The sequence below is a fragment of the Hyperoodon ampullatus genome, assembly GCF_949752795.1.
Source record: "Hyperoodon ampullatus genome assembly, chromosome: 8".
NCBI lineage: Eukaryota > Metazoa > Chordata > Mammalia > Artiodactyla > Ziphiidae > Hyperoodon > Hyperoodon ampullatus.
In genome coordinates, this window is record NC_136921.1 from 45,090,422 (window position 1) to 45,234,600 (window position 144,179).

Genomic DNA, 144,179 nt, shown 5'->3' on the forward strand with positions numbered 1-144,179 from the left:
AATAGTCAAATGGAATTAAAGAAATTGGGTCACTAAAATAATATTAAGGAAGCTCTTTATTATACATTGTTTTTTAAAAATAAGTATATGTCATATTCTAACAATGTGAATTACATAAAATGCACACAAAATATTTTAGCTGTGATTATAAACTTGCCCAAAATTCTACTTACTGTCAAGCGTGAAACTTGTAAAACTCAAAATTTAGTCCTAATACTCTTGACTCACTTGGGTTACATGTTAAGAAGAGACATTTGGGGCTCTACGCCAGATGGACTGAATCAGTCTCTGGAGGATATATCCTGGGAATCTGCATTTACAATGCTAAACATTTACATATTACCCACACAACTAGCATTCTGGCAAGAGTTCCAGCTTCTTCCCTATCTATGAGATCCAGATCCCCCAAGTGGCAGTGCTTCATTTTGTCTTAGAGACGGACATGGGGTGTTTACCAGAAATGAATAGCTGAGGGACTTCCCTGGTGGCACAGTGGTTAAGAATCCGCCTGCCAATGCAGGGGGCATGGGTTCGATCCCTGGACTGGGAGGATCCCACATGCCATGGAGCAACGAAGCCCGTGCGCCACAACTACTAAGCCTACACTCTAGAGCCTGCGAGCCACAACTGCTGAGTCCGCGTGCCACAACTATTGAAGCCCGTGCACCTAGAGCCCGTGCTCTGCAACAAGAGAAGCCACAGCAATGAGAAGCCCGCGCACCGCAACGAAGAGCAGCACCCACTTGCCGCAGCTAGAGAAAGCCTGCGCACAGCAACGGAGACCCAATGCAGCCAAAAATAAATAAAGAAACAAATTAAAAAAATTGTTTCCCAAGCAAAAGCATCAGTGACAATACTCAAAGTATTGCCAATGTTGTTATTTAAAAAAAAAATCCATAGCTGAAATCTTTAGGCAATACAATTGGGCAACTTCTTCAAAGAGACAATGAATTTTGTCCTTTTTCAAGCATCTCTTTTGGTGTAGAAATGTATGGGCTGGTGTTAAAATCCAGTTACAATTAATCGTCTTACATCACCTGGGCAAATTTAATGTGACCCCACTCCCCCAACTACAACTTTCTCACCTCACTGACCCACTGATGGGCAACATATTCTCTATTTTCTAACAGAAAGATAGAAAGCAAACCTGCATAATAATCCCAGGAGGCTTTGAACAGAAGATTCTGCAGGTGTCCTGTTTATATGGGATTCGGTTTTGGTTTCGTTTGTTTAGTCAGTATAGTTCATCTCCTAGAAAGAGGCACACAAATGCTGGTGTAATTTAAGAACAATAGACTGCACTAATCACAGATTAATCCCATCTGCTCCTCATGAGAAGGAAGCAGTGTTCCATGATGTGTCAAAGGACCTATGAGCCTTCCTAAATCTGACCACTCTCCTTATTCTGTCTTCTTGTATTTCTTTCTCCACGGTGCTTTGGTGTCTTTTTTCCCTTCTTATTGCATTGTCACCACAAAGCTTATCTATTTTCATATGAGAGGTTTTCACATGAGAGAGAGGTTTGGGGAGGTTAGGTCGGATTTCATCATGGTCCCCCAATGACAAAATTCTCACCTCCTAAGAGTCTGTTATCTCTGGAAAAAAATTTATTGCTAGCCTATAAAGAGGAATGTGGTGTTTTGAGTTAGCTTCTTTACTAAGAAGCTAAAGATATTTATTAAGGGAATGCTACATGAATAGCACTTTAAATATTAATACACTACTTCCTGTCCTTTTATTCCTCTACCTGATACAGCTGTAGGAAAACACACTTGTCATTCAAGAATATACCTGTTAAAAAAAAGAAAAAGAATATACTTCTTCTTTTTTTTTTTTTTTTTTTTGCCGTACGCGGGCCTCTCACTGTTGTGGCCTCTCCTGTTGCAGAGCACAGGCTCCGGACGCGCAGGCTCAGCGGCCATGGCTCACGGGCCCAGCCGCTCCGCGGCATGTGGGATCTTCCCAGACCGGGGCACGAACCCGTGTCTCCTGCATCGGCAGGCGGACTCTCAACCACTGCGCCACCAGGGAAGCCCTACTTGTTTCTTTTAGCCACGTTTCGTAGTGCCATTCAAAATTAAACTAAATCAAAATGAATATGGTTAGGGAAAAAAAATGTTGGGCAAGAGGCAAGTGGGGTCAGGGTCTCTGCTATTTCTCCGGAGATAGTCTGCAGGGTCAGACAAGGTAGGAGTTCAAGTAATAACAGTTTATCTGTAAAAATCATCCTCCCCAGGAGTCCTTTACAAGGAGATTTCTGAACTTTCGAAAAGCCATATATGGGTGTGCACATGGCACCACGAGTTTGAAGGCAGTTGGTTAAACCTAACTTTGAAGCCAGGGAAAGTCTAGTGAGTTCTACTCAGACCTTTGGGGAAAATGAGGCTAAGCTATTTTTAGAGGTTGATTTCTATTACAACTGGCTTCTCTGAAGTACCTTAGCAGAAGTCCAAAATTAGAAAAGAGGAAATGAACTTTTGTTCTACCGAGTGTTTAGTAGGAAATATTGAATCACATTAATGGGTTTCCAAGGCCTGAGGAGGGTCTGGGCCTTAAAAAAAAAAAAAAAAGTACAGTATAATAGTGTTTAAGACTACAAGCTCTATACTCATTATCGATATTAAAACCACTCAAGATATTTTTCCAGGTTTATTGAGATATGATTGACATATAACACTGTATTTGTTTTAGGGGTACAACACAATGATTTGATATATGTATATATTGCACATATAATTTATTTAACATCCGTTTCCTCACAGTTACACATTTTTTTTAATGACGGGAACTTTTAAGATCAACTCTTAGCAATTTTCAAACATTCGTTACAGTGTTGTTAACTTTAGTCACCATTACATCCCCAGAACTTACTTATCGTATAACTAGCAGAAGTTTGCACCTTTTGACCACCTTCACCCAGTTACCCCACCTCCCCCCACCCTGGCAACCACCAGCCTGTTCTCTACATCTTTTTAAACACACACACACACGTTAATTTTAAGGGATATATTGGTGAGGGAACGTTTTACATGCTCTTTATACTGAAATGTGAAAAGTCAATGCTATTTAAGCAACCAAATTGCCTATCTGTTATTGTTACAAACAAAAAGGAAAAATAAACTGATTTTTATTTCTAAATAAGAGGGTTGCTGAAGGGCCTTCGCCTTCCTGGGGTATGATGCTCAGAAACTCTGACAACTGAGCCCTAAAGCCCCCCAGTCACGGGTCAGGTTAGTTTTAGGCACAATTCTCAGACGTAAGGTCTCCTCCTCCCCACACCCTCCAGGGTGAGACGGGGCGGAGCCCGGAGGGCCCCGGAGGCGGGAGGGGCGGGACAGGGCGCGAGCGGGGCGGCGGCGGCGGCCCGATTCTTCCTCCGCCGGGGGCGGGACCTCCGGGTTCCCGCGCGCAGGCCGCACCGGCCCCTGGGTCTCCTTCTGGACCCTGCGCCATTTCCGCTACTCTCGGCCGAGCGGGCTCCCCGGGGCTCGTCCCGCCGCTGGGCCGCGCGGAGCTAACCGCCTGGCGGGATGCGGCCGCCCCCGGGGACGTGCTGGCTGCTCCTCTGGCTGCCGCCGCTGGCCGTGCTGCCGGCGGGCGCGGTGCGCGGCGAGGAGAACGAGGCAGCGTTGTCAGGTAACCGCGGGCACGGGCGGCGGGCGCGCGCACGCTCCTCGGCTCCCCCGCTCCCTAACCCCCCGCTCCTCGCCCCCTCTCCCCGTCTCGCCCGGCTCCCCGGTGATGAACCAAGCTCTTCCTTCCCCGGGCGGCGGGGCGCGGGGAGCTGTTTCCCTGCCCGGCTTAAGGCTCCCTCCGCGGGCGCGGCCTCCCTTACCGCCTGCTTGGGCTTCCCTGGTCTCTGCTGGCACTTGGACACTATAATTTTAGGATTAGAAGCAACTGCAGAGTTCATTCTGGCCCAGTTCCCTCGTTTTACAGAAGCAACCGAAGCCCAGAGAAGTTTTGATTAGTCCAAGGACACACAGATAGTCATTGTACAGATGATCCTAGTCTCCCGACTTTCAACACAGGGCATTTGTATACATCAACTTAGGTTGAAAATATTATTTATCTAGCTAAAACTTTGGACTCAAGACTAGAGAAGGTAAAAGCTTTGGCTTTAGAATTGGACTGAAATTCCCCTGCCCTAACTAGCTCTGTGACCTTGAGTGAGTCGTGCTACTACTGGTCACATGTAAAACATGGATAATATTTCACAAGATTACTGTGATGTTTAACGTGTCCCTGGTACAAAGGAAACAAGATATGGTAGCTGTTCATAGTGTTGTTATGGGCTGTCTGGAGTGGGGCAAGGCAAGAGTTCTAACTCCACAACTGCTACTAATTTGCTATGAGCTTAACGTTTCTTTTTCACTGTTTTCACTATTTTTAAAAGATTTCCTGGAATCACTGTCCACTAACTTCTCTTCATCTTATTGCCCCCCTTTGGTTGCAAGGGAGGCAACCAAGTGTGGGCTTTTAGCCGGGCATAGCTGCTCCCCTCCAATAAAATCAGGATTGTTTGTCGAAGGATAAAGGCAGTTATCAGATTGAGCTGGAGCTACCAACTCCTCTGTATCTTGCAGTGAGGTATGCCCTGGGGGACTCTTCTATACCAGTTTTCATTGAATGGACATTTGTTGAGCATTTACTATGTGCTAGGCAGTGTTAAAAGTGCTTTAACTGCATTATCTTATTTAATACTCATAGTAGTCGTATGGGGTAGGCACCATTTATACACCCATTTTACAGAAGAGGAAACAAAGGCTTGGTAGTAGGAGGGGAAAAATCACAGATCTGTCTAAGAAGGAGGGTTTCTGAGCATGGCAGCAGCCAGAAAATAAGTAAGTAGCCTTGGACCAGCATCCAGAACCTTGATTTCTCTAGTTCGGTCATTACATTCAGCCACCCACTTGCAGAATTACGTTGGTCCAGGCACGTAATCTTTATAGGCCATAGTTTTCTCATCAGTAAAGATGAAGATGTTCTATTACTGAATGTTCTCCAATAATTTCCTTACCTTTTATTTGCCTCAATGAACCCACTGTTTTTCAGGTTTTTATGTTACCAGATTTAGTGTTAACAATGTCAACTTTTTATTTTGTTAATCAAATCATACATAAATGCTTCTGCTCTGCCTGAGACATGCAGGATGCCCACTGAGTTGATAAAATTCTAGTCCACAGCTAAGAGAAATGGCAACTTCTGTTGCCTTATAGCAGCACTTGTGCTTCCAGATGGGCTTCACAACTGAGACTTTTTTTTTTTTACATCTTTATTGGAATATAATTGCTTTACAATGGTGTGCTAGTTTCTGCTTTATAACAAAGTGAATCAGTTATACATATACATATGTTCCCATCTCTCTTCCCTCTTGCGTCTCCCTCCTTCCCACCCTCCCTATCCCACCCCTCCATGTGGTCACAAAGCACCAAGCTGATCTCCCTGTGCTATGCGGCTGCTTCCCACTAGCTCTCTGTTTTACGTTTGGTAGTGTATATATGTCCATGCCACTCTCTCAATTTGTCACAGCTTACCCTTCCCCCTCCCCATATCCTCAAGTCCATTCTCTAGTAGGTCTGTGTCTTTATTCCCGTCTTACCCCTAGGTTCTTCATGACATTTTTTTTTCTTAGATTCCATATATATATGTTAGCATACGGTATTTGTCTTTCTCTTTCTGACTTACTTCACTCTGTATGACAGACTCTAGGTCCATCCATCTCATTACAAATAGCTCAATTTCGTTTCTTTTTATGGCTGTGTAATATTCCATTGTATATATGTGCCACATCTTCTTTATCCATTCATCCGATGATGGACACTTAGGTTGCTTCCATGTCCTGGCTATTGTAAATAGAGCTGCAATGAACATTTTGGTACATGACTCTTTTTGAATTATGGTTTTCTCAGGGTATATGCCCAGTAGTGGGATTGCTGGGTCATATGGTAGTTCTATTTGTAGTTTTTTAAGGAATCTCCATACTGTTCTCCATAGTGGCTGTACCAATTCACATTCCCACCAGCAGTGCAAGAGTGTTCCCTTTTCTCCACACCCTATCCAGCATTTATTGTTTCTAGATTTTTTGATGATGGCCATTCTGACCAGTGTGAGATGATACCTCATTGTAGTTTTGATTTGCACTCTCTAATGATTAATGATGTTGAGCATTCTTTCATGTGTTTGTTGGCAATCTGTATATCTTCTTTGGAGAAATGTCTATTTAGGTCTTCTGCCCATTTTTGGATTGGGTTGTTTGTTTTTTTGATATTGAGTTGCATGAGCTGCTTGTAAATTTTGGAGATTAATCCTTTGTTAGTTGCTTCATTTGCAAACATTTTCTCCCATACTGAGGGTTGTCTTTTGGTCTTGTTTATGGTTTCCTTTGCTGTGCAAAAGCTTTGAAGTTTCATTAGGTCCCATTTGTTTATTTTTGTTTTTATTTCCATTTCTCTAGGAGGTGGGTCAAAAAGGATCTTGCTGTGATTTATGTCATAGAGTGTTCTGCCTATGTTTTCCTCTAAGAGTTTGATAGTTTCTGGCCTTACATTTAGGTCTTTAATCCGTTTTGAGCTTTTTTTTGTGTATGGTGTTAGGGAGTGTTCTTTTACATGTACCTGTCCAGTTTTCCCAGCACCACTTATTGAAGAGGTTGTCCTTTCTCCACTGTACATTCCTGCCTCCTTTATCAAAGATAAGGTGACCATATGTGCATGGGTTTATCTCTGGGCTTTCTATCCTGTTCCATTGATCTATCTTTCTGTTTTTGTGCCAGTACCATACTGTCTTGATTAATGTAGCTTTGTAGTATAGTCTGAAGTCAGGGAGCCTGATTCCTCCAGCTCCGTTTTTCGTTCTCAAGATTGCTTTGGCTATTCGGGGTCTTTTGTGTTTCCATACAAATTGTGAAATTTTTTGTTCTAGTTCTGTGAAAAATGCCTGTGGTAGTTTGATAGGGATTGCATTGAATCTGTAGATTGCTTTGGGTAGTAGAGTCATTTTCACAATGTTGATTCTCCCAATCCAAGAACATGGTATATCTCTCCATCTATTTGTATCATCTTTAATTTCTTTCATCAGTGTCTTATAATTTTCTGCATACAGGTCTTTTGTCTCCTTAGGTAGGTTTATTCCTAGATATTTTATTCTTTTTGTTGCAATGGTAAATGGGAGTGTTTTCTTAATTTCACTTTCAGATTTTTCATTATTAGTGTATAGGAGTGCCAGAGATTTCTGTGCATTAATTTTGTATCCTGCTACTTTACCAAATTCATTGATTAGCTCTAGTAGTTTTCTGGTAGCATCTTTAGGATTCTCTATGTATAGTATCATGTCATCTGCAAACAGTGACAGTGTTACTTCTTCTTTTCCGATTTGGAGTCCTTTTATTTCCTTTTCTTCTCGATTGCTGTGGCTAAAACTTCCAAAACTATGTTGAATAAGAGTGGTGAGAGTGGGCAACCTTGTCTTGTTCCTGATCTTAGTGGAAATGCTTTCAGTTTTTCACCATTGAGGACGATGTTGGCTGTGGGTTTGTCATATATGGCCTTTATTATGTTGAGGAAAGTTCCCTCTATGCCTACTTTCTGCAGGGTTTTTATCATAAATGGGTGTTGAATTTTGTCGAAAGCTTTCTCTGCATCTATTGAGATGATCGTATGGTTTTTCTCCTTCAATTTGTTAATATGGTGTATCACGTTGATTGATTTGCATGTATTGAAGAATCCTTGCATTCCTGGAATAAACCCCACTTGATCATGGTGTATGATCCTTTTAATGTGCTGTTGGATTCTGTTTGCTAGTATTTTGTTGAGGATTTTTGCATCTATGTTCATCAGTGATATTGGCCTGTAGTTTTCTTTCTTTGTGACATCCTTGTCTGGTTTTGGTATCAGGGTGATGGTGGCCTCGTAGAATGAGTTTGGGAGTGTTCCTCCCTCTGCTATATTTTGGAAGATTTTGAGAAGGATAGGTGTTAGCTCTTCTCTATATGTTTGATAGAATTTGCCTGTGAAGCCATCTGGTCCTGGGCTTTTGTTTGTTAGAAGATTTTTTATCACAGTTTCAATTTCAGTGCTTGTGATTGGTCTGTTCATCTTTTCTCTTTCGTCCTGATTCAGTCTTGGCAGGTTGTGCATTTCTAAGAATTTGTCCATTTCTTCCAGGTTGTCCATTTTATTGGCATAGAGTTGCTTGTAGTAATGTCTCATGATCTTTTGTATTTCTGCAGTGTCAGTTGTTACTTCTCCTTCTTCATTTCTAATTCTATTGATTTGAGTCTTCTCCCTTTTTTTCTTGATGAGTCTGGCTATTGGTTTATCAATTTTGTTTATCTTCTCAAAGAACCAGCTTTTAGTTTTATTGATCTTTGCTATTGTTTCCTTCATTTCTTTTTCATTTATTTCTGATCTGATCTTTATGATTTCTTTCCTTCTGCTAACGTTGGGGGTTTTTTGTTCTTTCTCTAATTGCTTTAGGTGCAAGGTTAGGTTGTTTATTCGAGATGTTTCCTGTTTCTTAAGGTAGGACTGTATTGCTATAAACTTCCCTCTTAGACCTGCTTTTGCTGAATCCCATAGGTCTTGGGTCGTTGTGTCTCCATTGTCATTTGTTTCTAGGTATTTTTTGATTTCCTCTTTGATTTCTTCAGTGATCATTTCGTTATTAAGGAGTGTATTGTTTAGCCTCCAAGTGTTTGTATTTTTTACTGATCTTTTCCTATAATTGATATCTAGTCTCATGGCATTGTGGTCGGAAAAGATACTTGATACAATTTCAATTTTCTTAAATTTACCGAGGCTTGATTTGTGACCCAAGATATGATCTATCCTGGAGAATGTTCCATGAGCACTTGAGAGAAATGTGTATTCTGTTGTTTTTGGATGGAATGTCCTATAAATATCAATTAAGTCCATCTTGTTTAATGTATCATTTAAAGCTTGTGTCTCCTTATTTATTTTCATTCTGGATGATCTGTCCATCGGTGAAAGTGGGGTATTGAAATCCCCTACTATGAGTGTGTTACTGTTGATTTCCCCTTTTATGTCTGTTAGTATTTGCCTTATGTATTGAGGTGCTCCTATGTTGGGTGCATAAATATTTACAATTGTTATATCTTCTTCTTGGATCGATCCCTTGATCATTATGTAGTGTCCTTCTTTGTCTCTTCTAATAGTCTTTATTTTAAAGTCTATTTTGTCTGATATGAGAATTGCTACTCCAGCTTTCTTTTGGTTTCCATTTGCATGGAATATCTTTTTCCATCCCCTCACTTTCAGTCTGTATGTGTCCCTAGGTTTGAAGTGGGTCTCCTGTAGACAGCATCTGTATGGGTCTTGTTTTTGTATCCATTCAGCCAGTCTGTGTCTTTTGGTGGGAGCATTTACATTTAAGGTAATTATCAATATGTATGTTCCTATTCCCATTTTCTTAATTGTTTTGGGTTTGTTATTGTAGGTCTTTTCCTCCTCTTGTGTTTCTTGCCTAGAGAAGTTCCTTTAGCATTTGTTGTAAAGTTGGTTTTGTTGTGCTGAACTCTCTCAGCTTTTGCTTGTCTGTAAAGGTTTTAATTTCTCCATGAAATCTGAATGAGATCCTTGCTGGGTAGAGTAATCTTGGTTGTAGGTTTTTCTCCTTCATCACTTTAAATATGTCCTGCCACTCCCTTCTGGCTTGCAGAGTTTCTGCTGAAAGATCAGCTGTTAACCTTATGGGGATTCCCTTGTGTGTTATTTGTTGTTTTTCCCTTGCTGCTTTTAATATGTTTTCTTTGTATTGAATTTTTGACAGTTTGATTAATATGTTCCTTGGCGTGTTTCTCCTTGGATTTATCCTATATGGGACTCTGCGTGCTTCCTGGACTTGATTAACTATTTCCTTTCCCATATTAGAGAAGTTTTCAACTATAATCTCTTCAAATATTTTCTCAGTCCCTTTCTTTTTCTCTTCTTCTTCTGGGACCCCTATAATTCGAATGTTGGTGTGTTTAATGTTGTCCCAGAGGTCTCTGAGACTGTCCTCAGTGCTTTTCATTCTTTTTTCTTTATTCTGAGCGTGAACTTCATCTCAGGAATGAACCATAGCCGTAGGCCATTTGAAACCACAGCTTTCAAATTCATCTGTGGAGAAGAAAATCAATACTTGAAGTTAAAATCAGGCCTGAATGTGCATTAGCGTGTGATAGTTGCAGTTTCATTCTCTATGCACATTCTTGGAGAAATGAAAATCAAATTCATATTCAAGCCAGGTTAGAAGAACAACAGCTGGGGTTAATAGAGAAGTTCCTTTGTAACTTTGGTACTACATGCTAATTACTTTGAATTTGAATTTACAAAATAATACCAAGAAAAATCCTTCCTCCCTTTGAACTCTCAGGAGTTAAGGTTTGTTGCTTTTTGTTTTAACTATTCTCCCTCCCTTTCCTTATCCCAAAAGAAAAGCAGTTACATAGGCCAGATGGAGAAAGCAGCTGTCTTAATAAGTGATTTTATTATTCAGTTATAATTTCATCTGAAGATATTTTTTCCCATAAGGGCCCTGTAAGGTTAAATTTTCAGAAGGAACATTGCTGAAATATTCTTATGTTGGAGATTGTTTAAGATCTGCTAGATTAGAAGAGTGTATGTGCTTTTTATTTTTAGCATATTCTATAAGTAGGTTTAAGTACTGCCTGCCCTTTTCTGAAGTTTTGACTAAATATTTTTACCTTAAAATAAAAGGTAATTTAATTTATGACTAAACTCTTTAACTTAATTATATCTTTATACATTTAGGAAAACATAAATGACAAAAGTAGTACAAAAGAGTAATTTTAAATTTAATTTATCAGTTAAAGCAAGTGATGTGCAGTTGTCTCTTTTTTTATATACGATATGTAGTCCTAACATTAGATTAATTGAATATTTTCAAATTGAGTGGTATTTTAAATGAACTAAGGGATTTCACTGGTAAAGGTAACCCTAACTCACATCCTTTGGTAATGTAAAGAATTGCACTTTGTCACAGCAGTTTGGGCACAACTGTCCAGAAATACACTGTTCTCCAGGAGTCAGGCTTATTGAAAGGTTCAAGAGAGCCTGCCGAGGACTGCAGGTAGTTAAGGAGGGCCGTGCTCGGTCCGTGGCCTTGCTGGGGTAGCCATAATAAGTGTGGCATTCGGGGTTGGTCCTGCTTATACTCCTAAGTATTTGGGAAATGAGGCAGAGCTGGGATAGCCCACACTTGCAGACCCCTCTCCTGACCTGAATCAGGCTTGAGGAAGTGAATACCTAGGTTATGGGAGCACCCTCTGGGGAGGAGACATACTTCAGCTCCAGGGGGAAGCAGTGGCTCTCCCTAGGCAAATGTTGTTCTCGTCTGACCAAATGAATGATTATTATTACATTTTTATGAATCCCTAGAAATTCCCTTTTGTTTTCTGGATTGCCTTGTGAGGGGATGTTGTTGATATTGTGATTTATTTGGATTTGCCCAGATCTGACACCAGGAGGTTCCAATCCTAGCTGAATGAACCGGCGAAGACTGAGACTGCATGAATAAATGACGCCTGCAGACCTGCCAGCAGCTTCACAGCCCTCTGTGTCAGGGCTGGAACAGGTGGTAGAGTTCAGCCAGGCAGTCAAGCTGGCTATAATTTCTGTTTCCTACCTGCAGGCAGAGATAGAGGAAGTAGAAATTGAATGATGAAATGTCTCTAGAAAATTACTGAAGGGAGGAGGGGCCTAGGAAAGACAACGTTTATAAACAATCTAAGATTAAAAGATCTGGTTCCCTCTAGGAAGGCAGTAGGCCAGCTGTGGTAAGAATCTTGATTGTCCAAGTCACTGTCTTATGCTAGCTGCCCATGGCTTAAGATTCACAAGATTCACATGAACTCACTTGGAGCTAGGGTTGTGGTTTCTTGTGGCTGTGAGTTTCTAGTTCCTTAGATAATTAGGAATTCTTGTGTGGGTGGATTGAGATGCATTCACCTCAGGAGACAGGTGATAACAATGAGGGCAGCCAGAGGGCACCATGAAATGCTGACACCTTGTCTATAATGTCTCATGTATTGTGTGAATTCAACATCAGTTTCACCTCAAAAGCCAGAGGCCGCTCTGGAGAATTCCAGGGGAGATGCCGTTTACAACATGCTTTTAGTAGTGTTTCTGTAAGTATCAAGAATCAGGGCAACGTACCCCTATCTGTACTTTCCTTAATCTGGTTGAAGACCAGGGTGAAATCAGAGCAAGTTCTTTCCTTCTAACTGGGAGGTGTTTACACAGAGTACACTGATGTACCATATAGAGTACAACAAAGACACGCTGATCGCCACCTCTTGCTTCCCTCTGCCCTTTTCTACCTGGTGAGGAGAAAGAAGAGGGTTCTCAGCCCAAGGGATATTAAGGGTTACAGCTCTCCACCCTCTAGTTAAGGGCACATTGATGATGGGGTAGGGTAAGGCGGAGGTGTAGCCTGCAGGTTCTCTGGGTGGGATGGCAATGGCACAGGCTGGACAGGTGTCCAGCATTAGGTTGCTTCAAGGGGAAGAGCAGAGTGCACCCCCTTTTACAGTGCTGGCACTGGCCAGCCTCTTATAAAGATCGGCCGGCTTTCACTGGGTCGGCTCTGCATGCCCAAATAACCTACCAGTCCCCTCGAATTACAACACACACATGAAAGACAAATATTTAAATGCTACGGGTACAATAATGAACATGCCATGTCCCTAACTTCATGGCAAGAGAATATAAACTAAAAAATACATATATAATATGAAGAGAATAAAGCAGAGTAAGAAGAAAGTGGGTGAAAGGGGTAGGAGTGTGCCAGTTTAGACAGTGGGGTCAGAGAAGGCCTTCCTGAGAAGGTGAATTTTGAGCAAATACATACGTTATCTATCTGAAGGAGCAAGCTCTGCCGAGATCTGGGGAAAGCCAGTTGCAGGTGGAGGAAACAGCATGTAGGACAGGTTGAGGCAGGGACGCTTGGTGTGGCCAGAGAGGCTAAGCAGGAGGAAAGGTCAGAGGTGCCCAGGTCCTAGGAGAGGAGGGTGGGTTTTCTTACCGGTGTGATGAGAAGTCATTGGAGGGTTTTGAGCAGGTAAATGCTGTGCTCTGGTTGATGTTTCTAAAAGGTCCCTGTACTGATTAGAGAATAGGTTGTAGGGGAGCATCGTAGGGGCGATTCTGGAAGCACACCAGCTAGGAGTCTCTTACAGTAACCCAAGTGCAAGAAGACTGCGGCCTGCACAGCACAGAAGCATTTACTCCTAAATTCAAGCTATTGCACTCTACCCGAATTGCGTCATCTTGCTCTTATCTGAAGAGTTACAGATATCAGATGATTTAGGAGACAGTCTTAGGACCAAAATGGAAAAAAAAAAAAACCTCACTGGAAGGCAGCGTTTGTTTGCAAAGCTCAGGCTCCAAAGGGTTTTTCCTCAGACCACTAACAAGAGGGTAGTTCGTGTACTTAGGGGAATTGACTCAGCCCTTGAAGTGGTGGAACGCTCTCTAGGAGAAGGGATGCACGGAGGGACCCTGGAAAGACCCCAAGAAAAGCCCCTAGTGAGCATGCGTATGGCGTTAGGAGTAACCTTGAAGGAAGAACGGGCTGCAGTTAACGTTGTCATGATGGTCTGGGCCGCCGGGGTCTGCAGACCATAGACCTCACGCTCTTCACCTGACCCCAGCCCCAGAGTGTGCTCCCTTCCCGACGATAGGTAGGAATCCCCTCTTCCACTGGGGACTCCCAGCATAAGGTTCTCAACTCCAGCCGCCCGATTTCACCCTGTTCCTGCCTAGAGAGCCCACAGGGGGCCGCGGAAGGCAGAACATGGGATACCAGCAGGCGAGTCCGGAGCCGCCCCTGTGGTCACTAGCTGAGGGCTTTTAAAGCGCGTGGTGTGTTATCATCGCAGTCGCTCAGGCTCTTCCAGGGTCTGCACTGCCTCCTTGGACACGCGTCTTTCATACGGCCAGCTGCAGCCCCCTGGGGTCCCGGGAGGGCCCTGTCCCCTGTGCAGCCCGTGGCCAGGAGTCGTTTGTGTCTCAGATACACCCAAGAAGGCTCCTCAGCATCTGTTGCTGTGTGTGTTGTTAACACCGTTCTGCATTCTCCTTTTTGCCCTTGTGTATAAACAGACCATGAAAGAATGCATTTTTAATTTTTGTATCCTGTATTTAAAAGAGCCTCTAGAGCTTCCTTCTCGTGCCTTTTTGAGATCTGCCTCTTAACCTGGATTCTTATATTTGCATCTCAGACTCTCAAACTCTGCAAATTTCTTGGTATATTTAAAAACATATGCATCACAATGTTAAGAGTAAAGATTAAATGGTTTCACAGCATCACAGCGGAGGGTACTGGATCCTCGTGTAACTTCCCTGCTTTGTGCAGCCACCTGAGAACCTTGACTTTTATGCAGTTGTATTTTAGAGGTGATAGGCATTCACAGTGTCTGTTTCTTCACTTTTCTCCAGCTTAATGCTAAGGTGTTTCTAGGCAGGACCAGGACCTATCTGGACTTACTTAGTGTTCATCCCTAAATGGATGTAATTGTCGACTTGTTATTACTGATTACCCGATCCTTCCCCAGTTTTGGTGTAGCAGGTTGTTCTAGCTTCATTTCAGGTTTTTCTGGAGAAACAGGTGGTCACACTCTCCTTAGAGGAGTGAGGGTTGGGGCATAAGGCCCGTTTCTCGATGTGTGCGTAAACATTCCCTGTTGCTGTTTCATATTTGACAGACGTAGTGGTGATACCCTATCCTGGGTCCAGAAGCATCTGTGACTTTCATCTCACTTCATTTTAAATTCAAATATAGCAGCAGCCTCAGAAAAAAATGAACCCCATTACTTCATAATTTTCTTGTGGCATTTACTACATTTACCATCTGTAATGCAGCACCTGTCTTCTCTCTCTCTCTGTTACACTGTGTTATATTGTATTATATATTACATATTATATATAAAATATTTTTTGTGTATTACACAGAACACACACACATATGTATGTACTACATCTGTCTCCAGCCAGACTTCTGTGCTACAGACCTATCCATCTTCACCTAGCCCCACCAACCAAGACTCAGTCCTTCTAAACTTGAACTCTTCCCCTTTTTTTGCTTCTTCTCTAGTATTCCTTATTCCACTCACCAGAACCATCAGGTCATTTCTGAATCTCTGAGTCTGTTGATTCCACTTCCCAGGTGCTCTTACATCTGTGCTTTCTCCTGCCTACTTAGTTTGTTTCTTGCTTAGACTGCTTCGGGAGCCTCCACAGTTCTGCTTTCCGTCTTCTTCCCCTCTAACATTTTGCGTGGCCTACAGAACGCTCTTTCTAAGACACGACCGTGTCCTCTGTCCCCACAGATTCATTCTGTGCCATGCTCTCCTGTGCTCAGGTCCTGGCAGCTGGCCTCTGTAGGCTTCTTTGCCCTCTGTCTTCCGATTGGGTTTGGCAGATGAGAGGCACTGACGAGAGGGCAGGAGAGAGCCCCCCCTGAAGCTCTGGCAGGGCTTGCATTCCCTTAGACTGCTGTCCTCTTGGCTCCAGTACTTTGCCATTTCAGGCCTAGGGATGTGGAAGGCTCTCTGCCCTTGCTGGTGCCTGGGAACTTCACAGTTCCTTGTTGTTAATGCCTTAACCCTGCCTACATCTTCACTGAACTCTTCTCAGTTAAACCCTTTGGAATGTCCACAGTGTCTTGCCGAGACTCGGACACTTACCTAAAATCCTTCAATGCTCTGCTTTCTGTGGGAAGGCCACACTCCTCAGTGTAACAGAAACCACCTAGCTCTCTAGCTGCAGGTGTTGAAATGTCCTGTGTATTCCCTACACTCCATCCCCGTGAATGGCCGAAGCACGTCCATGCCTTCCCTCATCTCCGTGGTTCTGTACACGTTTGTCCCCCCACCCCCTGACTTCTCTCTCGTTGCCTCTGACTGTGCTTCAGTGCTCCACTCACGTTTCCTCCTTTCTGGGAAGCCTCCCTCAGTCCTTGCCCTCGACTTCAAGATTGAAAAAGTGCCTATTCTCCGTGCTTTTACAGTCCCTCCATCTGTCATAAGGGTATTGGTACTGGACTGTAATCTTTTTGTCTGCCTCCTGCTAGATTGGAAAGACTGAGGACTATAATTACCACGTAGAAGAATTTACTGGCCATAGACTACAAAAACAGCCGTCATTAACCCTGTGAATAAAAAAGAAAGAAGATAAGATTCTGGACAATTACGTATTTAGGAAATATATTCTTTTTTCTGTTTCTCAGTTCCAAGGTGTAAAGCTTTGAAGGAAATGGATTTAATTAAAACATCTCAGTCAGACTGTTACTGCTACAATCAAAAATCCCAAGTGAAATGGAAGTATATATGGTCAACTGTGCAGGTAAGAGCCTACTTTCAAATTATGTCTTAGGAACAGGGAGTTAAAACGTACTGTTTCAAGAGTAGAAGTAGCTTTTGTATGACACAGAGCTGTGTATCAGTATGAAAGCTGCCTGGGGGATTACACACAGTAGTTCAGGTGGGGGGGGCTATGGGAGGGGACGTTAACCTCCATACTCTTCATCAGCCCCTCTCCAACCACTCCAAGTGGATATACTGTCTGAGTGCAGTGTGCTTGCTGTTCGGACATGGCTCAAGAATACCCTCTCGCCTACTTTCTAAAATAATTGCTATCTCAGACCCTTCTCTATAGAAATTCTGAAGTTGCCTCTGATCCCAGGTGTGGTCAAGATAGTAGTTACTCTTTTTTTTTTTTTTTTTTTTTGCGGTACGCGGGCCTCTCACTGCTGTGGCCTCTCCCATTGTGGAGCACAGGCTCCGGACGCGCAGGCCCAGCGGCCATGGCTCACAGGCCCAGCCGCCCCGCGGCACGTGGGATCTTCCCAGACCAGGGCACAAACCCACGTCCCCTGCATCGGCAGGCGGACTCTCAACCACTGCGCCACCAGGGAAGCCCAGTAGTTACTCTTAATAGCCTAGCACTTTCCTTCCTTCAGCATTTAATGAATATTAAGCACCTACTAAGTGCTAGGAGTTCTTCTAGGCTCTTAGGATCCGTCAGTGAACAAAATAGATCCCCGCTCCTGTGATGTTTACACTCTTGGGAATGGGGGTAGGGGGTAGGGTGGGGTTAGCCATAAATGTAAAAGAGAAGAAAATTATAAAACTAGTAAGTGCTATAAAAAAAAGAAAATGTAGAGTAAGATAAGTGGAATGAGGGGGGTGAAGGCAAGTTGCAGTGTTAAAAGGAGTGGTCAGGGTCATTCTCATTGAAAAGGTGACACATGAGTAAGATCTCAGTGATGTGAGTTACCCAGCAGGGTATCTGAGGGAAGGGCTTGGACGTCATTGTATCAGGAGGCACTGGATGTTGCTTTGTACTGTTACTGAGAACATACACCACTTTGCTCACTTGGTTAAGGTGTTATCTGTCAGTTTACAGTTTCACCACCGTAAAGTAACTATCTTCACCTCTGTAATGAATGACTATTTTGAGGGGATAATTTGAGACTATGTATATGTTTTATTCCTCATCAAACTTTTACCCCCTGGTTTTATTATCTGTTGATGATGCTTGCCGGAATCAGTTATCATCACGATGTTTATCAAATGGTGATTTTCTAATTCCATTATTCCGTCTACATTCATTGGCATTCTTCTGTAAGGAAGAGTTTTACCTCCCCAATTTATTTATATCCATATTGTTTCATGGATCGCCAATTCATTTGCTGGACTACAATTCCTTACTTTTATTATTTGTTTTGTTGTTCAAACTGTCCTAGATTTGGCCAGTAGGAGCCCCTTCGAACTAGCTCTTAAGTTCTTTAACTTGTGCCTGTCATTATTTGAGCACTTCTTTACCTTCTGGCAAACAAGATGTTCCCAGGCTTATCCTGTAATTTCTTAGACGCAGCTCTGGAGTCATACATTTTTCCAAGGAGCATTCAGTGTCAGGTGTGTTCATTACTACCAGATATCATGATCATATGTGTATATACACACCCATACTCCTACACATGGCTGTTTCTTCCTTCCTTTCTTTCTTCTTTCTTCCTGTCTATCTGTCTTCAAAAACCATGAATTCTGGTCTCTCCAACACCACTGGGTTCACTCTAGTGTTTCTCCTTTCCATATCTATAACTCTCTTCTCTGATTGTGAGAAACCTGGTTCCCATTCTCATCAATATATTGATTTATTTGCCTAATCCTAGAGTAATTTCAGAGTTGCTAAGCCATACTGTTGTGAAAAACAAACCTAGTAACAAGAGCTCAGTACTTGTTTACAGTGCGTTTTATCTTTAGTTTGAGGGGTCACAGTCTAAATACTGTGCTCAAGTTACTTGGGTTAATTCATTCCTACCCATCCCCCTTCAACATGGTTATATTATTCATTTGAAATACACTTGTTTTTATTTGTTTCCATTTCAGAGTTTTTCCTCATCCTGGTTGATTTTATTATCATTATTTTTTAGTATGTACAATATTAATATGGCTCAAAAGTCAAAACTACACAAAGGTGTCCTCAGAGAAGTGTCACTCCCCCTCATCCCTTCCCACCAGACCCATGTGGTAATCAGTCTTGTTAGTTTCTGGTATATCTTTCCTGTGTTTCTTTTTACAAAAGTAAGTGGTGATGCATATTTATAGATGATGCTTAAAGCCATGGGACTAAGGAGTGAGTTAGACGGAGAAGAGGAGAGGACCAGCGACTGAGCCTGGGTCAGTCAGATATTAAGAGGTCTGGGAGGGGGAAGGGGCCAGCAGAGGAGAGAGAGAAAGGGCAACAAGTGAAGGAGGTGCCCAGGGAGCCCCAGGAAGTGCGACAGGGAGGAGGGAGTGGTCAGCAGCCCCAGACTCTGTTGATGGATCAGATAGAATGACTGGGAATGAGTTGACCATTCGGTTATGATGACCTCGTCAGGGGCAGCCTGTTGGAAATGAAAGCCTGACTGAAGTGGCTAAAGAGAGAAATGGGGGAGAGGAACTGGAGGCTGCAGGTATTGGCAACTTTTAAAAAGAATTTTATTGCAGTGGGAAGTGAGGAAAGGGGGTGATAGCTGAAGGGGAAAATGGAGTCAATAAAAGAGCTTTTTGTGTTTTTCTTTAAGTGGGAAAAATGCCAGCATGTTTGTAAGCTGATAGGAAGGGTCTAGTAGAGCGGGAAGAAGTACCGGTGGGATGTCCCTGAGTAGCAAAGGTGGATGGGATCCAGTGCACAGGTTGGGGGCTTGCCTTTAGAATGGAGCATGTAAACCTCCTCTGTGGCAGAAATTTCCTCCGGAAATGCACAGGCCAGAAGCAGAGCATGTGCCTGCAGATGCTGACAGGTGGGGGGATATGGGGATAAGAGCCCTCCCGGTTCTCTTCCGATTTTTTCCGTTCTCAGTGAAGTAGGAAGGATCACCAGCCAGAAGTGAGGCAGGGAGGAGTCACTGGGGTATTGAGGAAGGAGAAGCCGTGAGGTCATCGTTGAAGAGAGTGGAAGAGCCACTGGATAGGAGTGTGTGGTATGATTGCCGGCAGCCTTCCGGTCCTACCTCAGGTTCACAGTCGGGTTTGAAGTGAGAGCTCCGCGAGTTTCTCCAGCGTGATCGGTGGTGCAGATGCACACGTGGAATAGGTGGAGGGACAAAGCGCGAGGGGTACAAACAAGTTAAGGGTACCTATGAGGGAATGCTTTCTAATGATTGATCATGGAACTTCGCTGGAAAAGAAGGGGCTGAGGACGTCAGCGGTGAGCAGCAGAGGAAAGGTGCTTGCTCCCTGCTGGGGTCAGTGCTTGCTGGGGTCGGGGTTTTCGGGGGGCACGCTGGAAAGATAGGAGGTGGTGGTCAGCTAATGGGGTGCATTTCATGCAGCCTGTATTGGGGGCTGCAGTTTGGGACTGACAAGATCAGGGTGTGGCCGCAGGCATGATTAGCTGAGGTGAGTGGAGCATAAGAAGGGAGGAGTTCAAGGAACCAAGAGGACAGGGTATTGGAAGGAGTTCTATATGTATCTTGTGTATATTTAATCCCGGAGACATGACTGGAAGTAGTATTGGAGAGAAAGCAGCAGAGAGCCAGGAGCTAAAATCCAAGAGAATCGGGGTGCAGGTGGACAGGTACTGGGCGATTTCACCTGAGGCCTGGGATTCAGAACTGGTGCTCTCTTTCCCCTTCTCAGGCTTGCCGTATCCTTGGACAAAGAAGAGAAATAGAGAGGGACAGAGGCAGCAGCAGAGTAGTCCTTTAATGATCCCTGGGCTGTCATCATCTGCTTAGTATTGTAGTTGGTTCTTTGCTGTGAGACTTGAGTAGGACCTGGGGTTGGGTTCTGATCCTTCTTCAGCGGGCATGGTGAGAGAAGCCTGAATCACGTACGCTCAGCTGATCTGTAAGATAGAAATGCTTTTTCCTCAATCACAGTAGAAGTGGTAGATATATAAACCCTATTCTCATTAGGTTTATAACCAAATAGTTTGCTACCTATTATTTTCTGTCTCATCCCTTTTCACATGTCCCTTGGCCACAGTAACCTGCTGGAAGAGGGAATTCCATCATCCACAACTTAGGGGAAGAAACATCCACTTTAAAAAGTGTCTGTGGGCTTCCCTGGTGGCGCAGTGGTTGAGAGTCCGCCTGCCGATGCAGGGGACGTGGGTTCGTGCCCCGGTCCGGGAAGATCCCACATGCCGCGGAGCGGCTGGGCCCGTGAGCCATGGCCGCTGAGCCAGCGCGTCTGGAGCCTGTGCTCCGCAACGGGAGAGGCCACAGCAGTGAGAGGCCCGCGTAACGCAAAAAAAAAAAATTAAAAAAAAAAAAGTGTCTGTGCCCCAGTGAGTGTTGACTAAACACAGACCTCTGGATCTGTCCCTGGGATCAGAATGTTGCCAAGTACCTCTGAGTGTTCTTTACTCCACCAGTCTTGGGCTCTCTTTACTCCTTTTCTCATGATTTTAAGAAGCTTATAAGAAGTTTTAACTTCTGTGTTTGTGAATTTGTTTGTTCTTGTTTTGTAGGTGAAAATTACCAGTTCAGGCCTGCTCAGTATTGTATATATCACAGAAAGATATAATTGCCAGTATCCAGAAACCATTCTATCTATTATCAAATGTGTGATTCATAAATTTTGGACACCAAAAGAGTCTAATGATATAACCATAACCATCAATCCATATGGGGAGACTGTGTGCTTCTCTGTGAAGCCTGCCAGGAAGATATTTATCTATACAGTAAGCGTGAATCGAAACAGTAAGTCTGTTTTTATTATACGTGATTTCTGGAATCAGTTTTTCTGGAGTGACATTTCAGTAAATTGACTTTTTTTCACTAACACTACATTGACACAGAATCTTTGTTTGTTTGTGTGTCTGTGTCTTTTTTGCTCCAGTTGTGGATTTCAAACTCTTCCTTGTGTTTGTGGCGGGCATTTTCCTCTTCTTTTATGCAAAGACCTTGAGTCAGTAAGTATTCATTTTTACTTTCTTAAATTTGTGAATCAAAAAGAGTAGGACATTTTTGACCCTGTGCTGAATATTTCCACACTAGTTTGTAGGTCTTGCTTTAGATTTTGCAAACAATTGGTCTGAAGACAGTGTTTGAAAGGTTTTAAAACCAGTAACATTTGTTTTTATAGTATGATATGTACTTGTTACAGAGTACTTTCCCATGCATTACTTTGTATTACGTATCAATATACATTTTTTTAATAGATTTATTTTATTTTAATTAATTATTTTTTGGCTGTGTTGGGTCTTTGTTGCTGTGCGCGGGCCTTCTCTAGTTGGAGTGAGGGGGTCTACTCTTCGTTGCGGTGCGCGGGCTTCTTATTGCGGTGGCTTCTCTTGTTGTGGAGCACAGGCTCCAGGCGTGCAGACTTCAGTAGTTGAGACACACGGGCTTCGGTAGTTATGGCTCACGGGCTCTAGAGCGCAGGCTCAGTAGTTGTGGTGCACGGGCTTAGTTGCTCCATGGCATGTGGGATCTTCCCAGACCAGGGCTCGAACCCGTGTGCCCTGCATTGGCAGGTGGGTTCTTAACCACTGTACCACCAGGGAAGCCCCTATACATTATTTTAATTGATTTGATTCTCTTAACAGCTATGTGAGCTCTGGATTATTGTTCTCAATTTATAAATGAGAAAACCGACATCCGTCATTACATGAGTAGTCTTGCCAGGGCTGAAATTTATACTCAGGTTTTCTGATGCTGGGTGCCTTCCTCTCTCTTACATTTGCACCACCTCCTAGACTTGTGGCTCTGATACAGAAGGTTGAATTTAACATATTATCCTGATACTTTTTTTCTTATAACTTCTCTCGTGAAAAAGGAATTTCTTTCCAATAATATTTTACTTCTTAACTTGCTATTCTGGGCATTATTTATTTTCAAGTTTTTCCTTATGGCTTAAGAGAGTGTGTTTCATGTCCTCCATGGTCTTAGTAAATTGGATGTTGCTTACATAGCCTGAAGAGTAAAGCTTGGACTCAGAGGATCTGGGCTGCAGGCCTGAATCCTCCAACTGGCAGGTACTGACTTGGGAAAGCCTTTAATTTGTTGGCGCCTTAGTGTCCTCCCATGTAAAATTTAGACATGGATAGCTGTTTCACAGGACTGTTGTGAGAGCATGTTAAGCTCTCAGACAAGTGCCTGCTATGTGATAGGTGCTCCAATAATTATTATTGGACCAGATTCTAAACATAGAAGATAACTCAGACATTCTGTTTTGAGTTAGTGGCAAGCTATTTACCATAAATTTCAAGTAGAGATTTCATTTTTTAAGAGTATAGGATGTAATTAAAGCTGCCATCTGAGTTTTCCTTCTTAATAATCTTGATGACTACTGTCAAGTTAAACATGTTTCTAATACTGAAAGAGCGACTTGGCATTTAAATGGCTTTTATCTGCTTGTCTTGACAGGAGCCCTGTTTTCTTTTACTCTTCGGGGACTATGCTAGGTATTCTAATGACATTAGTCTTTGTCCTGTTGCTGGTGAAAAAGTTCATTCCTAAGGTAGGTATACCACGTACAAATGAATAAAAAAATGGAAATCACAATCTCATAAACGTGAAAAATTGATTAAAATTAATTCATGTTTATTATGAAAGTTCTTAATTCAAACCGTATTTCTACATTGTATAAACTGGATTAAATTGTATCTTTTCCAAGAGATTCTGTTTTTATTTATTACTATGTGTAGGCTTAAGTATTAAGTTTTGGCGATACTTTTTTTGAGACCCTTTTATTTTCTAGATAATACGTTTTTCTTATGAGTGATGGGGGCTTATTCTATGCTGAGTGCAGATTTCTCTTGGCTCAGCTGAGGAATGTCATGATGCTGAACCATTGGGGCCTTGAATAACAGCATTGCTACATCTGGGGATTTCTTCATCATTATTAGTTCCCCCAAAACACCTTCAATAAAAGAATGCCCCACATTTAGTTGAGGATACATATATATTAGTTCATGATGCTCATGTTGTAGTTACTCTGATGAAAGCTTGCAACACCAGCATTATTTTGAGATAAATTTATTCTTTAGAACAGTGCTTCTCCAACTGTAATGTACATGCAAGTCACCCGGGGGTCCTGTTGAAATGCAGACTGATTCAGGAGTCTCAGCAGGCCTGAGAGTCTGCATCCTGGCAAGCTCCCAGGTGACATCAAAGCTGCTGGTGCGTGGATCAGACCTTTAACAAGACACAAGAAGAGTATCTTGAGTTGACTTCAGTGCAGTTTGATATAGAAGTTTTGAATACAAAGGGTTTATTTGTTTATTTCTATTTTTATGAGAGTGAATGAACCAAAAACTGTGTCATTTATTTTCTTCCACACACAGTATAGCACCTTTTGGGCTCTAATGGTTGGTTGTTGGTTTGCTTCAGTTTATGTCGTGTGGCAACTGACAGAAGAGCTGAAGTGGCTGTGGTGTGAAAACAGAATATATATATTAGGTAGGTAAAGTTTTAAATAATATGGTCTATTATTGGTAAAGCTGAGAAGTACAGCCAGGGGCCTTCTTTTGACATACGTTTCTCTCCAGCATCCAAATTTTCATTTTGAACTAAGGAGAAGAACTGTTAAAAATAATATTTTATTTTATTCCCATGCTTGGTGATTTCAGTTCACTAGTTCTCATTTTAGACTTTTCTGTATGACATCCTTCTTAGTTTTCTATACTAATGATCAAAAGAGCAAAAAAACATTTGCCCTTTTTGACTGCACGTGCTTTTGAGTTGTGGTTAAGCTCTAACCACATCTAAATTGTAATGAAAACACTTCTCTAAAATGTGGCTCTTTATTTCTTTTTCTTAATTTATTCAGTATGAAAGGTGAGAAATCCTAAATATAAATGACTAATGAAAACTTGACTTTTCAGAAACAGAGACACTTGTTCTTCTTGTTTGATGTTATTTTAAAAAACAAAAGAGAAAAACCCAACTTTTTAAAGTGTTTTATTTGGGAAATTATAGAGAAATGGGAGAATCACTTTTCTCCTAAACTCTTAGTGCCAGATTTCTCCCGTAAGTCCACCCACCCAGAACAAAAGCAATCAATTCTTTGTTTCATTTGAAGGTTTTATGTTTTTAGCCCATTTTTCTTTTTACACTGAAGTATTTTCAAAGTTAATTATTGCTATTACGGTGTGTTTCCTTAAATACTTCACTGAGCATCTCTATAAGGCAAGAGCATTTTCCTCTATAGTTAAATAACTATTAAATCTAAAAAAATGAATAGTTACATAAAATCATCTATTATCCAGGCCATGTTCAAATTCCCTAAACATCCTTGATGCTTGTTTTGTATAAGGTAGGATATAGTCCAGAATCACATTTTGCATCTGTTGTGTCCTGTAAGTCTCCTTTAATCCATAACAGGTTTTGGGGTTTGTTTTTTTTTTCCATCACAATGATATGCTGAAGAGACCAAGTTGTCCTATAGAATGTCCCACTTTCTGGATTTCTCTGATTATTCCTTTGTAGTATAATTTAATTTGTTTCTCTCTCCCCTATATTTTTTATAAGGTGGAAATTAGATCTTGAGGCTTGCTTACATACAAATGAAACACTTGGCGAAATACGTAAGAGGCGATGTGCACGTGACATTGGATCACAACAGGAGACACCACAGAATATCTCACTGTCCCTCTTTTGGAAACTGAGCACTGGATTACGAGGGTGACTGCCCGATCCCTGCACTGTAAAATTATATTTTCATTTAGTGACTAGAAAATAAAAATTAGGAATAGCTTTTGTAGCAGACTGTGACCTACACTGAGGCTTATTCCTGACCAAAGCAACTGTGATAACATTTGCCCTCTAGGACTCTGGACCAGAAAATAGGGATAGTTACATATTAATATTATAATAATTTATTATTATACATCCTTAATTATTACAAAAGTCAGCCTAATATCTCACATGGAAGGAATAACTAGCCCTAAATGCATTTTTCAACTTCATTGGAAAAAGAAAACAAAAATGAATGTTTTTGGATATGTTCTTAGCTCTAAGCCATGGATGGCTCTGCCGGGTTTTTTCCCATAACTTTTCAGTTCAGTGTTGTATTGTTTTACATTCTTCTGCTTTTACAGGCTACGTCTTGATAGTTGGGTGTCTCAGCTTTACTGTCTGTTACAAGCACGGGCCCCTCGTGGAGGACAGGAGCGTGACCCTCTTGGCGTGGACGCTGCAGCTCCTTTCCCTGCTCCTGGTCTACGCCGGCGTGGCCATTCCTCAGTTCGCCTACGTGGTGATGCTTCTCATCCTGTCATCCAGGATGCTGCGCTACCCATTGAGAGCGCTCGCTTATGTGAGGTGGTGCGTATCTTTTTTTTTTTTTTTTCCCATCATAAATTTGACATTTTGAGCTCTGGTTTTATTTATTTTGGGGGGGAATTTTTTGGACACATCATAGTTAATCTCACAATTAACTCCACTTCATCTGGGTATTTCCCTCTGAGAGGGGGACAGTTAGAGAACGTAATAAGCATCTGATCCCATCCCCATTGCTAGTCGTCGCTCATCTTTCAGAGCTGCACCACCAATTACTAGGTAATGACAGCTCACCCAGAATTCACTAAAATCAGTGGCAAAATTACTTGGGCTCGGGGTCGCCTATAATTTCTACTTTCATTCTACGTTTCCTTTTTTAGGGCCCAGGACTGCTTTAGAGGTAATTGTGCATATGAGATAAGAGTTAGGGAACAGAAATGAATCACAACTGATTGAAAGTTATGATTTATATAATTCGGACTTTCTTTTTTTTTTTGCGATACACAGGCCTCTCACTGTTGTGGCCTCTCCCGTTTCGGAGCACAGGCTCCGGACGCGCAGGCTCAGTGGCCATGGTTCACGGGCCTAGCCACTCCGCGGCATGTGGGATCTTCCCGGACCGGGGCACGAACCCGTGTCCCCTGCATCGGCAGGCGGACTCTCAACCACTGCGCCACCAGGGAAGCCCCAGACTTTCTTTTTTTCTTAGGTTTTAAGACAAGGCTTAAGCCTTTGGAAAGTACAGAAAGAAAGATGAGACAACTTCTGTTGTCACGGCTTTATGATGTCCTCAGTCATGGAGTCTGAGCACCTGTTTTTGTGTCAGGTGCACAGGTGAAGGAGATGGTCCCTACCCTTGAGGTGCACTTGTTGACACGTAGGCATATGTTTCTATAGCTCTGAAGTGTTAAAGTAGGCCTGCACAGGAACTGTGGTGTGTAGAAAAAGTTCAGGAAAGTTCCTGGAGGAGGTCACTGGGCTGAATTTTAATGAATCAAAACAGCCAGATGAATAAATGTAGGAAGGGCCTTCCTGACGGGGAGACAGCCCAGTTTGGTACCATCACAGGGCCAGCGAGCGAGGTGGGTGTCGGCCAGGTCATGGAGGCATCACAGGCCCTGCTGGAGAATCTGATCTGATCCTGTAATGCGGCGGAGGCAGCTGACCGTTACGCATCTTCGTCAGTGCTCTCTGACTACTGCCTCGACAGGGTTAGAAATCAAATGCCTGGGGCTCAGAAGGTACTGAAGGGATGAGTCCGAGCAGAGGGAAGGCCGTGGTGAGGACTGTGTGAAATTCTACAACATTGCCTCCTTGAAAGGGGGTCAGTTGCCATTCAGCCTAAGCTGACTGTTGCCATGTGGGAATATGGGCCTTGCCTTGCCAGCTCTTCTGGTTTTCTAGAAAACCTGGGAATGTGGATTAGAATGTAAATTCTGACAGTGTTTAAATGTTGGCAACTAATCTGAAAATAAAAATACATTCAACAAGCAAAAATCAAAGCAGAGACCATGAACATGCCTCGGGCAGTAGGAGGGGCCCATCTGTCTTCTGGCACAGACGGTGGAGGTTAAGGGGAGGTTCCGGGGCAGGAGACCAGTGGTCAGACATCACAGCAATCCACGCAAGAGGTGATGAGGGCCTGGAGTAGGGCAGTGAGATCAAGGCAGGAAGAGGGAGTTAATAAGTATTTACAAGGTAAACTTGGCTGTGAGGAAGGAGACTCTGTGGTAACTGGTAGTTTCTGGATCTGATGACTGCATGTGTGGTGACGTCACAGGGTTAAAATGCACCAGTGACAGGGCAGGGCCCCTCTGCAGAGGGTGCTGGGGAGACTGAAAGGCAGCAGGGTCGGGGGACTGATGCTGACTGCTTCCCCCTGCCCTGTCTCAGAGGTAGACAGTGACTGGGGGTCTCAGAGGTCCCTCTGCCAGGAGGACAGTGGCCACTACACATCCTTCAGACCTCTGGTCCTTTGCCAGGCTTGTGGCCCAAGGAGCCCAAGAGAGAATTCCTTCCACTTTCCCTTTAAACATCCACTGCCCTGCCAAGAGCAAAGTGTGTTCTGTCACCTGCACGGTGATCCTTTAATGCATTTGCTGTGCGTTCTGTTAACACAAACTTAATGATCAAAATGTATTGTATGTAACTTCCTCAACTTTTCATCTTGCTAGTGAGTAATTATGTGAAACATTAGGGGATAAAACAGGAACTTATAGGTTAAATAATAAACCAGAGGAAATACTTTGATTTGTATAGTACTTTCTAGTTTGCAAAGAGCTGTTTGAATATATTTTAATAATATATGGTAGCTATTCTTTTGATTATCTTTGTTGAACACTTATTATAGACCACTCACTGTGCTAAGCACTTGACACAAAATAATGTATTTCATCTGTACAGTGACCTCCTTGTTGCTTTCATTTTTTTTCCATGTGAGCAAGGTGAGGCTCAGAACTGTGAAGGTATTGCCCCAGTTCACACGGTGGGTAAACCTCAAAGCCAGGACTGTGTCCCAGGCTTCTCCTCAGAGCCCAGGAGTTTTCCTCTAGGGAGACAGTCTAGGTATTCAGAAAGGAGAAGGAAATCCTGTCAGTGCTTCCCTAATTCAGCTCATCAACCACCAGACAATCAATAAAAGTTTAAAGATTTTTCAGGCCCCAAACCTCAAGAAAATGTATGTTTCAAACACCTGGTGATTCTGATGCTCATTTATATTTGGGAATCTCTGGTTTAATTAAATTTTAAACCACCTAAAAACATTTTTTTAAACTCATTGGTAAGTATAACATATATGTTAAAACCTTTTCATCATTACCATTTTTATGAGATTCTCCCCTTTAGGACTTTTTTGGTTGGAAAAAAATTCCAATCATGAGCCCCTCAGCATGTAGCAGAGGAAGAATTATTATAAATGACTGTGTATACATGACCCTTGTACAGTGTTTACTTCCTCAAAGGTTAGTCAGAATCCCCACCACTAGGTGGAGGCGATATTCCACAAATCTTCCTGGCTTCTCTGTTCAGACTAAGTGGCAAGTGATTCTGCTAGGTCTCCATAAAAGGACATCTCAGAGGCCTGCTGCTAAGAAAATCAGCAGGGCAAGCATAAAGAAGCCAGACTTTTGTCTGATTTGAAATCACTGAGGAAGAAAAATGCAATCAACATCTCTATCAGAAATTGATCCTCAAATGCCATAGGACATTATTTCAGATGGTCCAGGAAGAGGGGAAGTGTACTGATAGGCCCAAACTACACGTTCTGTAAACCTCCGTCATGATAACAATAATATAGTATGATATAGAGGAAGTTAAGAATTATTACCATTACTGTCGAAGAAATGTATTTTTATAAATCTTAAGGCTTGAATTGAGCAACCAAATATGGCCAGGAATCTAGCAATCACATGCTGCCTGTTTTAGGAGAATGAAGAAATGGTTTACATCAGAAAAGCCGGTGGTTAAGTTCCTTACTGAAGACGAGTACAGGGAACAAGCCGATGCTGCGACGACCCGCGCCCTGGAGGACCTGCGCCAGGCCTGCCGCAGCCCCGGCTTCCCGTCCTGGCTGGCCGTCTCCAGGCTCCGGGCGCCTAAAACGTAAGCCCCGCTCCACTGCCCGCAACACAGCCTGGGTTGGAGTTACCGTGAAAATAACATGATGGTTTGGATCAGATACTTGAGGCTAGAAACAGTCAACTTCCCTGGATAGCAAATGCCATGGAAGCTGTCAGAGTCGCTTTTGCTTCCGTGCTCTGCCTCGCCCCGTGGAACTGCCAGTGTCAGAATAAATGTTGATCAGCTGTGTTTCATAGGGAAGGCCATAAAGATAACTCATAGGAGAAGGGAGACGGAATGGGATGTGTCACCTGCTTCTCTTCCTACGGGGACGAAAAGTCATTTGTAAAGATCACCAAGAAAGACATCTCTGCCCCAGCATCTTTTCCCTACTGCTTTCCCTTCTTCCTAGCTTTACCCAAATGACAGTGCCCTCAAATTAAAGACTGAAGGGGGAAAGTCTTGACACTAAAATAATGAATAAATAATACATTTAATAAGAAAAGAGAGAAAGAAGGAATTAGGAAGCAGGAGTGGGTATATTTGGCAGCATTCAGTGCTCCTAAGTCTGCCTGCTTCTCGATCCTTTCCCTGAACGTCTAGAGAAGGATCCCATAAGCCATTCCTGTTGTTACACCCACTGTGCAAATGCCATCCTCTATTGATGCAAAGTCAAATTTAATTAAAGGGGATAAGTAGCCAGGGAACATGCTATCTTCCAAATAAACCTCTCTGTGATAACATTAACTTTATTTAAAACAAATACTTACTAGGTTTGCAGACTTTGTTCTTGGAGGAAGCCACTTGTCGCCTGAAGAAGTCAGGCTGCATGAAGAACAATATGGCCTTGCGGGTGCCTTCTTGGAAGAGCAGCTGTTTAACCTGAGGACTCCTGACAGTCTGCCTGCACACTGACTTCATTCTGGACAAGGAAGTGGGGAAAGGCAGGGATCCTATTAAAGGTGGGCAGAACTGTACTGGGGAACAGTGGCAAAAGCATTCACTATGGAGAAAAATCAAGTCCCACTGGAAAGGAAAACTAAACTGTATTGAAGGTAACTGGTCCTTCCTGGACAGTTCTGTGTATTGTACACTGTAGGTGGCCACCAAGGTTCTGTGACAGTCATTACCACTGTCCTTGAATGAAGACTTTCATTAGGAACAAAGGGATCATGTTGATCTTCAAGGGGCCAGTGAATTTGAATAGGTGCCTTGTCAACTGCAGGGCATTAAATCCTCTCTTAATCCCCAGAACCTGTGTCAAAAGACTCTGCATTGCTCTTCCTGCGTGTTATCAGTGTAAGTGCTGGAAGAGACCTGAGATACCATGGATACCAGTATCCATGGAAGATGGATACTGGATACCAGTATCTTCCAAAGTGTAGTCCACAGGATGCTAATAAGTGTTAGTAGGTAAAGGAGTCCTGAGGTCAACTAAGATGGATGCATGATTAAACAAACGTACTGCAGGACTTCTCAGAGCCTTTAATAATGCTAATGCACACTGTGAACCTCCTAAAGAGGAGGAATTGTGTGCAGCATTCTCCAACTTAATTTGACAACAGAGCCCTTTTTCATGAGATTAATATTTCTTGGAACACGTTTGGAAAATGCTGATGGTGGAGGAATGGAGATTTCGGAAGGTTAAATAACTTGTCCAAGACCACAGGGATTTTTAGAGGCAGCCCTGGGACTAGAACTCCAGCCCTACTGTTTACAATGACTCAGGTAGAAGAAGAGACCTTTAGAAATGAGGCACCATCTCGCCACAGCCTTGGGTCTCACAGTATTGGTGTAAGGGGCCATCTCTCCACAGCCTTGGGTCTCACAATATTCATGACTTATTTTTTATTTTTTAATAATAGCCAACTAACTGTTTGATAACTGTGATAAAGAGAAACATTTCCTATGGCTGTATTTTAAAGTTTTGATAAGACTTTTATAGACATATTTAAAGATTAGAATTACTTTTTACATTTTTTTGTATGTTGAAATTGAAGGCATTTAACCTCAAGTCGACTGGGCTATTTTATTTTATTTTATTTTTACTCCCTAAATTCAGGTCTCAGTAGTGTTCACACCTGAATGTCTACAACAATTCTGGTGGTTTTTTTTTTTTTTTTTTTGGCTGCATTGGGTCTTTCATTGCTACACACGGGCTTTCTCCAGTTGCGGCGAGCGGGGGCTACTCTTCGTTGCAGTGCACGGGCTTCTCATTCCAGTGGCTTCTCTTGTTGCAGAGCACAGGCTCTAGGCTCGTGGGCTTCAGTAGTTGTGGCACACGGGCTCAGTAGTTGTGGCTCGCGGGCTGTAGAGCACAGGCTCAGTAGTTGTGGCACACGGGCTTAGTTGCTCTGTGGCATGTGGGATCTTCCCGGATCAGGGCTCGAACTCGTGTCCCCTACATTGGCAGGCAGATTCTTAACCACTACACCACCAGGGAAGCCCCTCGACTGGCCTATTTTAAAAAATTGTTTAGTTATATGTGTTTATAACAATTTCCTACAAAACAGATTTGTGATCTTTCTTACAGAGAACAAATCATTTTTCTTCTTGTGCTTCATGATTTTAGACTCCAGAGTGAAATGAGGGACTAACCATGAGCTTTGACCCTGAGGAAAAGAGGCCAAAACATAGGTCTGGGAAAAGATCTGAACATGGCAAAACAATCCAAGGGTTAAGATGTTGCTATCTTCTCTTTAAGAATCAAACTCAGGCTCTTTTGCTGTGGTGGGGCCATAAAGAGTAGCAGCATAAAGAATGAGGAATCTCCTTTTTCTAGAAGGGTTATGGAGGAGGGACACACAGATCATTTGGGCACTGCTTTCTGGAACCAAATTTAGTATAGCGTTTTTCTAACTTGTTGAATAAGAGTGTGGCTGCCTGTTTGGAATTCTTTAGATTGATCTCCAAATGGTATTTCCTCTTTGAAGCAGTGTATCAGTGTTTTACGGGTCTCTATTTTTGCGAGACACCTTTTAATATCAGGAGCTTTGCTATTTTTGTGAAATACACTAAATTTAATCTGTGCTTTCACATAGACTTTGATATAAAAAATCAAAGTATCTTCCATTCAGATTTATGAAGATGATGACTTTTATAAGTGTAAACAGTTGTAATAGCGTTTTTGTTAGTTTAATCTGATTTTTATTGTTTTGTAATTCTATTTATTGGTGCTATATTATAAACGTATCAGATGTGTTTGTGGTTGTGCTCACCAAGAGGCAGTGTGTGTACTACATAATGTGTGTGTGCATAACGTGTGCAGTCTGCTGGAGTTCCCAGGGGACATCCCAGCCAAGACAGCCACTGGGCCTCACCTGTGCCAGGGTGAACAGGTGCCGACAGTAGAAGAAAGCAGCTCCTGGTGGGCCAACAAGCTAGGTGTAGCTATTTTTATTGTGATTTTTATTGCAATAAAAATAGCTAAAGGAAGAGAAAAGGAGCAACAAGAGGCTTTGGGGATATTGTTTTTCATTTTTACTTTTAGAGGAAACCATGGATTTGTCAGTTTCTGTTATGTGAGTACTGTGAGAAGCTAAATAATTAAAAGCATTGCTTGCGATATATTGGGTGTATTTCTGTTGTGTTTATTTGAATTGGGCTTTGTTATAGTGCTGATCATAGGTCTAGTCCCCATCAAGCAGTATGTATGACAGCTCCTCTAAGAGATCTTTTTTCTCTCCTTCCCTTCTTCCCTTCCCCTGCCTATCCGTCTGTCTCTCTCTCCCAACCACCCCATTCCCTCTCTCCTCTTTTTCTTCATTTATTTAAAGGCCTTTAAACAATTTAAATGACTATTCAGTAAAATGGTTATACCCTTCACAGGTTGTTGACAGTTGGTTCTGTGCCTCATGCCACCCTAGGTGTGCAGCTGTGGAGCACAACAGAACCTTTGTTGTGTTAGTGTGCCCACGAGGTGCCTCACAGAAGCTCACTGTTGTTGGCAAGTTGGACTGTTTGACCCCAAAACATATGAGTGAGATGTAGTGTAGGTCGCCATGCTTAAACAGTCATATTCAATGTTACTTTTTAAAGGTTTTTGAGAAATATTTATTATTTTTAGCCACGTCGGGTCTTACTTGTGGCACGCGGGATCTTTCATTGCAGCGCGCCGGCTTCTTTCTAGTTGTGGCACACATGCTCACTAGTTGTGGCACACAGGCTTAGTTGCCCCACATCATGTGGGATCTTAGTTCCGCGACCAGGGATCGAACCCACGTCCCCTGCGTTGGAAGGCAGATTCTTAAGCAGTGGACCACCAGGGAAGTCTCTATTTTTTAAAGGTTTTAAAACACATTTTACATATCACAAAAAAATGCTTTGTCAATTAGTTGTATAGTTTGCCAATAATACTTAGAGCTGAATTACAGGGGAGTGTCCATCCGACATTTAGGACAGTACTTGAATTTATGACTTTTTAAATCTAGAAATTTATGAGATTTTAGATATTAAGAGGTTTGGAATAGCTGACATCGAAACATGTGGAAGAATTAAGACCTCCAGAATGATGTCAAGAAAAGAAAAAGGATCTTATATTATTCTGTATGTGATTATTCCCCAGAGTTAGAGAAGTACAATATTTAAATCACCTTTTTCTTTTGTCCGACTGAAAGAAGGATACTATGCATAGATAACATAATAGATGTGGAATTTTGAAGATCCCCCACAGTGAGACAGGTATTTTTATCTGACCCGGGAGCCAGCTGTTTTCTGTATATTTTGGATATTAACCCCTTGTTGGTCGCATCATTTGCAAATATTTTCTCCCATTCCATTTTTTTTCCCCCATAGGTTGTCTTTTCATTTTGTTGATGGTTTCTTTGATGTGCAAAAACTTTTAAGTTTGATCAGGTCCTGTTAGTTTACTTTTGCTTTTATTTTTTTTTTTGCCTTGGGAGACTGATCCAAGAAAATATTACTATGATTTATGACAAAGAGTGTTTCACCTGTGTTCTTTTCTAGGAGTTTTATGGTTTCATGTCTTACATTTAAGTCTTTTAACCATTTTGAGTTTATTTTTGTATATGGTGTGAGGCAGTGTTCTAATCTCATTGTTTTACATGTGGCTGTCCAGCTTTCCCAGCACTATTTGTTGGAGAGACTGTCTTTTCTCCACTGTATATTCTTGCCTCCTTTGTCACAGATTAATTGACCATAGGTGTGTGGGTTTATTTCTGGGTTCTTTGTTCTGTTGATCTACGTGTTTGTTTTTGTGCCAATACCATGCTGTTTTGATTACTGTAGCTTTGTAGTATAGTCTGAAGTCTGGGAGGGTTACACCTCCAGCATTGTTCTTTGTTCTCAGGATTGCTTTGGCAACTTGGGGTCTTTTGTGGTTCCATATAAATTTTTGGATTATTTGTTCTAGTGCTGTGGAAAATGTCCTGTTGTTTTGATAGGGATTGCATTAAGTTGGTAGATTGCTTTGGGTAGTATGGCCATTTTAATAATAATGATTCTTCCAATCTAAAAGGATGGGATATCTTTCCATTTCTTTGAATCTTCATTTTCCTTCATCAATATTTTATAGTTTTCAGCATATAGGTCTTTCACCTCCTTGGTTAAGTTTATTCCTAGATATTTTTTTCTTTTTGATGTGATTTTAAATGGGATTGTTCTCTCACTTTCTTTATCTGATATTTCATTATTAGTGTATAGAAATATTTTGCATTTTGTGTATATTAATCTTGTATCCTGCAACCTTGCTGAATTCATTTATTAGTTTTAATAGTTTCGGGGTGGAGACTCTAGGGTTCCCTGTATAGAATATCATGTCATGGGCAAATATTACAGTTTCACCTCTTCTCTTCTAATTTGGATACCTTTTATTTTTCTTGTCTGATTGCTGTGTCTGGGACTTCCAATACTATTAGAGTAGACATCCTTGTGTTGTTCCTGAATTTAGTAGGAAGCTTTCAGCTTTTCACCATTGGGTATTGTGTTGGCTGTGGGTTTGTAGTAAATGGCCTTTATTATGTTGAGATATGTTCCCTTCTCTATCCACTTTGATGAGAGTTTTGGGGTTTGGGGGGTTTTTTTCCCCCTCAGCAAACAGAAGATCCTTTACTGAATCCTGAGTGTGAAAATCTACCATTTAGTTCTTTCTCCCTTCTCCCCGTGAGATTCAGTAATTCCTTGATTTGCATGGAACATTGGTGTGTCTGCTTGTTCTTGCTGTTGTGTCCATTTTGTTGTTCTGATGAGAGTTTTATCATGAATGGATGTTGAATTTTGTCAAATGCTTTTTGTGCATGTATTGAGATGATCATGTGGTTTTTGTCTTTCCTTTTGTTAATGTGGTGTATCACGTTGATTGATTTGTGTGTGTTGAACCATCCTTGTGACCCAGGAATAAATTCAACTTGATCATGCTATATGATCCTTTTAATGCACTGTTGGATTCAGTTTGCTAATATTCTTTTTTTTTTTTAACATCTTTATTGGAGTATAATTGCTTTACAATGATGTGTTAGTTTCTGCTTTATAACAAAGTGAATCAGTTATACATATACATATTTCCCCATATCTCTTCTCTCTTGCATCTCCCTCCCTCCCACCCTCCCTATCCCACCCCTCTACGTGGTCACAAAGCACTGAACTGATCTCCCTGTGCTATGCGGCTGCTTCCCACTAGCTATCTATTTTACGTTTGGTAGTGTATATATGTCCATGCCACTCTCTCACTTTGTCCCAGCTTACCCTTCCCCCTCCCCATATCCTCAAGCTCATTCTCTAGTAGGTCTGCATCTTTATTCCTGTCTTGCCCCTAGGTTCTTCATGACCAATTTTTTTTTCTTTTTTTTTTAGATTCCATATATATGTTAGCATATGGTATTTGTTTTTCTCTTTCTGACTTACTTCACTCTGTATGACAGTCTCTAGGTCCATCCACCTCACTACAAATAACTCAGTTTCGTTCCTTTTTATGGCTGAGCAATATTCCACTGTATATATGTGCCACATCTTCTTTATCCATTCATCTGTTGATGGACACTTAGGTTGCTTCCATGTCCTGGCTATTGTAAATAGTGCTGAAATGAACATTTTGGTACATGACTCTTTTTGAATTATGGTTTTCTCAGGGTATATGCCCAGTAGTGGGATTGCTGGGTCGTATGATAGTTCTATTTTTAGTTTTTTAAGGAACCTTCATACTGTTCTCCATAGTGGCTGTATCAATTTACATTCCCACCAACAGTGCAAGAGGGCTCCTTTTCTCCACACCCTCTCCAGCATTTATTGTTACTAGATTTTTTGATGATGGCCATTCTGACCAGTGTGAGATGATACCTCATTGTAGTTTTGAGTTGCATTTCTCTAATGATTAATGATGTTGAGCATTCTCTCATGTGTTTGTTGGCAATCTGTGTATATTCTTTGGAGAAATGTCTATTTAGGTCTTCTGTGCAGTTTTGGATTGGGTTGTTTGTTTTTTTGATATTGAGCTGCATGAGCTGCTTGTAAATTTTGGTGATTAATCCTTTGTCAGTTGCTTCGTTTGCAAATATTTTCTCCCATTCTGAGGGTTGTCTTTTCATCTTATTTATGGTTTCCTTCGCTGTGCAAAAGCTTTGAAGTTTCATTAGGTCCCATTTGTTTATTTTTGTTTTTATTTCCATTTCTCTAGGAGGTGGGTCTAAAAGGATCTTGCTGTGATTTATGTCATGGAGTGTTCTGCCTATGTTTTCCTCTAAGAGTTTGATAGTGTCTGCCCTTACATTTAGGTCTGTAATCCATTTTGAGCTTATTTTTGTGTATGGTGTTAGGGAGTGTTCTAATTTCATTCTTTTACATGTAGCTGTACAGTTTTCCCAGCACCACTTATTGAAGAGGCTGTCTTTTCTTCACTGTATATTCTTTCCTCCTTTATCAAAGATAAGGTGACCATATGTGCGTGGGTTTATCTCTGGGCTTTCTATCCTGTTCCACTGAAGTTTGCTAATATTCTGCTGAGGATTTTTGCATCTGTATTCATCAAAGATATTGGCTTCTGATTTTCTTTTTTTTGGTAGTGTCTTTGTCTGGTTTTGGTGTCAGGGTAATGGTGGCCTCGTAGAATGAGTTTGAGAGTGTTCCTTTCTCTTCAATTTTTTGGAATAGTTTGAGAAGGATAGGTATAAGTTCTTTATATGCTTGGTAGAATTCCCCAGTGAAGCCGTCTGGTCCTGTACTTTTGCAGGGACGTTTTTTTGTTTGTGTGTTTGTTTTAAAGCTTTGCTTATCTGCTGGTGCCTGACTTACGTCCTCCCCTATGTGACAGAGGATGTCACAAGCCTGCATCTGACATTAGTTAATTTATTTATTTTTGCTGTGTTGGGTCTGTTCCTGTGTGAGGGCTTTCTCTAGTTGTGGCAAGTGGGGGCCACTCTTCATCGCGGTGTGCAGGCCTCTCACTATCGCAGCCTCTCTTGTTGCAGAGCACAGGCTCCAGACGCGCAGGCTCAGTGGCCATGGCTCACAGGCCCAGCCGCTCTGCGGCATGTGGGATCCTCCCAGACCAGGGCTTGAACCCATGTCCCCTGCATTAGCAGGCAGATTCTCAACCACTGCGCCACCAGGGAAGCCCATTGCAGGGAGTTTTTATCATTACAGATTCTATTTCACTTCTAGTGATTGGTCTGTTCAAATTGTTTGTTTCTTCTTGACTCAGTCTTGGCAGGCTGAATATTTCTAGAAATTTGTCCATTTCTTCTGGGTTGTCCAGTTTGTTGCCATGTAACATTACTTGTCATTTTTTCCCATTCTCTTCAACTTATGTTTTGATTAATTTTGTCCCTTAACTAATTCATATCTCCAACCACTTAATGTTTACAATGCATGTTGGAACTGAATGTCTTACTAGACAGCTTATTAGGTATAGGTAAACGTTTAACATAGCACTGTAGTTTGGGAGCATGCAATATGGTTATAGATTAATGTTGACAAAGTACTAAGAGCTAGGGCCTGGATGGGGAAACAAGACAGCACTCCCCTTGCCATGGGCTATTTGTCACACAAAAATAATGGCAACATTTATGGAGTGTTTACTGTGTGTCGGGTATGTCATTTAACCATCAAAAGAACCTGTAAGGCAGATACTGTAATCATCTTAATTTTACAGAGGAGGGCTGTGAGACCCAGAGCGGTTACTTAATGTGAGTTCTCACTGGCAGAACTAAGACTCCAATCCAGACAATGGGGCTCCAGAGCCGGCAGTCCTCACCCCAGCACTGTAAGGTCCTTGGGTTGCCATCTAAAAACCGGGACCTCCCTGGAGCCACAGTGGGGCAAGTCGTCCTGTATTAGCCGCCTGAAGCAGATGGGAGTTGAGTGTGAGGTGCCCACCTGGACTGGCTCATTTCTTCCCCGTTCTGGACATCACCAAGTTTCCAGTTACTCTCTTATCTTAAACCACAGTTTGTCCTCTCATAAGGTAAATTACTTAGTGATTTGAGAACCCACTCCCCCTTTCTCTCACTCCTTTATTCTGTTCCCATCCAAGCACTGACCTCTCTCCCATCTGCCTGATGGTTTGGAATTTTTGAGCCAGGAAATCTTAGAGCTTTGCTGAAATGACACAGGAGTGGTTTGGGGCTTCAGAAGTCGCTTTGTCTTGTCCCACTGCACCCAAGGAGAGAAAAATTTCTGAAGGGAAAATCATCTTTTATTTCCCTACAGTCAGCTCTGTCACAGCATGCCCTCATCTTCACAGAATAATGTTAATTTTAGGGTCTAGCCTTTCACAATGAAGATGAGAAAACTAAGACCCAGAGATCTCCCAAAGGTAATTTCTTCCTCTGTTCCTGCACTGTCTAGTATGGTAGCCATGAGCCACAGATGGCTGTTTAAATTTAAATAACATGAGAGACTTCCCTGTTGGTGCAGTGGTTAAGAATCCACCTGCCAATGCAGGGGACACGGGTTCGAGCCCTTGTCCGGGAAGATCCCACATGCTGCAGAGCAACTAAGCCCGTGCAACAGAACTACTGAGCCTGTGCTCTAGAGCCCGCGAACCACAACTACTGAGCCCACGAGCCACAACTACTGAGCCCACGTGCCTAAAGCCCATGCTCTGCAACAAGAGAAGCCACCGCAACAAGAAGCCCGTGCACCGCAACGAAAAGCAGTCCCCACTCACCACAACTAGAGAAAGCCGGCGCACAGCAACGAAGACCCAACGCAGCCAAAAATTAATTAATTAGTTAAAAAAATAAATAACATGAGAAATCTAATTCCTCAGATGTACTAGCCACACTGTAAGCACTTAATAGCCACCTGTGGCTAATGGCTACCACACCTGACAGTGCTGCTCTACGAAGCTGTTGCCTCAGGATACTGAGCGGTGGGTGTGTCTGCTGGCCCTTCCCAGCTCCCGTGGCACTGGTCTGCAGAGTCCCTGCAGCCTCCAAGTTTTCTCTGCGGGGTTGCCAGACCTTCCGAGTTATCTCCAGAATGGCACTTATGACTAACAGAGCAGCAGGAGTTTGAAGGCGCTGGATTTCTGTGTATCTGGGAATAGCTAGCGATCCTAAATGGAACTGCAGCCACACAGGGTGAGTATCAGGCACACAAGGTAAGGGTTCAGAATGGCCGGGGCTGCTTTCAGGCTTGTTCTACCGCAACAGGAGCAGAGGGTGGCCTCCCCGCCTCCTGGGGTTGGAGAAGGTCCTGGGTGGACCTGCACTTGGGCATCAGGCGGGTCTGGGTTTGAAGCCTGGCACTGTGACCTTGTTCCCATAATGTAAGCCGAGTTCAGCTCCAAAATCCTATTTAAAGAGGGGATAGTGATATGTATTACAGTGCGTTGTTGTTAGGACAAAACGATAATGTCATCAGCACACACCAAGCACCCAGTAACAGTGGGTGTGGCTCCGTTTGCTGGAATCATTGCTTATCTCCAGATTGGCTGCAAGGAATACCACTTAAATAATGGTCTCAGCACCATCAGTAGCCTCCACGCCCAGCAGTCTTGGAGGAACGGCAAATCAGAGGGGAGCACTTAGCCAACTGTCTGCTTCGTGTGGCCCATGACAAGATTAATAAGCCAGTAAGGCAGCGATATTCTTCCTATGAATTCCTTAGGCTTTTCATGAGGTTTATTGGCTGGTGGAGGTATATGTGTTATTGTCATCTATTATTCTACTTAAGGCCTTGAGTAATAGCTTAATAATTAGTAACCTCTTTGGATCCACATGAGCTCAGCACTTTGCGTAATTCACTTTTTCTACAATTATGGGGAAAAGCATATGAAACAAGTCATTAAGGTCGTGATTACCAACCTGGGCTTTGTGACCTCCCTGGGTATTTCCAGGGGATCTCAAAAGGGATTAGAAAATTCTCAAATCAAAATTTAATTTTCATTCACTTTAATTTTTTTTTTAAATGGCACTTTGAGGACAGGAGGAAGTCACAAAGTCCACAAACCCATGAAGTGTCTGCTCTAAAAGGCTGGAAATTACTGCACTGTTTAATCACCTCTCACAGTAAATGTCTCATAACAAAGGCCTGCAGAGTTTGATCTCATTCATTACAGAGTGAAGGACTTTTATTTGTTTGGTCACATCTTTATCATTTAAGAAATACTTAAAAATGGTATTTATTTTTATTTCAACATGTCAACTGTGCATTTCCAAAACAGCAGGCTTTTCAGGGGAATAAATCAGAACTGTAAACACAAGACACAGTAGAAGTTTTTTGACTTCTTACAGTCAGTTTCACAAATCCACATACTGTACATTCACAGGTGAGGTTCAGCCTGTCACCCATTTCTTTACTTCTATAATTACATAAGCATAATAAATACATCTGATTTTTAAAGGTCACTTAAAATGAGTCATGATAATTTACAGTACAGTACATTTCAGTTCAAGTGCAAAAATAACTATTTGCTTAATTCTATTTCTTCCCGTTATTTTGTTTTTAAGCTGTGTTCTGTGGTGAAGCTAGATATCCAAGTGTAGACTTTCTTCTTCTAGATGCAGTGGTGGGCAGAAGTATTGTATCGTGGAGAAGCCCTCACTTTATAATTGGTCCTGCCTAATCAGAGTCAGAGAGTAAGGTGAGTTGCTCATTTTTTAACTCTGTTCTTTTCTTTCCTCTCTCCTGTACTCATCCACAGTATTGTACACACTATATAATTGACCTTCCTTCAGCTAAAGCAATGTTCCCTTGTCCACAGCCCTCCCCCAAGGCTTCCTATAACCTCAGCTTTCATTTTTAGCAGCAAGCTTTATGCATGAGTCACCCGGCCATTGTCGACTGTAGCTGTAATATTTACAGTAGCATGCCCGTATCTGAACTGTCCAGTGTCTGACTATGTCTTCATGGGAAAGAATATACTGAGATCTGTTTCTTTAGTCACTGGAAAGTGTACTTACTTCTTATTTCTGTCTTTTCCATTCCTGGTTTCCTATTCACCACCTTTTCCCCTCACCAAAAACAAAACAAAAAAACTGAACCAGTATGTAATTTTAAAAATTGTATCCCTTCCCCAGGCACTTAAATCTTATACTGTTATTTGTAAGTAGTACTTCTTAATTAAAGAAACCCTTAGGAATTCAGTGATTTTGTGTGTTTGTTTTAGTCCATCAGCTAATTAGAGCCCAAATCACTATGAACTTGTAAATAGTGATAGAGGCTATTTACAGTATCAATATATTTAGTAAACCCTTGTCTATCAAGCCACAGGATACTAAGTTGGTTGGTTTATTTCAAATAAATATTCCCTCCTCTGGTCTTAAAGCCCATTTAAAACAAAAGGCATTTTAAAGCTCGGCCTAGCTTGCAGTAGTCAGTAACAGCTTTTGCCACTCAAAGAATTGACTATTTTCATTATACACCATACCCATATAAAAATATATTTGCTAGAGATATGCCAAGTTTCTGATGAAACTTTCTCCTTTTTTTTTTAAACAAAAGCATAGATGCCACTAACTTTTATCTGGTTACTTTTAAAATATGTCTTAAATTTTTTAAATTGTTCTCTTTAAGAGAAACAAAATTATAGATGTATTCTGTTTCTTCCCAGTTTGCATTAAGAACCAAATAATTAGGATAAATAATCAGAAGAGGGAAACTATATCAGCATTCACCTTGAAACACTTTCTTTCCCTCCACTCACTTAGTGTAACTGCTGGTTTCGACTCTTGCTGCCCTGGCAGAGAAGTCCTGTAGTCCTTAACCTACCAATCCAAGAACTGAGAGTCCTCACTGAAATCCCTTTTCCTTCTGTGACTCCAGTGGGACTACGGAAGTTGACCTATTTCTGCCAATATGTACTGTAGCTTCTATATGTGTGAGTGTGTGTGTGTGTATTTCTGCGTTGATGAGTTCAGGTGTTCAGCAGCGTATGTGGTGCTGTGCTCCTCAAGGTGCCCCCTCTGTGCTGGCAGAGGAGCCCAGTTCCATGCAGGGTGTGAGATGAGCAGGACCCCTCAGTGTCCCCCAGAGGCAGGCTGAGCCTCCTGGTCCTCAGTCTCCTCCCTGCGCGGGTCTACACTGGGGTGAGTGGGGCTGCTCTGCGTCTGAGATGCTGCTGCTTGAGGGGACGGCTGGCTTCTCAATGGGTCAGAGGGAGCCTCACATGGTCCAGGCCGGGCTCCACCAGTCGGAGAAGTTTCCCGATCCTCACTGGTCCCCTGGAAGGAAAAAATAGGAGGTGCCCCCTGGTCAATGCTAGCAAACTTTTTATATGCTTTCAAGTAAGATATACGAAACATGGGGAGATCATCCTGAAGTAACCACTTCAGGAAACAAGTAACAGGAATAAGGATAGAATGTCTTACCTTTCATCTCCTTTCCTACGTGCAACTGTCCAAGCCGCATGAAAAACACAGACACTATAAGCAGACGTATCTTGTGGATAAAGGAACGTTACTACCAACATGCCTGTTGCTCCTAGGAGAACAATTTACATCAGCACATATTTACTGGGCCCCCACCAGCCACTGTGGCAAGTCACTGGGCAAGCGGCACAGAACGGGAACTCAGTCCACTTGCTAAGACCAGAGAATTCAAGGCTGGAAGGCACCTTGTCCAACAGGAAGTGAGGAAGGCATCCTCAGCCTCGGAGACAGGGCCAGGAAAAGAAGGTCCTGAAATTGAGTCCTGATGTATAGTTGGGATTTTAAAGTACACACTAAAAGTTGATTTCTAAAAATCAGGAAACATTTCTTTTTTAATGGATTTTCCTCTAAATTAGTACCCATCACTTCAAAGAGCTGAGCACCAAACAAGAAAAAAAAAAGTTCTAAAGAAAAAATATTAGTATAATGACTTCTTCCTAAGAGTAGCTAAGCCATACCAGCCAGTTTTTATTAATCTTAATATATCAGAAAAAATGTTAATGATACTTAAGCCTAATAGGCTTCTGTGAAAACAAGGGTGAGTATCCAAAGTAATGAAAACACTGCCATTCAGGCAGAACTCATCTTTCCTCCTGCATCACCTCCTTGCTTCACATCCTTTATATGCTCCTCCTACCCTGATATCTTCCTTGATTTGTGAGCAGAGGATTTGTGTGAGTTTATTATCTTGATAAACCAATAGGATCATACATGGACTAGAATGCATTATGGTTATCAGCGAAGAATCAGATTTGGATTAAATTAGAGAAATATTACATGTCAGTTTACAAAATTGTGATAAATTTAATTAAGGTAGTTCAAATTAAGGAAATTACTCAAACTACTCTTAAAGTCTTTCCCCTTTATTTTTTTTCCTCCTGGGTCCTCTGAAGCTACTCTAGATATGGAGCTGACATGATTCATCAAGTGAGAGGGAGTGATTAATAAAAACACAGGGAAGTAGCCTCATTACTTTGGCCAAACTGTTCATAGAAGTCACGCTTAAACATTTTCCAAAAGTATTATATAGCTTCAGTTACAATTACCTACAGTGTTTTTATCCATGTGATTCGATGCTACTCAGGAGAGACCACACCTCTAGGGACGAGAAAAACCACACTTTTTATCCTTCAGGTGAGCCCGCTAGCAAAACCACATTTCCACTGCGTTAGGTGTCCTGTCAGACCCATTTAGTGGCTCAGAGTATTACTTAATTGATCAGATATTTATTGAGGTCCTATTATATAGAATGTCCCCATTAGAATTTTTAAATTACAGAGATTAATATATAATTCACCAAGGCAAGAACCATATATCCATACTGTAACTAATGTCCACCAAAACAGACATTTCAAAGAAATATATAAAATCAGAATGGATTCGTTTTCTTTCTTTCAAGAGGTACTGTCTTCTCTGTGAGGCCTTCCGGAACCGCATAAGGCAGAATTTTCCCTCTATGGAACCTTGTATACACCTCTATAATACACTTGTCACAAAGCACTGAAATTATTTGTCTGCATGTCTGTGTCCCCCACCACACCTCCCATAAATCTTGTTGAATGACTAACTGAATAGCTGAAACAACTGAGCCTGCTTAAGGCAAGGCAGCAGAGGAACTTTTTACCTGTAAAGGCTGTATCTCAGAAGCACGGTTGTCTCTTGTCAGCTGCATCATCTCTTTAATTTGGTAGAGTGCGTAAACAAAGGTCACCCAGGGAGAGGAACTGACACCCCAGGCTGGCTTGTTCACATCCTCCTGTTCTTCCTGGTGCTTGGTTTTCTTGGGTGGAAGTCTGGGCTCAACGCGTGGCAGAACATCTTCTGTCTGTTGCTGGACCAAGTCGATGGTTGCTATGGGAACAGGACTAGAAGGAACAGGAATCCTTTCTGCCAGCATTGTCTTGTCTGGAGAGAAAGCCATGTTTAAATCATTTTTCAGAGTTTTTACATATTTAAACAGATGTATGTATGTATGTATAAATAAATAATAAAAACTGAACAAATGGACAACCTCGATAAGCCCGTTCTAGTATGCTTGGGAATGTTGATAAGTTGCCGTGTACCAAGGGCGGCTTCTCTACTTGGCGCAAGTACTGAGCAAATGAATGTGATGTTTACCTTCCAGGGTCTCCTTACAGGGCTTAATAGACATTAACTTATATTTATTTATGAAATGTATTGGTTCAGTTAATGTATATAACATCTGTGGGGTATAGATTATAGTGAATGTTGCCTTAGGCCCATTTACGGGATTGAGATTTTAAGTTTGTTTTTTGTTTTTTTTTTGCTGTACGCGGGCCTCTCACTGTTGTGGCCTCTCCCGTTGCGGAGCACAGGCTCTGGACGCGCAGGCTCAGCAGCCATGGCTCACGGGCCCAGCCGCTCCACGGCATGTGGGATCTTCCCGGACCGGGGCACGAACCCGTGTCCCCTGCATCAGCAGGCGGACTCTCAACCACTGCGCCACCAGGGAAGCCCCGGGATTGAGATTTTAAAGATAAACATCAAAATAGGAAAAATCACACAGTAGCTGCCTTTATTGGCCTTTTACTGAAGGCATGGACTAAGCTGCATAAGAGATATGATCCAGTTAGGATTATAAAAGAACAAGAATAAAAAAGTCAGTACTGGTCTTTCTTTCTGAGTAACTTGTTGGAATTAAAATCTGTCTCTGGGGTTTCTGTAACAAGTTAGTTTTTCTCTTAACAGAAGCACTTCGGGTACTTGAGGCAAATGCTCCTCAAAGGACAGGACACCATAGAAGATGAGCCCTGTTCCAGGACCCAAGAGCTGAGAAAGAATATTTGTGGGTTTTTTTTGTCGTTGTTGTTGTTGTTTTCTGCTTTATAACAAATTTAATCAGTTATACATATACATATGTTCCCATATCCCCTCCCTTTTGCGTCTCCCTCCCACCCAAGAATATTTGTTTTAATGGCTGGCCTTCTTCATTGAAAAAAAAAAAGTTGATTCCCCCAAAAAGTTGAAAGCTTGTTCTCATCAACACATATATTGGATATAACCTTCCTTCTGTATAATACTTTTAAGAAGGCCATGCCTAATTAAGGGAGAACTTCAAAGTTAAGGTTTAGACATTTTTATCAAATGAAGGTAAAAGCACAGAGATTAATACCACTTCCTACCCCTAATAGTAAAATTACTGTATAATCCTATATATATTTGATTTAAATTTTAAATCTCTTTAGAATACCAGAGAAATTTAAAACCAATACTTTCCCCAGTACCTTGTACCATAAAACAAAACAAAAGCAAGCTGCCTAAAACAACCAGTATTCTTTTCAACGTAGCAAGTGGCTTCTCTCCAGCAATGGTGCACATGAGTTCACTGATACACCCCTGAGAAAATCTAGCCATGCAGGTCTGTGGTACACTCTGATTCCACCTCTGGGTTTCTGAGGGGTACGTGTAGAATTCCCCATGGCTTCAACCTTTAGAACCGTTAAGGAACAATGAACATGCTTACCTTCTTGCTCATCTGGCACTGCCAGCCACTGGATCAGGGCAAAGAGCAGGAGGATCACCAGGCAGGCCATGCCAATTCCTCGGAAGGTTGCAGCAGCCCCTGTGGAAACAAACAGCACTCTGTAGGGTAATTCCCGGAAAGACAGGTAGCCCTCATCCAAAACTGTCAATGTTCTAACGTTCAGGGCAAAGGCAGCAGAGCAAAGAATGGCAAATGGCCATTAGCTTCATATAGTAGGAAAAGCACAGGTCTGGGCAGGTGTCAAGAGATCCAAGTGCTGGTGCTGGATATCTGTCATTGATCAAATTTTAAAACTGCATTTATAAAATAAAGGACTGTCTCCGAGTGCCTTTTTAAAATTCAGCGGTGCTCTCTTCATAAAGACCATTTACCTAACTATATATTAAACAACCTTACTGATCTGTAATTAGAACAGCCGAGCTCAAGTAGTGCTATAAGTTAAGACATCTCTGAGCCCACCTTCTAGGGACCTGAATAATCACGATTCCTGGAGCAGAATAATGCCATCTCCACCTCAGCCCCGCCCTTGGATTTCCAATAAGGGAGATCTGACAGGGCAGACATACTGTTATCACAGATGCAGCGACATTACCAAAGCCAGCATATAGTTAAGATTTTTTGGTTCAAAATCTCCTGATGGAACAACAATGCTGAACTCTTTCCTCTGGCATTATTATCAGCAGGTTTAGGGTACTTTATTTCAAACCCAAAGCACATGTGATTATTCATTTGTTTGGCTCCTTGGAGGTATCTGAGTAGCATCGCATTAAGCTGTCAGAGAAGCGTGCATGGTTACAAGCTGGCTCTAATCATCTTAACTACTGAAGCATGCTGCTCTGCAATTCTGACTACCATGAAAGCTAGAAAGAATATATGAACAATGGAGTTTAGCTTCTGGCAATCGTCAGTAATAATTTGAGTGTTTATTGAGGGGTTGCTAAAAAAAATTTGTAAGTTTTCATCAAAGAAGAAAGGGAAAAAGAGAAAACCATTCTTACCAAAATAATTGACTAACACGCCTCCGATCATGGCTCCACAACCTCTCCCCAGACCCAGATGAAGGCCCTGCAGGATGCCCTGAGCAGACGTCCTCAGCTCTGGGGGAACTGCAGCGCTGAGATAAGAAATGCAGGCTGCCCAGATGGCCGCGTGTGTCACCCCTGGAGAGTAGGAGAAGCGGGCAGGGCAACGGATCAGCACTGCTTACATTACTACTCTTATGGAACATGAGTTATTGACTTAACTAGATACATACATATATATATATATATATACACACACACATATACATACCTAATAAAGATTTTGTGGTAAAATATACATAACAAAATTTATCGTTTAAACATTTTTAAGTGTATGGTTCAGTGGCTTTAAGTACATTCACAGTGTTGTGCAACCATCACTACCATCCATCTCCAGAATTTTTTTTATCATCCCAAACTGGAATTCAGCACCCATTAAACAATACTATCTCCAGGCCCTGAGAAACACCATTTACCTTCTGTCTCTATGAATATGACTGCTCTGGGTACCTCATATAAGTGGAATCATGCAGTATTTGTCCTTTGGTGTCTGGCTTATTTCACTTAGCACAATGTCTTCAGAGTTCATCCATGTTGTAGCACGTGCCACAATTTCCTTTTTAAGGCTAAAGGATATGTAGCCTTGTAACTTTGTTTATCCATTCATCTGTTAATGGACATTTGGGCGGTTTCCACGTTTTGGCTATTGTGAATGCTGCTGCTGTGAACACTAATGTGCAAGTATCTGAGTCCCCGCTGTCAGTTCTTTTGGGTATATACCTAAAAGTGGAATTACTAGGTCATATGGTAATAATATATTTAATACTTTGAGGGACTGTTTTCCACAGTAGCTGCACCATTTTACATTACTACTAGAAATGCACAAGAGTTCCAATTTTTCCACATCTCACCAGATGTTATTTTCTGTGTTTTTTTATAATAGCAATCCTAATGGGTATGAAGTGGTATCTCATTGTGCTTTTGATTTGCATTCCCTAATGGCTAGTGATATTGATCACCTTTTTATGTGTTTTTTGGCCATTTGTAAATCTTTAGAGAAAGTCTTTTGTCCATTTTCAAATTGGGTTGTTTGCGTTTTTTGCTGTTGAGTTGTCAGAGTTCCTTATATATTTTGGATATTGGCCTCTTACTGGGTACCTATTTTGACATTAAGAACAGTTATATAGATCAACGGAACAGAATAGACCCCAGAAATAAACCCATGCATGTACAGTCAATCAATCTACAACAAAGGAGGCAAGAATATACAGTGGAGAGAAGACAGTCTCTTCAACAAGTGGTGTTGGGAAAGCTGGACAGCTACGTGTAAATCAATGAAACTAGAACACTCCTTCATGCCATATACAAAAAATAAACTCAAAATGGTTTAAAGACCTAAATGTAAGACATGATACCATAAAGTTCCTATAAGAGAATATAGGCAAAACATTCTCAGACATAAATCATAGCAATATTTTCTTAGATCAGTCTCCCAAGGCAAAAGAAAAAGCAAAAATAAACAAATGGGACTTGATCAAACTTAAAAGGTTTTGCACAGCAAAGGAAACCATCAACAAAATGATAAGACAATCTAAGAAATGGGAGAAAATATTTGTAAATGAGGCAGCCAACAAGGAGTTAATATCCAAAATATATAAACAGCTCATACAATTCAATATCATAAAAACAAGCCAATCAAAATACGGGCAGAAGACCTAAATAGAAATTTCTCCAAAGAAGACATACAGATGGCCAACATGCACATGAAAAGATGCTCATCACTGCTAATTATCAGAGAAATGCAAATCAAAACCACAATGAAGTATCACCTCACATGGGTCAGAATGGCCATCGTGAAAAAGTCTGGAGAGGGTGTGGAGTAAAGGGAACCCTCCTACACTGTTGGTGGGAATGTAAATTGATGCAGCCACTATGGAGAACAGTATGGCGTTTCCTTTAAAAGCTAAAAATAGAGGTACTAATCCCACTCCTGGGTATATATCCGGAAAAAAATCTAATTTGAAAAGGTACGTGCACCCCAATGTTCATAGCAGCACTATTTACAATAGCCAAGACACAAAAGCAACCCAAGTGCCCATCAACAGATGATTGGCTTAAGATGATGTGGTATATATATATATATATATATACACACACACACACACACACACACATACACACACAGTGGAATACTACTCAGCCATAAAAAAGAATGAACTATTACCATTTGCAGCAACATGTATGGACCTAGAAATATTATACTTAGTGAAGTAAATCAGACAAAGACAAATACTATACGGTGTCACTTATATGTGGAATCTAAAAAATAATACAAATGAATCTATATACAAACCAGAAACAGACTCACATAGAAAACAAACATATGGTTACCAAAAGTGAGAGGGAGGGCAGGAAGGGTGACAAATTAGGAGTATGGGATTAACAGATACTAACTACTATACATAAGTAGATAAGCAACAAGGATTTACTTATAGCATAGGAAATTATATTCAGTATCTTATAACAACTTATAATGGAATATAATCTGAAAAAAATATAACTGAATCACTTTGCTGTAATCTGAAACTAACACAGTATTGTAAATCAACTGTACTTCACTTTTAAAAGATTATTTCCAATTTTTTCCATTATAATTAGCGCTATGATTAACATTTTTGGAGATACAGCTTTTTTTTTTTTTTGCGGTACGCGGGCCTCTCACCGCTGTGGCCTCTCCCATTGAGGAGCACAGGCTCCGGACGCGCAGGCTCAGCAGCCATGGCTCACGGGCCCAGCCGCTCCGTGGCATGCGGGATCCTCCCGGACCGGGGCAGGAACCCGTGTCACCTGCATCGGCAGGCGGACTCTTGACCACTGCACCACCAGGGAAGCCCTGGAGATACAGCTTTTTACATATCTTATTTACATTGGCTATAATTCTACAAGTGGGGTTAATGATTCAAAGAATATAATTTTTTTTTTTTTGCCTTTTAATATACAGCTCCAATTTATTTTCCAAGGGTGTACAGACTATTTACAATGCCTCATTACCAGTTTCATTATATCTTCACCATTTGTTGGCAGGGAGGGGAGGGTAAAGATAACAGGTGAAAGAAAATTTGATCATTATTTTAATGTACAGCAACTGTGCATTGTATGAATTTAAATCTTTACTGGAGCACTGCTTTAAGTGTAATAGGAAGAGGGACTTCCTTGGTGGTCTAGTGGTAAAGAATCCACCTTCCAATGCAGGGGACGTGGGTTCGATCCCTGGTCGGGGAACTAAGATCCCACATGCCATGGGGCAACTGAGCCCATGCGCCACAACTATTGAACTCGCACACCCCAATGAGAGAGCCCACGTGCCACAAACTGCAGAGCCCACATGCCCTGGAGCCCGCGTGCCACAACTGGAGAGAGAAAACCTGCATGCCACAACTAGACAGAAACCCGAGGAGACTGCATGCCGTAACGAAAAAGATCCCACATGCCTCAACAAAGATCCAGTATGCCACAACTCAGACCCAATGCAGCCAAAAAACTAATAAGGAAAATAAATGTAATAGGAAGATATTGTCACAACAGGTTTTATAGATAGCTGGAAAGGATTAAGAGATCATCTGGTTCTGCCTAGATTAAGTCTTGGACTTGCTTCCTGAAAAATAATCTCATTTGGAGATAATATCAGAAACTCTTAACCTATGTTTTGGAAAATTAAACTGAAAGATTAATATTCATTTAAGATTTAATCTGACATTAGTCTGTTTCTGGCCAAAATGGAATAACAGGGACTGGATTTACTTCCTTCTTGAAACAACAAACAACTGGACAAAATATATGAAACAATAGTTCCCAAGACACTGGACATCACCAACAAGGACAGTGATCTCAGAGATATGGGAAACAGTGAGGCGCTCCAGCTTACTGCCTGGTCAGAGTTTGAAAGCTGCAGGGCACAGAGGGGGAACCAGTGAGTTGAAGAGATGCAGCTGACAATCTGGGGAGACCAAGGCAGCTGGAGCTCCAGGTCAGAGTACCAGAGAGGAGAGAGTTTCACAGAAACTCCAGAGATGTGCAGATGGTTTCCCTCAAGTATTCAGCAGAGTACTGATGAGCAAGAGCGTGTATAGAAACTACCCAAAGCCAGGGAAAGAACCGCCCAAAAGCATTACAGAAAGCATTCCTCAGAACCCATCCAGGGCTGGGAATAATACCTGTTTCCACCAGCCAAACTGGAAAAACTCGTGATTCCTGGGATTGGTAGAGTACTCAAAAGGGTCTTGTGTTAGTATTATGAAAGTTAGCCCTAGTTTAAACACTGCTCTGGTACCATCTAGGTAATGTTAATTAAAAGCAAGACTCAAAAGGATCACACTAGTTCCAAGTAATCTAGGTGTGTCCCAGAACAAAGCTCAAGAATATTTGTAGGAATACAAAACTATCCAGCAACTAACAAGGTAAAATTCACAATGTCAGACATATAATCAAATTACCAGGATGATTTTACTTAAGTAGATCCATAATAGAATAAACACTATTTTCACTGGGTACATTAGATTATATGCCCTATAGTAAACTGAGAAATATCAAAATAATTTTTCTTATATGTTTCAGTAATAATTTCAAGTAGGCTGTTTTTTAACTAGAAATATGGAAGAGGCAGTATGCACACTTAATTTCCACAGAATTCAAATGAAGTATTTATCTGACAAAACAATTGCAGTACCTTAGATAATGCCAGCCTTCTCAGAATTGAATAATGCCTGGATGGAGTCTTAACTGTAAATGTTGACACAGTAGTACACAATTAAAATATTATATATTTTAGAGAATAGATTATTAAAGATGCTAACTCCATTTCTTTTCAGATATGCATAGTTTTTCATTAACACTAAGGAAAAAACTCAAAAATATTATGAGAAATAAAATGAAATTTATTCAACATTAATTAGATTCAATAGTAACATCCAGCATAGATTTTGGAAATTATTTCTTAAAGATGAATCATCAAAGACCTGAAACCACATCAAATGGTTGTCAATTAACTTTAATGGTGATGCCAAGTCTATTGTTATGTGTATGTTTGACCAATCAATTACAGGATTTACAAGTAGACAAAGATGGGTCTATGTATTTATGTGACCAAAACAGTAACAAATATATTTTTGCTATAATTCTAGATCAAATATAATTCTAGCAGTTATTCTCTTAAATGTGAAGGCTTGGACACACACAAAATCTTCCAATAATAGGGTTTCTTTTTTTTTTTTTTTTAATTCTAAGGGTTTTCTAAACCTTTGAGTCTTCTAAGATAATTAAAGCATTTTCCAGCAGGATGACTTAAATTAGGATACTTTTAAACTATTGTTAAAATTTGTTGGCTGGTATCATCGGATGAATGGGTAAAGATGTGGCACATATATACAATGGAATATTACTCAGCCATAAAAAGAAATGAAATTGAGCTATTTGTAATGAGGTGGATGGACCTAGAGTCTGTCATACAGAGTGAAGTAAGTCAGAAAGAAAAAGACAAATACTGTATGCTGACACATATATATGGAATTTAAGAAAAAAAAATGTCATGAAGAACATAGGGGTAAGACAGGAATAAAGACACAGACCTACTAGAGAATGGACTTGAGGATATGGGGAGGGGGAAGGGTAAGCTGTGACAAAGTGAAAGAGTGGCATGGACATATATACACTACCAAACGTAAGGTAGATAGCTAGTGGGAAGCAGCCGCATAGCACAGGGAGATCAGCTCGGTGCTTTGTGACCGCCTGGAGGGGTGGGATAGGGAGGGTGGGAGGGAGACGCAAAAGGGAGGGGATATGGGAACATATGTATATGTATAACTGATTAAATTTGTTATAAAGCAAAATAAAAAATTTAAAAAAAAAATTTGTTGGCTGGTATTAAGTGGCAGTTATAAAAGATTCTCCGTAGTTAGAATTCCAGAGTTTCCTCGTTGCTTTTTTGGGACTGATTAGATCGTTGGAAACATTCTTTAAAGCAACTCAGGGCATTAACTGAAGGGAAAAATAGTAAAGCATTCAGTAAAAAATTTTTTCTCTGGTACTAAAAGCAGACGAATGAAAGCCATTTGGCTTGTATGTTCCAACATTTTCCAGGGTAGATGTAGAATTAAAATTGGTTTCTCTGAAACCTTTATTTCAAAATATCATGTAAATAGAAGAATCCATATTACTTCCTAGAAAAGAATTAGCAAATGTAAATCCACAAGAGGGGATTGGGTTGATAACAATACCTTGTATACAAATGACAATTGTGGAGTTTTGGTTCTTGTTCTTAAACTTGAAAATGCAACCTAGTAATCATGTTAATAATCTGAAGCTCTTGCCAATATTTTTACTACACTTGTGTTCTGGTCCTCTATAATAAAGCAATCTAGAAATCTAAAAAAAAAAATTCCACCATTTTCCGTATTTGTAAAATTGTATTTTAGGTATAAAACAACTTTCCTTTAAAATTTAGAGGGTAAAAGATATCATAAGCAGAAAAAAGAAAATGTTTCTACTTCTTTCCCTTTTATTAGAGAACTGTGAAAAAGGAGATGATTATTCTCTACATGACGAAATAAATAAGCAAATGTATTGTGTCACTGGGAAATGTGTTTACCCTAGAGCTATACCTTCTTTTAATTTTTTTTTGCGGTACGCGGGCCTCTCACTGTTGTGGCCTCTCCCGTTGAGGCGCACAGGCTCCGGACGCGCAGGCTCAGCGGCCATGGCTCAGGAGCCCAGCTGCTCCGCGGCATGTGGGATTTTCCCGGGGCACGAACCCGTGTCCCCTGCATCGGCAGGCGGACTCTCAACCACTGCGCCACCAGGGAAGCCCTAGAGCTATACCTTTTTAAACCTTTTAGTATGAGGTAACTAAGTTGGTGGATCAAACAGTAAGAATAAAAGGATGTTACCCCCGTGACTGACAGTTGTAACAAAGGCACATGATTTGACTCTCCTTGCAATATGTTATTAACTCTTCCTTGGCTACTTGTTACAAAACTACTGATAATTTTGAGTGCCAATTCAACACCATATGTTAACTGACAACAAATAACGCTGGAAGACCACGTAGGTCATGGAAACTGAGCTTCTCAGTCCTTTCTTACCTTTACTGGAGTCCCTCGGGATTACCTTCCAGGCTAACAGAAACTCAGATATTTTCACACCACCTACTGCCAAGACCTTAACTGTCTGTGAATACACTACATTTGAATAACCTAGAACCATTAGAAATAATTATGATTAACATTTAATTTCTCTCATTAATAACGTTATTATAGCAGCTTACTCTACCAGGAGCTGTGCTACGTATTTTACAAAGGTTATCTCCTTTATTCTTCCTAGTAATAGGTACCATTTTTTTCTTCATTTTCCAAAAAGGTACAGAGAGATTAAAAGTGCCTTGTTCAAAGTGACACAGACAACAGGGTAGTGGAACAGGATTTGCACCCAGGGTGTCTAAGCTCGGAACTTCAGTGCTTAAGTACTATACTATACATCCTCATAACCACTGTTAAAAGTATTCTATAATAAATGTAATCATCCAATTTGAGAGGTTTTCTTGATAATATCAAACATGCCCAATAATCTATCAATTTTTTAAAATGTACATTCTTACTACCTTCTTCCCCTCCCTCCTAAAAGAGTTCACAATCACACATAATATCAAGTTTTTTATATGCCCCAAGTAACTCTTTACCTTATAATATTCAGCATTCTTACCTGATCCTGCAACATGAATTTCAAGATTGTTCAGTCTTGGCCCACAAGAATGCTCTATTGCAATACATGGCATGTACTGATATGAACAAGAAAATATCCTTTCTTCCCAAGAAGACAGCTGCTTTTTGTACAGTGCTGCTTGGCTTGGGGAAATCACATCATAATGTCTGGGAGGGGTGAGAACTGATGCGGTATCGGGGAACTAGTATTGTTTTGTTTTGTTTTTCTTGCTCTGCCACTGACTTGTGCTTACTGAACGAAACATACATATCCCTTTAGCAGTGGCACACTAAATCAGTTGTGACAAACCTTTTCCATTGATGGACCAAAGCATACATTTCAATTAGCTCAGTGTACCTCTCAAATGCTGAGATTAAAAAAAGTTTCTGAAAGATCAACCTGGTAAAAACCCGTAAGAGACTACTCTTCAAAAAACAACGCAAGAAAACAAAAACCAAACCAAAGCAAAAACAAACCCTCCACTGGGCAGGCAATAAAAGGAGCCAGTATGGTTAAGGTAATGCTCCTGCTGTAAGAGAGAAACCTCAGAATCTTAGTGGTTTCACCCATTAGATGTTTTCTTTTCTTGCCCATATAAAGTCCAATGGTCAAGGGACAGGAAGAGTAGCAGCTCTGCTTCACATAGTCATTCAGGGACCCAGGCTGCAGAGACTCTGTCTTCTTCCTCACATGGTTACCCTGGGCACTGATATCCAGCAGAGGACGGAGGAAAGGATGGCACATGGAAAAGTTTATGGGCTGGGTTTAGAAGTGACACGTCATTCCTGCTTACATTCCACTGGGCAGAATCAGTCATATGCTCATACCTAACTGCAAGGAAGGCTAGGAAGTGGAGTCCAGTGTGTGTCCATGAAGAAAAGGAAATAGCAGGCGAACAACACGCCGGTATCTCTGCCAAAGTCAGGGCCACCAACAGCGGTGGACCTTCCAAAGAGAGTAGAGGACCCCACAAAGAGCGGGGGACCCAGCAGAAGCTTCATGAACCTTCTTGTGTCGCATGAAAGAGACTTTATATATGACACGCAACAATCAGCACTTCCACGCCCACCCATGTGCAGCACTGCAAAGAATCTCCTGCATTCATTCACTCAACAGTCCTTACTGAGCACCCAGACCACGTGCCGGAGCCCTTGCTCTGCACTGAGGCTGTGACAATATACAGAACACGTGTTTAACCACCACAGAGCTTATAGTCTGGTGGGTGGAAGGGGGCAGGATTTACCTGAAGGAGGAGCAGACTGAGCTCCTTGAGGAGAACAAACATACCAGGACCTGGCACAGGGCTTGACACGTAACAGCCGCTGAGCAAAAGAGAGCTGAAATGAAACTGAGCAGGCAGTGGCCTGCGGGCTGGGATATGGGGAAGAAAGCACTTGTGGATAACAGGTACCCTGGGTAACCATGGAGAAAACTTCCAACTCCCACGTATGAGTAAAAATGGAAAGAAGAAATGAAGTTTCTATAAGCTTCACTTTGCAAGGTAAAAAAAGAAAGACATGTAAGTTGCTTTAAGAAAAAAATGTCTATAACTGATACAACAATGCTTTGGGGGCCTTCGTGAATTTTACATGCTGGCGTTATACCCTTGGCATACCTTAAAACAGGTCTTAGGAGACTGCCACCCCAAACTGCCTGTGTTTAAGGTCAAGACTTAACAACACTATACACTATATGCCCAATGTCTCCTCATAGCAAGCCACACATGAGAACTGCTTTTACAGCAAAGCCAGTAAAAATTTCACTTCCCCAAAGATAACTTTCAAAACACTGTACACTGACTAGTCATTTATGGCCAGGCTTTCATGCATAATTGCAATGTAACCTCTTAGGGTAGAATCTTCTAAGTTACATTTCCCCTGGTCCTGATTTTTATTATAACTTTTTATTTTACTTTTTTTTTTTTTTTTTTTGGCGGTACGTGGGCCTCTCACTGTTGTGGCCTCTCCCGTTGCGGAGCACAGGCTCCGGACGCACAGGCTCAGCGGCCATGGCTCACGGGCCCAGCCGCTCCGCGGCATGTGGGATCTTTCCAGACCAGGGCACGAACCCGTGTCCCCTGCATCGGCAGGCGGACTCTCAACCACTGCGCCACCAGGGAAGCCCTTATTTTACTTTTATTGCATGTTATTTAACATTTATTGAAGGCTAACTATGTGCCAGGTAATATGCTATATACTTTGCGTAGAATAGTTTATTTAATACTCATATTAGCCTATTCTGTAGCACAAAAGTCTCAGAGGCTTAAAGTGATTAAGCAGCTTGCCTAAAGGACACAGAGCTTATAGGTAGGGGAGCTGGAATACAGGATAGTCTAATTCAAGCCTGAGCACTTTATGGTTTCCAGCTTACTGCATATTTTGGTAAGCTGTCTCAAATAATTTGTAGAATGAGGTGGGGACATAAGTTAAGTAAATGATTAAAACACACTGCTGTTTTTACAAATGTGCAATGGATGGCAGGATGGTATCCTAAGGAAAAAGCTAACATATTAAAGATTTAACTTTTAAATTTAGTTTTCAGCTTTCCTTCACATATTTATAAGCTTCTGAGATAGAACTTCCTCTATTATTCAAAAGCTTTAATAATTAGAAAATATCAACTATAGTACATTTTGCAGGGGACTGTGAAGTCAAACAACAAGCATTTACAGTATATCTTCCTGTGTGCATGCTTCTTTGGAGAATTCAAAAACTGTAAGGCGTGGTCTTTGCACTTAAGGGTTAAAACTAAGTCAGAAAGTAAAACTAGTATTTGTTAAATAAAATAATTGGGTAACAATTAAGTGCTAAACTGTGTAACACAGTCCATAACTCTGAGACCAATTCAGAAAAGGAAGAGCTAAGTGTCAGATGCAGTTTGCCAGAAAAGGATTCTTGCAGCAGAAGATATTTAAAATGAATTCTGAAGGGACAAAATAATGTCTATTTTTAAGAGATTGTATAAGAACTTTTAGTAACTGTAAAGCATGGGAATGATAAAGAATGAAACTGCTCTATTACAATTTATGACTATTCTGATTAAAAATTAACTTTAGCAGTAACATCAATGACATCCGTATGCCAATTTATTCACTGAAATACTAAACTTAAAGCATTTTGTATATCTTATATATTCATGTGACAAGCTACTTGTGTTTTAAGGGTTAAGTCAGACAGAAAATTTCCAATATGGATGATAACGGCCTGGAATCACGGCTAGAATTTCCACTGTCAGATAAGGGCTTCATTGTAATGCTGTCATAATTTCTCCATGTTCTTCCAGAACATGAGAGGAAGGAAAACATGATTCTCACTCGGCTGAGTAGGCATACTAAATAAGAGAGTAAAGCTTCATAAATGTCAGTTCAAGCCTTCCTACTGGTGACATTAAAAAACTATCTTCTGGGGGCTTCCCTGGTGGTGCAGTGGTTGAGAGTCCGCCTGCCGATGTAGGGGACACGGGTTTGTGCCCCAGTCCGGGGGGGTCCCGCATGCCGCGGAGCGGCTGGGCCCGTGAGCCATGGCCGCTGAGCCTGCGCATCCGGAGCCTGTGCTCCGCAACGGGAGAGGCCACAACAGTGAGAGGCCCGTGTACTGCAAAAAAACAAAACAAAACTATCTTTCGTCATAATCTTAGCCCGGATCCTACTGATCAAGCAATCTGCAGAGAAGGACACAACACAGACCTCATTTTCACCCTTCAGTGCTTGAGCCATTAATTTGAGTACCACAAAAGGACCTCTTTAGTTACAGCAGCCCTGGTCTGGCCTTACTCTCCTTAAATACATTTTAATAGCAAAAATAATTTGAATCACATTCATCTCAAAGTCTTGCAAGGATTCACAACAAACACCGGCATAAAAATGAGCATAACAAATTTGACTTTGATTTTTATCAGAAGTGTATACTCTGGATCACAATCAAGAATATGTTTAAATGCTTCTCGTACAGAAGTAAAGGAGAAAAACATGTGGGTTCTTAAAATGAGATCTTATCAATAAATATAAACCATCCTAATCCCTCCACTGCACCCAGCAATGCTTTTAGGCACTTAGACCCACTGTCTCTTTTTAAAATAAACTACAGGCTCCTTATGAGTAGGAAATACACCTTCTGCTTCTTTACATGGTGGCACCCATTGCCTACTGAATAACATGTTTGCTGCAAAAGACAAGTGAACGGCTAAAAGGCTGCGAGAGACACTGGCTACTAGATGTGAGAAAGATCATAGGAAAGAAACATCCTCATAATCCCCAACAGCCTTACCTTGACCCCAGAATAGATACCCACATAGCCTCCTTCCTAGGGGTCTAGAGAGGAGGAGATTTGCTTTATCCCCATCCCATCAGCTAATTATTACCAACATAGCCTGAGGAGACACACACTGAGATGCTGATCAAGAGCTTCAGGGAATGAAGGAGAACAAGGAATCTAACTCCATCAGCTACAGGTAACCCCGAAGAGGAAAAGGTGAGTAGCCAGAGATGGAATAAAGCACATCCCTTGTCTCCTCCCCTTCCGCTGCTCCACTAGGTGGTACTAGTTCTCATGGTGTTTTGGGGATGAGGCCCCGGGTGAAAGGTTGAAGAGCTAGACCTCACCCCTATTTTTTTAAGAAGACCCTCTGTGTGGCGCTGGGGCCGGAATCAAAGAGTGGAAGTGCTGACTGTTCAGTGTCACGACCATCAGTGATGACAGCCAATGTCCTGCTTCCCCCACCACCACCACCTCCTAAGGCTGGGTCTTTGGAAATCGTCAGGTAGCAGTTCCAGTCAAGGGATTAAGGGGCATCTATCATGACAGTGGGCTTGTCCTGTACTTAAATCGTTCCGTGTTTTGTCATCATTTCTTGTTTTACTGCATCCTAAGTAGAGCTGCCTTAAGCACAGGGACTTAAGTCATTTGGATGAGGCTTGTAGATTTGGAAGAATTCAGACTGGAAAAACAAACCTGTTCAGTCAGAAGCGTGTTCCTGTGAAACAGGATTTATTCCACCTAGATAATCCACTGGTTTCCGTAGGGTGGGCATGGTCAAACAAAGGCAAGGGATTTTTTGTTGTACAGCCAAAACACTCGGCACTCACTTCTGCCAGGGAACGAAACCGTCTCCTCCAGTTTTAGACGCAAACAGCTCCGTGGAACTGGTCACAGGGCCCTGTGTTAGATGCGGAGACTCCCCGTATTTACAGATTCCCCCTTTTTACTTGCTTCAGATCAGTAACTAGGTTTCTGCTGGCACGGGGGAAAGAAAATGAAACACAGAGGTATAAACTGTAGCCTGCCCCGGGAAGCAGGGATAACTGCCCTAAGGTGCACATAAATATGTATTATAAAAATATGTCCTGGGTCAGGAGCTTAGGATGACAAACCCATCGAGCCCTAGCCAAAGCCTCCCACTCAGGTTTCCTGAGATGCCATTCCGCTCTCCACGGCTGTGCTTTGGCACGTGGCTCTTCTCTGTGCCAAAATGTCTGCTTCTCTTTAGGCCACCGGGTGGGGTCCTGGTCACCCTTCAAAATCCAGCTTATCTGTGATTTCCTTGGGGAATCTTTTAATAATATCATCCTCCCACTCTCTGCTTCACAAAGCTAATCATTCCCTTCATGGAGCTCCTTCTCTGTTACCTGGCACATTTTTCTGATTCCATCTAACACACTGGGTAGCAATTATGTATTTATACATCTGGCTTCCAGAACAGACAGTGAGACCTTGAGGCCTAAGTTAATATATTGTTTTTTAATTATATTCCCAGCCCTCAGCATGCTGCGTGACTCTTGGTGGCTATTTAACATATCTTTAATAAATTAACAGGAAAAAAGACATTTTGGATTCACAACAGCATTTGTTTTTTCCCTTTTATAAAATTCTTCTCTTGTTATAAATGTCTTCTTTAACCACTGTTTTTAAAAAGCTTCTCTCTTTTGCTCTCTTTTCTTTTTTTAAATATATATATATATATTTATTTATTTATTTATTTGGCTGCACCGGGTCTTAGTTGCGGCACACAGGATCTTCAGTTGCGGCATGTGGGATCTAGTTCCCTGACGGGGGATCGAACCCAGGCCCCTTGCACTGGGAAGCACAGTCTTAGCCACTGGACCACCAGGGAAGTCCCTGCTCTATTTTCTTAAGTCACTAATGCAAACCATGCTTTTTTATCTAATTCATATTAAATTAAAAGGAGAGAAAAAGGTATATGCATGTATTATTCATGTATTATTATAACAGGTATACCAGCTTTTTTGTTTTTTGTTGTGTTTTTTAAGTAAGAGTCTGCATGTGGTGTCATACCAATAAATAAAGCAGTTAAGTCAGGCGAGCACCCTGCCTCACAGAATAGAGTCAGAATTAGAGGTGGGAACCCCTAAGGCTGTATTGCTTATACCTTGTTGTTGCACATTTCTTTCCTGCAGTTCATATTTTGTGCTTTGTTTTTCTTACATGACACAATACTGAGATATATGCCACACCTCAAGAAGACTATTCAAGAGTTCTAATTATTACAAACAATAATTTCTTATTATAAGACCAAATTTCCATTTTCTATATATTTATAAACAAAATCTCTTTTCATCATTTATACCACTGCATCAGACCTGAGAAAAGCACCTTTAAAGTGTGTACATATTTGAATTTTATAATTTTAATGTGACTATAAATTATGTCTCCTTTCAATTAGGATAGGTTTTTATTTTTTCATTGCCACGATGGGATTTGGTGAATGAGCTTTTGCATTTTATACATTTTGTTTAGATAAATAATTGTGAGTCTTTCATCTTAGATATTATGATAAAGAATTATGTTGATTATACAGCATTTGCATCCTCAGGGTTAGGGAAAATGACAATGGCAATCTATAAAGCTAATAAAATTGTATATAGTCATAGACTATTTGGTACAATTAATGATTTAGGAGCCTGGGCAGCCCCAGAAGACCTCAACTCCAATGATGTTATCCTGAACCTTTATTTTAATCATAATGCCAATCACAAAATGGTTTAGCCAAGCTGCTAATAGAACTTCTCAGGATACAGTCTGGATTATATGAGCTAATGAATAGAAATCAATGTATAAAGCTTGAGTTACAAATCACTAGAGGTGATCAAAGTAACTGAAGAAATATAATAATTAGGACAACCTTTTTTTTTTTGCAGTAAGTATAGTTAACCTACAAAAATACCAAAATCTTTAAAATATAAATCCTTTTATATTTAAAACCACTTTTGGATGTGTACACCTAACAACTGTACATGAGAGTTTATTGCAGAGTTCCTCTTTCTTTGTTTCAACACAAGGGTGTGGGAAATAATCCAGCTTTGTTTGGCTCAACAAACACAGAACACTCAGAGGAACTGAGGAACCAGCCCCCTGACGTAACCTGTTCCTTCACAACCACTTCAAACTCACATAAAACAGTGCCTCTGCCCTTCCTTTGTAGAGTCAGATGCTGAGGGCCACTGAACTTTCATGTAGTCATAACTCAGGTAGAAAAATAATTCTAATTCCAACTGTTAACTTGCCTTGAAGAACTTCCATGGGGAGAACAGTCCAGGCATTTTCCAGGTAGGAAATATAAATATAACGAGCCGTATTGCAGGCCAGGCCAATGTACAGAACCCTAAAAAAAGCAAAGGAAAATAAGTTGAGGCTCTGGTAGAGATACAAAACATGCAAATAGCACCTAGTTTTTCCCCTGCCCAAAACATCCATCATCCAGCAGACAGTGTTCCAAACTCAGAAGTGGGGAAGCTAAAGGACAATTAAATTTAACCATAAACTCTTAGGAATAAGAAAACTGCTTCTAACATATCTGCTCTCAGCCTTTTCAAAAGGCTTGTTAATATAAAAGCAAACATCACCCTTCCTGAAACTTAATTAGTAGCAGAGATGATGCTTTTTTAAGACAGTCTGGGCATACTGCCATCTCTAATGACATTGCTGGCTTCCTTCCAGGTGGCTGTAGGGTAAATATGCCTGGGATTGTAGCCACTTCACTATGATGGGGGAAGGATAGGCTAAAAATGAGAACATGTGAATATGTGGTCCCACTTGCAATACCCAAGACACCAAGCAGTTTCACAAAGAGACTCAAGGTCATTGAAAACTGTCATCCAATGATGAATAATAACTATTTGGAAATCAAACACTTTTTCCTATCAGTTCAATTGATACAAGTTCATTATTTTTTAAAAAATCCATGATATCACATGTTTACAAAGTTGATAAATATATATCAGCCTCTAGCTTTCACTCTCACAATCACCACCACCAAAATTATGAGTAAAAACAAAATAAACAAAGGCCTAAAATGGTGAATCCAAGCATAACGTTACCATCTCTCTCATTCTGAACTAGACAGGCTGGTTTGGAAGTAAACGGTGGCTATTTCTCTTTACAAAAACACAACCCAGGGGATTTCTTTTTCTTGGTTGTTTTCCATTTTCTGTTAATTTTCCCAACCTTAATGCTTTTCTTGTGTTCTAAATCCAAGTGGATGAAAACTAGAAGGTAAAAGAAATAAACCAATTTGACAATCAGTGGTATTTTCCTAATCGTACTCAACTGTATTTTTATATTAAAATCATTCTTATAAACAGTGTCCTCTTTTTCCAACACTGGATCAAGGAAACGAAATGCTCTGAGGCATCCAGCTGGTACTAACTGCAAATATGGAGCAGAAAGAAATATGGGGAAAGACAACAAAAGGGTTGAGGGGGTGGGGATGGGATAGGAAATGGATATTAGAATGGATTTAGACTTCCGGGTAAGATGGCGGAAGAGTAAGACGCGGAGATCACCTTCCTCCTCACGGATACACCAGAAATACAGCTACACGTGGAACAACTCCTACAGAACACATACTGAACGCTGGCAGAAGACCCCAGACCTCCCAAAAGGCAAGAAACTCCCCACATACCTGGGTAGGGCAAAGCGGAGAGATTCCCGCACAGAGGATCGGTGCCGAGCGGCACTCACCAGCCCGAGAGGCTTGTCTGCTCGCCCGCCGGGGCGGGCGGCGCTGGAAGCTGAGGCTCGGGCTTCGGTCAGAGCGCAGGGAGAGGACTGGGGCTGGCGGCGAGAACTCAGCCTGAAGGGGGCTAGTGTGCCACAGCTGGCCGGGAGGGAGTCCGGGAGAACTCTGGAGCTGCCGAAGAGGCAAGAGACTTGTTCTTCCCTCTTGGTTTCCTGCTGCGCGAGGAGAGGGGATTAAGAGCGCTGCTTAAAGGGGCTCCACAGACGGGCGCGAGTCGCGACTGAAAGCGCGGAGCCCAGTGACGGGCGTGGGACGCTGGGGCTGCTGCTGCCGCCGCCAAGAAGCCCGTGTGCGAGCGCAGGTCACTGTCCACACCGCCCTTCCGGGAGCCTGAGCAGCCCGCCACTGCCGGGGTCCCGGGATCCAGGGGCGGCTTCCCTGGGAGAACGCACGGCGCGCCTCGGGCTGGTGCAACGTCACGCCGACCTCTGCCGCTGCAGGCTCGCCCCGCACTCCGTGCCCCTCCCTCCCGCCCGGCCTGAGTGAGCCAGAGTTCCCGAAGAGGCTGCTCCTTTAACCCTTTCCTGTCTGAGCGAAGAACAGACGCCCTCCGGCGACCTACACGCAGAGGCGGGGCCAAATCCAAAGCTGAGACCCGGGAGCTGTGAGAACAAAGAAGAGAAAGGGAAACCTCTCCCAGCAGCCTCAGAAGCAGCGGATTAAAGCTCCACAATCAACTTGATGTACCCTGCATCTGTGGAATACATGAATAGACAACAAATCATCCCAAATTGAGGAGCCAGGAGTCAGTACTGTGCCTCTGAGGTGGGAGAGCCAACTTCAGGACACTGGTCCACAAGAGACCTCCCAGCTCCACATAATATCAAACGCGAAAATCTTCCAGAGATCTCCATCTCAACACCAGCACCCAGCTTCACTCAACGACCAGCAAGCTACAGTGCTGGACACCCTATGCCAAACAACTAGCAAGACAGGAACACAACGCCACCCATTAGCAGAGAGGTGGCCTAAAATCATAAAAAGTCTGCAGACACCCCAAAACACACCACCAGACGTGGACCTGCCCACCAGAAAGACAAGATCCAGCCTCATCCACCAGAACACAGGCACTAGTCCCCTCGACCAGGAAACCTACACAACCCACTAAACCAACCTTAGCCACTGGGGACAGACACCAAAAACAACAGGAACTACGAACCTGCAGCCGGCAAAAAGGAGACCCCAAACACAGTAACATAAGCAAAATGAGAAGACAGAAAAACACACAGCAGGAGAAGGAGCAAGATAAAAACCCACCAGACCTAACAAATGAAGAGGTAATAGGCAGTCTATCTGAAAAAGAATTCAGAATAATGATAGTAAAGATGATCCAAAATCTTGGAAATAGAATAGACAAAATGCAAGAAACAGTTAACAAGGACCTAGTAGAACTAAAGATGAATCAAGCATCGATTAAAAACACAATAAATGAAATGAAAAATACTCTAGATGGGATCAATAGCAGAATAACTGAGGCAGAAGAACGGATAAGTGAGGTGGAAGATAAAATAGTGGAAATAACTAATGCAGAGCAAAATAAAGAGAAAAGAATGAAAAGAACAGAGGACAATATCAGAGACCTCTGGGACAACATTAAACGCACCAACATTCGAATTATAGGGGTTCCAGAAGAAGAAGAGAAAAAGAAAGGGACTGAGAAAATATTTGAAGAGATTATAGTTGAAAACTTCCCTAATATGGGAAAGGAAATAGTTAATCAAGTCCAAGAAGCACAGAGAGTCCCATACAGAATAAATCCAAGGAGAAATACGCCAAGACACATATTAATCAAACTGTCAAAAATTAAACACAAAGAAATCATATTAAAAGCAGCAAGGCAAAAACAACAAATAACACACAAGGGAATCCCCATCAGGATAACAGCTGATCTCTCAGCAGAAACTCTACAAGCCAGAAGGGAGTGGCAGGACATAATTAAAGTGATGAAGGAGAGAAACCTGCAACCAAGATTACTCTACCCAGCAAGGATCTCATTCAGATTTGATGGAGAAATTAAAACGTTTACAGACAAGCAAAAGCTGAGAGAGTTCAGCACCACCAAACCAGCTTTACAACAAATGCTAAAGGAACTTCTCTAGGCAAGAAACACAACAGAAGGAAAAGACCTACAATAACGAACCCAAAACAATTAAGAAAATGGGAATAGGAACATACATATCGATAATTACCTTAAATGTAAATGGACTAAACGCTCCCACCAAAAGACACAGATTGGCTGAATGGATACAAAAACAAGACCCATATATATGCTGTCTACAAGAGACCCACTTCAGACCTAGAGACACATACAGACTGAAAGTAAGGGGATGGAAAAAGATATTCCATGCAAATGGAAACCAAAAGAAAGCTGGAGTAGCAATTCTCATATCAGACAAAATAGACTTTAAAATAAAGACTACTAGAAGAGACAAAGAAGGACACTACATAATGATCAAGGGATCGATCCAAGAAGAAGATATAACAATTGTAAATATTTATGCACCCAACATAGGAGCACCTCAATACATAAGGCAAACACTAACAGCCATAAAAGGAGAAATCGACAGTAACACAATCATAGTAGGGGACTTTAACACCCCACTTTCACCAATGGACAGATCATCCAAAATGAAAATAAATAAGGAAACACAAGCTTTAAATGATACATTAAACAAGATGGACTTAATTGATATTTATAGGACATTCCATCCAAAAACAACAGAATACACATTTTTCTCAAGTGCTCATGGAACATTCTCCAGGATAGATCATATCTTGGGTCACAAATCAAGCCTTGGTGAATTTAAGAAAATTGAAATTGTATCAAGTATCTTTTCCGACCACAATGCTATGAGACTAGATATCAATTACAGGAAAAGAGCTATAAAAAATACAAACACATGGAGGCTAAACAATACATTACTTAATAACGAAGTGATCACTGAAGAAATCAAAGAGGAAATAAAAAAATACCTAGAAACAAATGACAATGGAGACACGACGACCCAAAACCTATGGGATGCAGCAAAAGCAGTTCTAAGGGGGAAGTTTATAGCAATACAATCCCACCTTAAGAAACAGGAAACATCTCGAGTGAACAACCTCACCCTGCACCTAAAGCAATTAGAGAAAGAAGAACAAAAAAACCCCAAAGTTAGCAGAAGGAAAGAAATCATAAAGATCAGATCAGATATAAATGAAAAAGAAATGAAGGAAACGATAGCAAAGATCAACCAAACTAAAAGCTGGTTCTTTGAGAAGATAAACAAAATTGATAAACCATTAGCCAGACTCATCAAGAAAAAAAGGGAGAAGACTCAAATCAATAGAATTAGAAATGAAAAAGGAGAAGTAACAACTGACACTGCAGAAATACAAAAGATCGTGAGAGATTACTATAAGCAACTCTATGCCAATAAAATGGACAACCTGGAAGAAATGGACAAATTCTTAGAAATGCACAACCTGCCAAGACTGAATCAGGAAGAAATAGAACATATGAACAGACCAATCACAAGCACTGAAATTGAAACTGTGATAAAAAATCTTCCAACAAACAAAAGCCCAGGACCAGATGGCTTCACAGGCGAATTCTATCAAGCATTTAGAGAAGAGCTAACGCCTATCCTTCTCAAACTCTTCCAAAATATAGCAGAGGGAGGAACACTCCCAAACTCATTCTACGAGGCCACCATCACCTTGATACCAAAACCAGACAAGGATGTCACAAAGAAAGAAAACTACAGGCCAATATCACTGATGAACATAGATGCAAAAATCCTCAACAAAATACTAGCAAACAGAATCCAACAGCACATTAAAAGGATCATACACCATGATCAAGTGGGGTTTATCCCAGGAATGCAAGGATTCTTCAATATACGCAAATCAATCAACGTGATACACCATATTAACAAATTGAAGGAGAAAAACCATATGATCATCTCAATAGATGCAGAGAAAGCTTTCGACAAAATTCAACACCCATTCATGATAAAAACCCTGCAGAAAGTAGGCATAGAGGGAACTTTCCTCAACATAATAAAGGCCATATATGACAAACCCACAGCCAGCATCGTCCTCAATGGTGAAAAACTGAAACCATTTCCACTAAGATCAGGAACAAGACAAGGTTGCCCACTCTCACCACTCTTATTCAACATAGTTTTGGAAGTTTTAGCCACAGCAATCAGAGAAGAAAAGCAAATAAAAGGAATCCAAATTGGAAAAGAAGAAGTAAAGCTGTCACTGTTTGCAGATGACATGATACTATACATAGAGAATCCTAAAGATGCTACCAGAAAACTACTAGAGCTAATCAATGAATTTGGTAAAGTTGCAGGATACAAAATTAATGCACAGAAATCTCTGGCATTCCTATATACTAATGATGAAAAATCTGAAAGTGAAATCAAGGAAACACTCCCATTTACCATTGCAACAAAAAGAATAAAATATCTAGGAATAAACCTACCTAAGGAGACAAAAGACCTGTATGCAGAAAATTATAAGACACTGATGAAAGAAATTAAAGATGATACAAATAGATGGAGAGATGTACCATGTTCTTGGATTGGAAGAATCAACATTGTGAAAATGACTCTACTACCCAAAGCAATCTACAGATTCAATGCAATCCCTATCAAAATACCACTGGCATTTTTCACAGAACTAGAACAAAAAATTTCACAATTTGTATGGAAACACAAAAGACCCCGAATAGCCAAAGCAATCTTGAGAACGAAAAATGGAGCTGGAGGAATCAGGCTCCCTGACTTCAGACTATACTACAAAGCTGCAGTAATCAAGACAGTATGGTACTGGCACAGAAACAGAAAGATAGATCAATGGAACAGGATAGAAAGCCCAGAGATAAACCCACGGACATATGGTCACCTTATCTTTGATAAAGGAGGCAGGAATGTACAGTGGAGAAAGGACAGTCTCTTCAATAAGTGGTGTTGGGAAAACTGGACAGGGACATGTAAAAGTATGAGATTCGATCACTCCCTAACACCATACACAAAAATAAGCTCAAAATGGATTAAAGACCTAAATGTAAGGCCAGACACTATCAAACTCTTAGAGGACAACATAGGCAGAACACTCTATGACATAAATCACAGCAAGATCCTTTTTGACCCACCTCCTAGAGAAATGGAAATAAAGACAAAAATAAACACATGGGACCTAATGAAACTTAAAAGCTTTTGCACAGCAAAGGAAACCATAAACAAGACCAAAAGACAACCCTCAGAATGGGAGAAAATATTTGCAAATGAAGCAACTGACAAAGGATTAATCTCCAAAATTTATAAGCAGCTCATGCAGCTCAATAACAAAAAAACAAACAACCCAATCCAAAAATGGGCAGAAGACCTAAATAGACATTTCTCCACAGAAGATATACAGACTGCCAACAAACACATGAAAGGATGCTCAACATCTTTACTAATTAGAGAAATGCAAATCAAAACTACAATGAGATATCATCTCACACCAGTCAGAATGGCCATCATCAAAAAATCTAGAAACAATAAATGCTGGAGAGGGTGTGGAAAAAAGGGAACACTCTTGCACTGCTGGTGGGAATGTGAATTGGTACAGCCACTATGGAGAACGGTATGGAGGTTCCTTAAAAAACTACAAATAGAACTACCATATGACCCTGCAATCCCACTACTGGGCATATACCCTGAGAAAACCATAATTCAAAAAGAGACATGTACCAAAATGTTCATAGCAGCCCTATTTACAATAGCCCGGAGATGGAAACAACCTAAGTGTCCATCATTGGATGAATGGGTAAAGAAGATGTGGCACATACATACAATGGAATATTACTCAGCCATAAAAAGAAATGAAATTGAACTATTTGTAATGAGGTGGATGGACCTAGAGTCTGTCATACAGAGTGAAGTAAGTCAGAAAGAGAAAGACAAATACTGTATGCTGACACATATATATGGAATTTAAGAAAAAAAAAGGTCATGAAGAACATAGGGGTAAGACAGGAATAAAGACACAGACCTACTAGAGAATGGACTTGAGGATATGGGGAGGGGGAAGGGTAAGCTGTGAAAGAGCGGCATGGACATATATACACTACCAAATGTAAGGTAGATAGCTAGTGGGAAGCAGCCGCATAGCACAGGGAGATCAGCTCGGTGCTTTGTGACCGCCTGGAGGGGTGGGATAGGGAGGGTGGGAGGGAGACGCAAAAGGGAGGGGATATGGGAACATATGTATACATATAACTGATTAAATTTGTGATAAAGCAAAAAAAAAAAAAAAAAAAAAAAAAAAAAAAAAAAAAAAAAGAATGGATTTAGGAGCTCTTCAATAAGGAAAAGGTCTGGGTTGTCACATTCCTTGGACTTTATGCTCTTTTTAACTTGTATGTTTTGAAGAAAAAAGTATGTTTCAAACCTGTTTGATAAAAAGTTTGCTGAACAAACTTGCTATAAATCCATCAGCCAGGGTCCCAATGCTAGGAAACAGCAAGGAAAAGCCCACAGGAGATTAAAATGCAAAATACACTATACAAACACACAAGTTACACAAATATGTTTCCTTCCAGGTTCTAAAGCAGCCCTGCTGATGACATCAACTTAGCCTAACTCATGGTCAGCAAACATTTTCTATAAAGGGCCATATAGTAAATAGGTCTTGTAGGTCTTTTGCAAATTCTCAACTCTGCTGCTGTAGCATGAAAGCAACCATAGATGACATGTAAATGAATAAGCATGGATGGGGCTGCGTTCCAATAAAATTCGAATTATGAACACTGAAATTTAAATTTCATGTAATTTTCATGTATCACAAAATAGTATTCTTCTTGTGATTTTTTTTTTTCAACCACTTGAAAGTATAGAAACCTTTCTTAGTTCCTGGGTCCTACAAAACAGGCAGCAGGCCGGATTTGGCCGCTGGCCATAGCTTGCCAACCTCTGACCCAGCTCATTAGTTCTTATTAACTCTGCCTGTACATCATATTTACTCGGGCAACTGTTAAAAACTAGTGTTGAGGCCCATGGCACCCTCAGCTAAGGCTCTTTAGGATTGGAACTCAGGCTCTGTGCTTTTGAAAGCTCCCCAGGTTATTCACATACTGAGCCCAAGGTGGAGAACCACTGATCTAGCTCATTCTAAGCAGCTCCAAGTAATTCTTGCCCATAATCCCATCATAAAAAGATGTGGTACTACATCTTCCTTGTGTTCATATTGCCTATCTGATACCTTTCTTTTGAGCCCACTTCTGAATCAGGGTTACCATGACAACCGCTATTCTATCCAGGCCACAGTCCACAGGGCCTGGCCCTAAGTAACCCATAAGAGGTAGGCTGTGCTATGCCTTCAAACCTCTCTCTACCCACGTGGAATTCAGCCACTGAAGTCTGTAATTTCTCGGACCCTTAGGTCTCGGATTGCCACCAACCAGCCCAGTGACTCCGAGCTTGATATACCTTTCAGTTCTTTTCCATGTTTCTAATCTCACAACTGATAGTTCTTTGGGACCAAACAGGGGCCGTAAAGGTGAAAACACAAAATCAGAAGTATCCAGCGCAAATTACTTCATCTCTTAGAGCCTCAATTTCCTCATATATCAAGTAGACAACAACATCAACTCTGCAGGCTTGTGATAATTACAACACAGTGAGTTGCCCATAATAAGCACTCAATGAAAGGTATTATTATTACTATTCTTATTATTCTTTTAAAGAAAAGTGTCCAAGTATCCTTCTTTTTTCTGATAAAACTTTTATCCCAGAATTCCAAAAGAGAGGACGCTAGCATTCCTCCCTCACCAACCATTCTGGCAAAGCCGGTGGCTTAAAAAAATCAGCAAGTGTAAAATGATGAGCAGAAAGGAAGGCAGCATTTTGATCTATGAAAAGGGAAAGAAGTAGACAACATATTTATTGAATAATCACTGAAAAGTATTGCAGCAACCTAAGAATCTCTTTAATGTCTGAATGGGATATTTAAACTGCTGTAGTATTCACTGTTATGGGCTGAACTGTGTCCCCTCCAAAATTCATATGTTGAAGGTCTAAGTCCTAACCCCCAGTATCTCAGAGTGTGGCTAGATATGGCGATAGGGCCTTTAAAGAGGTGATGAAGGTGAAATGATGTAATATGGGTGGGCCCTAATCCAACATGACTAGTGTCCTGGTGAGAAGAGATTAGGACAGAGACAGACACAGAGGGAAGACCAGGTGAAGACACTGGAAGACAAGCCAAGGAGAGAAGTCCTCAGAAGACATACATCCTGCCAACACCTTGACCTTGGACTTTTAGCTTCCAGAACTGTAAGGAAATAAAATTTCTGTTTTTTAAAGCCAATCTGTGGTGCTTTGTTATGGCAGCCCTAGGAAACGAATACATGCACACTCATGAAATTAAGGATTTGCTAATAAAAAGGAATTTATAATATGTTTTACTAGATCATCTTCCAGACAAATTCTTTATGCTGAATATAGAGCATATGTTTGGAGTCCTAGAATTTGCCTGAGCATTAAGAGGTCTGGAAATACAGAAAAATAGTCTGAAAAATGCCTCTCAAAAAATGTTCAATACAGAGACCCATTGAATACCTACAGTGAAATAGCTCAGAAACAACATCATTGCTTTCCTATTTCACAAGAGGTCAGTAAGTATAAAAGCAGACAAGAAATAAAGACAATTTTAGAACAGGTGTTATAGATAACTGATCTATAAAGAACACAACTGGTAAAGAGCAGATGATTCAGCAGAAAACACTACACCATGGAAAACCCAAATCACTGGTCAAACTCCTTGATTCTTTATTTGAGCAAAATATAATGGTAGGAGAAAAGTACTTATGAGTTTCTAATTTCTTACAAAACCACAACCCACAGTGTTGACAGGATAAGTCGATCGGTGATTATCTTATAATGAAACTGGTATTTGTTTTTTTTTGTTTTGTTTTGTTTTTCAGAAAGACAGTATTCAAGATACAGAAGCAATTAATTGTGAGTCATCCTGCAATTCCTAACAGAGTGTGAATTAATTATGATGCCCTACTTTTCTAACTTAAACCATCTATAACATGGCTGAATAACCCCTGAGAACATTTCTAAATTACAAAGAACATGAATTTTGCTCAATAAACATTAACTGAGATACCACTATGTAACATACACTGTGCTGGATGAAAGGGAATAAAAATGAAGAGAAATCCTCCTTGCCTGCAAGGAACTTAGTCTAGCGGGGAGACAGGCACAGAAGCAAATAAGTTTAATACAATACCCTAAGAGGTCTGCACGAAGTGCTATGGCTACACAAAGGAGAGGTTCTTAGCTACCCCTGGGGGTCCCAGGACACTTGGGTTAGAAGCAAACGGACAAAGGAGGAGGGACGAGCATCACAGGCAGAGGGAATAGAAAGGTTAACCACAAACCTCAAGCATTTGCAGGCAGAGAGGGTATTTGAACGATATAAGAAGGATCAAAGTCTAAGGATTTATGAAGAGATGAGTGAACTTTTCCAGCCCAGATCCAATCTGGAAATTAATTTCTGTTCCAGAGACAATACAGGTTATGAGCAGCAGAGAAAGATTTAAGTAGGATTATCCTACAGTGCTCTCAGATGTATGAGATGAAAGGGCAACACCACACAAAGAGATCCCATTCTCAGCCCAATGAGTAATTGGCAGCAAGCATGTTGCAAAGCCTCTAATGGAGAAACAGAAAAGTTCCTCAAAAAAGAAAAAATACTGGATGAAAACAAAATGCCCTGGATAAGGATGGTTCTTATCAACCAGACAGGGAGCATTTGCAGATGGAGTCTGAACATGCGCTCAGCCTGTGGTACAAGCCCTCGCACAAAGACACTGTGTTCCAACGCACAGAAGTGTTGCTCCAGGGCTGGGTGGAGATGCAGACAGACGAGCAACGAAGCAGGATTCAGAAAGTAATATTTTGACAGGTTACAGGCCATTGGGACAATGTCCTCAGCTAGAGGACAATGTCACCTAGCTAGAGTTTCATTAGGAACACCAGGTCCTAATGGGGAAGAAGTGGTCATTAGTACTAGGTACTTGGAGCACAGTCTACTCTTTGCCTCATGGATGAATCAGCTTAGGTTTTCTGTATGGTAAACAGTATATGGACTCACCCTTAGGCTGGGTCCCATCATTCCCAGGTCATCCTTTTATGGTCTATATGAACTTGTCAGTAAAAAAAAAAAAAAAAAGTTCTTTCAGATATTGCTACAGATGTCTTTCTAGAGCAGACAGACATCAGCTGCTAATTAAGGTCAGGATTCTGGTGCTTAATGCAGGCATTCAGTGTAAGCAGTGCCCTCCTCCCCAAGAATGAAGCTTACTTCCAGCATAATCACCTAACACTGACAACCTTATAGTAAGATGATGTTCCCGATTGTCAGCTTTAAAAGGTAGGAAAATATAAATCCAAACTCTTTAGAAGATAACTAAAATAGAAGGTTTAAGCCTTGAAGAGTTAAATTTTAGTCTCGAAAATTACTGTTTTTTCATATTCATCCCCCTCCTCCCGACCAACCTGCATGATGTAATGTCACTGTGGGTGTCCTCCCAGGATTTCTCTGCCTCTATGTAGCAGAATAGGGTTTTACTGTCACTGTCTGGAATCTCTTGTCCTGCCTCCCCTTTCTTGTCCTCTCTACCCTGTGTCCCATACCCAGGGCTGGCTGGCTTGAGCGGATCCTAGCTGGCATTCCTTGGAATTCCCACCCTAAGCAGAGGGCCCGAGCTACCACCACGGGACACTTCTCACGCCACAGTGGTAGCAAAAGCAACCAGAGAGAGTGAAAATGTGGCCAAGAGTAAATGACCTGGGCAACATGTGGCAGGAGCTGTCACACCTCATGCCTGGTGCTTACCTAGCAGTGGCAGAGCTGATGACACACCTGTTCCTTCTTCCAAGACACGACTTTGGGCACTAGTATCTCTGATTGTGAGAGTCCTACCCTTGCAAGTGCTCATCTCTTCTAAGAAACCATCTCAAATGTCCCCAGGTATAACTGATCCTATCTCACCATCTCAAATGTCCCCAGGTATAACTCTTCCTCTGTTATACTCTTTGTTTCCATTAGAGTACTTGTCACAATCTACAAGTGCTATACACAGAAGACCGTGAGTTCCTGGGAGGCAGGGACTGTGTCTTTTTCTTCTTGTACTCAAAAGGAGCCTGCCTTGCTCAAGCGCTCAGTGAATTATAGTAAAGTAATGTAATATAATCTTATGTAAATGGATAAAACATGAGGACAAAAAGAAGCACTATTCTCATGAAAACAGTGTTTCTCGAGGGGCCACTATCATTTTGGATGCTATCATTCTTTATCATATGGGACCCACCCATTCACCGGGGGATGTTTAGGATCCTGGCCCTTGGGCGCTAAGTGACAGTCTCTGAAAAAACTAAAATGCCCCCTCACACATTTCTGAACACCTCCTATGGGGAAGCACTAGATAAAGTCCCTTAAAACAAAGGCTTCCTGGTCACTGTATCATAAAATGTCCTGTGTGTGTGTGTGTGTCTCCATATTCAAGTTATATTAGTACCTAAACAAATCTAGAAGGAGACAGACACCAAACCATGATCAATGGTTACCTTGGAGATTTGTGATTATAGACCATTCATTGTCTAAGGAGGGTATTTCTGTAGATTTTGAGTTTGCATAGTGAGTTATGTACTTTTTGAAAATCATGTAAAAATAAACATTTAAAAGATGGGGAAAAAACTATCAAATTAGGCATGGGAAGGCAGCCATTAAAAACTTAGGTTAAAATAATAAAAAAACTAATAGAATTCTGTACCCAAATTGTTTTTAAAGTATCTTTATGTCTGTGTTCCACACAAAAGAAACCAAAACTGATGGAAATCATAACCCCAATAACAGAATCACTTTCAAAGAAAAGGTTTGGCCCTACAACCAAAGATTAGCAAATGTTTTTATATTTTTGTGTTTCAAAATGTTTAAGTTGTGAATACGTTACATCTTATCATTAATCCACCAACCACTAACTATTTGATACTGTCACCTAAAGCGAGCTAAAGTCACTGCAGAACAGTAAGTACAGCATTGTAATCCTCACGTCAGGGAAGGAGAGTTACATACACATGTATGCACTTAAATGTGAAGAGACTATCTCTGGAAGAAGACACTAGAACCTCATATCACTGATGGGCTCTGGGTGGGGGCTGGAGCTGGGGGACTGTCCCAAAGGTGGGAGAGAGACTTTACTGAGTATCTTTTAGAACTCTTGAATTTCTTCCCATGTGTATATCTACTTTCTCAAAGAATGGAGATTAGTCACTGTGCTTCATGTAGCTATAAATAGGCACAGTAAATGATGTATGATTCTTGACCCATGGTTTTCCAACCTGAAGGGATCATTATCTGGGTTTCTATTTTGGTTTAAAAATAATACAACATTCTAGCTTAATTAATATTCAATATTATTTCTATCTTTTGAATCTGTTATGAGATTGGGTGTAAGTCAAAGTTTCATACAAATAGTTAAGAAAGGCACATGAACTATTCAGCATTGCCATGGTTGTGTTCTTTCTGGACAAAGGAAATTGGCAGTCTATAGAGATAAACTTAAGAAAAGTATTCATTTGGTTCAAGAGCCACTTGGATCATCAGAAAGTATTATATGTAATACAATGGGAACCTTTGAATCAAAACCGCTAAGAACAACCAAAAAAAAGATTCTCTTATAAAACACCTTTTTTGGTAGATTACCTGGCACAGCGCGCTGCCCCGCTTCTGTCCTCTAGCCACATGAATTCCCAGTGGACCCACTGGGCCACGGTCCCCACCCATCCCTACCTGTGACCTGATTCCTACTCCTCCTTCAGATCTCACTCAGCTCCTTACACAAGATCACAGCATCACGTGCCTCTCCTCATAACCCTTAGCTCTGTTGTAACTGGACATTGACCACTTGACTGTATGCTCCATGCAGAGTGATGTCTATTTCATATTATGTTGGCTCAGATTTATCTCGTATGCTTGACACATAGCAGGCACTCAATAAATACTCATGGACTAGAGGGAAAATATAAATACTTTAAACAGAACATCACACAACAAATATTTATTGAATGAACATACCCTGTGTTAAGTGCCAGGCATATGGTAGTGAACACGATATAAATGTAAACTATGCATATACTATACTTGTAATTATATGTGTATGTAGGCACCTATTATATTGGTAATTATATATACATACTTGTAATTATATATATATGTATAATAAGATACTTGATCATGGTATAGGAATAAGTGATGGGTATGTGAAAGAATGAATTGACTTATAAAAGAGGCCTAGAAATAGAATGATTAAAAAAGTGGATGTCCACATTTGGCAATATTTTTGATTAATGTTAACAGGCTATGCTCGAAGATAAATATTCAGTCATTTATGTGGACAAGGAATAGTTCAATGAATAGCTGACTATAGTTTGCTTTTGCAGGGCATCCTGAAGCACCATGCAATGGATCCTCAACACATGTGCACAAGCAGATAACAAGGATCTCGGGTACCCACAAGCCTATCTCACCAGAATAAGAGTTAGCATGGAAGCCACAAAGCTCAAAGAGTCAGTGGCACTGCCATACCAACCACAGCATAGCCAAAGGGATCACCAATAGAGACCCTGGAAACCACCAAGCTTCTATCGCCAAACAGGTGTATGTAGCTGGCCACTGACCCATCTTTGTAGAAGAGAGAATAAGAACCACACTGTGTATCAGAAGAGTAAACGGGGGAAAAAGAATATTCATCTAGCTATGTATGTTTTCTGCAGCTACTAATACTTCCTTCTATTTTTTTCTGCTAGAAAAAGAGAAGATAAAAGTGAAGTCTCAGTCTCTGCTGGTCTTAAGTCATTCTTTATTTTGCTGCCTTCGAATCTTTCCTCTTCAAATGACAGATAAGCTAAGAGTATAATACTGGGAACCATCAGCCGGGTCACGTGCTGGTTCCTGGCCATATTTACATCTTTGCATTGCTCTTTTAGTTTATCTGCCCACTTTTTCTTAGCTTTGTATATCTCTAGGTAGAAAAATAAGGATGCTTAAAACAAAATAGAACCTTGATTAATGGAACCCAACCACTTAAAAGATACAATATGCTGTTTTGTTGTTATACCTTCCATTAGGGTAAAAGTCAAATGACCAAACACACATACATATACAGCACACACCCACATACACCATGATTTTGTTTAAAAATTTTCCATGGGATGGCCTGAGGTATACATAAAATACAAATTCTATAATTTCCAAACAAGAATCATTGACATTTGTCATAGCAATTAATTTGAAAAAGGCCTCAAGAGTTTTAGTTGACCCTAAGCTAAATTTGAGGGAACTAAACAAGTTCATCAAAATTCAGGCTGAAGGAATATCATGACCAAACCAAAAGGACATAATAATCCTACTGTTCTTGACTTTGGCCTGACTACAGCAGGAAGTGTGTACAATTAGAAGATCGCTGACAAAAAAAAAAAAAAGAGAGAAAAAGAAAGGAGTCTGAATGAGGGGGAAGATTAAAAAGGGGAGAGTCTGGGATAAGATGTTCTGGGGAAAATCCCTGAGGGAGTTGGAGAAGCAAAGCGGCAGGAGGGACATTCAAATATGTGAAGGGCTTTACTGCTGAACAGGGCGTGGGCTGTGTTAGCCCATACCTGAGAGCAGTCAGTACAATATTGTTGTTTTAGCTGCTAAGCAGAAACTAAGGGAATGCGGCATTCTCTCTTTTCAAGTGGACTTGATCCTGGGAAGATGAGGACCTGCCTGGGACCTCCGGTGTAAGCCTAGAAATGAAGCCTGCTCAACAGGAGGCAGAGCTAGTAGATGGAGAGGCCAGGCTCTGATCACATCATTTGAGACCTGATTAAAGCCACACCTAAGGCCATCTGCTAGACTTTTAAGTTAGACAATACACCCCTTGTTTTGCTTAAGCCACTTTGGGTAAGGTTTTCTGCCACCTCAAGTGAAAGAGTCCTATGTGACAAAAGATCTTAGCTACCTTGTGAGATAGCAAGTTCCATATCACTAGAAGGGGCCAAACAAAGGCTTAGTAACAATCTGCCAAGGATTAGGGGGAAGTGAACCAAACTGGGATGAAGCTAGGCCTACCTGGCTGTATTATTTTGCTAGGGCTACTGTAACAAATACCACAGACGGGGTGGCTTAAACAACAGAATTTATTTTCTTATCATTCTGGAGGCTCTAAGTCTGAGATCAAGGTGTTGGCAGGATTAGTTTCTTCTGAGGCCTCTCTCTTTGGCTTGTAGGTGGCTAACTTCTCCTTGTGTCCTCACATGGTCTTCCCTCTGCATGTGTCTGCATCCCAATCTCTTCTTCTCATAAGGACATCAGTCATATTGGATTGGGATCTACCCTAACAGCCTCATTTTAATTTATCTCTTTAAAGACCCTATCTCCAATGCAGTCACATTCTGAGGTACTGGGGAATAGGACTTTAACATATACGCATCTTCAGGGAACACAATTCAGCTCACAAAAATGACCTCCAAGGCTACTTACAACTCCAACATGAAACAAAATTTAGTAAAGAGTGCCAGTTTTTTGTTGTTGTTGTTGTTTTACTCAAGAGCCGTGAACTCTGTGGACCAGAAGTAGAGCCTGTGACACCAGTGGCCGCTTCTCTGGCCTCTGAAGTCAGAGAGTTAGTCTGCAGCCTTAGCAGAGGATTGTTAGCATTTTGTACAACCCAATCTGACTATATTTATTCATTTACGTTATCTAGCGGATTGCTATTTACTTTTCCAGAGGCTGGTGTAAAATGAAAGGCTTTGACAAACAGTGCTAATAAATGTGTTTTCACAAGGGGCAGCACAGTGGGACGTATGCTGCACCTGGGCTGAAGTGGTGGAATCCAGGGCACAGGCATCCTGGAAGTGGACTTTTCTCAGGAATGGTCCTAACTGCCCGGGCTACACTACAGGGGTTTTGAAAAGATCAAATAAGCACGTCAAGAAAAACTGCAAACATCTTGCAAATGTGTAAACTACCATTAAATACAATGCACATATTTCACCAAGGGCAGCCAAGTCTTTTACAAATTCTGTCTGAGCCGGCACATGGAGAAATGTCTAAGGTTTAGGATTCTAACTTCCATTCAAGTCAGCTGGCGTTGGAGAAACAAAATTCTCTACACACAGATCCCAACAGACTGCTATCATAAACCACATCCCCAATCACTGGCTAGACAGTCTGTTGTCATGGCATGGCCTGGATGAGCTGGCATGAGTGGCTGCGTGTACATTTCTGACTTATCAGCAAAAACCATTCAAAGCCTGAGTCCTTGGCAGGGTGGGCAGGGAGGGGTGAGATCTGATGTGTGGTTTTTCACATACTGAAACCAAGCAAAGTAAAAAGTTAGATCATTAGAGGTAGAACTAAACAAAGACACAACATCAAGTCCAATCCTCTTATTTTAGAGAGACAAGGAAATCGAGGTCCAGAGAGGTAGAATGGGGTCACCGTTAGTGGGCCAGTGGAAGGTCAAGGTCCCTGCCCTCTTGCCCTAGGGCTCTTTCGGCAGGTAATAACAACGTCCTGTGTTCCTACACCAAGGCCCCTGCGTGAAGTCAAACCTAGACACGGGCTTGAAGAAACGCCTCTGGATTGGACCAGTGGAGACAGGGGCTGGTCGTGTTGGCCTAGTTATGCTTCTGGTAGCAGCTGTGCACTTGGATTAAGAAAGTTGGGTGTATGTTTGAGTTGACTTTAGAAGATGGTTAATATTTTAAACTTTGATGAATGATTAGTAGGAATGAGGTAAGAGAAAAGTAGAAAAACAAATGCCACTCAACGGCTGCCCAATATCCTGGATCACAAAAGAAGAACTTACCCAGCAAAATTTTGTGTTCTGAGATGAAATGGACCAAAAGACCATTTCTACGGATGTAGCCCCAGAGGCCTCAGGTATCAATGCTGAGGCAGGACACGGGATGAGCCAGGATTTCTGCCTCCACCTGTGGGCTGGACAAGGGCTGCCTCGAGCAAGCCGACTTTGAAATCAAATAATCAGAAGTCGACTGTAGGGTTTGGGTTGCGTAAGGAGCAGAAACTACGCAGGGGCACAGCCCCACCCTCATCCCCGACCCCACACAGAGAGCAGGACTGTGAGAGGAGAACAAAGACAGGGGCTGTTCAGGAGGCTGCATCTTGGGTAGATCCGACCACAGGCACAGGCTCTGCTCACCACGCCTGCAGGTCTCTAGATGAGCCTGGGAAGTCTCTGAGATGGGCTCACCCACCACGGGTGCTGAACGGCGCCCCGATCTTCTCCATTCCTCGACCCCTGAGGTGGCTCCACAGAACCCACTGGAAGGAGTCTCAACTGCTCCAGCATCACTGGGTTTGGGGCCACCTCCCTCCCTTTCTTGAACTTTCACTTCCAGACTTAATTCAATGTGATCCCAAGTCATAATGCTAAACACCTTCCCGGAAGTGACAATTAACTTCTGGATCTTTCAAGTATGGAAAAAATAATGCAAATACAATTACAATAAACTCCTGCCCCAAACTTGTCAACTAATAAATTTTTGTGACTAGGGATTTTGTGCTCTTCTTTTTTAAAACAGGGAACTTAACTGAATAGTAGATTTTGTTCAAGCCACGTCTGTCCCCTCTTTTTGTGACATTCGGGAAGAAAAAGCATCAACATCAGTGGTCTTGAGACTTCTGTTTGCTGCAGGCCCCGCCCCATGCCCATCCCCCCATACTAACATTTTTGTAATATTCTCCAATTCTTTCGCATTTTCCCCACTTAGTATCTCATTTATTCCTGCCAATAATCTTCTGAAATAGGAAAGGCAAGAGTTATCGTTCATTCTATTTTACGGCTGAAGAAATCAAGGCCCTGAAAGGTTAATAACCAAGTTGCAAGGTCTAAATAAACTGCAGAACCAAGACTCAACTCTAGGTCTTCTGCTGTCAAATCTCAGGCCCTTTCCATGGTCAGCAGAGCCTCTCCATCATGAGTGTAAGACTTTGACAGGAACTCAGGGAAATTTAAAAGGTGCTCTTTTTCACACACAAAAATATTAATGGCCACCCTACCTTAAACATCTTGTTTCATAGAGATTAGCTGCTGTAATATTCTCTCTGTACTTGAAACAAATTGTTAGGTTTCTAACAAAATCTCATTAACAGAACTAAGAATAACTCAATTATTAGTAATAACTTAATAGTAATGAAAGAGTAATAGTAATTAATAGTAACTTGACTGAGTAATGAAATAGTAATGATACTGGTCTTCATCTACTTTGATGAATACCAACATTGCTCTTGATAAACTGAAAAGAGCATGGGAATTATAAGCCAGAGACCCTGGGCTGAGTCCCTACTCCATCACTCAGAAGGGTGGACCTTAGGCAAATCATAGCCAATCTGTTCCTTCCTAGGCTTTCATGGTAGCTCTGACCAACCAACCAGTATACCTGCTACCAGGAATGTGTATACAAGCAGAAGAATAAGCTTGCCACTGCCAGACCCACTCTAACTGTCATCCCCATGTTGGGCCACAGGTCCCTCCTACTCTAGTGTCCTCTGACTCTTAGAATCTTTGGGAATCCCAGCCATCTATACCCTCCTCAGGCTCTCCTTGCTCTATCTGTTTAGGCACGTGTCTTAAGTCTCAGGCTGCCACAGCCTGCTCTGGGTGGCTTAAACAACAGAAATTTATTTTCTCACAGTTCTGGGGGTTGGAAATCTGAGACAGGGTGCCAGCACTGTCCGTTTCTGGTGAGGACCCTCTTCCTAGCTTGCAGATGGCTACCTTCTCACTCTGTCCTCACATGGCTCAGAGAAAGAGCTAGAGCCAGCTCTCCAGTGTGATTACTTATAAGGGCACTAATCCCATCATGAGGACCCCATGCTCATGGCCTCATCTAACCTTAATTATCTCCCAAAGGTCCCAACTCCAAATACCATTACATTGGGGGTCGGGGCTTCAACATATGAATTTGGGGGGACACAATTCAGTCCAAAGCAACACAGTTCTCTACCCTAATACCCACACTCTCTAACTCAATTAGGAACAGACCCTGGGGCTCCATGAACCCTGACTGCAGGTTCTCAGGGGCTCCACCCCAGGCCCCCTGGGAGTCAACATGGTGTTTCCACCAATGAAGGATAGCCGGCTCTCATCAAACCACTGTAAAATGAATATAAGAAAACTTAACAGTTTTGCAAGGTGGTTGTAACAATAAAAATATTTATGAAAACTGTATAAATTGTAAAGCCTACAATAATATTATTTCCATTTATTTTTATTGGTGATCTAGAAATTGGAAATGGAAACAATGATTTTCTGATTTAGCCTAATTAGGAAACTGAGCATAAAATTGTTCCCTATTAAAGACACAAGAATCTTCTCTGTGGAATAAAGTATATTCCACCTGTTAGTAGCATTCCTGAGGTAAGGCAATAAAAACAATCCTACACTCGGGCATTTGTGTTAAATACAATAACAATGATTTCTTTGCTGTTATAGTCTTAGCTTGATTTCTTTCTCAGTTTACACTGTACTTAACAGATAAGCACTAGGCACAGAAAATCACACCTAAGCCATTAGGCTACTTTGGGCATCCTATTCCCTCTGGTACTGGGGTTCTCCAGGCCCACAGAAATGCAGGGGCCACAGTTGTAAGGGTGAATGGAGGCTCACTGTAGGATGAAGGTCTTGAGTTATGAATGAATAACATCAAGAGAACATTAAAGGTACAGCCATCAAGACTTCATGTTCTGACTTTAGAATATAATTCTCATCCCCATCTTAGAAGCACTGAACTTGTTGCCTCCCGACAGTCCTGTTCTAGGGCACTGCTTCCAGAAGTAACACTGACAGCAACATGTTTCTTGTTTGAGGTAGACGATTTCCCAAAGTCGATTTCCTAGCCGAAGGGAAGGGAAGAGAGAGGAGAAGAGGGGGAAGATGATTACAGAAGCCTCACGTCCCTGGGAGGGAGCTAGCTGTTCTACCCACAGGCCAATGGTTTGCACAGATGTCTCTAGCCTCATCTTCTCTCCCAAGATCTAGACTTATACATGCAACTTCCCAATGGGCATCATCTCATAGGATTTCCGCAAGTCCCATACTCCAGGACTGATAGCCCTTCCCTGGGTTCCCTTGCTTGGTGAGTGGCACCACCACCCATCTGATGTCCAGTTCATAAGATAACTCTTTCTCATTCCACCTACACCAGGCCCTGCCCAAAGGAACTCTCCATTTTATTTGCTTTACTCTATTCCAACTCCCAACGTCTTAGGTGCCTAAGTTAACACTTCTGTAGCACCCAGCATTTTCTTTTTGTTTTATGGTCATCCGCCCCCTACCAGAAAGCGAACTCCATGAAAGAGGGACCTTGTCTGTCTTGTTCAACACTGTATCCCTGGAACAGAACCTGGTCATTTAATAAAGGCTTCTTTAAAGAAATATTGAACACAATACTTAATTGTGAAGTAACTCTTTCTATATGATACCTAGTCATCATTAAAAAACAGTTTTTGCCACTTAGATTCAGTGTGAGTTGGTTTAATCACATTACTCTCTTCCTAACACTGCTTGAGGGTGGCTAATCTGGAGGAATGAGAGTTTCACTGGGGGTAAAAGGGATAATTTGAGAGAATGGGGCATTTTAGAGGAATGGAGATCTTACCAGGAGGGTGTTTGTGACAGATGAAAAAGTTGTACCAGGCACTGATTACTCAGAGCAGAAAAGAGTAAGATGAAGAGGTGAGACTGGGTTGCATAAAGGGACAAAATACTGGCCAATCTAAGTCTATGTGCCTATGAGTCTATAAGGTAGCTGAGAACATAGGCTTTGGAGTCTGAGTGGCTTGGTTTGAATCCTACCTCTGCTATTTACTAGCTGTGTCACCGTGGAAAACCTATTCTACCATTCTGAACTTCCCCTCTCTAAAACAGACACCACAATGCCTAACTCACAAGGCTGTTACAAGGATGAAATGAGGGCTTGAAGGTGAAGCGTTTAGCACTGTGCCTTGGTAAGCACTTGTACGTATAAGTGCTGAAACGGCAGTGTAATAACTATTATTATTTTTATTAATAATAATATATATTATCAATATACTGTAATTATATTTTTTGTTAAGGTTGGAGGGTTTTTAATTTAAATTTTTTATTTTTTATTTATCCTCTAGAGTCTATGGCTATTCTGAAATTTTGAAGTTGCTAAAAAAAAAAAAACCTTCATCTGGGATTGAAAGCACTAAATGAACAAAGGTCGTGCATGAGTCACCAGCTTATGACTCATAGAACAACTCATAATTTCTCTGAAATTCAGAGGATGAAGTAAAATGGGACTTTTCTAAAGTAGGGCAGGATAAACAATAATAAATGCTCCACCCATGTAAGTGTTTTAAAGAAATATCAGAGTAGAAATCTGTTCATGTCACCTCTTGCTCACAGTCACCAATGGCTGCCCACTTCTCTTGGAAAAACATTCTCTCTCTCAGTGTGACCTGGAGGCCTCGCCCAAGCCCTGCCCACCTCACTGACTTCTATTATTCTTCACTCTCTCCTCAGGCCATTCACACCTGTGGTTTCCTCATCTTCACTGGGTGGCTTCTATTCAAATATCAATCTGCTCAGGTGTCTCTTCCTCGGAGAAAGCCGCCACCCAGCTGACTCAAGCCGAAACAGCTGCATCTCCTCAGTTGCTCTGGGGACCCTCATCCTGCATTAATTTTGCCATGGATCACTCATCATTATCAGCAATGAAATAATCTGTTTACTGTTTACTGTCTACCCCAATAGGTTAGTTCCAAGAGGACCAGCCTTTGTCTATCTTATCACACACTCCATATATCCCCAGGGCCTAGAAAAGTGTCTGTTGCCTAGTGTGTGCTTAATAAGTACTTGCTGAAGGAATGAATTAATAATAACAAGAATATTGATAACACTACCTGTTGTTTACAGTTGAGCACTTACTATGTGCTATGCATTACCTCATTCATCTTAACAATGCTATGAAGTTAGATACAATTATTACCACCACTTTACAAATGAGGAATCTGAGGCTTAACAAAGCTAAACTGCTGACTTACCCAAGGTCAGACATACAGTAAGTGTGGGATTTGAACCTAGGTCAAATGCACACATACACACACAGACATGCACACACAAACACGTGTGCACTCTTTACAGGTGAACTGGCAAAAAGAAGAATATAAGGAAACAGGAGAGCTACTAGACTACCCAACACTCCTACCAGGGCTTGGGAAGATGACTGGAGTCAAAACTGGACCAATTTGCTTCCTGCTCTTGTTCATTCTCCTAAAAGGAGTGAAATGCTTGGCCAACATCCACAGTTGTCACCCAGGACCATGCCAACCCTCCATCGCTGAGGAGTCCTCACTGCACTCAGCAGTCCACAACACACAGTGCCATGGTCCAAAGATCCAGTCCCCAGACAAACGTAACGTAACGTTGATACTTTCCAAAAATGTCTGAGCTTCCATCTACATGTTATCTTTCTAAAGGAAAGAAAAAGTTAACAAGTTACTGTTTGTCAGCCTACAGATTACTATTCAAAGATGTTGTTGTCAGCAGAGAAAAGGCAGAGAAAAGATGATTAATACTTGAGAAATAAGAATGGGGTGGTATTCTTCCTTCCAGTTGGAAAGGCTTTGGAGGGGTATGCTATGAAGTAAGCTCTAAGAATACTTCTTTTCTTATCTACTCTTCAAAGCATCCTAATGAAATTATATAATTACAGTCTACCAAATATTCCAAGGATAAGTAGAAATATAGTTAGCCAGATTGCTTAGGTTTTTGACTTGTACAAAAAAGGAAGTAATGGGCTTCCCTGGTGGCACAGTGGTTGAGAGTCCGCCTGCCGATGCAGGGGACACGGGTTCGTGCCCCGGTCTGGGAAGATCCCACATGCCGCGGAGCGGCTGGGCCCGTGAGCCATGGCCACTGAGCCTGCGCGTCCGGAGCCTGTGCTTCGCAACGGGAGAGGCCGCAACAGTGAGAGGCCCGCGTACCGCAAAAAAACCAACCAAACAAAAAAAAAACAAAAAAGGCAGTAAATTGACACTGTATGACTCGAGATAATTAAACAGCTGGTGCGAACTCTCATACCTGGACTCACTGTCAGCAGTAAACTTCATGATCTTTTGGGATATCACTTGGCTTTTTGGTACCCTGATTTCTTTTTATATATAAAGAAGTATCAATATTATGATTATGACCCAAATCAGGGTTGTTGGATACATTTTGACACTAATTCCTAATGAGATAGTATAAATTTGCACCTGATTTCATTTTAAAGAGAAAGAAATAAGACCTGAGGCCATGATAATTATGTAAAGTAGGCTTTTAATCACTTAAATTTATGCTACTTAGGGAAAGATATATGGGCACTATACATATTAGTGGCACAAAATCTCAATGTTTACCTGATATATATGGATACAGTATGTCTCTTTAAAACATATACAGCTACATACACACACACACAGTTGATCTTTTTATGGGAGGATAATTATATTGATCCACTGTAAGGAGACCTAAGCTTCAAGCTATTTTCCAATATAAAATACCAAAAAAGGTAGGGAATACATATATGTAGCACCAAGAGTGGAAATTATGAATATTTTGCTATATTTCCTTAAAGAAACAAAATGTTACAGATAAAGTGGGGGCCTTCCTTGTCCTCTTTGTTCCCCATCCCAGTCCCTTCTTTTTATGTCCTGTCCAGAAAGCTAAGGCTAATATGAATTCAGAATGCATTTTCCCTCTATAAATGTAAATGTTTTTCTATACAATTAGGTATATCCATAAAAATATGTATAACTTTTGAAATGGATTGTTAAAATCTGCATAAGTGTACCAAACTGTGTATCATTCTGAAACTTGTTTTTTTTCCCATTCAACATATTTTTGAGAGCTTTCCATGTTGACATATTGATCTAATCCATTCCTTTTAACTTCTCCATAATATTCCATCTTATGACTATACCATATTGAATGTATCCACTCCCCAATAGATGGATATTTCGACTAATTCTCTTTCTCACTGTTAGAAAGCTGCAGCAAGCAAGTAAGCATCCTTGTACATCTCTTTCTGTGTGTGTATAAAGGTTTCTCTAGGCAGGTATATATCTTTTTTTTTTTTTTTTTTTTTTTTTGCGGTACGCAGGCCTCTCACTGTTGTGGTCTCTCCCATTGCGGAGCACAGGCTCCGGACGCGCAGGCTCAGCGGCCATGGCTCACGGGCCCAGCCGCTCCGCGGCATGTGGGATCTTCCCGGACCGGGGCATGAACCCGTGTCCCCTGCATCGGCAGGCGGACTCTCAACCACTGTGCCACCAGGGAAGCCCATAGGCAGGTATATATCTTAATATGCAATTTTCAAGCCATAGGAAATGTCCAACTTGCACATTACCATGGACTACTGAATTTGTCTCCGCAGTGGTTATCTAGGTCATGAAAATTTGTAGGGGCTGTCTTTACTCTTGTTTGGTGCGCACTTCAAGGACTACCCGCCTTGCCCCGTGAGATGGTGAGGGGGGCACCTGCAACCACAACGGCTACGGCTCATTCGGAGTTAGTCCTGCTCTCGCTAACTCAGTGAGTATCTCATTCAATGCAGCCACCAAAGGTGGAAGAGAAAAAAACCAAATATGACACCAATAGCTAAAAGCCCTGGATTTACTTACACTACCTTGCAACAATGGGCTTTTATTCTGAACTATGAATAGCTCAATTATCAGGAACGCTGTTATTAACAAGTCAGCCTGGTAGCTATGATATCATACAGTAATATATTTCTTAGCAAAGATGTTCTTTTCAGGGGGCTATAAAAACCAAATTATGCCCTTTCGGCTCTTGATCATAAATTCTCCTACTTTTGAGACTCTACCTCTTACAGATTAATAATGAGAATCTATACTTGAAATAGCTCTAAAAGACTTTTCCTATAAAAATGAATACCAACATCTTTGAAGGTAAAGTGGGAAAGGAGTAGAAAAAACAGAAACCTACCCACATATAAATAATAATGGCTACAATCACAATCATTCTGTATGCCAGCTATTACGGAGTTAGTCACCAAGCCCTAAAAAATAGCACAGAGAATATAAACAATCTACAGTCATCATAAATTGGTGGGAGAAGATCTCAATTTGACCAAAATGTTTTTGAGGAGGAATTACTTATTTTGAAACCCACAAACAACTTTGCAGCCTTAATGATCTGTACACAACTGATAATATACTAAGTCACTGTATTTTTATCAGATCCAATGGGTCTTGTACTTATAAGCAACATAATGTATCAGAAGATTGGCAAAGTAATAATAAAAAAATCCACTGAACTCCGAATATATGCAAGTCACTGTTCTAAGCAATTGCTGTGTTTTTAACTCATTTAGTCTTCATAAAAAAAAAAAGAGGTTAGTACTAATGATATTCCTATTTACAGGTAACAAAACAGAGATACAAAAAGTAATATAACTTGTCCAAAACCACATGGTTCCAAGCGGCAGAGCCAAGCTCTGAACCAGGCAACGTGACTCCCAGCCCATGCTTGTAACCACTATGTAACACTGCCTTTCATGAATAAGGACAGGAAGAAACCTTCCCCTGGAGACAGCAGCTATTCCTCTCGCTATTTTCTTACTTTCGATCTCTGCTCCTTATATTCCTTCTCCCTTTACTTTTCCCTCTCCCTTGCTTATGTCTCAGGTCCATTTATAAAACACTCCTAGAGGGCGCCTGGATCAGGTAATGGCATTGGAGGGGTGCTCAGAAAGTCATTTGCTCCTGAAGCAAGATGTGGAAACAGGTACAGCAAGTATCATACAACACAATTCCTCATAAGCATTAGGATACTTACCTTAAGCAATAAAACATAAGCTAACATTTCAATAAGATGAGAAACTCAGAATAAAATCTTGGAGACAATCATAATTGATTTTCCTTAGCCCACGTCTCTTCTTTCACCACAAGATTTCCCTGTTGATCTTATCCATATTTCTGGTTTTAACTGTCCCAAATCTGTATCCCCAATCCTAACTTCTTTGTTGAGCTTTAAGTCTTATAATAGTCAACTGTCATCTAGACATTCCCATGTAGATGTTCCAATTTTAAGCTAAACACACCCAACACTGGATTCTAATTGCCTTACCACCCTCTCCCCAATTGTGCATCTCCTTCTTGAATTTCCTACGGGATTTAGTGGAACCACTGTACCCAAGCTGAAACATGGGAGTCTCTACATCACTTCCCACATCAAACCATTCCGCTGATTTTACCTCCCTCAATTTCTGTTGCTACTGCTGCATACCAGGACTGTAACACCTCTCACTTGGACTATTTTGAGAACCTTCTCAGTGGGCTCCCTGCTTCAAAGTTACCCACTGCATTGCAAATAAATGAAAATCTGTGGCCCTCCCCTGCTCTGAACCTTGCTATAATTCCCTACTGCACCCAGAATAAAGCTCCTTTTCCTAATCCCAGCACTCATCTGGCCTTCAATCTCCCTGTCTTTTCCAACTCCCATCCTTTTAGTGCTCATCCTTGCATCCTATTAATCTGGGGCTCCCCAGGCCTAAATAAACTGTTTGTTCAACTAAACTTAACAAATATTCAGGGTTTTGATTTTTAAACAACACAGAGTAATACTCCTTTAGATTATGTGTAAATTATAATTTCAAATTTACTATGAGTTCAAATTTACTATGAGAAATAAGCCTTAACATTTTTTTCTATTGTGGTGAAAGTCAATTTTTAAATAAGAAGTAACACTCCATTAGGACATGAGAAGGGAAAAAAGTTGTTTAAGGTCCACCATCTTGTTTTTTTTTAAATCAAGAATTGAGTTATTCTATTTCCATTCTATTCCTTCACTGCGGCGATTGTCATCAGAAGTTCTAAGCAGTTAAGGATTGTGTATAAGTTAGGATATAATCAGGGAAACAGGCACCAATCTTAATTCGGGGGCTTGGTTAGATAGGTGGTGGAAGAGCCCAGAAGCCAGAGTACGGTGAGAAAGCCGCAGACAGCCCCCAGAGGGTCCAGGTCCGAAGGATGAAGGGTGAGGGCCATGTTACCAGAGCTCAAGGTCCCCCACAGCAGGCAGAGCCATAGGTGAGATGCAGCAGCTATCAGAGATGCCGTCTGACAGGGTACAGAGGACTCCTGAGTTGAGGAGGCAGGGCTGAGAGTCTGGGAGCAGGGCTGAGTACCATAGTGGAGGGAACTACATCGAGAGAGGGCTGCAGAGGGTTCCCCTGCAGTACTGATTCCCCGCAGTTCCCCTGCAGTCTCCGGCTGAGTACTGATCAACACCTGCCTGTGAAGAAACCATCCGAGGCCAGGGCAAGAACCACATGAAAGGATTAGAGGGCACAATCTCCAAAGCTCACACAAAACCCTACGGAGAGCTAGGGTTTCTTCCCTCCCTCCCTCCCTCTCATCCTCCACCTGGGCCTCTCACCAGTCTGGTGGTTACCAGCTTTGGCTGGAATGACTGGGAACACCCCGAGAGAGTCTGATGTAATTGGTCTAAGTGCAGGATGAGCATTAGGAGCTTTAAAAGCTCTCCCAGTAAGTCTAATGGTTGAGTACCACTGCAGGAGGTGAACCCAGCAGACCGGGTCCTAGAAAAAGCAGCCTGTGGAAGTCTGCACCATGCCATGCAAGGTAAGGAGAGGACCTGAGAGCCGGGGGATCCAGGATCAACAAATATGGCACAAAGAGGTGGGTAGAAACAAGGAAGAGGATAGGAAGCAAAAAAAACATAAACACGCGGCTTCCCTGGTGGCGCAGTGGTTGGGAGTCCACCTGCCAATGCAGGGGACGCGGGTTCGTGCCCCGGTCCGGGAAGATCCCACATGCCACGGAGCGGCTGGGCCCGTGAGCTATGGCCGCTGAGCCTGCGCGTCTGGAGCCTGTGCTCCGCAACGGGAGAGGCCACAACAGTGAGAGGCCCACGTACCGCAAAAAAAAATAATAATAAACATGTTCCTAAATCCTTCACTGGCTGGCTCAAATTCAGCTTCCCTGATCACCCCAGCTGCAGTTTCCTCCCTCTTATAACGCTGATTGCTATTCCTCCAATGACAAAATGTTAACATGTACCACCTCCCAAGTGTTCTCAGCTGGTAGCCAGCGTCTTGCTATCTGCTCTGGGTCTTCCTGCAGTGCCCACCAGGAAAGTCTGTATGTTCCTCCACTTGCTAATTGCATCATGCACTTCCTTCTTTCCCTAACTGACTGGCTAGCTCATTTGGATACTTAGCTACTATTAAGTAGTAATTAATGGCTAATAATGGTTAATATATTACCCCTTCCAGATAGCATTTGCATGACAAAACTGACTTTAAGAATTTCAGGGCAGTCAGAGTTGCTTGAGTAGATTTTTGTGTGTCCCTTAAAATGTAAATAAATTTGAATCACATAACATAGGTGATGGCCTAATATTGAATAGTAATGATTTACAAATTTACAAATGATTAATTGCAAAGTATTTTGATCACAACCCTACTCATGGCTGCTGAAACATTCAGTAAGGTGAATATAGCCTAAAAATACATTTATATCTCTAGTTAAAGAAATCTAGTCATCGTCATTACATAAATTAGCCTGGAAATATGCTTGTTGTAAATTCCAAAGTCTTGAGGTTTCAAATCAAAAGACATTTACTTTTTTTAGTGGAAATAGTAAACATTATCTTATTTGCCTGAGAAAGCCACTTTCCAAAGAGGACAAAACCCAAGGTCAAAATCAGAAATCATTTACTCTGTGTGTGTGTGTGTGCGCATGTGTTTAGACTGATAGGTTTTTCCCTGAAAAACTGAGCCCAAACTGCAAAAATGTTGTAATAGTAAATGGTTCAAAATTGGACATGCTGTTTTAAAAATTGTGTCTTTATTATGAATCTATATAAAAATTTGTGACAATCCACTTTTGACTCTATCAGAATAGTTACAATCTTTGTGGTAGTGCTGACTCCTGGAAACAAACTCCCATAAGACAGTCACAGAATACCGAAAAACATGCGTGCATACATAAGGGCCAGACAGATATCTCCTTATGATCCTACAAGGAAAACATAAAGACTGAATTCATACAAAGATGATTTCTCTTCATCAACTAATGCATAATATTCTTCCAGTGAAAAGTTCAAACTTCCATCACTACATTTTTAAACCCCCAAATCTCAACCACCACTAACTGGGCTCCAAAAACTCTCACCAAAAGAAACATATCCATTCTACCTGAATACGTGGGCATAATCTCACTACAACTATCAGAATCTTCTAAACGCAGTTAATACATTTTAATGGACAGAATAAAAATCCCAAAGAGGTAAATGACCACAAACTGATGGAATCCCAGTAGGCTTTTGGGAGCAACAATGCGACAAGAGCTTTCTTCTTCCATCACATCATTAGAGAAGAAAAAAAAAGATGCTTTTGTACGTAAAACTAGAAAATTAAGGTTAAGTGAGCAACTGGTTTTTACGTAATGAGTAACTTGTAATACTTAGGAAAGAAAACACAAGTGCAAGTTCATGTAATTACCAAAATTAATAGTAAACCCACTAGGATGTTATCATGAAGGTATATACCTCAGACAAAAAGCAAAGACAGAAAAGAAACTACTTTTCTTAGCATGTAAGAAGAATCTAACAATTTCTTTGAAAATAAAACCTATATACGTACTCTGTACTGAGTCAACATTCAATTAACACTATTTAGTGATTAAATCATGATAAATCATGATAAATGGCTGTGGTTTTTAAACACACTATTAGCTGAGGCGAGATCCTGCTCATACCAACAACCAAGCTGAAGAAATTCATCACTGTGAGTCGGATTCATCAAGGTCAATCCACACAGCTCAGAGAATGTAAACATGACCTGGACAAGGTTAAAGGACATCCCCAGCCGTTAATATTACAAGGCTCTTTTCTGATTGGTCCCAATGAGTGTGCCTCGGGGACTCTGTGTCTCTGGGAACTGCCCATACAGTGCCTGACTTTGTTTGTGACAACAAAGGGGTCAAAGATTTGAGAAACAGAAGGAACAGCACACAGCCTCCCAAAGCAAAACCAAACCAAACAAGGAAAAACACTCACAACTGTATGGGGAAAAGAATGATTCTAGGTTGAAACTTCACATTAGAAAATACTTTCTTCAGTTAGTCAAAGGGAAATTAAAGGAAAAAAGATCCATGTTTCTCAAAGCTTGTATCTATTTCTCCTTTGTAATTTCTCATGGAAACAGCAGATTAAAAGATTACCACATACACACAAACACACACAGTTGCTTTCTTTTAGTTATGGCAACTTCAAATTTTAGGGACAGACATGCCATACTTTTCTATGAGGTAAGAATGCTTAAGTGTACCTGGCTCTACATTTTAGAGCCAACAGCAAAGCAGAAAGACTTATAAAGAGCAAGGTACTGTTCAAACAACTTCAGACAAACATTAATGGTGAGAAACATTACACAAGAAACACTGGGCATTTATAGATTTTTTGCTTAAAAGGATTACACGGGAAATTTTAGGTAGAAGCAAGATTTTTAAATATCCCATGTCTTCATGGCAGATAAAAACACAGAGATTTATGTAATAATCAGAAAAAATTATGTAAGATTCTCTTCCACATAATATCATGGATAAGGGATGATGGTGGGTCACATCACAGCTTTACTAAATATAATGGACATCTTCATACACCATATATTCAAGGTCTTTCTGTGTCAGCAAGTGGCTGAGAATAACTGAAAGCTGAAAAAACATAATCCTCTTTATCCACTTAAGCCCCTCTTCATAAATGCCCGAGACAGGTGGTCAGACCCTTCAAGGTCCATGGAACAATACAGTTGACTAAATTGGTGTTCCTACACCTGAAAACATTTACTGTAAGATTCTCTTAGCATACAGAGCAGAAACAGCATATTTTGTTTATCTGAGATAATCCAACTAGGTTCATCACTTCCTTCCTTTTGTTTCTATTTTAAAGAGAAACAGAAATCCCCATTCCCACCCCAACCCTACCCCCAACACAAATGATAATATCCTTAAATGTGCGCAAAGGAGCTATAGACTATGAAAAGATAAAGTTCAATTGCTGAGAGGCAGCAACAGTACACATGTTCTTACCTGATGTGGCCAATCAATTCAATAAGCTTGTGACTAAAAAAATAAGCTGTCAGCTCAGACACATGGCTCAGGACTGAACAGACGCCAAAGAGGGTTGTCGTTCCATTCAGGTCCTCCAAATGCCAGTAGAGAAAGGTGAACACGAAGCCGTAACCGAAACCCATAAACCAAGCCACGAACAACACAGAGCCATACTGCACACTGCAAAGCAGCCTGATTAAGTCCCAGAAGTTGAAGGCCTGCGAGTGGCTGGTGGTGGTTGGTGTCTCCTCAGAGGATTCTGTGGAGCTGTTCCTCTCTACTGGAGGGATCTCCACCTCTTTCCCTTTATTTTCACTGTTTTTGAAGTGGTTGTAGCGGAACCGGAACTGAGTAGCGACGATCAAGGCCATGGTCATGAGAACCCCAAAGACAATGAAGACAATCTGGTAGTTCCGGTATTCAGGGGGCTTACACCCCTTCCCATTGATGAGCACGTCCACGTGGGTGTAGTCAATGCCAATGCCCACGGACAGCATCGCCAGGCCCCAGCCCAGGGAGCCCCACATGCGTTGCAGTCCATAGCGGTCTCTGTGCTTTCCCAGATACTGGAGTGTTACCGTGTCCACAATCGTGACAGAGGAGGCACTGAAAAATTCTCCTATTATGACAACTACCAAGATCACCAAGAATATAGCTTCTACTTCTTGTTGATCATAAACAAGAGTGACTTGGTCGGAAGGTAAAGATTTGGCGGTAGTGACAACAGAAGTGGTTGTCTCCCAGGTTGCATTTCCTGGGGGAGCAGAGGTTGCAGTGCTTGGGTTCATGGTCAAGTTCATAACATGGTCAGTAATTTCATCAGTCTGAGGCTGCAGAGTGGGCGCACTGGTCTTGTTTGGAGCTGTCGAGAAGATGACAGTTTCTGTGACACTGTGCCCTGCTTCTAACATCTCTGACCCATTGTAAGAAGGCAGGTTCCTTTTCTCACGAATTCCTGGTGATGTGGTAATGGAAGAGACAATGGAGGAATTCGCTGGCAGGAGAGTGAATAGGTGACCTGAACTGGTGGGATGAGCTGTTGGAGGAATCTTTGGTACACACCGCAAGGTAGCAGGTTTGACAAATCCGATGCCCAAGTTGAATAAAACCCAACACAAAAGGGAAAAGAGGAGGACAATTTTGCCTTTTTTAAAGCGATCTGCAACTACACCCCAAAAGGGGGCACTGCAGAATTCAATGAAGTATCGAATACCTACCAGCAGCCCACTCTGGCTTGGTGACATTCCCAGCTGCTTATAATACACAGGCAAAAGGGGGTAAAGAGAGCCATATGCAGAGTAAAAGAAAAAATAGAAGACCTTGGAAATTAGAAGATCATTGTTTATTTTAACGCAATGTTTCTCTATCCAGTCTATTTCCTCCTCAGGAATAGCAGCTGTTTCAGAGGGGGAGGGTGTTTCATTTGAAGGTGGTTCTGGTTCCCTGGAAATACCATTAAAAGGATCGGCAAGCACATACTTTCTCTTCTGTTCCTCTTCATCATCGGTTAAGATGGCAACTTTATCATCTGTCGCCATGGCTTATCACCACCATCAGAAAGTTGATGACCTTCAAAATTTTGGTTGTTGATCTGTAAAGTAAAATTTAAAAGAAGGCTTAGTATGAAAATGATAACATTTAGACATAGAGCTTCGTCTTGCCGGAAACTGAGGAGTTTCAAACTACAACTAAAAATAGTAATTGTGAGAGAGAACCATCACCACTTATCACTTGCAGCCATATAGTACTGCTAAAGAAAAATAGCTTTCAAAAAATCAAGTACTCGCTTTGTGGCCACTGACTGACTAATTACATCTTCTAATGACAAGTGTATAGCTCACGTTCATTCTCAATCTTTTCATTGGTTCCTAGGGAAAATGTACAAATGATAGGGATTATGTCCAAACCAAATAGAGGGAATTGAAAGTAAACAGTATTTATAGTTTCTTGGTTTTACTTTTAAAATAAATCCACTGCACTATGAAGTCCAGAATTCTTAGAAAATAAAGGTAGCTAAAACCGTTCAGTTTTTGGAGAAAAACAGAAATAAGCTCTTAACCACAACCGCAAATGTGATGAGAAAGAGGGAGCCAATTGCACGTTTGCATCTGTAGTTGGTCACTACAGCCACGCCAATGATATCCTGGTAAGGAAGTAGTCTTTATGCTGCTTATATCACATACATTTTCCAGATGTGCTTTTATAGATTGCAGTTTAAGAAAATATCAGAAAAAAAATAGCAGATAGTGGGCTTCCCTGGTGGCACAGTGGTTGAGAGTCCGCCTGCCGATGCAGGGGACACGGGTTCGTGGCCCGGTCCGGGAAGATCCCACATGCCGTGGAGTGGCTGGGCCTGTGAGCCATGGCCGCTGAGCCTGCGCGTCCGGAGCCTGTGCTCCACAACGGGAGAGGCCACAACAGTGAGAGGCCCGCATACCGCAAAAAAGAAACAAAAAAACAAACCCACAGGTAACATTACACTTAATGGTGAAAGACTGAATGCTTTTTCTCTAAGATAGGGAAGAAGGGAAGACTGTCTGGTCTCATCATTCTTATGCAACTTTGTGTTGGAAGTTCTAGCCAGTGCAATAAGAAAAGGAAACAAAAGGCATACAGATCAAAAAGGAAGAAACTGTCTCTATTTGCAGTTGGCATGACTGAATATGTAGGAAATCCCAAAAAAGCTACAAAAGCTTCTAGAAAGAAGAAATATTTCAGTATAAATTAACAAAACATGTACAGGACTGTATGCTGAAAACTACAAAATGCTGATAAAAGAAATTAAAAATTTAAATAAATGGAGAACCATACCATGTTCATGGGGTGGAACACTCAACACAGTAAAGACTTCAATTATCCTCAAATTTATATACAGTTTTAACACAGTCCCTATCAAAATCCCAACAAGATTTTTTTGTGGATATAGGTGAGATTACTCTAAAATTTATCTGAAAAGGAAAGGGAACTAGAATAGCTAAAGCAATTTTGAAAAAGAAGATTTATTACTTAGCCACATACTAATCACCACTATGTGGTACTGGTGGAAGAACAGACACATAGATCAATGGAACAGAACAGAGAGCCCAGGAATAAATCCACACAAATATGTCCAAGTGATATTTGACAACGATGCAAACACAATTCGATGGGAGAAAGATAAAAAACTTTTCAACAAATAGTGCTGGTGCAATTAGTCATCAATAGGCAAAAAATGAATGTCAACCTAAGTCTCATACCTTATATGAATACTCACTCAAAATGGATTCATGGATTTAAATGTAAAACTGTAAAACTTTTAGGAAAAAAAAAACCTAGGAGAAAATCTTCAGGTTCTAGTGCTAGGCAAACGGTTCTTAGACTTAACACCAAAAGCATGACTCAAAAAAGGAAAAAATGAACAATTAGACTTTATCAAAATTTAAAACTTTTGCTCTGTGAAAGGCTCTATTAAAAGAATGAAAAAACAAGCTATAAACTGTGAGAAAATATTTGCAAGCCACATATTCAACAAAGGGCTAGTATCTAGAATATGTAAAGAATTCTCAAAACGCAACAGAAAATATACCAAACAATCCACTTAGAAAACAGACAAGACATGAAGAGACATTTCACCAAAGAGAATATACAGGATATACAGATGCAAATAAACACACGAAAAGATGTTCATTGTCATTAACCGTTAGGAAAATGTAAATTAAAAACATGATACATCACTATACACCTATAAGAATAGCTAAAGTAAAAATAGTAACACCACCGAATTCTGACAAGGATAAAGAGAAACTAAATCCCTCATACACTGCTGCTGGGGATGTAAAATGGTACAGCCACTCTGCTAAGCAGTTCGGCAGTTTCTTATAAATCCAAACACGTGACTATCACGTGACCCAGCAACTGCACTTCTGGGCAGTTATCCCAGAGAACTGAAAACTTATTTTCACACAAAAACCTGTACACAAATGTTTACAGCATCTTTATCTGTAATAGCCAAAAATTGGAAGTAACTCAGATGTCCTTCATGGATGAATGGTTAAACAAACTGGTACCTCCGTACCATGGGAAATTGTTCAGCAATCAAAAGGAATAAATGACTGACACATACAATAACCTGATTGAATCTCCAGAGAATTATAAAGAGTGAAAAAAGCCAATCTCAAAAGATTATCCACTGTATGATTCCATTCATATATCATTCTCAGACTGACAAAATTATTTAAATGGAGAACATATAAGTGATTGTCAGGGGTTCAGTAGGGAGTAGAGGGTGGGAGGAAAGTGGAGGCGGCTACAAAAGGGCAACATGAGGGATCTGGTGGTGATAAAAATGTTCTGTATCTTGACTGTATCAATGTCAGTATCCTAGTTGTGCTATTATACTAAAGTTTTGCAAGATGTTACCACTGGGGGAAAGTGGGTACTGGATAAATGGGCTATCTCTGTATTATTTCTTACAACTGTATGTGAATCTATAATTATCTCAGAATAAAAAAGATTAATTAAAAAAATTCAAGATCGTAATTACCCTTGGGTGAGGGAGTAGCTAGAAGGAGTTCTGGGGTCCTGATAATTTGGGGGTTTTGGGGTTTTTGTTTTTATCTGGACCTTTATTAAATGGAAGTATTCACGTTATAAAAAGTCAGTGAATTATATCATTTTTCAACAACAAAAAAAGAACTTAAAATACGAAGCGAAAAAGAAAAGAGATGAAACTAGGAGAGAAAAGACAAGACAAATATAGGATCACCCAGAAAGTCAAGTACCTAAAAAACAGGAACTCCAAGAGAAAAATAGAGAAAATTGAGAGATGGGAATCTTTTTGATTCAAGAAAATTTCTCAGAACTGAAAGATATATGAGTTGTCTGAAATGACCAGAGTACTTAACACAGTGGATAAAATACATCCAAGCCAAAGTACATCATCAAGCTTTCAGAGAACATTAGAACAAACAGACGACCCTACAAACTTTCAGAGAATAAAATGTGTCACATACTAAGGATCAGGGACCACAATGGCTTCAGATATCTCAACAGCAACACTGGAAGCTGTACTCAACCCAATTATCATTCAAGTTTATAGGTAAAAGAAAGACATTTCACATATGCAATTTCTCAAAAAAAATGTACCTCTCATATACCCTTTCTCAGGTTGTGCACTGCCAAAACAAGGGAATAAAACAAGAGAGAGTAAGACATGGAATTTAGAAAATAAGAGAACTAACATAGGAGAGAGGCAAAGGGAATACGGCATGCTGGTGACTGGAGATCCCAGGATGACACAAAAGGCGGCCACTGCAGCTGGGTCAGGTGTGCAGGCTCCAGGAGAGGCTTTGTCAGCAAAGTGACACCGGCAGAATGCCAATACATCTGAATGTCCTAAGAGGAAACTTAGACCACTGGTGAAGAGCTTAGGGATGAATTACTGGTAAGTTTAGAGAAAGGTAAACAAAACACTACAAGAAAACAAAAAGTTGCACAAGAAAAGAAAAATAGCCATAGTTTACTACATGTCTCAGCTTCGATCACATAGTCATACTAATGTAAGTAAGGGCTACTGAACTAACCAAAATTGCCACGTAACTATATGGGGAAGATAGGGAAATGAGAAGGCTGAAGGGGCACAGAGAGCCGGGGCAGCGTGGGAGTAACTCTGTATCTTCCATAGTGGGAAGACAACAGATAATGCCTACATTTAAAAATCATGAATTAAGAATACAAGCTTTTTATTTCAAAATGCACTGGTGAATATCAAAATAATCACCTTAAAGACAGAGAATGTAGTTGCCTCTGGGAGGGAAAATGAGGAGGGATGTCATAGAAGTCTGATTTAAAAAAAAAAGAAACAAGTCTTGTAAACTTGCTAATTTTTTTTAAAAAAGCTTTGTACATGCATAACTCACCTCAAAAATAAAAATCAAAGCTAAAAAAGAAATATGCAGTCACATGGGCTTTGTCTTGGTACAAGATAATCAAAAGCAGCTGCTAGTATCTTTCTATCAGACTAAAAATAGTTTTCAGAATTGTACAGAAGGAATGCTGACTGCATGAATTCTTGTCAGGTGGCTTTTATTTAATTATCCTCCATAAATCAACTGCTGCTTCTATAACAAGTAGGTCAGAGAAGGACACAAAGTTACCTTTAAAAAGCATAATTCCCAAATTGTTCAAGTGATGATGAAGAACTGAATCAACCTCCAAATGCTGATTCAAAGCTGCAAAATATATTACATTAGGAGGTTGATTTAAACCTTGATGAGTGACTTCCCCTAAACCATTCTTTCCTCTCCAAATGATTCAAATGATTTTTAATTATCAGAAGTTACGCAAAGTTTCTCTTGTTAACATGAGTCCAGAGGTTAAGTAGTTGTCAAAATATCAACAAATGCAAAGTAGTGAAGAAAATGTTCCTGTAATATGGCATTCAGTACCTTTTATATGAATGTCACATTCAGTAACTTCTATATGAATTTCAAATCTAAAAATACAAACAAACAAAAACTTTTAGTTTCACCTCTGGACATTAGTGTTTAGACTCAATATTTTCAGGTCATATTTAGATACTGATAAAAAGGAACTGAAATAAGCACATTGTGAACATAGAAACAAAATAAAGTATAACTACAGTCATCTGTGTAATCAAAGGATCAGAGACAAAAAAGAAACAAATGAACCCCCCAAAAACCTCTGCATTTTAATAAAATTAAAATATGTCCCAAAGCAGGGCATGCTTTGGATGACTTAGATTACATTTAATTTGCCATAAGGATTGATAGAGTAAGTATAAGGAGAAGTTAGAGTATTTACATGCTGTATGAAGTACTTAACCTGTTTACAAATCTAGGGGAGACTTTTTTTATTTAATAGTCCACCAACATGAACCCATTAAGCTAATATTTTGTTTTAAACTTCTGAATCTTAAAGATTTTTTTAAAGAAACTTTAAAAAACAGAGAAGACATTTCAAATTATAAACAGAAATAAATCTATGAATTGCTCTAGAAAAATCTATATTACAGGTTTGCAGTTAATCCTACTTGGATAAGAAGGGCTTTTGTCTGTTTTTTAGAAAAGCTTTCTCACTTGGTACTCTCTAATGATAGTAATAAACATCATTACTGTGAACATATATAACACAGCCTTTTAAAACCTGGAAGGGCATTCATTCTACTGGTACCTACACTGAGTCATTAAAAAATAGTAGGTAGGGCTTCCCTGGTGGCGCAGTGGTTGAGAGTCCCCCTGCCGATGCAGGGTATATGGGTTCGTGCCCCGGTCCGGGAAGATCCCACATGCCGTGGAGCGGCTGGGCCCGTGGGCCATGGCCGCCGGGCCTGCGCGTCGTAACCTGTGCTCCGCAACGGGAGAGGCCACAACAGTGAGGGGCCCGTGTACCGTGCAAAAAAAAAAAAAAAATTAAAAAAAAATAGCAGGTATTTCTGAATTATTGATGAGGGGTGATGAAATCATTCTTGCTAAAATTGATAGCTTTCTTCATTAAATATTTAAATTAAAGCTGCTCAAAAATACATTGAGTTATCCATAAATACATGAGTATGGAAATGGATTCAACTTTTGAAGAAAGAAAATCTTAAACCTGAATATATTACTTGGAATAATAATTGCCAAAGGTCAGATCTGCCAACGCTATAATAATGTGTGCTCTAATGTATCAGTGACATAACTGCCAGTGATGGAGAGGAAACAATCCCTGGATTACACAGAAGGGACATTCCTCCTGGCACCACAGCTATCAACACGATGTTGCCCAGAGACCAGGACTGAAGCTGCAAAATAGGGAACTCCACTTCCTGAACCCTCAGAGCTAGCTCTACCCTGTCAACTCTTACTGACCACTCTCTATGCCTCTGAGCAATGTGAATCCCAGAGCAGAACTCTAATCACTGCTGCGATGTATTCCCAACATAGACATACAGAAGCTCCTCTAAATGAGCCTTCGCATCCTGGTATTTACATACTGTACTGTGAACATTCAGTTCAACCCCCAGCATTTTCCAGAATAGAGCTTTCCTCAGAGGCACAGTGCTCAATTTCAATTCCAACAGATCTTTTCTCAATAAGGATTGCTTTAGCATCCGCTACACATTTAGCCAATGTCATGAAAAAGAAATATAAGGTTGGTTTTACAACAGTTACACATGCTACAAGGCCATTAAGGTGTGCAAAGGTGAATGACTATTTTGGAATCTTCCTCTTCCTTTTGGAGCATTCTGACGTGGCTCCTTTATGGCTACATCAAACTGTGAAAGAATCAAACTAGCTCTAGTTTTGTCAGCCCCGATTCTCTGGAGTCCAGTTTGAGCTCTGCGGACACTCCGTGCTACACCCACAGGCTCCCCACAGCTGCTAGCGACAGCATTCCACTTGGACTGAGACTCTTCCCAGAACCCAGAACCTGCTGTCCTTGTCATTCTTTTTTCTTTTTTTTTTTTTTTTTGCGGTACGCGGGCCTCTCACTCTGTGGCCTCTCCCGTTGCGGAGCACAGGCTCCGGACGCGCAGGCTCAGCGGCCATGGCTCACGGCACTGCGCCACCAGGAAAGCCCTCCCTGTCATTCCTGATGGACCTTTCCCAGGCTCACAGCAAAACTTGTCTGCTAGGTGACAAACTGATCCATACAGTGGTTAATTCACAGCCTGTGGTTGTCCCGCTTGGACATTTTTGTATTTTAATAAGAGTTTTCAGTGGGCTATATTATTCTCACTATTATTACTAACTACACCACCTCAACACTTAAACAACGCTTGCTATGGGCTTAAAATGTACTAACTCATTATTCCTCACAACAGTTCTCTGGGGTAAACATGATTACTTTCCTCACTTTACAGATGAGGAAACTGAGGCACAAAGAAGGTAAATAATTACCCCAACGTCACATAGGGAATACGCAGCAGAGCTGGGATTCAAATCCAGACACTCTGTGCTCTTAGCAGGTACTGCCTGTCAACCCACTGTGCCACTACTAGACAAAGAGGTCTTGGGCCTCAAAGACTTTATAGTTGACAAGGTGAGCCCAAAACACAAGGAAGATTTAAATGACAAGTCAGAGGAATTATACAAGAGAAGTCACAGAACACTGCATAATTAAGCAAAAATGTTACTGATAACAGCGGTGCTTCTGGAGCTCACAGTAGAGAGTCCAAGCTCCAGATGGGAGTTGTCAAGAGAATGCGGGGGGCTTCCCTGGTGGCGCAGTGGTTGAGAGTCCGCCTGCTGATGCAGGGGACATGGGTTTGTGCCCTGGTCCGGGAAGATCCCACATGCCACGGAGCGGCTGGGCCCCTGAGCCATGGCCGCTGAGCCTGCACATCCGGAGCCTGTGCTCCGCAACGGGAGAGGCTACAACAGTGTGAGGCCCACATACGGCAAAAACAAAAACAAAAACAAACAAACAAAAAAGAGAATGAGGGACTTAACTTGAACCTTGAAAGATGTGTACGATTTGCCTTAGACAAAGGATGGAAAAACTACTCCAGGATGCGGGAAAGAAAAGACAGCAAGAGATCCTTACAAGGTTAATACTGCGGCTGAAGGGCAAACGAGGCTGGCAAACAGCAATAGATTACAGATGCCCTCAAGTATCAAGCTGAGGGATGACTGGGTAAAACACAAAATACTACATTAGAGACTTATAGTGAAGATAAAGACATGCTTTTCTTTTTTTAATCCCACAGGCATGAATTTAACACCAACCATTAGATGGGATGCATGCTTGGTGATCAATAATTCAAATGGTGTAAAGACGCAGTCCCTGCTATCAAATCCAGTGGAGAGAGATAGGCAGGGGTCTCTCCACAACCATAACCTGCTGTGCCAAATGTTAAAATAGGTGCAAGCACGGGTGACACAGGAGTCTCTGGGGTGGGGCCTTAAGGGGAGCCTTAGCAGATGAGTAAGCGTAACCCACAAAGGAGGACCACGGGAAGTGCTGATCAAGAAAGGCCTTCTGCACGATGCCAAGGGGTTCCTGAGTCGGGAGTGAGAGACTGGCCGAGATTGGGATCCTAGCTCGGCCACTGTCGAGTTCTGTGGCCTTGGGAAAGCTTTTAACTTCTCTAAGTCTTACTCTTCCTCATATACAAAATAAGGAACATAATAATATTTTTCCGTTAGGGTAGCCGTGAGGATGAAAAAGGATAATGTGTGTTGAGCTCTTAGCACAGTGCCTGATACGTAAGAATTTGTGCATATTATGTATTTTGAGTATAATGGGGAGCCTCCAAAGAGAACTGAACGGGAGAGTAGAAGGACCACATCTGTATTTTACAAAGATCATTATAGCTTCAGTGTGGAAAATAGATTGGCAGGGTTCTGCCACTGCAACCTCTACTAAGGATTCCCTAACATCTGACCTTCTATTTTAGTGTAACACTAATTGCAAATACTGATATCCTGTGATGGAATCATTTTAGACAGTACTTTATGAACTGAATCTAAGGCAATTTTTTATAACATCTGGAAATAGAATAAACTTGCAGTATTTTCCTAACTCCTTCCTCTACTTCTGAAAATTACTCCCACACCTGAGCTGTTGCATGATGTAGGGGTAATTTTATTGCTCTTTTTATAGATATTTCCTGTTTGCCCAACTAGATTATAAACTCTTGGAGGGAGGAATCCAGTACTTAGCATACTGCCCTTTACTCTTGTAAGCTCTCAATAAATATTGGCTATTTTTGACAAATACCTGATGGCAAAATACACATAAGATTTTACTAAAGCTTAAGGTGACAGACATTAATTTTAGGAAGTGCAGAGAGAAGTCTCAGTTGCTCTCCTGGCTTTGACAAAGCACTGCCACTTTGAGCCTCCCTTTCCTCATTGTAAAATGGAGATTAAAAACACAAACCAAAAAAAGAAAAAAGAAAAAATAAATAAATAAAAACACAAACCAGAGTCAATTAACTCTCAGAGGGGTTCTAGGGTTAAATGAAATAATGTATGAAAAAGCATTTTTCTAACTCAAAAGCAACATAGCAACATTGCAACATTCGGTGGTTGTGGTGGCTGTGATTTCATTCCAGGGTATGATATTTCATTACAATGCTGGGCCTTATTTTGCAATCACTCCAAAAGCATTCTTCCCAAGTGTTCTCGTAATCCCTGGCACCACCCTTGAACCCCGGAACCCAGATAGCCTTTTATCCATCACAGCTCATGAATTTACATCCATATCCATTTCCATGACCACAGCCTAGCTGGGAGGTGGGATGGGTGCACAGGCTTATTAGAGAACACATTGTTGGATTATGGACTAGAATGATAATTAAGTATCCATGGCAAGAAATAACTATTCATTTAAAATATAGCCCCCTGGGACTGAGTGAACTGATGAGGATGATTATAATTTTTGTGACTTTCTGTTTGAATAATAATAAAAAAATCCCACAAGGACTCAGAGGCAAAAAATATACAAATCAATTTTCACTGCAAAGTAAAGGAGCTGCTACAGTGGAGGATTACTGGACTGAATGTCAATATTATGACATAGTGTGAGTGTGTTTCCTGTTTGGTAATCGCAATCATTGTTGCTTTTGTTGTGGTCATCCATTTACAAGGCTTGGTGTCAGTTTATTTATCTCTTGTAAAAATAAAATACAGTGTGTGTGTGTGTGTGTGTGTGTGTGTGTGTGTGTGTGTGTGTGAAAAAATAAAAATAAAAAAACAATCAGGTGTCTTTGGGCAAGTTATGTTACCACTCAGGTCAGTGTCCGCACCTGTAAAGTGGGAACAGGGGCACAAGCCCAGCCTATTTTACTGGGCGATTAAGAGGATTGATTGTGCTTAGAAAGGGTGTCATGTCATAACTAAGAGAGTGAGCACTAGAGGCTGAAAGGTCAGTTTTGAAGCAATTACTAGCCACATGGCTTTGGCCAGGTTTCTAACCTCTTCACCTCTTAGGTTTTACATTTATAAATCTGTAAATCTCGTCCGCACTAAACTCTTGGGATTGCTGTAAGGAATAGATTAAAAAAATGCATGTGACAGGTTAATAGGGCTGGTACATGGTAAGCTCTTAATAAATGGTAACTTTAAGAAAAAAATTAAAAAATAAAATATAGCCCCCTGGGACTTCCCTGGTGGTCCAGTGGTTAAGACTCTGCGCTCCCAATGCAGGGGGCCCGGGTTGCATCCTTGGTCAGGGAACTAGATCCCGCGTGCCTGTGCCACAACTAAGACCTGGCACCACCAAGTAAATAAATATTTAAAATTTTAAAAAATATAGCCCCCTTAGGAACACTTTAATTATATCTGTAACATAATAAATGTGAAAGAAAGGAGATGAAGCCCACTCTAATATATTTCCCTTCACCTACTAAGATGGTAAAAAGAACAAATTATTTTCATGGGGGGTGGGGTGGGAGCGCAGGGGCGTGGCATAGACTTTAACCCTAAATGTGGTTTTAGTAATAAAAGCCAAGGGGGTTTTCACTTTCACTTTGTGGAAGACACACTTAAATGTCAATAAAAAATTTGTAATGTAGGTCCTTAGACCTTATCAACCATCATGGAAGCAGATTTCTATTTATTCGTTTTAGGTTTTTGATTAAATATTGTGCCAAAAGCTTATAGTATAAATTTGAAGCAGGCCCCCGAACCTCATTTCCTTCTACCTCTCAAATAAACTTCCTAATACTACCAAATGTCAAATAGATAGCTAGTGGGAAGCTGCCGCAGAGGGGTGGGATAGGGAGGGTGGGAGGGAGAGGCAAGAAGGAGGAGATAAGGGGATATATGTATATGTATAGCTGATTCACTTTGTTATAAAGCAGAAAGTAACACACCATTGTAAAGCAATTATACTCCAATAAAGATATTAAAAAATAAATAAATAAAACAAGCCCAGTGTGAGGAACAAGTAACAGTTCACAGAACAGCATGGAAGAAAAAGTTTTTTTTAAATATATTTATATCTTGTTTCTCCAACTAAAAAAAAAAAATCCAATAGGTGTTGAAAATAGGAAGTAAAATAATTGAATATGCTGCTGCTGACACTCTGCATTTATTTGTCAAGAAGGAAAACCATGTAAGGATTTAAGGGGGCCACAGAAACTTTGTAAAAATAGAACCAGTGCACAGTCATCTCTCTCTAAACCAAAATCAATAGCCAGACACGGCAATGAAATTGTTTGTTTAAAATCACCAAACTCCTGAACAGCCGGGTTTCCAATATTCATTGTACTTCAATTGCTGAAGCTTAGAAACCATTTCCCCATTGAAATAATCTTACAAATAGGGGTGGTACTCAGATTACTGAACCAAGAGTGCTAACCTCAGTGTTACAAAGCTCATAACTTTTAAATTGGGGAAAATTCTTTCTACTTTTCAATCTGGAATGCCGGCAACAGGTCTCGAAAGACAAGCCCACCCAGAGCTTCCCTACCCACTCCCCTCCAGCCATGAGCCACAGAAGTGGGCATGGACTCACCGGCCACTGGCTTCCTCCAGGGCAACAGTTCTAGCCTGTGGGAGCCGTGGAGTTACCGCCAGTGGTCTTTGAAAGCACTGAATAAACGTGTCATACATACATGTTCCACTCATTTTCAAATGTATATTGATGCTACCATCATACATCTATTTCTCTAATAAATGTTTATGCAATTCCTATTAGCTTTCCAACATTATGCAGTTTCTTAGATTGGGAACCCTACAAGTGCAATTATTTTCATGTGGGAGCCTGAGAACTATGCCAGCATTGCAGCGGTGTCTTCAAACACCTTCTAGGTAATAGAACAGGTACCAGGTTAGAAGAGGAGAGAAAGAGGGAAGGCTGGAACCTGGTCAGCACGGGCACAGGCCACAGTGAAAGCAGAAGCCACAGCAAGTCAACTCTTGTCATTTGAAAACTGTCTCTATTATCAAATTATTTACTATTTTAATGATTATAAACACAATTTTTGTTTCTTTGCCAAGAAGCTAACACAGAAAAATCTTAGCTTTTCTTTTTCTTTTCTTATCTTTTCGAAGTATAAAACAAAGACTTTTTTAAAGATTGATATTGAAAGCTACGTTATTTACTTAAAGTTTCAGATTTTCCGCTATAAATTATTGTGTGCTATACTTGAGAAGCAATTTATACAGAATATATATGAGTAAAAAAGAAATTAAAATTCTATTAAAATGTTTTTTGGTTTATTTTTAAACCTAGTTATGTGAATGCTTGTTCTATACACACAGACACATATTCAATTTTTTTTTCAAATCTTTTCAGAAAAGGACTTGGGCAAATACAACTAGTATAGGACTATGGGTCCAAAATCTAAAAATACTAGGAACACATGAAAAGTAGGCTGTGGAAAAATAAGAATTATAATGAGAAATAAAAATACAACTCCAGGTATTGGTACTATAACACTGGGTTAGAGCACCAGTACACGTATTATGTATGTAAAATAATGCTATATTTATAATGGGTGCTTGATAAATGCTTATTCAATAAAAGACTGGTATTATTATGTAGTTATTCTGGCACTATTAGACACTGAGAAACTTAAGAGGCTTGAAGAGTATACAGTCTATAAGACAAGGCATTCTAAACAGAAATTTATAGGTGTTTCTTTCTCACACATATCTTTTACGAGTTTACAATCTAGACGAAAATACAGACCTCAAAGTTTAGGATACATTCTTCTATAGACATGCAGCTACCGTCAATGGCTTTTCTTTATACCCCCTAAGCACACTACAGTCTAAAATAATCATTTATATCCTAAGCACATTCCAGCATATGTAATCTAAAATTATCTTGTTTCTTATGCTGTTAGGACTCTGATAAATTGAGGGGTACCAAGTGCTATCAGTTTCTTTCAGAAAAAGATTTATTACCTCACCCATTAAAGAAACGAGATACTTCAATAAACATGCCATACTAATATTTTTGAAAATGAAAATGTTCAATGCTGGTAAAGATGAAGATCGATAGTCACCCTCTTTAACTGAGAGTAGAAGTACAGTCTTTCTAGAAGGCAAGGATTTAAGCGGATGGATGTTTATCATAATGATCAAAACTGAAACAAAGTGAGCAACCAGTAATAGAAACAGTTAAATAAATTATGGTATGTCCACATGAGAGAAAAACAGGATGGAAAAACTGAAGTTAATTAACAGAACTTAAATAGAATTAATAGAATATGGGGAAATGCTCATGATCTGTGCACTGCATTAAGTGAAAAAAAGCAAGACACAAACCTGTATGTATTGTAAGAGTTTATATTTGTAAATCTATGTACTTCATACAAAATATACTTTAGAAAAAGATATGAAAACAATAACAAAATATTACTAGGGGTTATCTCTCAGAAGTAAAATTAGGAGTTACTTTAATTTTTTCTTAGACTTGACTGGATTTTTCTCCAATGAGCATATATCACTTTTTTTTTTTTTTTTTTTTTTTTTTTTTTTTGCGGTATGCGGGCTTCTCACTGCTGTGGCCTCTCCCGTTGCAGAGCACAGGCTCCGAATGCGCAGGCTCAGCGGCCATGGCGCACGGACCCAGCCGCTCCGCGGCATGTGGGATCTTCCCGGACCGGGGCACGAACCCGTGTCCCCTGCATCGGCAGGTGGACTCTCAACCACTGCGCCACCAGGGAAGCCCCATATATCACTTTTAAAATATATATTTGGGACTTCCTTGGTGGCACAGTGGTTAAGAATCTGCCTGCCAATGCAGGGAACACAGGATCGAGCCCTGGTCCGGGAAGATCCCACATGCTGCGGAGCAACTAAGCCCGTGGGCCACAACTACTGAGCCCGCGCACCTAGAGCCCACGTGCCACAACAAAGAAAAGCCACCACAATGAGAAGCCCATGCACCACAATGAAGAGTAGGCCCTGGACTTCCCTGGTGGCGCAGTGGTTGAGAGTCCACCTGCCGATGCAGGGGACACAGGTTCGTGCCCCGGTCCGGGAGCATCCCACATGCCGCGGAGAGGCTGGGCCCGTGAGCCATGGCCACGGAGCCTGTGCTCCGCAACGGGAGAGGTCACAACAATGAGAGGCCCACGTACAGCAAAAAAAAAAAAAAAAAAAAAAAAAGAGTAGGCCCCGCTCGCCGCAACTAGAGAAAGCCCGTGCGCAGCAACGAAGACCCAACGCTGCCAAAAAATAAATGTTTTTGAAAAAATAATAAAATAAATAAATAAAACACATATTTTAAAGGCATTATTTGAAATACAAGGTATCTGAGTGATAACTGGGACACCCTTGACCCAGTAGTTCCTGAAAGGTCACCTGGAGTTGCTCAGTTGAAGTCCGTCTATCCTTGTGCTGATCCTGCTTACTGGTAGGAACAAGCGAAAGGGCCAGTTACAAGAGCTCTGAGATACTCTTAGAGATATTACACCTTCAAAACACAGGGAACCTCATTAATGGGAAATAAAATTTTAAAGTGTATCATTTTTACCCCTTTGATACTCTTTTATTCAAACTCCCTCATAAAGGTGAATGTGGGGTCCATCTGTTCATTAGTTAAACACAATTCCACAGAAAGCATTTTGAAATAGAAGAAAGAAGGCACCTCACAACAGCTACAGAAGCATGGCTATGGTGGATCATATCAGTGCACTTCTTTAAAAGTCATAGATAGTGTCCACATCGCTCTGTATGGTTCTGCTTTAAGTGTTCAGTGTGGGGCTTTGGGGCTTGGCTCTGTTGAGAAAGGCCTTATTTACGTTGGGCCAAGTGTGTTCTAACTTAACCTTGGGCCTAAAAAAGCCCAGAGCAGTTATAAGAGAAGAATTCGCCACATGGCTCACAGGGACTCACTCCTCCTCTGTTCTGGGGCTCAGAGTTCCCCTGGGAGTCCTGGACTCCGCTGCTCCATTTCCGCTCTTCACCCCACAGTGGCCACGCGGGGAAAGTGGAGTGGGGGGCACCCAGGTCTCTCTACAGAACCACGCGGGGAGTTACTACTAGCCTAGGCTTCTCGCGCACTTTCACCGGGCACAACTAACCCACAAATCAGGTTTGTTGAGACAACACCAGTTCCTCTTTCCAGTTCCCCTTTTATCCCCAACAAATCCACATCAGAGCTCCCTCGGCCACTGCTAACTCATAACGTCCCGTCTCCCTCTCCCCCAAGTTCCACTCTTGGTCTCACATCAAAACATTTCCTCAGAGTCATTCAAAGCTGGACTTCCCTGTTTTCTACTTGCACATCATTCCCTGAATTTGTCTCCCGTACTCAAACACAGGCCAGAACAAATGTCAAAAAAGATGTCTCGGCCATCCTTTACTCAATCCTCTTTTATATCTCTGGAATACGGTTTTTGTAAGAGCCTAGATTTCTTCCCATCTTCGCCCCATTCTCCCCCATTCCTAAATACAGCAGGACCACCAGGTCACAAGGTAATACAGGCCAGTCATTCACATTTCCAAACCTTAACATCTCTTCAACACAATCATCAGCACATCTATGGCTCAGCCATATTCACATTACAGTGGACAAAAGCAGATGAAAGCTACTTTTAATACACAACATTTGGGGTATTTTTTGTCGGTGCTGGGGTAGGGGTGTGTGTGTGTGTGTTTGCGTGCTATTTAGAGCCACAAACTAGCAACCAGAGTTGCAATAGCTATAGCAGACATATTAATATATAGGTTCAAAGTTTAGGTGTTCCACATTTTTTATTTGTTTTGGTTTGGTTTAGTTTTCTATTGGGCTCAGCGTCAAATAAATCAATATCTTAGCAAATGGCTCTGATAGTTTCCAAAAGCTACCCAGCCAAGTAACTCAATTTAAACAATGCCATTTTTCAAAGTAGTAAATAAGTGTCTTATAAATACAGAGAAGGAAAACCAGCTACAAAGCAAAGTTACTGAAACCCAACAATAGGGCTAAGTACTGGATAACATGTCATTCAGGATTTAGGACAACAAATCAGGCTGACACAGGCATTCTCACCCATCAAAATGCCAGTAAAGTAGAATAAATGGCCAAAGACAGCTAATGTTGGGTAATTAAATGTGGAGGAATCATATCCAAATGGAATGTTCCTGATGGAGACATTAAGGGTGTTTTCTTTGCCCTACACAGAATTCACAGCAGATGTGCACGTCTGCATTTCCCAGGAATCCAAAATGCTGTGCCCTGGGAAATGACACATTCATTTTGCTTTGAGGAAAAGGTTTTACCAAAACTGGCTTTGTACTAGGGTAGGATTTTGCACTTGATTTCTGGGTTTAAAAAGAACCTACTAAGCAACAAATTTTCCTAAATCAAAAGACTGAGATTTCCCTCAGCCCAAAACATAATTAGAACCTTAAATGAAACGTTGGATGACACCTAAAATTGTCAGAATATCTCTTCTGCAAAATAATTTTACAATTATGTTTTTCTCGTTATTGCCTATTACGTTTATAATGAACCAACCTTATTCACTTTTCCTTTGGGTACAAAACACAAGGAAGAATGTGTTTTCTTGATTCTGAAAAGTCTGAATGTATTTGATTCCGGATTTCTAAGTCTGAGCAGGGAAATGTATTAATTTTTAAGGATTCTAAGCAATGATTTTTATTAGTATTACATAAAACAGAATTGTGGGATTTGTACATATACATCGGTATGTATATATACACATCAGACAAGATTATGTACATATATGCATATGTATATGTATCTATACATATATATGTTTATATATGCATCAGACCTGATTAACTTGACAACTTCCTGCTCCTGAAATTATGTTACTAAAAATAATTACACCTGAAGTTATCCAGAATGCCGTAATTTCAGGAAATGACACGGCAGGTAAATTTATTTCTCCTACTCCTACCTTCTAAATAAAGAACAATTATGCTTCCAAAGACAGCCACCACTAGCAAGAGCAGGACGAAATTCTTATCACCCTATCCAGCAGGTAACTTGGGGTATGTGCACCAAAGCATTCATATTGGGGAGGGAAATTGGGGGTGCTACAGAACACCCTATAGATACTGTTAGAAAAGGTAAAACTTAGTCATCCAAGACTCATCAGCCTTTGCTCCTACACATGCAATTCCCAGAATACCACCTTCCTCTTTGGTCTCCTGAGTCTCATATTTCACTTCTCTAACATTATAGAGTTTAGGCACATTCAATTATTTTCTTATTTTTGATTTTTATTAAGTGAATCAATTCTATTCCTTTTGTTTCTCTTTTTAGTTTCTATAATAAAAGAACAAATGCTTGTTGCAAAAAAAAAAAGCTTTTTAAGCCCAAACATAACTTTATAAGGTAAAAAGTAAAAGTACCCTCTTCTCTTTACCATCTGAACCCACTTCCTTCAGGAAGCCACTGTCAACAGTTTGGAGACAACAAGGTATATGTGTGCTTGTATGATGGTTTGTATATAAATCTCTTCCTTTTTTCACTTGCCGTATCATGATTTTTTCCCAAGACAATGTGCCAAAGCAGCTAACAAATACATTTACATCTATTGCATTTCTCCCTTTCCCTACAATGAGACTGCTAAATCAAGATTTACTGAATATCAAAAGAAGTCAAACAAAAAAACCTGTCAGCCTAATACTAAATATATCTGGTTATATTCATTTTTACACTTGCCTTCAACCTAAAAATAGTGAGAACAAATGGGTAAACATACATGCATAAATATATATGCACTATATAGATTATCGTAGATAAATGTTAACATATGTAATGTATGTATGTTGAAATGAAATTAATTTTCAAAGGCAAGAAGCAAAGGAAGGCACCTGTGTAGGTGGTGAGACTTAATGGGTCCTGAATAGGGAGGGACACCGTGTGGAAATTTCCTGGGCTTTGGAGCCAGAGACACGGGGTCAAACCTAACTCCACCTCTTACTGATTATGTGGTTTGTGTAAGTTCCTTAACCATTTGAGCTTCCTTTTCATCATCCATAAAACGTGACAAGACTTATCTTACAGAGATATAGAAATTAAATGTTTAAGATGGTGTCTTGAACATACTAAGTGCTCAAAAAGTGCCTTATTACTGTTAATAATCCAGAAATTATATATGCTAGACTTGGTGATCCAATACCTCATATCACCAAATACCTGCAAACCCTGCTGTTTCGTTTATCTTTGTGTTTTGGTTTGTCTTCATGTTTTTACATTTACCTTATTCATACAGATACAGAAAGTGCCTTAGAAATAAATTACTGTAAACATACTTAGTAGCTTTAATGCATTATTGAAATATGATCCTTTCTCCTCTTACTCCCCCAGGGTGTCTTGCCCTGGGCTCAGCAGCAATGTCCCAGCTTCCTCCTAAAAGCAATCTTAAGTTTTACTTACAACTTGTGGTAAACACAAGCCATCTGACTACCACAAAATAACTGAAAATATGTCTGCTGATGACCATCAGCTTAAAGTGTCAAAAGCCGAACTTCCCAGTGAGGCGACTTCCTATCCTCTCCTTTTACTTAACAAGGCCATCAATGATGCATACACCTTTAGCAGACTAGCGGCCACGTCTTGGGAAAGAGATGCTCTGCAGACACCAGAGGCCTACCAAAAACACATCTGCTTTTATCACATGTCGTTGGTCAACTGTACATCCACCCACCCTTTACATTCATTTACTTTGAAGAGGTTAGATTTCCAGAAAATCCTAAACTCCTAGAACAATTAGCGGGAAGCTTGACCACTGTACTATCCAACCATCTCCTTTTACAGGTGAGAAAACTGAGGCTCAGGAAGATGTGACATGCCCAACAGCATAAAAATATTCAGACACCGGTTGGGATTAAAACCTCAACTCTTCAAGGTTCTTTTCTACTAGTAATAGGCAAGATTTTATCTGTCCCAGTAGCTCTGTAAAATGTTTAATTATTAAAGATTTTCGGATGAAAGGAAATGTTTGTGGTTGAGAATGTATGTGGGAGAGGCGAAATGCACCGTGTGCTGGCCTTAAGGGTAATTGAATCCACCTGCCTGTCCACGTGCAGATGGGATAAATGAAGGGGAAAGTCGCATTTGGAATTTTTCACCATCCTACTTAAATTTACAGGGAGCCGTGTAGGGGACACAAAGGACCCAAAAGGACTAGAAACCCCGACAGTTATCTCAAAATGGCTCTAGGGACATGTTAGGCCAGGCTGAAGTAAAGCAGCACGGAGGCGGGGAATTTCTCCCAGGATGATAGCAGGCAAGGGAAGAGGTATTTTTTTGCGTATTTATTCACCTGGGTAAGCGGACGCTGTCAATTTCCTCCTCTTGCCACCCAAGGGGCTACGTCCCTGCACTCGGACTGCCTGGTGTTCTCGCCTCCCTCTTCCTCCCGAGGACGGTTATGGCAAGGGCGCGAGTGCGGCCGGGTCGACAAGGGCCTGGACACTGGGGCGCAGCCCTCACCCGGCAGGCACCCTGGCTGCTGCCGGCGCCCGGCGACGGCTTCCTTGGGCAGCGCCTTTGTTTTCCCGACTGCAGTTACGTTTGCGGAAGTGCTGCCCGCGCCGGGCGCACCGGGGGTGCAGGCTGTAGCTGCCCTCAGCGCCCCAAAAGATGACAACCGACTCGGGATCCAAGGGGAGGGAGACAGTAGCGGGCGAGCGGGGCTGGGAGCGGAGACACCCCCCCCACACGCCCTGGCGCCGGGCCCCTCCTCAGAAGCCTTTCCGCGACTGCAGGTGTGCGCGCCGCAGGGGGCTCCTCGCCCTCCGGCCGAGCCCGGCCCCTGCAGGGGAGCCCAGGGTGGGGCTACCCCGCCGCCCCGCCGAGCGCGCCCCCTTCCCCCGCGCGCCGGGCTCCAACTCACCTGCGGCGGACGGCGGCGGCGGCGGGAGCTCAGCTGCGCGGGGCGCGGGGAGCCATCTCCCCCGGGCACGGGGCGGCTGCTCCGGGCGCCGGGGCGGCGGCTGTCGCGACGGCGCTCACCATCTCGGGCGGGTCACTGGTTCCTTGGAGGCTGCGGCAGGGCGGGGCGCGGCGGAGGGATGCGGGCCGGTGGGGGAACCGGGAGAGGCGAGCCGAGCGCACCGGTCGGCGCGACCTTCTCTCCTCCTCCTCCGGCCCGGCCTCCGCCGCTCGCTACCGGCTGGACCCGTTTCAGGGCTGAGCGCCGAGGACCCGCCGCCAGGTGCGGCGCTCCGCCTCCTGCGGCGGCGGCGGATGCGTCGGCGGCTGCTCCTCCCGGCCTCCCGCCAGCCCTGGAGGCCCCGGGGGACCCGCCGCCCCAGCCCTGCCCGGGAGGCGCGCCGCGAAGGGGGAGAGCAGACGCGAGGGTCTATCCCCAGGTCCCCGCACCCCGGCTCCCGGCTAAGAGCCCCCCACCCCGACCCCAGGCAAAAGATGCAGGCCTAGCTCCGGGGGGAGGGGGCGGAGAGTAGATGGCCGGCTGGTTGGGAATTGTAATAATAATAATAATAATAACAACAGTAGCAGCAACAATAATAGCCATCGTTTATACGGCATTTATTCAGTGCCAAGCAGAATGCTAACTATTAATGCGTTGCCTCAGCGCCTCTCGGCCTGCGGTGGCTGTGGCCGACTGTCCTCAGTTGACCCGGGAGAGAGGAGCTTGGCAAGAGGCAGGAGGCAAACAACCAGAGGGTTTCAGGACTCACCGGGGAAGGGCGGAGACTAAAGAACGCTTTCAAACTGAGAAAGTGCTACGAAGTATCTGGCAGCTTACTGAAGAGGTAACCATGTGTGTCGCATCCACAACGCAATTGTAGTTGTATTTCTGGTTAGACACGCAGAGAGGGTGGGGAGAGTGGCGTTGGCTGTAAAAGGTATCATTCCTTCAGCAAGTATTTTTTGGGTGGCTGTGATGGATGGGCCTTTGGGGTGCCAGATCCTGTCCTCAGGGAGCTTACTGTCTTGTTCTGGGAATAACAACAATAATAATGGCAGCTAGCATCGATGAACATTTCTCATACATGAAACACTGTTTAAGTACTATTTAAGCTTTACCGTAATCCTAAAAGTATAAGTACTATTATCCCCATTTTACAACTGAGGAAACCAAGGCTGAAATTTAATGTGACTAACCTAAAATGACTAAATAGTAAAAGGGTGAGAAGTCTTTTATCTCAAGCGTTGAAGCTCTTAACCACGAAATCATACTGATGAGAATTTTATAGGCCCTGAAGCTTTAGGATTTGAGGTCCCTCTTTAGGAAGAATAAAACAAAATTACAAAGTCACTGTGGCCCCTCCTGGAACCTACAAAGGGACCCTGAAGTTTATGCTCTATTAGCCTCATGATAAATCCACTTGCAATACTGATAAAAGCAAACCAGTGAAAAGCAGTGAGTGCTCAAGTTTCATATGAAAGAGATTAAAGTGGTTGTTGGACTCTGAGATTGACAGATTTTGGTCTGGTGTGGCCTGGAGACATTCTTATCTGTCCAGATATTAAAGAAGCAACCTTTTGAAAAAGAAGGAAAAAGAAAAGTGAACAGACTCCAGGTCTAATATGATTCAGGTTCTCTCCTGTATACAGAAGGAGGGCAGGAGGGGGCGGGGGGGTTTGTTCTTAACCTACAGCTGCTCAGAAATGGCTCCATGTTGAAAAGTGAAGCCAAATCATCCTAGAGGTTAAAGCTGGTTTCAAATAGGACAGGGTAGCCTCCAGGGTCATCACAGCAGAAAATGTTGTTTTAATTGGCCTTATTAGGGAGGATTATTTTTTCCTGGTAGCCCCTTCCCTTTTCAGTATAACTAAGGAGAAGATGCAAATATGCATGAAGAAAAAGTGACTGCCACTCCTCCCACATCTCCCTACCTGCTGTGAGGTAACTAGTGGGTGTGGTGTGGGAAGTTAGCTTCCAAGTATACCAGGAGGCAAGCTATCCCAGAGGTCATTATACAGAAAGGCTCAAAGACAAAAATAGGGTGTTGAAATCACGTGGCTAATTGAATCAATTTAAAATGCAGAGTAAGAAGTCAGGAGATATAGTAGATTAATGCACTTAGGCTAGGGTACAAGCAGGTGGTATATTTTGTGAAACATGTGTAGAATCTGTGCCTCCCTCTCCTGAGTCAGCCTTCTGGTGCTGATGGTGTGATTACAAGGACCAGAGTTGAGGTTGATACTGGCAGTCAGAGGGTACCTGGGGCCAGAGCCAGCACACACTTTCTCTGTTGAGAGACACAGGAGCAAGGATGGCTGGCCAGTTCCAGCTCACCAATTAGCCCGATGAGCAGCTGTGGATTTTATCTGCATTTCTCAGGCAGAGAACAAATGGAGGCTGTGTAGCTGTCACCAGTGGGTGGTCGTTTGAAGCCTGCCTAAATATTGAGTGCTAATATGCCTCCTGAATATTTACTGTATCAAGAATATTTGGTGCCTATTTGGACCTTCCAACGCTTCCTCTCTACGTTCAGCTCATATATGCACTACTTACTTTGTCTCACAAACTACTTGCTTGCATTTAATTTCATTTCTTCTCTTATAATGTTTGTTTCTCTTATTTCCTTTGGCAGAATTGATTATTCTTAAATAACAAAGCAAACATATTACAGTAGGTAATAATGAGGACAAACAGCTAACACTTATACAGGACTTACCTGTGCCAAGTACTGTTCAAAGCCCTTTTTATGTGTTTATTAATTTAAGCCTCACAACAGTCACGTACACGTAGGTACTATCACCCCATTTTACAAATGAGGAAATTGGTGCATATAAACGTGAAGTAAATTTACCAAGCTCACACCACTTGTAAGTGATAGAATCTGCGTTTGAACCTAGGTAGTCTAGCTTCAGGGCCCTGGCTCTTAACCAATCCCTCTTCCTAGCTCATGCAAACTCTTACAAACATGTATATTCACATATGGCAGGTTGGGGATTTTATTTTAGGCAAATGGTGTCATCTACTTTTCTCAGCAACACTAGACACTACTGAGTGTCCCCCACCTTGAAACTCTCCCTTCCTCAGACTTCTGTGACCCACAGACTTGGGTTTTGCTCTTCCTCTCAAGCCACTCCCCTTTGGATACTCCATTTTGGTTTTGTTCTAGGGCTTTCTTCCCTTTTTCTGTGATTGCTCTTACCCCCTTCCTTGGCTTTAATCATGGAATATTTGAGGATGTCCCCAAACCCCTCTCTCTGGGACAGCTTCTCCCCTGAGTGCCAGATCTGTTTGGCTAATTCCAGTAGGTTGTTTCACAGGCACCCATCTTCCGCCCCTCCCCACCCCCGCTTTTACTTCTGGGTTCCCAAACGTCATCCTCCTAGTTGTACAAGGTCCTATACTCACCGCTCCCTCCACCCTTATGCCCACACCCAGCTTATTAGTTTTCTATGCTGCTATAATAAGTTACCACAAATGTAGTGAATTAAAACATGACAAATTTACTATCTTACGTGTCTGTAAGTCGGAAGTCCGAAATGAGTTTTACCAGGCTACAATCAATGTGTCTGCAGGGCTGCATTCCATCTGTAGGCTTTAGAGGAGAATCCACGTTTTAGACTTTTACAGCTTCTAGAGGCTGCTTGGTTCATGGCCCCTTTCTCCATCTTTATAGTACCTCACTCTAACCTCTGCTTCAGCAACCACGTTGCCTTTTCTGACTCTGACCCTTCTGCCTCCCTCTTCTAAGATCCCTTGCGATTACACTGGGCTCACCTTGATGGTCCAGGATAATCTCCTCCTCTCAAGAGCCCTAACTTAATCATATCTGCAAAGTCATTTTGCCATGTAAGGTAATATAGTCACAGGTTCCTGGGATTAGGACATGGACATCTCCAGAGGGCGACGATTTTGCCTACCAGACCCAGTAATCACCAAGCCCTGCGGAGTCCTCCTTTCCCAATATTCCTGGAATTTGACCTCTTCTCTGTATTCTCTGCTGCTAATCCAAGAGGTTCTCTCTCCTCTGCCTTATGACAATCACTTCTCTGGCCTCTCTGCCTCAATGCGTTTTCTCATCCAATCAATTTTCCCTATTGCAACCAAAGTAACCCTTAAGAACATCTGACAGTGTGATTTCTTTGCAGTCCCACAGGGCTGCACAACATCCTGGGGCACCTTTCACATTGTGTTGTGCCTCCTGGATGTGCTACCAGCAGACCTTAATTCTCTACTTAAAACCCATCCAAAGGAATTCCCTGGTGATCCATTGGTTAGGACTTGGCACTTTCACTGCCAGGGCCCAGGAACCCTGGGGGGCGGGGGGGAACTAGAGATCCCGCAAGCTGTGTGGTACCACCAAAACAAAACAAAAAACAAAAAACCAAGGCCCCCTTTACCGTAACAAAGAGATTCAAAAGTCCAGTAGTCAAATAGAATTAGAATTTTTTTTCTCATATAACAGTCCACAGGTAGGCAGTCCAAGGCTGATGGTGTGACCTCACCATCTGCACAACACATGGATTCCATGTCTGGTCCAGGGTGACTGGTTCAGTTCTCACCGTTTCCAGCACATGGGCCGGGGAGAGTATAAGCCCTGTCCCTTAAATGGAAGCCCTCACATTTGCACACATCGTGTCCATACATATTGCCTTGGCTGAAACAGTCCCGTGCCCACATCTGAGTGCAAAGGAGGGAAGCGTAGTCTTTAGCCAAGTGGCCAAAGACCCAGCTAAATTCCATTGCTACAAAAGAAAGGGAGAATGGATTCCGGGAGTCAACTAGCACTCTTCCACAGGAAAGAAGACAAAGTGTTAGGCAAGAGAAAAATGAAGAATGTACTTTACATTGGAAGACAGGGAAGGCCCCTTTGAGGAAGTCACAGTAAACTGGACCTGAGGCATAAGTAGGAGATGACCAGGAAAAGAGTTCTGGAAAGACCTTTCCCCACAGAAGGAGCTGCCTTCAGGCAGCAAAGAGCTAAGCTTTGGTGGCTGGAGCAGAGTGAGTAGTGGCCTAAGGGGAAATGTCAAGAGATGAGGTGGGAGAAATAGGCAAAAGCCAGGTCAGGCAGCAGCCTGGGTACCATGTGAAGCATTTTGAATTTTAACTTACATTCAGTGAGATCCATTGAAGAATGTTTAGGAGATCTGACCTGTGCCTTTAAAAGGCCACTGTGGCTGCTGTGTGGAGAATGGTATGGAGAGGGCAGAAGTGGAAGTGAGGCTCAGTTGGAAAGTAACCGGTGTTGAGGAGAGAGACTAGCAGTGGCTGGGACTAGAGTGGTGAGCAGTGGGGATAGAAGAAGTGGATGGATTTGAGACAGAGTTTTTGGAAGTGCATCAGCACACTCGGTGATGTATTGTGTGTGGGAGGCAAGGGAAAGCAGGTGTAAGAATGACTCACAAGTTTCTGGCTCGAGCAACTGGGTGGGTTGTGACAAACTTCAGTGAGAGGGAGAAGACCGTGGGAGGAGCAGGTTGGAGGGGAGAAAGGAAGAGTTCACATTCTGGCATAATAAGTTGGAGGTGCCTGTGAGACTTGCCGGTGGAGCTGTGAAGTAGTCAATTAAGTCTATGAGTCCAAAACTCAGAAGAGAGGGCTGGACTTGGCAGTCATCAACACTGAGGTGCTATTTACAATCATGGGAATGAAGGGGTCACCACAAGACAGAATATACTGAGAGAATGCTGAGAAAGGCCAACATTTACCAGCTGGCATAGGAAGAGGAACCAAGAAGGATCAGCCATAGATGTAGGAGGAAACTCAGGAGGGTGTTGTCACTGAAGCCTACGAAGTGTTTTTTCAAGCAGGAGTGAATGGATAACACTCTACCCCTCCTTCAGATCCCAGATAAAACATTTGTCCTCCACAGACTAGGCTTGCTACCCCTCAATGGCCTCACGTACCTGGTGCCTTCTCTATCACGGCACATATCAAATACTGTTATAATGATTTGTCTTCCATGCTGGACTGTGAGCTCCTTAAAGAAAGGAACATACAGCCACTATGGAGAACAGTATGGAGGTTCCTTAAAAAACTAAAAACAGAACTACCATATGGTCCAGCAATCCCACTCCTGGGCATATATCTGGAGAAAGCCATAATTCAAAAAGATATATGCACCCCAGTGTTCATTGCAGCACTATTTACAATAGCCAAGACATGGAAGCAACTTAGATGCCCATCGACAGAGGAATGGATAAAGAAGGTGTGGTACATTTATACAATGGAATATTTCTCAGCCATAAAAAACAATGAAAAAGTGCCATTTGCAGCAGTATGGATGGACCTAGAGACTATCATACTAAGTGAAGTAAGTCAGACAGAGAAAGACAAATATCATATGATATTGCTTATATGTGGAATCTAAAAAGATGATACAGGGCTTCCCTGGTGGCGCAGTGGTTGAGAGTCCGCCTGCCGATGCAGGAGACACGGGTTCGTGCCCCGTCCGGGAGGATCCCACATGCCGCGGAGCGGCTGGGCCCGTGAGCCGTGGCCGCTGGGCCTGCACGTCCGGAGCCTGTGCTCCGCAACGGGAGAGGCCACAACAGTGAGAGGCCCACGTACCGAAAAAAAAAAAAAAAACAAAAGATGATACAAATGAATTTATTTACGAAACAGAAACAGCCTCACAGGCTTCGAAAACAAACATATGGTTACCAAAGGGGAAACGTTAGGGGGAGGGATACATTAGGAGTTTGGGATTAACATATACACACTACTATACACAAAATAGATAATCAGCAAGGACCTACTGTATAGCACAGTGAACTCTACTCAATAATCTGTAATAACTTATATGGGAAAAGAATCTGAAAAAAATGGATATATGTATATGTATAACTGAATCACTTTGGTGTACACCTGAAACTAACACAACATGGTAAATCAACTATACTCCAATATAAAATAAAAATTAAATTGAAAAAAAAGGAACTTGTCTTATTCAAGATTTGTATTATTTGTATCAGTTAGCATGTAACAGTCCACATACAGTGGTTTAAACAAGATAAATGTTTCTCCCTCATATAAAAGTTTATGTAAATAGGTGTCTCAATGGTGTTGGGGACCAGGGGATTTATGTTCTTTTGATCTTATTTTTCTGTCGTTTTCAACATAAAGCTTCCATCTCAAGGTCCAGCGTGGCTGCTCCAACTCTTCCCATTGTGTTCACATTCCAGTCATTAGGAAAGAGAAAAAGTAAAGGGGAAGGCATGTTCTTTCCTTTTAAGACATCACCAGATGTTCAGATTAATAAGTTGTACATATTAACACATATTTCAATTCCAGTGGCAGAACTTGGTTGCATGGTCACATCCAGCTGAAAGGAAGGCTGACAAATATAGTCTTTCACTGGTAGCCATGTGCACAGATAAAAATTCTATTATTATGAAAGAAGGAGAGAACAGATAATAGATGCAGCTAGCAGCCCTGACAGGCCATTGTAACTGTGTCACACAACCTGACTATGGGAATATGCTTGAATGAGCATAGAGAAAGGTGGAGAAGAATAAACATCAAGCTCTTGACAGTGATTACCTCACATGGAAGGAAATGGAAGGGAGGAAGAGGTGATAAATATTTGTTGAATAAATCGATGATAGTAGGTGGAGAAGTATAAACATCAAGCTCTTGACAGTGATTACCTCACATGGGAGGAAGTGGAAGGGAGGAAGATGTGATAAATATTTGTTGAATAAATCAATGATAGTAAGTGGATAAACTCAGTGGTGGCAACATTAATGAGGTTGGTTCTTTTTAGTTCCCCCTACCATCCCCTTTCTTTCCTTGGCACTGGCTTCATGGAGAAAGTGGGACTGATACTGGACTTAAAAAATGACTTAAAGTGTAAATAGGAGGAAAGAAGGTTAACCTACAGAAATTTTTTAAAAAATAAATTTATCTATTTATTTTTGGCTGTGTTGGGTCTTTGTTGCTGCACGCGGGCTTTCTCTAGTTGTGGAGAGTGGGGACTACTCTTCATCGCAGAGAACAGGCTCTAGGTGCACAGGCTTCAGTAGTTGTGGCTCTCGCCAGCTCTAGGGCTCAGGCTCAGTAGTTGTGGTGCACGGGCTTAGCTGCTCTGCGGCATGAGGGATCTTCCCGGACCAGGGCTCGAACCCATGTCCCCTGCATTGGCAGGTGGATTCTTAACCACTGCACCACCAGGGAAGTCCAGAAATCTTTTATTCTGATATCTTTTTGCTTAATTCTCTTGAGTTTTCCAGAGATGGAAGATCATACCAACCTACAAATAATGATACTGTGGTCTCCTTTCTAATATTTATACCTACTTTTAAAATTTTATTACACTGACAAAACAATGATAAATATTCATGATGATCAGTAGTTGTCCCCGTCTCTTACTACCTTCTTTACTATGAGTGTCTTTCATGCTTTACCACTGAGTATGAGGCTGGCTATTGCTTTGAGATAGATAATTCTTCATTAGGTTACTAAAGTAGCCTTCTATATATGATTTGATAAGAGTTTTAAAAATTAACAATAGATGTTTTAATATAATTTCCTTCATGTATTTCCTAAGATGTTTTCTTGTCCATTCCAATCCAGTTACACATCATATATTGTTTTTTGGTCTTCTAATTATGATAATTTAAATGATAATAAATCTACTGTAGTGGAGCAGAGAGTTAAACCCTGGAGATAAAAGGAAGTATAAAATCCAGTCCCTTCCATCAAGAGGCTTGTGATTTACTAGCAAAGACCTGGCTATAAATAGATTGATTATAATAGAAGATAGCAAAAAAAAAAAAAAAAAAGAAGATAGCATATGCTATGAGTGGTACACAGATTAAGTGTTCAAAAATATCACTTTCATAATTTCTGGCCTATTGCATAAAGTTCCAATCTTTAACTACCTTCAGTCAAATGCTAAGTCTTGCCAACTTTATCTCCTTGGTATTTCATTAATATGTTTCATCTTATCCATCTCTACACACAGTACTCTAAGGCTCTAACACAACAATCTCCATATTGACTTTCCTGTTTCCAGCCTTGCACATCGATCCAATATAATCAAAGCACCTAAAATGGATCTCAGTTATGTGATTTTTAAAAATATACTTATTTTGGGGAGTTCCCTGGTGGCCTAGTGGTTAGGATTCCGGGCTTTCACTGCCATGGCCCGGGTTCACTCCCTGGTCAGGGAACTAATATCCCGCAAGCCGTGCAGCGTGGCCAATATATATACATATATATATATATATATATATATATATATATATATATATATATATATATATATACTTTTTAATTTTCAAACTTTTTCTTAGAGTATGACATATGTACAGAAAAGTGCATAAGTCACAAGGGTAAAATTCAATGAGTTATAATAAATATGATTAAAACTTGTGTAATCACCACCAATAGCAAGAAATTGAATACTACCAGCACCCCAAAAGGTCCCGTTGTGACCCTTACAAATGACTACCTCTCCCTTCTCCCCAAAGGGAGCCATCATTCTAATTTCTAACCCCACAGATAAGTTTTGCCAGTTTTTAAACTTTGTATAAATGGAATCAAACAGCATGTAATCTTTTTTTTTTTTAAGGTCTTAAACGAAGATCTGTTTTTTTTTTTTTACATCTTCATTGGAGTATAATTGCTTTACAATGGTGTGTTAGTTTCTGCTTTATAACAAAGTGAATCAGTTATACATATACATATGTTCCCATATCTCCTCCCTCTTGCGTCTCCCTCCCTCCCACCCTCCCTATCCCACCCCTCTAGGTGGTCACAAAGCACTGAGCTGATCTCCCTGTGCTATGCGGCTGCTTCCCACTAGCTATGTATTTTATGTTTGGTAGTGTATTATGTCCATTTTTTTTTTAATTGACGCCAATTCTACTTATTATATTCAAAGCCCTTCTAATAAAAATAGTTAAACATTGTTACTGAGCTATATGCTTGACTGACCAATGATTATAATAGGCCTCACTCCTCTCCCTCACTGATCCCTCTTGTACCTGACATATTCCACTAGGAAGTCAGACAAAACAACTCTAATATTATTCATTAATAATATTTCTGATGACTGTGGAAAATCAATGCCACTTTAAACATGCCTAACTAAAAATCTTAGGCACTGAAAAGATCTGGTTCAGCATGTAATCTTTTGTGTTTGATTTCTTTTGCTCAAAACTACATTGCTGTGTGTAGCTATTTTATTTCCAATATACAAAGATACCACATTATTTTTTTCCATTCTGTTGATGGACATTTGGATTATTTACATTCTTTGGCAATTATGAATAATGCCGTTATGAACATTCTTGTACTTGTTTTTTGATACGTATATATACGAATTTTTATGGTATATGCGTAGGAGTGTAACTGCTAAATCATAGGATATGTAGGTTCTCACTCTAATTAATGAATAGCAAACAGTTCCTCAAAGTGGTTGTGAGAATTTATACTCCTACTGGCAGTTTTCTGATTTCATCTCCTTACCTTCATTTGGTATTTTCAGTCTTTTCCCTCTGTCTCCTTTTAGTCTTTTATTTTGAAATAATTTAATACTTACAGAGACGTTGCAAAGATAGAGGAGAGATCCTATGTAACTATAGTACAATGATCAAAATGGAGAAGTTGGCATTGCTGCCAATACCCTTACTAAACCCCAATACAGATCCTATTTGGACCTCACCAGTCTTTCTACCAACATCCTTTTTCTGTTCCAGGATCTAATCCAGGATTCCATATAACAGTTATGTCTCCTTCGTCTCCTCCAATCTGTGACAATTCCTCTGTTTTTTGTGCCCTTAATACTGGTCAGGTACTTTGTAGAATGACTCTTAATTTAGTTTTACTTATACTTTCTCATGGTTAGAAGGAGGTCATATACTGGGGGAAGAATGTCACTGAGTTGATGTGCCCTTCTCAGATCATATCAGGAGGCACACACATCATATATCCCATTACCTGCCATGTTAATCTTGATCCCCTGAGAAAGGTGGTGTCTACTAGGTTTCTCCACTGTAAAGTCACTGTCTTCCCTTTATAAGCAACAATATTTGGGAAGAGACACTTTTATGCTATGCAAATATGCCATTTTCCCTTAAACCTTGATTCATTCACTTTAGCATTCATTGCCAGCAGCTGTTATTACTGTGATGTTCTAACGGAGATTTTTTATTTTCCTTATCACTTCTACATTTATTATTTCGAATTCTTTTGTACAGAAAAGTTCTCCCTTCTTCCCCACTTATTTACTTATTCGATCATTTATTTATAACAGTATTGACTCACAGATACTAATTTTTTTCTTTCACTTAAAAGTCAATATTATTATTTATTTTCTTTCTCAAATTGTTCTATATTTTGCCATTGAGTGTTCTTTCAGGTTGACTTCTGTGTTTTTTTTCTTTCAGGGTGGAATTTGTGTATAATTTATTAATTTCAGCAGAATTTAAAATGTATAAACAGGATAATTTTGCCATGAACTTTGCCAACATATCTGCTAAAATCAATTCTCTCATTAGTTGCTTCATAAACTCATTTTTTTAATTGTGGTAAAAAATATAAAATTTACGATTTTAGCCGTTTTAATTGTATAATTCCATAGCATGAGTACATTCACACTTTTTGTACAACCATCACCACCATCCACCTCTAGGACAATTTTATCTTCCCAAACTATGTACACATTAAACAATAACTCCCATCTTTCCCCTCCCCACAGCCCCTGGGAACCATCATTCTACTTTCTCCATGAATGTAACTACTCTATATACCTCATATAAGTGGAATCATACAGTATTTGTCCTTTTGTGTCTGGCTTAGTTCACTTAGCATGATGTCTTCAAGGTTCATCCATGTTGTAGCATGTGTCAGAATTTTTTTAAGGCTGAATACCGTTTCATTGTATGTATATACCACATTTTAAAAAATTTCAGTGTCTCTTTGACATGCTTTATTTATTTATTTATTTAGGAGCTTTGGCATCACAGGTTGCTCCAGGTGCATCTTATATATTGCTTGCCCCAACACTAGGATCAACTCCTTCTCCAAGGAGCTCTGGTTCTTTTCATTGGATGATGGTATTGAGAAACCACGTGACTGCATTCATTATAATTAGGATATCACTGCTTCTAGGCCCTATCAGTGGACAGAATAGGAAATGTATGTATGTATACTGACCCATTTAAACATATATATCTAAGGAATTCCCTGGCAGTCAGTGGTTAGGACTTGGTGCTTTCAATGCCATGGGCCCGGGTTCAATCCCTGGTCAGGAAATTAGGATCCCACAAGCTGAGTGGCACAGCCCCCAAAAATAAAATAATAAAATAAAATAAACATACATATCTATATTTCTGTACCTATCTAACTGTATATATGCTTAAAAATAAAATAAAATGTGAATTCATACTGATACCTCCAACTCCAATCCAGCATCATGGGATGCATTCTAGCATTCCCCCTTTGCTTATTTATAACTTTTTTCTACCAGTGAGAAATCTGATTTGCATTGTCTACAATATATTTACTTATTTGTTCAAACTCAGTATACATCTCAAAGTAGTTTCAGAGTTGCTCACTAATGCCCCTATGAGAAATAAATTTACCAACTGGACTGCAGTGTTTTGGAAATTTTTTTTTTTAGCCCTACTCTATCCAGTGAAAACACTGTTTTCCAAAGCTACTTAGGTCAAGCTCCTTTCTTACCCAACCCTTTAATGTGGTCACTGATGTGTAATGCGGTAATTTGTAATGCAATTAGAGTCATTTGCCAAAACTCTGCATTTTATCTTGAGTCCCCCTCCTATATCCTATCTGTTTTTAATTTTCACACAATAAAAAACAGTGGATTTCATATATTGTTCTGTGGGTTTTAAAAAATTCATAGTCATGTTTCTACCATCACAGTAACATGAAGACCTGTTCTATCACCTAAAAAATTCTCTTGTGCTATGCCCCTCTGTAGTTAACTCTCACCATCCCCAACTCCTGGCAACTACTTATCAATTATCTGTACCTATAGTTTGCCTTTTCCAGAATGTCATAAAAATGGAATCATACAAAATATAGCCTCTTAGATCTGACTTCTTTCACTTAGCAATATCTATGTAAGGTCCACTGACATTGTTGTATGAATCAATAGTTCATTCCTTTTTATTGCTGAACAGTATTCCATTGTAGGGACATAGCACAATTTTTTATCCATTCACTGATTGAAAGGTGTCTGGGTTATTTCTGGTTATTGGTTATTATTAATAAAGCTTCTATAAACATTTGTATACAGGTTTCGAGTGGCAAAATTTTTAATTTACTTGTGTAAATACCGTGGGATTGCTGGGGCACATGGTAAATGTATGTTTAACTTTATAAGAAACAGCCAAACTGTTTTCAATGTAGCTATAACATTTTGCATTCCCACCAGCAATATATGGCAACACTTTGTCAACACTTGCTATTTACTGTGTTTTAATTTCAGCCCCTCTAAAGGTACTGTATTCAGTGGTAGATCATTGTGGTTTTCATTTGCCTTTCCCTAATAACTAAAAATATTTAGCATCTTTATATATGCTTATTTGACATGTATCTCTTCTTTGGTAAAGTGTCTGTTTAGATCCTTTGCCTATTTTTATTGGGTTGTTTGTATTCTTATTGTTGGCTTTTGAGGGTTCCTTATATATTCTGGATACAAGTTGCCTACAAGATATGTGAATTGCAAATGTTACTCCAGGTTCATGGCTTGTCTTTCATTCTCTTAACAACGCGTTTTTGCAGGGCAAAGATGTTTCATTTTCATAAAATCAAACTTATCAACTTTTTTATTTTATAGGTTATATTTTTGATGTCATATCTAAAAACCTTTGCCAAATCAATAAAATTAAAGGTTGGTTCTTTGAAAAGATCAATAAAATTGTTAAACTTCTAGCCAGATTGAGCAGGTTATAAAGAGAGAATATAGGAGTTCCCTGGCAGTCCAGTGGTTAGGACTTGGCGCTTTCACTGCTGTGGCCTGGGTTCAATCCCTGGTCAGGGAACTAAGACCCCACAAGGTGGGTGGCCCAGCCAGAAAAAAAAAAAAAAAAAAAGAGAGAGAGAGAGAGAAAGAGAGAATATACAAATTACCAGTACAAAGAGAGAGAGAGAGGGCAGGAGGGAAGGAGGGAAAAAGAGAGACAGAGAGAGAGAGAATCACTACCGATCCTACTAAAAGGATAAGAAGAAAATGTTATGAATAATTATATGCTAATAATTTGTCAACTTTGATGAAATACACAAATTCCTTTGAACATAAACTATGGAAGCTACTTCAATAGAAATAGATAACATGAATAGCCAAGTATCTATTAAAGAAACTGAATTTGTAGTTTAAGACTTTTCCACAGTGAAAACTCTAGACCTAGGTGTCTTCATTGGTAAGTTCTACCAAACATTTAATAACACCACTTCTATACAAACACTTCCAGAGACTGAAGAGGAGGGAACTCTTCCCAGCTCAATTTATGAGGCCAGCATTACTCTGATCCCAAAACCAGACAAAGATATTAAAAGAAAAGAAAACTACAGACCAATATCCCTAACATGGGTGCAAAAATTCTTAATGAAATTTTAGCAAACTGAATCCAGCAATATATTAAAAACTGTAGTACACCATGACCCACTGGAATTTATGTCAGAAAGGTAAGGTTGGTTCAATACTTAAAATTTAACCAATATAATTCATTATACCAACATAATAAAAAGGAAACATGATTATCTCAATAGCTACAGAACAAATATTTGACAAAATCCAATGTCTATTCAACATTGTACTAGAAGTTCTATTTAATGCAATAAGGCAAATAAATAAATAAATAAAAAGCATCCAGATTGGAAAAGGAAAAAAGTAAAACTGCCTTTATTCACAGATTACATGGTTGTCTATGTGGAAAATTCTAAACAATTTATGATAAAAGCTGCTAGAAAAAATAGAACTAATAAGTGAACTATCAAGTTTGCAGGATACAGAAATCAATTTAAAAATCAATTGTATTTCTCTGAACAAGCAGTGAAAAGCAAGCAATTCAAATTTATAAGACATTACCATTTACATGACATCAAAAATATAAAATACTTATTTTTGACCTATTAAAAACTTTTAGTTAAAAAACTCTTTCATGTTAAAAATTACAAAACATGGGGCTTCCCTGGTGGCGCAGTGGTTGAGAATCTGCCTGCCAATGCAGGGGACACGGGTTCGAGCCCTGGTCTGGGAAGATCCCACATGCTGCGGAGCAACTAAGCCCGTGCACCACAGCTACTGAGCCTGCGCGTCTGGAGCCTGTGCTCCGCAACAAGAGAGGCCGCCACAGTGAGAGGCCCGCGCACCGCAATGAAGAGTGGTCCCCGCTTGCCGCAACTAGAGAAAGCCCTCGCACAGAAACGAAGCCCCAACACAGCCAAAAATAAATAAATTAAAAAAAAAAATTACAAAACATTACTGAGAGATATTAAAGAAAGCCTAAATAAATGGAAGTGATTCACCATAATACTGGACTACAAGGCTCAGTATTGTTAAAATGTCAATTCTCCCCTAATCTACAGATTAAACACAATCCCAGTCAAAAAATCTCAGGAGGCTTTTTGTAGGAATTGACAAACAGATTCTAAAACTTACATAGAAATGCAAAGGATCTAGCATGCAGACCAACGTTGAAAAAGAACAAAAGGGTGTACACCATCCAATTGCAACACTTATATAAGCCTATGGTAATCAAGACACTGGGGTATTGGTATAAAGACAGATATAGAGACCAACTGAACAGAATGGAGAGTCCAGAAATAAACTCACACACCTATACAACTGATTTTCAACAAAGCTACCAAGGCAAATCAGTAGAGAAAGAATAATCTTTTCAACATAGGTGCTGGAACAACTGGATCTCCATATTTAAAAAGTGAAACTTGGGGCTTCCCTGGTGGCACAGTGGTTGAGAATCTGCTTGCCAATGAAGGGGACACGGGTTTGAGCCCTGGTCTGGGAAGATCCCACATGCTGCGGAGCAACTAAGCCTGTGCGCCATAACTACTGAGCCTGCGCTCTAGAGGCTGTGAGCCACAACTACTGAGCCCACATGCCACAACTACTGAAGCCCATGCGCCTAGAGCCCTTGCTCCACACGGAAGAGCAGCCCCCGTTTGCCGCAACTAGAGAAAGCCCACGTGCAGCAACGAAGACCCAACGCAGCCCTAAATAAATAAATAAATAAATTTATAAAATAAATAAATAAAAAGTGGACTTTGACCTTACCTCATACCACACACAAAAATTAACTCAAAGTTAGTCATAGACCTAAATATAATAGATAAAACTATAAAACTTCCAGAAGAAAACAGGAGAAAACTTTAGTTACATTTAATTTGGCAAGTTTTCTTAAACAGAATATAAAAAATACAAACTATAAAAGAAAATAATCAATAAATTGGACTTCATCAAAATTAGGAACTTTTGCTCTTCAAAACACAATACTATACAAATGTAAAGGCAAGGCATAGAATGAGAGAAATCATTTTCAAACATATATCCAACAAATGACTTGTATCTAGAATATATAAGAACCCTCACAACTCAAAATAAGACAAACAACCCAATTTAAAAATGGACAAAATGGAATTCACTGGTGGACCAGTAGTTAAGAATCCGCCTGCCAATGCAGGGGACACAGGTTTGAGCCCTGGTCCGGGAAGATCCCACATGCCGTGGAGCAACTAAGCCCATGTGCCACAACTACTGAGCACATGCGCCACAACTACTGAGCCCACACGACACAACTACTGAAGCCCACGTGCCTAGAACACGTGCTCCACAACAAGAGAAGCCACTGCAATGAGAAGCCCACGCACCACAACGAAGAGTAGCCCCTGCTCGCCGCAACTAGAGAAAGCCTGCGCTCAGCAATGAAGATCCAACTCAGCCAAATAATAAATAAATAACATAAATAAATTTATTTTTTAAAAATGGACAAAAGATTTCAAAAGACACTTTACCACAGAAAGTATATCAATGGCAAATGAGCCCATGAAAAGATGGCCAGCATCATTAGTCATTATAGCAATGTTTTCAACTGGGTGCAATTTTGCTCCTATACCCCAGAGACATTTGGTAATATCTGGAGACATTTTTGATTGCCACAACTGCGGTGGAGAGTACTACTGGCATGTAGTGAGTAGAGGCCAGGGATGCACATAAACTTCCTACAAAGAATAGAACAGCCCCACACATAAAGAATTATTTGGTCCAAAATGTCATTAGTAATAAGGTTGAAAAATCCTGCATTAGAGAAATGCAAATAAAAAACACCAGTACACATGTAGTTGAATAGGTAAATAAGTAAGTAACAACAACAACAAACAAAAACAAAAACGAGCATACCAACTGTTGTAGAGAATGTGGAGCAACTGGAACCTCATACAAAGCTGGTGGGATTATAAAATCATTATAATACTTTGGAAAATAATTTGGCAGTTTCTTAAAAAGTCAATCATAAACTTACCCCCAGCTATTCCACTCCTAGGTATTTCACCAAGAGAAATTAAGGTGCATGTTCACATAAAGTCTTATACATGAATATACACAGCAGCTTTATTTGTAATAGCCAAGAACTGGAAACAACCTAACTGTCCATCGAATTGTGAATGGATAAACAAATTGTGGTTTTTGCATCCAATGCAATACTACTCAGCAATTAAAAGAAACAAACTACTAATACATACATTAACGAATATATAAACACACATGGATGAATATCAAAAATAATTATCTTGAGTGAAAGAAGCCAGACACCCTCCTGCAAAAAAAGAGTCCAGTATAATTCCATTTACAAAACTCTTAAAAATGCAAACAGATTCATAGGAACTGAAAGCAGATGGCTGGCTGCGTGGGAATGGAGGTGGCTGGGGAAGGAAGAGGAGAGACAGGATAATTATAAAGGAGTGTAAGGAAATTTTGGTGGATGATGGATATGTTTATTACCTTGATTGTCGTGATGGTTTCAAGAGTAGTTTATAAAAACTTATCAAATTATACACTTTAAATATGTGCAGCTTATTGTATGTCAATTATCACTCAGCAAAGCTGGGGAGGCATGGAGGTTGCAGCTCATGTTTTGTGTCAGTGAGTGAAATCACCCCTTCCCTCCCGGACCACATCTTATTCATAAGCCAAACACAACTCTGCAGTACTGGACTGAAAGGCAGTCAGTAACTCAGAGTATTCTTGCCTTAAAACTCTGCCTAGTAGGAGTTCCCCTTTATTGGATGCTACCAAAGGACGCAAGATATTGTATAGCAAATTAGTAAATTTCCCTCCCTTGCTATGTAAAGTTACTGTTTATTTTTATAATAAACTCTCATTACTAAGGAAAACCCATGCATGTTAAGGAGCCCGAAAAGTACACCCACTTACACCCATCTTCCACATGCTTGCTGAAGCATTCTTCCAGAACTTATAATCAATGCAATAAGAAAATAAAAGGTTGGTTATACATGTTAGAAAGAAGAAATAAAATCATAATGTTTATGCCATTTGATTGTATACCTGGAGAGTTTGGGAGAATCAAACTGAAGAATTATTAGAATTAATAATAGGTTTATGTAATATGACAAGGGACAAAATTAATATACAGAATTCAGTATTTCCCAAATATCACTTAAAATACCAGCAATGTAGGATGGGGAAAAAAATGACTCCATTCAGACAAGAAAGTCTTCACTATCCTGGTCACTTCCTCTGAATATTTTCTAATTCTTCTGTATCCTTTTTAAAGTGTTATCTTGGGAATCAACTAAAATGTATTTATGGTCATTATGCCTTTCTGGAGAAGCTATCACTGTGGTATCCAAAGTGTCATCATTTCCCCTTGATTCAGTGTAATGCCTTGGTTTCCACTTCATTCAGTGTTCTGCCCTCCACAAGCCATGGCAGGATCCATCTTACCATTCTGTTGTCTGGGAATTTACTAATGAGTTGATTTACACAAAGTGTAAATACTGGATATTTTTTTTTTTTTTTTTTTTTGTGGTACGCGGGCCTCTCACTGCTGTGGCCCCTCCCGTTGCGGAGCACAGGCTGCGGACGCGCAGGCTCAGCGGCCATGGCTCACGGGCCCAGCCGCTCCGCGGCATGCGGGATCCCCCCGGACCGGGGCACGAACCCGCGCCCCCTGCATCGGCAGGCGGACTCTCAACCACTGCGCCACCAGGCAAGCCCTGGATATTTTTTATACTGGATATTTTTCTATATGATGATAGACTCATTTAATTCAGGAGAGCTGTGTAGGTAAAACAACATATTTGTAATTATAGATTTAAGTTAAATAAACAAGAAAGCAAATATTTGTATACTCAGCAACTTGTACAAATAGAATTTAAAACTTGCTGTATGGTATTTTTAAATATATCTCAAAATAAAAGTATGAAACAATTAAAATATTTTTGATTATTTAAAACCAAATACTGTTTTTTATTATTATAAACATCACAACTGTTTACTGTGGGACCCTGAGTCCTGAGGGCACTGAGTTCCCTCACTGTGTGTAGATTACTGAAACTTTCTAGATATGAGAGTCTCTTTTATAAAATTAATGAACTGAGAATTGGTTATCTTTAAGGCCTCTTTAGCTAAAAATTTTTGTAATTGCATGTAATCTGTACATCTCAAGTGTTTTCATCGTCTTCTTCCTTTTAAATAGTATGCAGTAAATGTTTCCCTTTAAAGCCAAAAGCCCTGTGCTTTTCCTGTGTGTTGGTATTGTTGAAAATTTGTTTGTAATATCAATATTCTTCTATGTAACCTATTTTTAAAATGTTATTACACGGCACACAGAGAATGTAAAAAGAACCATAATTCTATCTATCTTCACTCTACTAGATTCAAAGTCGAGTCTCTAGTAAATTAATATTGCCAAAATAAAATAGGGATGATGTTTATATCCTTAAATACCAGGTTATTATTTTTATCATTGATGATATGTAAGTAATTAAAGATCAATAATTTAGCAATTATTCAAGTAATATTTATTAGGCACTCAAAGTTCTGGTAAAGTCCTTATTGAAATGGAATGATACAGATCATAGAAAGAACAGGCCATGATATTAAGAATCTGGCAGTCTCAACAGAGAAGAAAATCTATTTACAGCATATTTCAAGAGTATATGTCACAGTTGACCCTTGAACAGCATAAGTTTGGACTGTTTATGCAGGATCATGCTAATGCAGGACATTCCCAAAGGTAGCTACTACCCTCTTTTCGAAGATTAGGTTCCCAGGGAAGCAGACTCTGAGATATCCATAAGTTGGAACCAATACTTGTGGGAGGGAAGAGAAGAAAAGGAGTGGGGGTGGGGTAGAGAGGAAAAGGAGGCGAGGAAAGGAAACATGATTGGGCAGAGGTAGAAGTTGGGCTAAACTGCAATCTCAACAAAGTCTTCAGCTAACTCTGCAGAGAGCTCTGAAGCTGGCATAGCTCTACAGAGTTCTCCGAAATTGGGGTGAGGGCTTTTATACCCAGCCCAACAGTTAGAGATATAATCTCAGTCCAGGCAGCCCTCTTCAGCTGAGGCACTTCCTAAGACCATTCCTGAAGGGGGATCTTGATGGCACATTCCATGAGTTCCGCTTGGTTTTGAATATTATATAAATGTTATCATATAGTATATACTTTTTGGGTGTTGCTTCTTTCATTCAACATTATGTATGTGAGATTAATACATGTTGTTTCATTCCATTTCTTTGTACCATAAAATATTGACTCATTCTACTGTAGTTGAGCATTTGCTTAGTTTTCAGGTCTTGGCTATTATGAATACTGTTGATATGGATATTCTTGCACACGTCTTTTGATGTATATTTGCATGCCTTTCTGTTGGGTATATACCTAGAAAAGGGTCATAGAATAAGTATATGTTTAGCTTTATTAAGTATTGCCAAATATTTTCTAAAGTAGTCATACAAATTATACTCCCACCAATGAGTATATGTAAGAGATTTAGTTGTTCCAAATTCTCACTAATACTTAACACTGATTATTAAGTTTTAGTTATTCTGGCGCGTGTAGTGGCTCTATGGTGTTGTAATGCATTTTCCTGATGATTAGTTATGTTTACAATTTTTCACATGCTTATTGGCCATTTAAATACTCTCTTTTGTAAAGGGGTCTTGTGGCCATTTTTTTAATTGGGCTTTCTGTCTTTTTCTTGCTGATTTATAGGAGTCCTTTATATCCTTGGGATACAGGTCCTTTGCTTGATATATATTACAAATATCTCTCCCGCTCTGTGGCTCATGTTTTCATTCTTTTATGCACAGAAGGAAAACAACTCTAGGAAAGTTGACTAAGATGTCAACAGTAGTCTTGTCTGGACGTTGTTTTTTCCTTCTTTTTACTTTTTCATATTTTCTAGTTCTTTAAGAAGCATGTAATGAGGAGATAATTTAAAACACAGTAAAAGGAATGAGTTGCCTAAGAAATATGGCATATTTAAAACATGATGATGTAGCTTAAAGGCGACCCATTGGAAATGGTTAGCAAAGACAAGAACTTTGCTACAATTTTCCTTCACTGTTACCTATGTGCCTGCACAAATCTGCTAGAGACACCTGGTGGAGAGTGTTGAGAAGTTTACAGCAAATGTTCGAATATGCTGAAATGTGCTTAGAATGTTATAGCATAAAAGGCCAGCTTACTTACCAGGTGAGAAATGTACGTAAAACACACTCTGGTTCTCTTATCACCTTAGTTTCCAAATAACTGGAAAGACCCTTCAACTCCCAGATGGGGGTAGACCTAGTTCACCAGTGGGCTGGGTTTGACCTTGACCAGCAAACATGACAAAAATTCAGAGAGAACAAAAGACAGTGAGGTTAGGAGTAGAAATGGGACCAATTCAGGGCTGGCTACATAGTTGGTAGCACCTGGGCAAGATGAAAATATGTAGCCCCCTGTACAGAAAACAGGAGAAAGGCTTCCATTAAAGATACTAAAGTAAAAAGATGTTCCTTCCTTCTACCATCTCTCTCTCTCGACCTGTTGTGATATTGTTTATTTGCTATTTAATGTCATTCTGGATAAAGAAAAAATTTTAATTTAAATTAGTACTGTGAATTTTACCATTCATATTTATATTGCACAATGCCAGGTTTCAGTGTAAGTATAAGAGTATTTAACTCATATGTGGAATCACCAAATTACACAATTCATTTTTTATAGCTCATACACAGATACATATCTTATTCTTACCAGAAGAGTAGAAAGAATGCACAAAAGTAACTCAACTGGGTTTTTTTTTAAACATCTTTATTGGAGTATAATTGCTTTACAGTGTTTGCCATGGTTTACAGCTTTTGCCACGGTTCTCTGCTAAACACATTCTCTCCTTCAGTTCTAAGGAAAATGTACGTGGAATGCCTTTTTGCCCCTATAATTCTAGATACATAAATGAAATATTAAAATAACTGTCTATGAAGTAGTCAAACAGGATTTTAAGTGTAGGATTTCTTACAGGTTAGTCACAGGTGTTCTTTTTGTTTAACATCCTTATTGGAGTATAATTGCTTTACAATGTTGTGTTAATTTCTGCTGTATAACAAAGTGAATCAGCTATATGTATACATATATCCCCATATTCCCTCCCTCTTGAGCCTCCCTCCCACCCTCCCTATCCCACCCCTCTAGGTGGTCACAAAGCACCGAGCTGATCTCCCTGTGCTGTGCAGCTGCTTCCCACTAGCTATCTACTTCACATTTGGCAGTGTATATATGTCAATGCTACTCTCTCACTTCGTCCCAGCTTACCCTTCCCCCTCCCCGTGTCCTCAAGTCCATTCTCTACGTCTGCATCTTTATTCCTATCCTGCTCCTGGGTTCATCAGAACGATTTTTTTTTTTAAGATTCCATATATAAGTGTTAGCATACGGTATTGCTAACACTTATATTTCACTTCTCGACATTCACACATCCTGCCAATCCTCTTTACCTTCAGCTTTCTGGCAAGGAAGGACAGGAAGAGAAGGAACTATGGGTGGCCCTATCTTTCCCTTTCTTTTCATGCCATCATTTTCAGCCTATGTGATTTGCTGTAATTATACAGGAAAAAAGCCAGACAAACACAAATAAGAAAGTGTATGATAGATTTCGTTGGACCTTTATGTTTATTAGAATGCCATTGTCATCTTTTGGCATTCCAAGGAAATCCTGGTTCTTGGGGGCTATCCCCCTCCCAGTTAGTCATAAATGTAATACACTTACCTTGTGCTTGCTTTAAGTCTCATTGAACCCCCATACATCATGAGTCCACAGGAATTCTGTGCTCACTGGGCACCGTGAACACTATGTGAGTGGAATGGCGCTGCAGGGAAAGAGGGTGAATACATGTTGTACGTCGCACCTCTGTTCACACGTGTGCTTCACTGTCCTTTCAACTTAACTTACAAGTTCAAAGATAAAATTTTTGAGAATTTCAAGATGGCAATAGCAGAACCAAGCATGGTGCCCTTCTGAGTGAGAAGCCTTCCGCACCTGCAGAAGTCACAAGCCCATGAAGCCAGCCTAAGAATGGTTCTTTTCTCTTTTTCTTTTTAATAGGTAAGAAATTAAGAAAGCTCTTAATCCTATATGATCATGGCTCCTTCAGGATCAGGAGCATTGAAAATACAGCTTAGAAAAGAAAGATCACATTTAGAATTGCAGGCATTTTGTACAGAGTCAGAATATAAAACATTTTAAGAAAGATGTCAATGCTAAAAACAGCTACTTCCCCTGGTCGAGTTTCAAAGATCTTTTTGTGTACATACCAGGCTTTAATTGAGTCCCCTGCCACGGAGGGGACATTCACAGTTCTTTAGGCTTGCTTTATGAACATGTGTTACCACCTAAGTACCAAGCCAGGTTCAATTAAAGTGTTAACTATGGATGTGAAAGGTTATAACTTACTGTTTCTACTCTGTCTTTGCATTTAGCACTTACAGAAAAAATAAAAATAAGAACAAAAACAAAACTGGAGGACAAGAAGGAAACTGTTGGAAAATTTTGTTTGCTTTTTCCCCCTTTTGGGAAAACAGCAGATGTGTGCAAATGTGTGGAGTGGGCTCTTGTCCGGTAGCTGTGTTTAAGGCTGATGACGGTAACATGCTCTGGGCTATGGATACAGGACGAGGGGTTACGAGCAGCTGCTGTGTACTGGGCTGAGCAGACTCTTTCAGTGGATGGCTAAGCAACGTATTGAAAGTTGAAAGCAGAGACCTGACAAAGCTTGTCTGTATGCTGAGCACTCAACAGAGGCAGAAGGTGTGGTCTGATAAGAGGGGGCAGTAGGCTTCTAGGCAAAGTGCCAGGATCAAGAGTCCCAGAGATTTCTCACAGGTCTTAAGACAAGAATAACTGTGTTTATGTTTGTCTTATATTTTCATCCATGCTTTTACTGGCAGGAAGTTCCCTTTCTTTATCATCTTGATGAATGTACGTATTTATGGCACTTTTCATTCTTTGGGGGATGAAGTGGATAAGTACATCGTAAGTAGATAAGTGAGTGTAGCTAAGGGTTGGAAAAATCTGGCTATAAATGTCATGAGACCTTAGTAAATAGAACGAGAGATGTATGATCAGAGGTCAGATGATGGCAGAAGCCTGGACAGCTCATTTGGACTGGGCGATAGAGATTGCTAGATATCCTCTAATACCTGTTTCCCATCTTCCAGGGTGATAAAATACCTGTTCTTCAGCTGCGTACACGGTTGCCCAAAATGGAGACTATACGTGTAGTCATGTGACTAGGTTCTGGTCAATGATGTGAAAAATCACCTACCCTTCCCTTCTTCTTTGCCTTCTCCTCTACGTTGCTGCCCAAAATGCAGATCCTGTTGTCCTAGACCTAAGAAGATGGGCCGTGGTCTGGGGCTGGGGGAGCAGCGAGATGGAGGGAGTGTGACTCCTTGAGGCCTTTGGGGTCGAGCCTCCTTTCAGCTCTGGACTGCACACCAATCAGGGTTAAACCTAATGCTACTGATACAAAGTATTACTGCAAAGTTATCCTGGCTGCACTTCCTCCAGACAGAAGGGCTATCTTATGGACTTTACACACAGGTGCAAAGTTCTGTTTTTTCATATTCCCATCATTATAACATAGCAGAAAGCCCTTTATAGAATACTTATCCCTTGGCACGTCAAAATCTCATGCAGGGAGCCTATAACTAGGGGGTCAGAAGCCAGGGCAAAAGATTGGCAACAAACAAAGGGCATTAAAAGGCAGGACCCTACTCAACATGGGTGCCAATCCTTAGGAACAGTTGGATTGAGACTGAGGTGACGGTAAGTGGAAGCACGTGGCTGGTGTACAGAGTATCAGGTAAAAGGAATCTGTAGAAAATGTTTTAAAAAGCAGATCTTGAAAAATTATTTTATTAATTAATTTAGATTTTTTTAATGCAAGCAAAACATGTAGTCAGGAGGAAAAGACAGTGTTATGCCACGGCAGCTGGGAATACACAAATTTTACTCATTAAATAAATTAATGCAAGTAAGTGTCTAACACAGTGCTTGGAGTACCATGCTCAGTATATGTTAGCTGTTACATGATATTATGTTATTATATTACAGTATAAGAATTAAGCCTATTAACAAATTGTCTGAATGACTGACTGAATAAAGTGAAGTCTCTCTTTTAACTTATTTTGTCATGGTTTTGTTTCCCGATAATGTTTAGGTTGACTACGTTATACATGAATAATAAAAGTATTAGTAGCTATGTTTCATTGAGCATCTACTATGTAAGAGATGTTTTACACACACTATTTCATTTCCTTCTTACAGTAGTCCTGAGAGATGACATAAGTCATTTACCAGATGAAGAAACTGGGATTCAAAGAGGTTACATGGCTTAGTACCTAACTTAAGATCACATTGTAGGTGGCACTGAACCCAGGTGTGTTAATCCAAAACCCATGCTCTTTCCCTAATACCAATTCTTACTCTTTCCTTGGTAGTAAGGTATGTGTCAAGTTTCACTTGTGGTTCACTTTGGACTATTGAAACAAAATGGTGGATCAGAATTTTTCCATAGTCATGTTATTTTTAACAGATTTTAAATCAGTGAAGATACAGTACTATATGATTGCATGAGAGGAGGAATAAATCAGCAGTTATAACATGGGAAATATGAGAAAGAAAACAAAATGTAAATTAGTAACATAGATAGGACCTAGAAACTCAGTTCTGACACTGTCTACCTGAGTTAGTGGCTCAGTCCCACAAGACTGCTGCCCCACTGCAGATGCCAGTCACACGTCAGGTTGTCACCAGTGCTCTGACCAATTGACCATAAATCAGAGGTTCCCACAGCCCCTTTTCAGGTTTGATTAATTGGCTAGAGTGGCTCACAGAACTCAGGGAAGCTCATAGTTTACCAGTTTATTAAAGGATATGATAAAGGATACAAGAGAACAGCCAGATGAAGCGATACATAGGGCAATGTCTGGGAGGGTACTGAGCTCAGGAGCTTCTGTCCCCGTGGAGTTGTGGTGCATCACCCTCCTAGTAGGTGGATGTGTTCACCCACCTGGAAGCTCTCCAAACCTCCCACTATTGGGATTTTATGGAGGCTTCCTCACATAGGCATGATCAATTATTAACTGCATTTCTAGTCCCTCTAGCCTCTCTAGAAAAGTTGGGGGCAGGGAGGTGGGGGAATCAGGGCTGAAAATTCCAAGCTCCTGATTACAGCTTGATCATTCTGG

General features: G+C 41.0%; 2 protein-coding genes across 2 annotated transcripts; one reads left to right on the forward strand and one right to left on the reverse strand.

Annotated features, from left to right (window-relative positions):
* Nucleotides 1-3,530: 3,530 nt before the first annotated feature.
* On the forward strand, nucleotides 3,531-30,396 carry NEMP2 (nuclear envelope integral membrane protein 2; the record flags this gene model as incomplete). Its single annotated transcript, XM_079709986.1, has 9 exons — nucleotides 3,531-3,636; nucleotides 16,249-16,364; nucleotides 20,985-21,216; nucleotides 21,356-21,428; nucleotides 22,885-22,978; nucleotides 23,805-23,919; nucleotides 25,560-25,785; nucleotides 29,164-29,340; nucleotides 30,072-30,396. The coding sequence occupies 9 exons, from the start codon at nucleotides 3,531-3,533 to the stop codon at nucleotides 30,211-30,213; spliced, it is 1,281 nt and encodes a 426-aa protein (XP_079566112.1). The 3' UTR covers nucleotides 30,214-30,396.
* Nucleotides 30,397-42,713: 12,317 nt separating this feature from the next.
* On the reverse strand, nucleotides 42,714-117,608 carry MFSD6 (major facilitator superfamily domain containing 6; the record flags this gene model as incomplete). The annotated part of the gene is made up of 7 exons (XM_079710052.1): nucleotides 117,397-117,608; nucleotides 95,637-97,248; nucleotides 62,923-63,020; nucleotides 47,628-47,789; nucleotides 46,609-46,707; nucleotides 44,749-45,029; nucleotides 42,714-42,917 (listed from the first exon to the last, which is right to left on the reverse strand). The coding sequence occupies exons 2-7, from the start codon at nucleotides 97,193-97,195 to the stop codon at nucleotides 42,714-42,716; spliced, it is 2,403 nt and encodes an 800-aa protein (XP_079566178.1). The 5' UTR covers nucleotides 97,196-97,248; nucleotides 117,397-117,608.
* Between the last annotated feature and the right edge of the window lie 26,571 nt (nucleotides 117,609-144,179).